This window comes from Neopsephotus bourkii, unplaced genomic scaffold (assembly GCF_033783945.1).
Source record: "Neopsephotus bourkii isolate Nb327-2 ecotype Australia unplaced genomic scaffold, CSIRO-AGI_Nbou_v1 NB_1656, whole genome shotgun sequence".
NCBI classification, from domain to species: Eukaryota; Metazoa; Chordata; class Aves; order Psittaciformes; family Psittacidae; genus Neopsephotus; species Neopsephotus bourkii.
In genome coordinates, this window is record NW_026902130.1 from 15,737 (window position 1) to 159,915 (window position 144,179).

At 39.0% G+C, this 144,179-nt stretch overlaps 1 protein-coding gene across 1 annotated transcript; it reads left to right on the forward strand.

The window, feature by feature from the left end:
• The first annotated feature begins 18,844 nt into the window (after window positions 1–18,844).
• Window positions 18,845–103,718, forward strand: HIBADH (3-hydroxyisobutyrate dehydrogenase). Its single transcript, XM_061375091.1, has 8 exons — window positions 18,845–18,974; window positions 27,225–27,385; window positions 31,708–31,817; window positions 34,296–34,417; window positions 89,761–89,894; window positions 90,450–90,526; window positions 97,502–97,658; window positions 102,202–103,718. Exons 1-8 carry the CDS (start codon window positions 18,905–18,907, stop codon window positions 102,358–102,360), a joined length of 990 nt encoding a protein of 329 aa, XP_061231075.1. The 5' UTR covers window positions 18,845–18,904; the 3' UTR covers window positions 102,361–103,718.
• Window positions 103,719–144,179: the final 40,461 nt, after the last annotated feature.

Here is a 144,179-nt window from a genome sequence, read left to right on the forward strand (position 1 = left end):
TGCAGTTCCCTCCAGCTCATCTCCCTCTGCCTGGGCTGCAGCTCCGGTATTTCACACCGGTGTCCTCAGCACACACCCTCCATTGCACTTACCAGGACTGCTGTGATGGGAGGAGTTATTTGCACTAGCCCAGGAGATAGGTAGAGAGAGACAGAGATGTAGAGAGATAGAGATGCTATAGCTATAGCTGAGCTAGTGAAGGGAGTGTTTCTATTTGTGTATATTGTGTTTTCCTTGTTTCCAAGAGGTGCTTACGCTCACTTTCTACCAGAACAGGGCAGAGGCAGCAGCATTTTCTACTAGTGCATGTGAAAAACAAAGGTGTTTGGCCTAAAAGAACAGTTTGCTCAGAAAGACACAAAATTCCCTCATTTCAGACAGGAACACAGCTGGGGCTGTCTTCTGCAGCCTGCACCAGCATCTCCAGTAACAAACTCGGTGACTTTCCCTTTTCCCACCCCGGCAGACCACTCCAGAAATGAGCCTATGGGAGAGAGACCAGTGCTCATCCTGCATGTCAAGGATCTGAACAAATGTGCTGGGGGGATTTGTTGCCACTCTCAATCTCTGCCCTCCACACAATGCCCTTACGTGATGCTTAAGTGTCCGACAGTACTGAGTCACTTACTTGTTTTGCCTGAGCGCTGCAGGGAGAAGCTGCTCAGTCCACGCAGTTCAAACCAAACTGGGATCAAAACACTTTACGGAGCTATTGAGAACATGGAATTAGGCAGCAGGCAGTGAAGTGTTGCATTCTAGTAGTAATACCAGAGGTAAACCCCCAAGCTGGACACATGAATGTTACTAAACACAAGCAAATATCTAAGCACCCTGTGTAGGAAACGCAGAAGAGATTCCTGAAGTTCTTCTTCTTTTTCCCAAGAAGAAGACCTCACCAGCAGAAGCACAGCAGCAAACACCACGTGGTGCATTGACAAGGAACAGTGAGGAAATCCTGTCTGCTCTTTGCGTTTTGGCAAAGTTCAAGCAGAAGGAACCAAAACCCTGTTCTTGCACCTCGGGGATCGCCACGCTCAAAAGACTGCGCGTGGTATAAAAGCCTTTATTGATGCAGCCTGAACACACAGATGCGGTTACAGGGACACCCCGTAGCGGTGCCCGGTGCGTGGCTGCCATGGGCAGGGCCATCCCCCTGGGCCTCCCTGGCACAGGCACTGCCGCAGGGCCAGCAGCCCAACGGCCTTTCTGCAAGGCATGCTGGGAGAAGGGGCAGCAGCAGCAGGGCTGCAGTGGGAGGGGCAGGGCTGCGGGGGCCCCGCCTCCCCCCGTGTCACAGTGCCAGCACCCGGCAACGCAGCATCACAATGCTCCGGGGCAGTATAAGAGCAGCGCCCTCCCCCAGGGCTTTGGAGCTCTGGTGCCAGGCACTGGAAGGGTTCTTGCTCCCAGGCTACATCAGGCCAGCGGCACTTTGCTGCTCTTGGCAGTCCCCCTTGTCAGGTCTTCCCTGGACGATTCTGGCTGGGTTCCTGCACTGCTCTTGCCCCACCAAAGTCTAAGGCAACCAAAGGTCTAAGGTAAGCTAAAGTCTCTCCTAAGCTGAAAATGTAAGGTAATCTAAACTCTAAGCTAAACTCAAGTCTAAGATAACCTAAAGTCTAAGCTAAGCAAAAGTCTACGGTAAGATAAAGTCTAAGATAAGCTGAAGTCTAAGCTAACCTAAAGTCTAAGCAAAGCTAAAGTCTAAGCTAAGCTAAAGATTAAGGTAACTTAAATTCTAAGCTAAAAGAAAGCCTAAGGTAACCAAAAGTCCAAGGTAACCAAAAGTCTAAGGTAATCAAAACACCAAGGTAAACAAAACTGGAAGGTAACCAAAAGTCCAAGGTAACCAAAAGTACAAAGTAACCAAAAGCATAAGGTAAACAAAAGGCTAAGGTAAACAAAGTCTAAGCTAACCAAAGCTCTAAGCTAAGTTAAAGCCACTCCTAAGCTGAAAGTGTAAGGTAAGATGAACTCTAAGCTAAACTCAAGTCTAAGATGACCTTGGACCTTTGGTTACCTTAGACCTTTCGTTACCTTAAACCTTTATTTACCTTAGACATTTGGTTACCTTAAACCTTTGTTTACCTTAGACTTTTGGTTACCTTATACTTTTGGATACCTTGGACTTTCAGTTACCTTGGTCTTTTGGTTTTCCTTAGACTTTGGATATCCTTACGCTTTTCGGTACCTTGGAAGTTTGTTTACCTTGGTCTTTTGGGTATCTTAGACTTTATGTTAGCTTTGACTTTCTCTTATCTTAGACTTTAGTTTACCTTAGAGTTGAGCTTAGCTTAGACTTGAGTTTAGCTTAGAGTTTAGGTTACCTTACACTTTGAGCATAGCGAGACTTCACCTTAGCTTAGACTTTTTGTTTCCTTAGACTTTTGTTTACATTGACTTTTGGTTACCTTGGAATTTTGTTTACATTAGGCTTTTGGTTACCTTGGACTTCTGTTTACCATGGAGTTTTGGTTACCTTGGACTTTTGGTTACCTTAGGCATTTGCTTACGTTTGACTTTTGGTTAACTTGGACTTTTGGTTACCTTGGACGTTTGGTTACCTTTGTCATTTGGTTACCTTGGAGTTTTGGGTACATTATACTTTTGCTTACCTTGGGTTTTTGTTTCCCATGGAGTTTAGGTTACCTTGCACTTTTGGTTACCTTGGACTTCTGGTTATCTTAGGCTTTAGTTTAGCTTAGACTTTTGCTTAGCTTAGGCTTGAGTTTAGCTTAGAGTTTATCTTACTTTACACTTTCAGGTTAGGTGAGGCTTCAGCTTAGCTTAGACTCTTGATTACCTCAGACTTTAGCTTATCTTAGACTTGAGTTTAGCTTAGAGTTCATCTTACCTTACACTTTCAGCTTAGGAGAGGCTTTAAATTAGCTTAGACCTTTGGGTAGCTTAGACTTTGTTTACCTTGGAGTTTCGGTTACCTTAGACTTTTGGTTACTTTGGACTTTTGGTTGCCATGGACTTTTGGTTGCCTTGGACTTTTGGTTACCTTGCACTTCTGGTTAACCTTGGTCTTTTGGTTAACTTGGAGTTTTGGTTACCTTGGACATTTTACCTTAGGCTTTTGGTTACCTTACACCTTTGGTTACCTTTGTCTTTTGGTTACCTTGGAGTTTTGGTTACATTAGACTTTTGGTTACGTTAGACCTTTGGTAACCTTACACTTTTGGTTACCTTACACCTTTGGTTACCTTAGACTTTTGCTGACCTTGGACCTTTGGTTACCTTAGACCTTTCGTTACCTTAGACCTTTATTTACCTTACACATTTGGTTACCTTAAACCTTTGTTTACCTTAGACTTTTGGTTACCTTATACTTTTGGATACCTTGGACTTTCAGTTACCTTGGTCTTTCGGTTACCTTAGACTTTGGATATCCTTATGCTTTTGGTTACCTTGCAGTTTTGGTTACCTTGGAAGTTTGTTTACCTTGGTCTTTTGGGTATCTTAGACTTTATGTTAGCTTTGACTTTCTCTTATCTTAGACTTTAGTTTACCTTAGAGTTCAGCTTAGCTTAGACTTGAGTTTAGCTTAGAGTTTAGGTTACCTTACACTTTCAGCATAGCGAGACTTTAGCTTAGCTTAGACTTTTTGTTTCCTTAGACTTTTGTTTACATTGACTTCTGGTTACCTTGGACTTTTGGTTACCTGTGAGCTTTGGTTACCTTGGGCATTTGGTTAACTTAGACCTTTGGTTACCTTGGAATTTTGTTTACATTAGGCTTTTGGTTACCTTGGACTTCTGTTTACCATGGACTTTTGGTTACCTTGGACTTTTGGTTACCTTGGACTTTTGGTTACCTTAGGCATTTGGTTACCTTGGAGTTTTGGGTACATTAGACTTTTGGTTACCTTGGGTTTTTGTTTCCCATGGAGTTTAGGTTACCTTGCACTTTTGGTTACCTTGGACTTCTGGTTACCTTAGGCTTTAGTTTAGCTTAGACTTTTGCTTAGCTTAGGCTTGAGTTTAGCTTAGAGTTTATCTTCTTTACCTTTAGGTTAGGTGAGGCTTAGCTTGCTTAGACTCTTGATTACCTAGACTTTAGCTTATCTTAGACTTGAGTTTAGCTTAGAGTTCATCTTACCTTACACTTTCAGCTTAGGAGAGGCTTTAAATTAGCTTAGACCTTTGGGTAGCTTAGACTTTGTTTACCTTGGAGTTTCGGTTACCTTAGACTTTTGGTTACTTTGGACTTTTGGTTGCCATGGACTTTTGGTTGCCTTGGACTTTTGGTTACCTTGCACTTCTGGTTAACCTTGGTCTTTTGGTTAACTTGGAGTTTTGGTTACCTTGGACATTTTACCTTAGGCTTTTGGTTACCTTACACCTTTGGTTACCTTTGTCTTTTGGTTACCTTGGAGTTTTGGTTACATTAGACTTTTGGTTACGTTAGACCTTTGGTAACCTTACACTTTTGGTTACCTTACACCTTTGGTTACCTTAGACTTTTGGTGACCTTGGACCTTTGGTTACCTTAGACCTTTCGTTACCTTAGACCTTTATTTACCTTAGACATTTGGTTACCTTAAACCTTTGTTTACCTTAGACTTTTGGTTACCTTATACTTTTGGATACCTTGGACTTTCAGTTACCTTGGTCTTTCGGTTACCTTAGACTTTGGATATCCTTATGCTTTTGGTTACCTTGCAGTTTTGGTTACCTTGGAAGTTTGTTTACCTTGGTCTTTTGGGTATCTTAGACTTTATGTTAGCTTTGACTTTCTCTTATCTTAGACTTTAGTTTACCTTAGAGTTGAGCTTAGCTTAGACTTGAGTTTAGCTTAGAGTTTAGGTTACCTTACACTTTGAGCATAGCGAGACTTTAGCTTAGCTTTGACTTTTTGTTTCCTTAGACTTTTGTTTACATTGACTTTTGGTTACCTTGGACTTTTGGTTACCTTGGACTTTTGGTTACCTAGGAGCTTTGGTTACCTTGGGCATTTGGTTAACTTAGACCTTTGGTTACCTTGGAATTTTGTTTACATTAGGCTTTTGGTTACCTTGGACTTCTGTTTACCATGGAGTTTTGGTTACCTTGGACTTTTGGTTACCTTGGACTTTTGGTTACCTTAGGCATTTGGTTACCTTGGAGTTTTGGGTACATTAGACTTTTGGTTACCTTGGGCTTTTGTTTCCCATGGAGTTTAGGTTACCTTGCACTTTTGGTTACCTTGGACTTCTGGTTACCTTAGGCTTTAGTTTAGCTTAGACTTTTGCTTAGCTTAGGCTTGAGTTTAGCTTAGAGTTTATTTCTTTCACTTTGTTGTGTGCTTGCTTAGACTTTGTTACCTTTTAGCTTATCTTAGGCTTGAGTTTAGCTTACAGTTCATCTTACCTTACACTTTCAGCTTAGGAGAGGCTTTAAATTAGCTTAGACCTTTGGGTAGCTTAGACTTTGTTTACCTTGGAGTTTTGGTTACCTTAGACTTTTGGTTACTTTGGACTTTTGGTTGCCATGGACTTTTGGTTGCCTTGGACTTTTGGTTACCTTGCACTTCTGGTTAACCTTGGTCTTTTGGTTAACTTGGAGTTTTGGTTACCTTGGACATTTTACCTTAGGCTTTTGGTTACCTTACACCTTTGGTTACCTTTGTCTTTTGGTTACCTTGGAGTTTTGGTTACATTAGACTTTTGGTTACGTTAGACCTTTGGTAACCTTACACTTTTGGTTACCTTACACCTTTGGTTACCTTAGACTTTTGGTGACCTTGGACCTTTGGTTACCTTAGACCTTTCGTTACCTTAGACCTTTATTTACCTTAGACATTTGGTTACCTTAAACCTTTGTTTACCTTAGACTTTTGGTTACCTTATACTTTTGGATACCTTGGACTTTCAGTTACCTTGGTCTTTCGGTTACCTTAGACTTTGGATATCCTTATGCTTTTGGTTACCTTGCAGTTTTGGTTACCTTGGAAGTTTGTTTACCTTGGTCTTTTGGGTATCTTAGACTTTATGTTAGCTTTGACTTTCTCTTATCTTAGACTTTAGTTTACCTTAGAGTTGAGCTTAGCTTAGACTTGAGTTTAGCTTAGAGTTTAGGTTACCTTACACTTTGAGCATAGCGAGACTTTAGCTTAGCTTAGACTTTATGTTTCCTTAGACTTTTGTTTACATTGACTTTTGGTTACCTTATACTTTTGGATACCTTGGACTTTCAGTTACCTTAAGGTAAACTAAAGTCTAAGATAAGATAAAGTTAAAGCTAACCAAAAGTCTAAGTTAACCAAAAATCAAAGGTAAACAGAAGTACAAGGTAACCAGAAGTTTAGGGTAACCAAATGTCTAAGATTTCAAAAGGTCTAAGGTAACCGGAAGTCTAAGTTAAGCAAAATCTAAGGTAACCAAAAGACCAAGGTAACCAAAACTCCAAGGTAATCAAAAGTCCAAGGTAACCAAAAGACTAAGGTAACCAAATGACTACGGTCACCAAAAGTCTAAGCTAAGCGAAAGTCTCAGCTAAGCTGAAAGTGTAAGGTAACCTAAACTCTAAGCTAAAGTCAAGTCTAACCTAAGCTGAACTCTAAGGAAAGCTAAAGTCTAAGCTAAACTAAAGCCTAAGGTAACAAAATGTGTAAGGTACCCAAAATGCCAAGGTTACCAACACCACAAGGTAACTGAAAGTCCAAACTAAACAATAGTACAAGGTAATCAAAAGCCAAAATCAAACCAAAGTTATAATGTAACCAAAAGTATAATGTAACCAAAACTCCAAGGTAAAACAAAAGACAAAGGTAACCAAAGGTGTAAGCTAGCCAAAAAGTCTAAGGTAACCAAAGGTATAAGGTAACTAAAAGTCTAAGGATCCCAAAGGTCTAAGGTAAACAAAAGTCTAAGGTAACCAAACCTCCAAGGTAAACAAAAGACAAAGGTAAACAAAGGTGTAAGGTAACCAAAAGCCTAAGGTAAACCAAAGTCCAAGGTAACCAAAACTCTAAGGTAACCAAATGTCCAAGGGAACCAAAGGTCCAAGGTAACCAAAAGTCTAAGGTAAACAAAACTCCATGGTAAACAGAAGTCCAAGGTAACCAAAAGCCTAATGTAAACAAAATTCTAAGGTAACCAAAGGTCTAAGTTAACCAAATGCCCAAGGTAACCAAACCTCACAGGTAACCAAAACTCCAAGGTAACCAAAAGTCAATGTAAACAAAAGTCTAAGGAAACAAAAAGTCAAAGCTAAGCTGAAGTCTCGCTATGCTGAAAGTGTAAGGAAACCTAAACTCTAAGCTAAAATCAAGTCTAAGCTAAGCTCAACTCTAAGGTAAACTGAAGTCTAAGATAAGATAAAGTCAAAGCTAACATAAAGTCTAAGATACCCAAAAGACCAAGGTAAAAAAACTTCCAAGGTAACCAAAAGTATAAGGATATCCAAAGTCTAAGGTACCCGAAAGACCAAGTATCCAAAAGTATAAGGTAACCAAAAGTCTAAGGTAAACAAAGGTTTAATGTAACGAAATGTCTTCCAAAGTAACCAAAACTGCAAGGTAACCAAAAGCATAAGGATATCCAAAGTCTAAGGTAACCAAAGGTCTAAGAGAACGAAACATCTAAGGTAACCAAAAGTCTAAGGTAACCAAAGGTATAAGTTAACCAAAGGTCTAAGGTTACCAATGGTCTAACGTAACCAAAAGTCTAATGTAACCAAAACACCAAGGTAAACAAAAGACAAAGGTAACCAAAGGTGTAAAGTAACCAAAAGCCTAAGGTAAACAAATCGCCAAGGTAACCAAAACTCCAAGTTAACCAAAAGCCCAAGGTTAACCAGAAGTGCAAGGTAACCAAAAGGTAAACTGAAGTCTCGCTATGCTGAAAGTGTAAGGTAGCCTAAATTCAAAGCTAAACTCAAGTCTAAGCTAAGCTCAACTCTAAGGTAAACTGAAGTCTAAGAGAAGATAAATTCAAAAAGCTAACATAAAGTCTAAGATACAAGGTAAACAGAAGTCTAAGGTAAACCAAGTTTTAAGGTAACGAAATGTTTAAGGTAAATAAAGTTCTAAGGTAACCAAAGGTATAAGGTAACCAAAGGTGTAAGCTTACCAAAGGTCTAACGTAACCAAAAGTCTAATGTAACCAAAACTCCAAGGTAAACAAAAGACAAAGGTAACCAAAGGTATAAGGTAACCAAAAGCCTAAGGTAAACAAAGGTATGAGTTAACTAAAATTCTAAGCTTCCCAAAGGTCTAAGATAACCAAAAGTCTAAGGTAAACCAATACTCCAAGGTAACCAAAACTCCAAGTTAACCAAAAGTCCAAGGTAACCAAATGTCCATGTTAGCCAAAAGTCCAAAGGAAACAAAAGTCCAAGGTAACCAAAAATTAAAGGTAAACATAAGTACAAGTTAACCAAAAGTCTAAGATATCAAACAGTCTAAGGTAACCAAAAGTCTAAGGTAACCAAAACCCCAAGTTAAGCAAAACTCCAAGTTAACCAAAAGCCCAAGGTTAACCAGAAGTGCAAGGAAACCAAATAGTAAGCTGAAGTCTCGCTATGCTGGAAGTGTAAGGTAACCTAAATTCTAAACTAAACTCAAGTCTAAGTTAAGCTCAACTCTAAGGTAAACTGAAGTCTAAGAGAAGATAAATTCAAAAAGCTAACATAAAGTCTAAGATACAAGGTAAACAGAAGTCCAAGGTAAACAAAGTCTTAAGGTAACAAAATGTTTAAGGTAAATAAAGCTCTAAGGTAACGAAAGGTCTAAGGGAAGGAAAGGTCTAAGGTAACCAAAGGTCTAAGGTTACCAAAGGTATAACGTAACCAAAAGTCTAATGTAACCAAAGCTCCAAGGTAAACAAAAGACAAAGGTAACCAAAGGTGTAAGGTAACCAAAAGCCTAAGGTAAACAAAGGTATAAGGTAACTAAAATTCTAAAATTCCCAAAGGTCTAAGGTAACCAAAAGTCTAAGGTAACCAAAACACCAAGGTAACCAAAACTCCAAATTAACCAAAAGTCCAAGGTAACCAAATGTCCATGGTAACCAAAAGTCCAAAGGAAACAAAAGTCCAAGGTAACCAAAAATCAAAGGTAAACATAAGTACAAGTTAACCAAAAGTGTAAGTTAACCAAAAGTCTAACATATCAAAAGGTCTAAGGGAACCAAAAGTCTAAAGTAACCAAAATTCCAAGGCAACCAAAACTCCAAGTTAACCAAAAGTCCAAGGTAACCAAATGTCCATGGTAACCAAAAGTCCAAAGGAAAGAAAAGATCAAGGTACCCAAAAATCAAAGGTAAACATAATTACAAGTTAACCAAAAGTATAAGTTAACCAAAAGTCTAAGATATCAAAAGGTCTAAGGTAACCAAAAGTCTAAGGTAATCAAACTCTAATGTAACCAAAAGTCTAAGGTAAGCAAAAGACCAAGGTAACAAAAAGTCTAAGGTAAGCAAAAGACCAAGGTAACCAAAGGTCCAAGGTAACAAAAAGTCCAAGATAACGAAAAGTATAAGGTAAACAAGTCTAAGGGAAACAAAGGTTTAAGGTAACCAAATGTGTAAGGTAAATAAAGGTCTACAGTAACGAAAGGTCTAAGGTAACCAGAGGTGTAAGGCAACCAAAAGTCTAAGGTAAACAAATGTAGAAGGTAACCAAAACTCCAAGTTAACCAAAAGTCCAAGGTAACCAAATGTCCATTGTAGCCAAAAGTCCAAAGGAAACAAAAGTCCAAGGTAACCAAAAATCAAAGGTAAACATAAGTACATGTTAACCAAAAGTATAAGGTAATCAAAAGTCTAAGGTATCAAAAGGTCTAAGGTAACCAAAAGTCTAAGGTAATAAAACTCTAAGGTAACAAAAAGTCTAAGGTAACCAAAAGATCAAGGTAACCAAAGGTCCAAGGTAATCAAAAGACCATGGTAACCAAATTCTAAGGTAAACAAAACTCCATGGTAAACAGAAGTCCCAGGTAAGCAAAAGCCTCATGTAAACAAAATTCCAAGGTAACCAATGTCTATGTTAACCAAATGCCCAAGGTAAGCGAAGCTCCTAGGTAACCAAAACTCCAAGGCAACCAAAACTCCAAATTAACCAAAAGTCCAAGGTAACCAAATGTCCATGGTAACCAAAAGTCCAAAGGAAACAAAAGTCCAAGGTAACCAAAAATCAAAGGTAAACATAAGTACAAGTTAACCAAAAGTATAAGTTAACCAAAAGTCTAAGATATCAAAAGGTCTAAGGTAACCAAAAGTCTAAGGTAATCACACTGTAATGTAACCAAAAGTCTAAGGTAAGCAAAAGACCAAGGTAACAAAAAGTCTAAGGTAAGCAAAAGACCAAGGTAACCAAAGGTCCAAGGTAACAAAAGTCCAAGATAACGAAATGTGTAAGGTAACCAAAAGTCTAAGGGAAACAAAGGTTTAAGGTAACCAAATGTGTAAGGTAAATAAAGGTCTACAGTAACGAAAGGTCTAAGGTAACCAGACGTGTAAGGCAACCAAAAGTCTAAGGTAAACAAATGTAGAAGGTAACCAAAACTGCAAGTCAACCAAAAGTCCAAGTTTTACCGGAAGTGCAAGGTAACCAAAAGTCTAATGTAACCAAAAGTCCAAGGTAAACAAAAGACAAAGGTAACCAAAAGTCCACGGTAACCAAATGTCCAAGGTAACCAAAGGTCCAATGTAACCAAAAGTCCAAAGGAAACAAAAGTCTAAAGGAAATAAAAGTCTAAGGTTACCAAAGGTCTAACGTAACCAAAAGTCTAATGTAACCAAAACTTAAAGGTAAACATAAGACAAAGGTAACCAAAGGTGTAAGGTAACCAAAAGCCTAAGGTAAACAAATCGCCAAGGTAACCAAAACTCCAAGTTAACCAAAAGCCCAAGGTTAACCAGAAGTGCAGGGTAACCAAAAAGTAAGCTGAAGTCATGCTATGCTGAAAGTGTAAGGTAACCTAAATTCAAAGCTAAACTCAAGTCTAAGCTAAGCTCAACTCTAAGGTAAACTGAAGTCTAAGATAAGATAAATTCAAAAAGCTAACATAAAGTCTAAGATACAAGGTAAACAAAAGTCTAAGGTAAACAACGTTTTAAGGTAACGAAATGTTTAAGGTAAATAAAGCTCTAAGGTAACCAAAGGTATAAGGTAACCAAAGGTCTAAGCTTACCAAAGGTCTAATGTAACCAAAAGTCTAATGTAACCAAAACTCCAAGGTAAACAAAAGACAAAGGTAACCAAAGGTATAAGGTAACCAAAAGCCTAAGGTAAACAAAGGTATAAGTTAACTAAAATTCTAAGGTTCCCAAAGGTCTAAGGTAACCAAAAGTCTAAGGTAACCAAAATTCCAAGGTAACCAAAACTCCAAGTTAACCAAACGTCCAAGGTAACCAAATGTCCATTGTAGCCAAAAGTCCAAAGGAAACAAAAGTCCAAGGTAACCAAAAATCAAAGGTAAACATAAGTACACGTTAACCAAAAGTATAAGGTAATCAAAAGTCTAAGGTATCAAAAGGTCTAAGGTAACCAAAAGTCTAAGGTAATAAAACTCTAAGGTAACAAAAAGTCTAAGGTAACCAAAAGATCAAGGTAACCAAAGGTCCAAGGTAATCAAAAGACCATGGTAACCAAAAGTCTAAGGTAAACAAAACTCCATGGTAAACAGAAGTCCAAGGTAGCCAAAAGCCTCATGTAAACAAAATTCCAAGGTAACCAATGTCTATGTTAACCAAATGCCCAAGGTAACCGAAGCTCCTAGGTAACCAAAACTCCAAGGCAACCAAAAGTCAATGTAAACAAAAGTCTAAGGAAACGAAAAGTCAAAGCTAGGCTGAAGACCTGCTATGCTGAAAGTGTAAGGTAACCTAAACTCTAAGCTAAACTCAAGTCTAAGCTAAGCTCAACTCTAAGGTAAACTAAAGTCTGAGATAAGATAAAATCAAAGCTAACATAAAGTCTAAGATACCCAAAAGACCGAGGTAAACAAACTTCCAAGGTAACCAAAACTGCAAGGTAACCAAAAGCATAAGGGTACCCAAAGTCTCAGATAACAGAAAGACCAAGGTAACTGAAAGTCCAAGGTAACCAAAACTCTAAGGTAAATAAAGGTCTAAGGTAACCAAAGGTCTAAGGTAACCAAAGGTCCAAAGTAACCAAATCTAAGGTAACCAAAGATCCAAGGTAACCAAAAGAGTAAGGTTACCAAAGCTCTAATGTAACCAAAAGTCTAATACAACCAAAAATCCAAGGTAAACAAAAGACAAAGGTAACCAAAGGTGTAAGGTAACCAAAAGCCTAGGGTAAACAAATCTCCAAGGTAACCACAACTCCAAGTTAACCAAAAGTCCAAGGTCAACCAGAAGTGCAAGGTAACCAAAAGTCCAAGGCAACAAAAAGTCCAACGCAAACAAAAGTCAAAAGTAACCAAAAGTATAAGGCATCAAAAAGCCAAAGGTAACCAAAAGTCTAAGGTAAACAGAACTCCATGGTAAACAGAAGTCCAAGGTAATCAAAAGCCTAATGTAAAGAAAATTCCAAGGTGACCAAAAGTCTAAGTTAACCAAATGCCCAAGGTAACCAAAGCTCCTATGTAACCAAAAGTCCAAGGTAACCAGAAGTCCAAGGTAACCAAAAGTCAATGTAAACAAAAGTCTAAGGAAACGAAAAGTCAAAGCTGAGCTGAAGTCTCGCTATGCTCAAACTGTAAGGTAACCTAAACTCTAAGCTAAACTCAAGTCTAAGCTAAGCTCAACTCTAAGGTAAACTGAAGTCTAAGATAAGATAAAATCAAAGCTAACATAAAGTCTAAGATACCCAAAAGACCAAGGAAAACAAACTTCCAAGGTAACCAAAACTGCAAGGTAACCAAAAGCATAAGGATATCCAGAGTCTAAGGTAACCGAAAGGCCAAGGTAACTGAAAGTCCAAGGTATCCAAAAGTATAAGGTAACCGAAAGGCCAAGGTAACTGAAAGTCCAAGGTATCCAAAAGTATAAGGTAACCAAAAGCCTAAGGTAAACAAAGGTTTAAGGTAACCAAATGTCTAAGGTAAATAACGGCCTAAGGTAACGAAAGGTCTAAGGTAACTAAAGGTCCAAGGTAACAAAAGTCTAAGGTTACCAAAGGTCTAAAGTAACCAAATGTCTAATGTAACCAAAACTCCAAGGTAACCAAAAGACAAAGGTAACCAAAGTTGTAAGGTAACCAAAAGCCTAAGGTAAACAAATGTACAAGGTAACCAAAACTCCAAGTTAACCAAAACTCCAAGGGTAACCAGAAGTGCAAGTTAACCAAAAGTCCAAGGTTAACCAGAAGTGCAAGGTAACCAAAAGTCCAAGGTAACCAAAAGTCCAAGGCAACCAAAAGTCCAAAGTAATCAAAAGTCTAAGGTAACCAAAAGACCAAGGTAACCAGAGGTCCAAGGTAATGAAAAGTCAAAGATAACAAAAAGTATAAGGTAACCAAAACTCTAAGGTAAAGAAATCTCCAAGGTAACCAAAACTCCAAGTTAACCAAAAGGCCAAGGTTAACCAGAAGTGCAAGGTAAAGAAAAGTCCAAGGTGACCAAAAGTCCAAGGCAACCAAAAGTGCAAGGCAAACAAAAGTCAAAAGTAACCAAAAGTATAAGGTATCAAAAAGTCAAAGGTAACCAAAAGTCTAAGGTAAACATAACTCCATGGTAAACAGAAGTCCAAGGTAACCAAAAGCCTAATGTAAACAAAATTCCAAGGTAACCAAAGGCCTAACTTAACCAAATGCCCAAGGTAACCAAAGCTCCTATGTAACCGAATGTCCAAGGTAACGAGAAGTCCAACGTAACCAAAAGTCAATGTAAACAAAAGTCTAAGGAAACGAAAAGTCAAAGCTAAGCTGAAGACCTGCTATGCTGAAAGTGTAAGGTAACCTAAACTCTAAGCTAAACTCAAGTCTAAGCTCAGCTCAACTCTAAGGTAAACTAAAGTCTAAGATAAGATAAAATCAAAGCTAACATAAAGTCTAAGATACCCAAAAGACCAAGGAAAACAAACTTCCAAGGTAAGCAAAACTGCAAGGTAACCAAAAGCATAAGGATATCCAAAGTCTAAAGTAACCAAAAGACCAAGGTAACTGAAAGTCCAAGGTATCCAAAAGTATAAGGTAACCAAAAGCCTAAGGTAAACAAAGGTTTAAGATAACCAAATGTCTAAGGTAAATAAAAGTCTAAGGTAACGAAAGGTCTAAGGTAACCAAAGGTCCAAGGTAAACAAAAGTCCAAGGTTACCAAAGGTCTAAAGTAACCAAAAGTCTAATGCAACCAAAACTCCAAGGTAAACAAAAGAGAAAGGTAACCAAAGGTGTAAGGTAACCAAAAGCCTAAGGTAAACAAATGTGCAAGGTAACCAAAAATCGAAGTTAACCAAAAGTCCAAGGGTAACCAGAAGTCCAAGTTATCCAGAAGTTCAACGGTAACCAGAAGTGCAAGGTAACCAAAAGTCCAAGGTAACCAAAAGTCCAAGGCAACCAAAAGTCCAAAGTAACCAAAAGTCTAAGGTAACCAAAAGTCTAAGGTAACCAAAAGACCAAGGTAACCAAAGGTCCAAGGTAACCAAAAGTCCAAGATAACCAAAAGTATAAGGTAACCAAAATTCTAAGCTGATGTAAACTGAGATAAAGGAACTTTATTTATAAATAAATAAAGTACTCTTTCCACCTGTAACCTGACTTGTGTCTGCTTTGTTTCTGAATGGAATGGAATAGAATGGAATCAACAGAATGAGATGTAAGGGGATGGGATGGAATGGAACGGGATGGGATGGAATGGAATAGAATAGAACAGAATGGGATGGGGTGGGGTGGAATGGGATGGGATGGAATGCGATGAAATAGAGCAGAACAGAAGAGATATGATATGCTATGCATATAGTTCTGCATGACAAGTTGTGACCTGGGTCTGAGAGGCTATCTGCAGGGCAGGTCCCAAGGGAGGCTGGGCCTGGGCATTGAGGCCTACGAGCACCCTCTGGACCCTGACAGAAGTACACTTGTGCTCCTCATATACTCTCCTTCACACTTGCATGGGGTGCCACTGGAGAGAGAGTATTGGGCCAGAGGTACTCGGGACGGAGCGCTGCTCTTTTCAGGCTCTTGTGTTCGATTCTGTTTCTCCAAAAGAAACAAATCAGGCAATTTTAAAACCCAGCATTTGGGGGAAGGGTGGGGTTGGGAGTGGGGGGAAATCACAAGGAAATGAGCAGCTACTGCCCACGTAAAGAAGATGCCATGAGGGACAGCAGCAAATGCCTCACTGAAACGTGGAAAAATTATATCTGCCACCATCCCTTCACTCCCTAGGCTGGTGACCTTATCACAGAAGGAGCTCGAATTAGCTGAACAGGACTTGCCCTGTGTGAACCCATGCTGTCGGTGCCTGGTGATCACACTGAGTTGCGTGTCAGTTTTACATTTCCACAGTAAAGGGCATGTTGTAATGAACTAAGTGAGGACTAACGATTCTACCAGAACCCACAGTCCACTGCACTGTAATTTGGGGTGTTGAGTTCAGTGGATTTGCTTACCATCGACATTAACAGACACACACTTGTGAGACTAGAAAGGAGAAATTTTTCTGTAAATGACCGCGAGTACAGACCTGACACTGGGGCCCGTGAATGGATGTGCCAGCCTGCGCTGAAGGACACCAGTGCTTTGCCCATCAGAGCAAAACTCGTCAGTACTTCCCTTTCTCGAGCATGCGATGTGTTGCTGTAACACAGAGAAGAGATTTCAATCCATTGCCTCCATTCCCCCACGCCCCTGCTCTTCTCCCATCTAGAGAGGTCACTATTTCTTGATGCTTTCCTTCTGGAGCGCACCCTTCCCGTTTGGTGCCAGCTCAGGACACCGTGTGAACTGGCATCAAGCTCTCCCTGCACAGCTTCTCCTGTTTCCTGCCTTCACTTCGGAAAGCTTTTGCAACAGCATCGCTGCTGCAGTTCCCTCCAGCTCATCTCCCTCTGCCTGGGCTGCAGCTCCGGTATTTCACACCGGTGTCCTCAGCACACACCCTCCATTGCACTTACCAGGACTGCTGTGATGGGAGGAGTTATTTGCACTAGCCCAGGAGATAGGTAGAGAGAGACAGAGATGTAGAGAGATAGAGATGCTATAGCTATAGCTGAGCTAGAGAAGGGAGTGTTTCTATTTGTGTATATTGTGTTTTCCTTGTTTCCAAGAGGTGCTTACGCTCACTTTCTACCAGAACAGGGCAGAGGCAGCAGCATTTTCTACTAGTGCATGTGAAAAACAAAGGTGTTTGGCCTAAAAGAACAGTTTGCTCAGAAAGACACAAAATTCCCTCATTTCAGACAGGAACACAGCTGGGGCTGTCTTCTGCAGCCTGCACCAGCATCTCCAGTAACAAACTCGGTGACTTTCCCTTTTCCCACCCCGGCAGACCACTCCAGAAATGAGCCTATGGGAGAGAGACCAGCGCTCATCCTGCATGTCAAGGATCTGAACAAATGTGCTGGGGGGATTTGTTGCCACTCTCAATCTCTGCCCTCCACACAATGCCCTTACGTGATGCTTAAGTGTCCGACAGTACTGAGTCACTTACTTGTTTTGCCTGAGCGCTGCAGGGAGAAGCTGCTCAGTCCACGCAGTTCAAACCAAACTGGGATCAAAACACCTGACGGAGCTATTGAGAACATGGAATTAGGCAGCAGGCAGTGAAGTGTTGCATTCTAGTAGTAATACCAGAGGTAAACCCCCAAGCTGGACACATGAATGTTACTAAACACAAGCAAATATCTAAGCACCCTGTGTAGGAAATGTAGAAGAGATTCCTGAAGTTCTTCTTCTTTTTCCCAAGAAGAAGACCTCACCAGCAGAAGCACAGCAGCAAACACCACGTGGTGCATTGACAAGGAACAGTGAGGAAATCCTGTCTGCTCTTTGCGTTTTGGCAAAGTTCAAGCAGAAGGAACCAAAACCCCGTTCTTGCACCTCGGGGATCGCCATGATCAAAAGACTGCGCGTGGTATAAAAGCCTTTATTGATGCAGCCTGAACACACAGATGCGGTTACAGGGACACCCCGCAGCGGTGCCCGGTGCGTGGCTGCCATGGGCAGAGCCATCCCCCTGGGCCTCCTGGGCACAGGCACTGCCGCAGGGCCAGCAGCCCAACGGCCTTTCTGCAAGGCATGCTGGGAGAAGGGGCAGCAGCAGCAGGGCTGCAGTGGGAGGGGCAGGGGTGCGGGGGCCCCATTTCCCCTCGTGTCATGGTGCCAGCACTCACCAACGCGGCATCATTAACCATTAAGTCTAGGTAACCAAAACTCCAAGTTAACCAAAAGACCAAGGTAACAAAAAGTCCAAGGTAACCAAAACTCCAAGGTAACCAAAGGTTAAAGGTAACCAAAAGTCTAAGGTAGCCAAAGCTCCAAGGTAACCAAAGGTCTAAGGTAACCAAAGGTCTAATGTAACCAAAGGTCTAAGGTAACCAAAAGACCAAGGTAACCAAAAGACCAAGGTAACCAAAACTCCAAGTTAACCAAAAGTCTAAGGTAAGCTAATGTCTCAGCTAAGCTGAAGGTTTAAGGTAACCTAAACTCTAAGCTAAGCTAATGTCTAAGCTAAGCTAAAGTCTAAGATAAGCTGAAGTCTATGCTAAACTAAAGCCTAAATTAACCAGAAATTTAAGGTAACCAAAAGACCAAGGTATCCTCAAGGCTAAGGTAACCAAAGATCTAAGGTAACCAAAATTCTAAGCTAAGCTGAAGTCGGAAGTAACCTGAAGTGTAAGTTAAGCTAAAGTCTAGGGTAACCCGAAGTCTAAGCTAAGATAGAGTCTATGGTAACCTGAAGTCTAAGCTATGCTAGAATCTAAGATATCTAAAAGTGTAAAGTAACCTAAAGTCTAAGCTAAGCTAAAGTCTCAGGTAACCTCCCTTCTAATGAAACCTGTAGTCTAAAGCAACCAAAAGTCTAAGCTAAGCTAAAGTCTGAGCTGAGCTAGAGTCTAAGGTGACCTAAAATGTAAGGTAACCTGGTATCTAATATAATCTTAATTCTATGGAATAGTCATAGAATCATAGAATAGTCAGGGTTGGAAGGACCTTAGGATCATTTAGTTCCACCTCCCCTGCCATGGGCAGGGACACCACACACTAAACCATGTCACCCATGACTGCCCAACCTGGCCTTGAACATTACCAGGGAGAACGGAACAGAATAGAACACTAGAGCTATATGTTACGCATATAGTTCTGCGTGAGAAGCTGTGACCTAGGTCTGAGGGGCTATCTGCAGTGCAGGTCCCAGGGGAGGCCAGTCTACTGAAAGACTGTGCCCCTGCAGCAAATGGAAGTCTATGAGGAGCAGGTATATACCTTGAGCCCCTGTAGGACCCCACCAGCCGTTCAGCCAGGGTCAACCCACCACAACGACGAAGCCAGTCAGAAGCTCCAACGCCTATGTGCTGACTAGGCAAAAGCAGTACGCCATGCTGCCCGGGACCTGCGTCCCCGCAGTCTCGCACCACGAACCGGACCCTCCACCCACCTCAGCGGCGACACAGGAAGGGGAGGCCGCAGCGGGCACGCGCAGCGGAGGAGGGCTGGAAGGAAACTCTCCCCAAAGGCGCCGCTAGCCGACGACGCAGCTCCCCACCGCCCCGCCGCCCCAATGAGCAGCCCAAAAGCCTGCCCGGCCCCCTACCAGCCCCGTTCCGCGCACCGGGCGTGGGGAAAGAGTCCGCCCCCATCCGTCACTGGGCCGGGGGCGGGGCGGGCCGGCCGCGGGGAGGTGGCTTTGTGCTCCCATTGGCTGGGCTCCGCCAAGGGGAGTCTATGGTTGGCTGCGGCAGCTGCCGCTCGCAGCGCTCTGGCGGTGGCGGACGGTGGCGGGCGGAGGCGGCGGGCTGGGAGGTGCCGGGGCGGGTGGTGCTGGCCGGAGGTCACTCGGCGCGGGGCGCAGCATGGCCGCGGCTGTGGTGCGCGGGCGACCTGCGGGCTGGTGGCGCTGGCACAGGCGGGTAGCGGCGATGGGTAAGGACCCCTCCCCTCGGCACCAGCGGGTCCGCTCTGACCGCCGGGCGGTTGTTGTCGGGCGGGGAAAAGCCGGGCCTTCGGCCGGGGAGCGCTGCTGCTGCGCTGCCCTAGGTGGCCACGGGCCCTCTGCACCCCGGGGCCCGATGCAGCGGTCGGCCCCGCGGCTGGCGGGCCCCGGAGCCGCCTGGCTGTGCAGGACGCCCGGGAACGGACCCCACGGGGCAGCACTGGGGGTTGTCAGTGTCCCGGCGCGCTCCCGGGAAGCGGCCCCCGCTGCTGCGTTATGTGGGGCCGTGTTGGAACATCGGAGTGGCTCGGCTCAGTAAATGTTTTCATTCACTTGCTTAAAATAGCATGCCTGGAAATTACCGGAGCCCACGAGTGGTTCCTGTGGCACCAGTGACGTGTTGGCAGTACCTGTTACCTAGATTTGGGGTGTTTGATCATCTCGATCATTGTATATGATTATTTTCCTTAAATTGAAGGTAAATCAAGCAGCACTTCCCGCTGTTCCAACTCCACAGGCAGTCATTCGCATATATGGTTGGTTCACAGGCAGTGGAAGGAGCAAACACATTTAAATGTCCTGTCAGTGTACGTGAAGGAAGAATACATTTGTAGAACTGGACCTAGATGTTTTCCTTTTTCAGAGTCCTGAAAATCATGCTATTGTTTTTTATCACTGTTTCCATTGCTGAAGCAAATGATTGAAAATATACCTTTAGTAGCCTTTTCAATAAAATTTTGATAGCAGCCTGTGATTCATGTATGCTACTGTATAGTTGGGCTCCACGACAAATAGGTGAAAGCTTTTCAAGTAGCAAAGAGGAGGAAATATGTAATTTTAATGGTATATGGTTCTAAAATATTGACACTTTAAAAAGTGTTTCAAAAATTACTCACTTTTAAGTAACTTTTAAGCATTTGTAATTCTTTAAACCTCATTTAGACTGATCAGTGAAAAGTGTTTGACACAATTTTGAAATTAGCTTTCAGTGTTATCTCTGCTTGACTCTTTCTCAGCAACACATGATTTTTACGGGTTTTTTTGCAGTTGCAGCTCTGGTGTTGTGCTAAGTAGTAGGTCAGGTGCAATAGGCATATTGGTCACATGCTAGTAAAGTTAAATATAAGAGACCTGTTTGTGTATTTAGTACCGTCTGCGATAACACAGTTCAAATCAATAGCTTTCAATGTATTTTGAACTTACAGTGCATGGTAGCTGGTGGAATTTTCTGTAAGAGCTTTGAAATACACTGTCTTTGTCAATATCCCAATGGTCATATTTAATGTAGAGAAGATGGAAGATATCTTGGTTTTTGGTGGTAAGCGCAGGTGTGAGAAGCAACAAAAAACATTACACTACTAGCCCTAAAAGTTGAAAAATACAGTTTGTCCTTGCCTGAAGACCTGAGAGAGAAACTGTGAGTCTAAGCAGAAATTATGACTTTCCCAAGAAACTTCCATAGAACAGAACTTCACCCACAGTATTTATCTTCTGGCTTAGTAGTGACTGCTGAAAGTCCTGTTGGCTCTGACAAGTGTTTATGGGATGAAGGTCTAAGCATTAAGACTTCTTAACTGCTAAGCTCTACTGCTTAGTTATATGTCGAGGTTTCCCCATCTCTGATGCGCTTATGAAGCTTGCCGTCCTTTAGTTTTGAATAGCCTAAAAGTTGTCTTTAGATCAGTGTTTTCTTCACCTGTCATTCTGAGTGAAACGCCATCCTAGTGAAAGAACTCTGCCAGATCCGAGAGCTGTCCAACACCACAACTTGGTTAGTGAACAGATTATCTTCATTCACTTATGAATGCTCCTCAATTTCTTGTCAGTTGCTCTTTGCAGCTCGTGCAGACAATGATGGTTTGTTTCTTCTGTATGATTATGCTAGAGACTGTTAAATCGTCAAGGAGGAAAGTAACAGAATGCAGATTTTGGAGAAGCATCTAAAGTGTGTATATTCATGTACTATCAAGTTAGACAGAGGCCTTGTATTGTGATTTGCAGTTGGCAGTCACTGGCAAATGTGCTTCATGGAGAGGGTGTATATGACCTTACTTGGAAATACGTTTTTGGTGGATGTGGAAAAATCCTTCCTAGGGACTATTAGAGGGGATAAAGTGGGGGTTAATGAGGTATTGTGGCTGAGAAAGGATGATTTTTCTGGTGAATGAAGATTCATCAACTTAGGAGCTGTTCATCAGAGGAGACAGTACCCTGCTAGAGAAAGAAAATGTCTTTACAAGTAATTTTGAATGAATAGTAAGGGCCCATTCAGTTAATAGCTAAATAGTACTTTTGTTGGTGCAGGAGCTGTGTTTGAACTGTCAAATGTTTGCATGCTCTGTTGCACAGAAGCGTTAATTACAAAGCAAGGATTATGACAGACCTGCCATGACAGAAGTCAAACACATTACTAAATGGAGGGATCAAGTGTGGTGTACACTTGATACTCTTTTAGACGAAAAGTACTTCCTACATGTTTTTGTCCTTAATGTATTAGCAAACACTTAATGAGGTATAGCTACAGATAAGAAAAATGAGGTAAGAAGACTCTGACTGTTGCAGGATTGCATGTCTGGTTTTCATCAGCAGACCTTTACGGAGGCAATGAAAAATAAATTGGATGTTTTTGGTGTAAAGCTGGCCAAATTTTGAGTCGGATAATCTTCTTAAATTATGATTTTGGCAGAGTGCAGTTCTGAAAATCATTGCATAACCTTTAAAAGCCTGTGACCCTGGGGCAACTTAAATTCCATTGGCAAAGCTGCTAGGAGCAGAAAGACCTAATTCTGCCTGTGTACAGCTGGCCTCTCTTAACTTCTATATTTCTCCATCTGGTTCCCTCCAGAATCTAGATCAGTAGAGGTTTTGTAAGTTTCTCTAGAGAGGTGTGCAAAGAACACAGAAGCTCTCTCTTCATTTTTTTCAAAACAGGAAGAAGAAAAGGGATCATGTCTTCTCTTGTACCAGACTGAGGATGCTAAATCAGTGTCAAAATCCTTTGTTTAGTGGCTTATATTGAATTGTGTCCCTCTCCTTGTTAAGTTACTTCGTATGCAACTGTACTTCCTGAGCAAAACAAGTGACATCAGTAGCTGAGCTTCCTCTGTGAATCTTCCCTTGCTCCTGTTAAACCTCTCCGACTGGGTTGGGAAAGAGCTCAAGTTTGACTGATGCAGAGAGATCAAGAATATTAATGCAACTTTGATTAGGAAATTTGTATGGGGCAGGAATGTGTGGGCTATTCTCTCTTGTTCCAGATTTATTAGTTTCATTTGACTGTGGGGCTATGGATTCTATCCCAAGAGCTAGAAATTTTGGGGAACGTGGTTCAAAATAGATTTTATAAAGCCAAAAAGTAAGTAATATAGTTGAGATTACAATTTGAGAGTTGCTGGTTTCTCAGTCCTGTCCTTGGCTGGTTAGGCTGTGCTTTCCCTCTGAGTACAAGCATGTTGGACCTTCTCCAGCTCTACTGTCTGTGGTCCTATCCAGCTGTTAGTTCCATTTTGTTTAAATACGAAGAGATTTCCTCTGCACTGCATATTGTAGTGGCTGTGCAGTGTGGTATTTGCAGTGAATTCAAGGCACCACTGGAGCTGAAATTTCTTCTCAGAACTGTAAGAGTCATTAGGTTGGGAGACAGTGTAAAATGAAAGGTAAACACCTAAACTTGTAACTGTAATCGTTCAGATTAAAAAGATAATTGTTTTGAGTATCTTTATGTAGAAGCTTGAAAAGACAAGTTTTAGGTCATCGACAGGCCAGGTATTCTATGGTCAAGATTGCAAACTGTGCATTCCTGAATTTGCTCTCTTAATGGATATGTTCTATTCAAGAAGAGACATTCAAAGATTCATAAACACTTCATGATTTTTTTAATCAAATTATTTTTAAGGTAAAATTCTTATGAAATTGTAGATTAGTTCAACTGCTACTACTGTAGGCTGACTTTTCAAAGCAAAACATTTTAATCTATATTGTCTATGGCAAGAGGGTCAAATTAATTCTCCTCATCAATGGAGTCTCCATAGTCATGGGGCTCTGTGAGCACATCTTCCTTCAAGAGTATAATGAAGAATCTCCTGGGGAAAGCGAAATTCTTTGGAGTCAGTGTAGCTGTAGCTGGTTTTGCGGTCTATTAACTTGATCTATAGATTAATCTGTTTTGCTGGTTCTGTTTCCAGTGGAGGAGAATTAGTTGCACATTGTATTAGTGCTTATTTTGAAAGTACCTTCTGTTGCTTCTCTGTCCTCTGTTAGAAATTGAATGTGCACTGGGCATTTTTCCAGCCATGTAATTGCAGCAGGTTACTGTAAATTTTATGGTTGAAGTAAAATGGACTCAATGCCACAGGGACAGTTTCTGGAAATGCTTGTACAATTGATGGGATTAGTTAAGCCTATGTGTACGTGGCTTTGCAGAATACCAATGTTTGAATTATACATTTATTTCAAAACTGACCTGTGCCATTTATGAAATGGCGAACAGTGCCTGGATATTCAAGCTGGACATCACTTTCCGTGATAGCACCTGTAGAGTTTCATTTAATATGAAGATGTGAAAAATCATGTCTTCTTAAACATCCTCTGTTTGGCAAATGCCCACTGTCTTAAGAAGTAATTAAAAAATATGCCATGATTCTAAATGCAGTTGATTCAAATTTAATTGAAATCGGGTATATCTGTGAGCTAATTTCGTCAGTCTTTGAAAGCAGTTTTTTTCTATTTGAGTAACTGGGGATCTGAAGTTTCTTCAAAGCTGTTTATGGAATTATATAATTGTAAAGTGTCTAATTTAACACTGGGCTGTGAAAAGTTAAACTACACTAAGAAGTCAGAAACCAAGTCAGGAATAGGACTATTTCTCTTACAGGTCCCAATTCCTGTGGATTTCAATATGTTTTAGTTAGCACAGACAAAAATTGGTCCCTGATTCATGAACTAACACGAGAGAATCAACAGAGACAGACAAAGGGGAAAATAATAGAATACAGTGACTCAAAACTAATAATACCAACAGCATGTTGCCCTGTATTCTAGCTTAGCTGTTGCTGTGCCTTGTGGGGATACTGCAAAATTATGATTTTTAAGGAAAGTCTTACAGTAGAAGAATGAGTTGGTTTCATGGATATTTACACTGTGAACAGCTGCCTGAGAGAAGTAATAGAAATACTTGTTGGCAATAGGCCTGTTATTGCAGTCCGATTACCAGTTGATGGCTTCATAGTAAAATGTGATGATAGCCATGAAAAGTTGTCAAAGCAAAGTAGTCTTAGGTGACATAATAGAGAAAAGTATGGCAGGATGCAAAGAAGGAACAACAGAAAGTAGCATGGGTAAAATGTCCTTCTGAATTCCCAATATTTCCATGAAGATCAAGGCAAGATTATTTCTATTAAGTTGACCCAGATGACCATGTTCTGAAGTAGCTGAGATCTCAGATACGATGAAAGAGGAATTGATCAAATTTAAGCAGATCATGGATGGGTCTTCTAAGCTTTAGGTGTGAGTGACAGGCATCACTGCTGGTGTTCTGATACAGAAAAAAGGTATCAAGAAAGTTTTCTGAAGATGATGAAGAGATTTTGTGATGTTTAGCTTGAGATGATGGTTAGATGTCTATGAGATAGTATGAGGAAAGAAGTGGTCAGGATAAAAGTGAAGAGTGTACAAGAATGAGCCTAGACATGGTAGTCAGATTTATGCTTCTGATAAGGTTACTTGAAATTCACAAAGAAGACTGAGGTTTCGAAGCAAGGCTATCTTTAAAGCTAGGCCAGGTTGCTGTGGGTGCTCCAAGGTTACTCTAAGGATGTAGGTTCCGCCACTTCTCTGTGCAGCCTGTTGTAGTGCAGAACCTTTCTCCTCATCAGGGATGCTTTTCTTATTTCCAACTGGAATTTCCCTTCCTGCAGCTTCTGGCTGTTGCCCCATGTTGTATTGTTGTGCACCTCTATGAAGAATCTGGCTTCATTTGCCCTGTAACTCTTCTTTCCTCTCACTCTATATGTTGTAAAGACTGCAGTTAGCCTTTGCTTAAACAAGATAAGCAGACAGTTCCCTTAACCTCTGGTCATACACCATATCATCCAGCTCTTTGCTCATAATACTTGATATCTGCTGGGCTGTCTGCAGTTTGACCACATCTCGTGTGTATTGTGCTGTGTAGGGTGGAATCACCAATTTCTTTGACTTGTTCAGTATGTCCTTGCTAATGTTGCATGTTATGTCATTTATCTTTTGCTGCATGGATGCACTACTTACTCAACTTGCTCTCTATGGGAATCCACAGGTTCTGCAGAGCTGCAACCTGTGTAGCCAGTCCTCAGCTTGCCATGACATCTGCTGCCCCAAGCACAGGGCATTGTATTTGTGTTGTTGAACTTCTTAAGGCCTGTGTCCTCAACCTTTCTGAATGGTAGTCCTGCCCTGCAGTTTTTCAGCTATTCCCCCCATTTGGGTGGCACATGTGATCTTGCTGAGGGTGCTTATGTCCTGTCACCAGAGTCACTGATGAAGTTTTTAAACAGCAGGAGTCCCAGTATTGACCCATGAGAAACATCACATATAACTGACTGTAGCTAGTCTTCGAACCACTAATTACTGTTGTTTAAGCCTAACATTCCAGATGGTATTTCATCAGTCAGTCCAGTCCAGTGCATACTTTCCACATTTGGCTAGTGGGATATTAGAGGAGACTGTTTTGAAAGCTTTGCTGAAGTCAAGGTAAATAAGATCCCCTGGTACTAAGGGGTGGAGAAAGAAAGATGCTGAAAACCAGGACTCTTCAGGAAGCTGGAACCTTTGGGCTAACAAGAGGAGTAATTTTAGAGTAGTGTGATGTACTGGGTAAGACTGACTCATAGAAACTATGAGAAGAAAAGACTCCAAGATGATTACTATGGCTCATAATGGTGGTTTAGGCTCTTAGTTCATTTGTTTCCTAGATCTAACATCTAGCACTTCTAAAAAAAGCAATGTGCTCTCTTTGTGACTTATCTCAGTTTGTACTCAGCATTTTCCCAGTGCAGTTTTCATTTAAATTGTGCTACTTCTCTAGCTATGTAATTGCTGCAGGCATCCGTGGAAACTGTCTCAGACCAAAGTTCTCTCAACAAACCTGATTTATTAAATGTGACACTTCCAGAATAGTGCTGCAGATCAAAGAGCATGGCCATTGCTGGCTAAGAAGGAGCTTGAAGTCAGAAAGACTTTAAAATGATTAATCAAGTGTTATTGGCCTAGAGAGGATTCTTTGCTAAGCATTGGGACCTCTTAAAGTCTCGATCCAGCTTAGACATATTCTCTGTATGTGCGCTTCAGTTACAGTAGTTCTGTAGTTAGTTAGCCTTCTTTCTGGCTGCTTAGATGCCACATTCCTTAGTGTTTATTCTGCATAACCTTTTCCTTTGTTGTAAAGGAGAAATTATTTTATGAATTGGCAAAGAAATCTCAGCACTGCCAAATTGCGCTAATTTGGAGTGTTGGATGTTAATTGCAGTAGATGAATACCCGCAGTGCTATTTATTGTCCAGCAGTTGATACTTGCTACTACTTGTAAAAACTGACTGAAACTGTAGCATTTTCCACAGATTGTAGGTTATGCTTTATAGTTCTCTATTGTTAGTACAGCAAATAGAATGCAGGAGTTATTCCTGTAAAGACTTCATAATACTGTGTTTATGCTATAGTTTTTTTGCTTTGCTCAAAGGATTTGCAATGGTCTATTATGAAGACTGTCACCTTGTATCTGAGTGCAGGATCAGAAGAGTTTAGTTACTATCTGTGAAGGGCAGCATGAAATAAAGTGACAGCCTTAGTCCATTTCTAGAGAAGAGGTGCTATATCCCAAGGCTGCAACCAAAGTTGCAAAGGAGTCTGTAAATTTTATATAAAATTTGATTTTCCCTATCCAGCTTAGGACTTAGACATGTAAAAAAATACAGCCAAGCCTGCATGTTTTGAGTCCGTGTTTCAGCCTTCTCAGACCTTAGCTTTCAGGGATGTTGCTGAAGTTTGATTATTACTATACTTTGTGAAACACCCACATAAACCTTTGATATGTAGAAAAACCATTCTGGGATGGTTTAAATTATGTAGAATAGGATTCACATTTCCATCTTTTTAAGCATGAAGTTGATTAAATCGGTTAAAACAGATAACATGCTAGCTTTTGTTTCAGAATTGTTACGCATTACTCTAAAATACAAATATATTGATATATATTGTTTTGAAATCAGTGTGTTCTAGGGCAATGGCTTCCAAAACCCCAGTTGGATTCATTGGGCTGGGTAACATGGGAAATCCAATGGCAAAAAACCTGTTAAAACATGGATATCCAGTTATTGCATATGATGTGTTCCCAGAAGCTTGCAAAGAATTTCAAGACTTGGGTGCTCAGGTATAGTAATAAACTTTCTTTATTTCAACAATAACTGTATGTGTTGAATGGTTCTTGCATGCAACTCAACTAAATAATCCGGGGGTTTTTCTTGGTTAATATCACAATTGGAATTAAAGCAGCATAGTGAATGCAATCAGAACCTGGGAGGCTTCACTTGTGGGCAAAAACATGATTCTAACCTAAGTAATTTTCATGCTGTTAGCCAAAATTGCTACCTTGCTGGACTTCTCTAGCTGTTTTTTCTTCCCCCTCTTTTTTATGAGAGTAGGTTGATGGCCTGTTCTGTCACCTCCTTCTTTCTCCTGCTTCCTCCTCCCCCAGGTCTAGATGTCCAGTGGGCTGCTTTTCATCTGCTTCCTACTTTGACCTTTTCAGGTTAAATGACCCTAGTTAAAAATTCCTGCTGGCGTAGCTGTAAGGGTTATAGGGACATATGAGCTTTCCCACTGCTTCAAGGTGCAGTCCTCAGGGGTAGGGGAAAAATCTAATTATTTAAGTGCTTATTCTCTTGGAGGTGAGGAAGGTTATGGTGAGAGAAGAGGAAAGAATGAAAAAGAAAAAGGAGGGAAGGAAATTGATCACATTAAGGAGCTTTGCCTTCCTGCCACATACCCTGCAAAATCTTGGCCCTGTTCCAGTCAGTGCTATTGCTTTTGTTGATCTGTTAATACACCCAGAAACCCTTTCAGTCTCTCAGATGGTTGGGTTATTTCTAGGTGTCTGAAATGTATTTGAATGTTTTTAACATGCTTCAGAGCGATAGCAGTTTAGACGATTGTGAGTGGATGGATAGGTGCATAAAACACTGAAACAAAAGAACGTACTTGCATGAGGAGAAACCAATGCAAAAATAATACTCTGATTTGACAGTGTAGAGGATGGGAAGGAATTCTCAAGCAATGGCAGGGAAATTGTAGGTAGATCTAGACAGAGGAACTGCATGCCTTGAAAGTCTAAACTGTTGAAACTTACTGCAGCTGTTTTATAATAATGAGGTAATACCAAGATTCCCAAAAGATGAAATGATAAAGTGTACCTGTTGATGATTAATTGCAGCTCCCCTTGAATAATTACAGAATCATGGCCTCAAGCAGGAAACTAAGCTTTGCAGCTTCTTTTCCTAATTACTCTTTTTATTTTGTTAAAGCAGCTGAGACCCTCAGGAATGAACCAGACCCTTCTTGAGTCAGAGACTGGGCAAATGGAAAGGAAGCCTGTTTTGAACAATTGGTTGTATTTTTAATCTGTATTCTGCAGTTGGATCTCTTTGCTGTGGCTGCCCATTTGGATAGCTTATTCCCGTAGTAATAGAATCCTTGGCATCCTATGCAAGGCGTAACATGTGATATTAAAGCTGAACTGTAGTGCTTTTAAAAATAAAGCCCAAAGTAAGTTTTAAGATCGTAAATCACTAAGAGAATACATGGGTAGGCTTAAATACAAATAAAACACACTTAAAGAAAATATGCAAACATAACTTCTTCTTTTTGATCTATAGGTGCAAATCCTACCCTGACATTTTTTTTCGAGAGTTGGAAAATTGTGGGTCCAGGGGGCCTTGTAGAAAGTGCTGTAGAAGGAATATTGGGCTCCAAGGGCTGCTTTCTCTTTAGTCTGGCTGGTAGGGTAAAATCATCAGGAGTGTTACAGAGGTGAATAGATTCCCCCCAAGAGACAGTAAAGTTGTCAGATGTTCATTTTTAAAGTCAGTGCTACTACCAAGGCATATGGAGGGTGATGTATACTTGATCATAATTCCATATATTCTGTGACTCCACTTTCTTTATCTTCTAAAGTAAAGAACTGGGAGGTAATATATGTCAGGAGGCAGCCACCTGCCTGCTGATGGTGAATAGTTACGGGAAAAACTGTCTGAGCAGGAGCATATGGAACCACTTGCGGTGAAACTTGGAGAAAGTTGCAAGGCTACAAACAAGGGTGAATACTGAACCGTGCTGTGAGCAAGTAGACTGCCTCCATGCTCTACTGTCTTTCTCCTTCCTCCTAATTATCACTTTCTTTCTCACACATGTGTCGCATAGTTGCTTTGCTTCAGTTTATGTACCTATTTGACAGTTTGAGAATGTTCCTGAAGTCATCTGGTGCATAAAGCAGCATAAAAACAGAGCTTTTTTCAGTGTATTCAGTAAGAATGGCATTTCAGGCAAGCAGAATTATTAATTGACTTATCATAAATATAAATAAAAAATTAGGAAAGCATTTTGGACAGATATAAGCAGATGCACATGGTGAAGGGCATAAACCAATGTCCAGCTGAAGAAAAGTCTCCCCTACCTAGTTGCATACTGAAAAAGTTTGCTTGAACTGGCAAGTGTCAGAACATATATGAAATTGGTGAGTATCACTTGGTGATACTCCAAGCCAGTGTGCTCTATGCTAGTAATCAGCAATTAGTATTTGGTATGTTTTTTAAAGTTACACACATATTCATAATTATTTCAAATGCTTAATGTTTCTTAATAGCTTTCAAATAATTTAACTTGATTTCTGAGAAAGAAAGTCCCAAATAAAATAAAAGAGGTTGTGTATACTGCTTGTTGAACCAGGTAAATAGGTTTCCTCTGGAATTATTAATCGTATTTGTTAACAGTACCAGAAAGGCCAAGAATGGCAATTCCACTTCAGTTCCCACTTGGTTCAATTCCCACTTGCTACTTACTTCAGGGTAGCAAAATGATTTTCCTTTGTGTGGTTGTGGAAGTACTGTCCTACTCTATGTACATTTTTAATCTCATTTTCTTCCTATAAAAGGCATGTCAGTATTTTGAAACACATGGATGGAATACATTAAAGACACAACTGTCTTTTGTATATCTCTGTTGCTTAAGAATTGTTTAAATCTGTAACCAAAAAAACAGCTATATCCTGTCTAGCCGAGTGCAAATGCTGATGTAGTTTTTAAGTTATATACTATGTTTTTCAACTTCTGGTCGAAAGGGGAAAATGGGTCACAAAGTCTTCAGCTGAAAACTTGTAAACCTGTAAGAATACCGGAGATAATAGTTTCAAATAAGAAGATGTATATAAATGCAGGTTCCAACTACACACATCCTCTCTCTTTCTCTAATAATACATATTGGAACTGAACCAAACCAAAGATACTCAGAACTAAAGACAAAGGTTTCATACTCTTATATAAAGAGCTAGGTTCTCCGGTCTCCAGGGAAGCAAGTCATAAAATTAACTAATCAGATATAGAAGCTTTTCTGCTTATAATTGCCTCATTTATTCCTCCTAAGCTTTGTTCTTTAGACGGGTATGTTTCTAACTGTGTGGTATACCGGATGTTTTGTGTACTATTAACTTATTCTTTCAAAACAAAACCTGCCTCTTTCTAAGTCCCATCTATGCCAGTTTCTTTTCCTTTTTTTTTTCTGAGTGAGCTTCGTTCAGTGAATATATACATTCTTTTCTTCTCTTAACTTATAGTCAAATAAAAGTTAAGAAAGTTTCTTCTGCTGTATCCCAGAAGTCCTTCAAGATTGTATTCAGCATTTCTTACAAATGTGTATATAGCACGCTTTCTTTAATGCTGAGCCCTTATAAATGCATTGTATCTAAAAAGAGAATGTATTTACATAGGGCCTTTACTATCAAAACTAACAAAAATGATAACAAATACCTGTAGTTAGCAATAGATAAGGAATGGTGAAATGAGGTCATCAATTTGTTATTTAGCTGCCAATACCTAATGATATATTTTGAAACTTGGTCAGATCTTTTTAGTAACGGATGCATGAGTTGATAATTTTCCTTTTTAAAAATGTCAACTGTAACATTGTGAGGAACATCAGTTCATCTGATTATTTTTTTCTAAGGGGAGGCTGAAAGGTGCATTAAGTAATATTTTCTTTTACCTCAGTCTTCCTGTCCTCCAGTGTTGTACATAAGACAAGAAAAAAAGTGACATTTTTGTGATGTTTCCTGTTATCCCTCTTCAGAAATGTTCTAGAGTAATATTTCATATAGAGGGGTGGTTTATAGTGAATTGAAGGTTCATGAATGGGTTGGTGGGATGCAAGCATCCCCATTGACAGATGTTCCGGAGGAACTTCTGTGGTAAGACATCCTTTCCAGATTTTTTTTTGCTTTCTGTTACTGGATCCAATTAATCAACATTTCGATTAGGAGGGCAGGTTTTCCTGTGTTATATTTTTTTACCCAGCTTTGTTGTGACCAATGCCCTGTAAATATTAAAAGCAAACTCAGGAAATGTGTCTGACATCTCTTTTTCAGGAAGTGTAAGCTTGCATAACTTTAATACGGGTTTGGTTATGTTGCTTTTTTGTCTTTAAAAGGTAACAGACTCCCCAGCAGATGTAGCAGAAAGAGCAGACAGAATTATTACCATGCTGCCTTCAAGTCCCAATGCAAAAGAAGTTTACACAGGAGCAAATGGAATTCTAAAGTAAGAATTTTTTGCAGTTTGGAGCATTCAGAGTCCTGCTCATGGCTGTATTACATTGTTTGTCCAATGATTGCTGTTGCTGTGACTCTTGTTGTGCCTTCAGGGCACGTCATGTTTTCCTCTGCTTTGTCACTATTGATATTTCTAATTACATGAGTTCTCTTAATCTGTGTTTGCATTTGAATGGCTTTTAGCTAAACTCTTCATTTATTTTCAGTAGAATAATAGCTCGTCTGAATTTGAGGCAATTTAACTATTATCTACCTTCTCAGTTGCATGTTTCTTTTACTGTACTTGTACTACAGACAAGTATAACTAGAATATTTGCTGGCAAAAATTATTTGCTTCAATACTTCTTTCTTTAACTTCAAATTCTGTAAATTAAGTGTTCTGAAGAGATGTCATTTTCTCTCATGGTATTAAGGTGCATTAACATGGAACACCTGACAAGGCTTTATTGTTTTATACTCCTATTGCCTGTTTATTACACAAGAAATTATCAGAAGAGTTTGTTTAATGCAAAACTGTTATTTAACTTTTGTGGAGAGATTTCCACTGAGCATAAAATCCACAGTTAGTGGAATTCTAATACTCACAGTTTTTGGACTTTTCAAATTAAAAAATAAATAGTATTTGAAAGGTTTTTCTGGCCACATGTGCACTGCTCCTGGCAGGCTAATTAAGGCTACTCAGTACCTCTGAGGATTATGTAGGATCTCACAGCTATCCAGGTTAATAATGTAAAGGAAGAAACATACAGAAGACAGAAATACAGTAGATTGTGTAAAACTTATGATAGGCAATATTAAGGTGGACTGATAAAATGAAGTAGAAGAGGAGTATTTCTATTCTTCTTGTAATATCAGAAATAATAGCTGCTTCCTTCCCTTACTGTCCATAGTTAATTCCTCACAAAGTAGGACTGAGCAGCAGATCTAAGTATCCATAACTTAGACTCTTCAGGGAAGGGTAATTGGATTAGCCCCACAATGCTGGGCAAGCAGCTGCAGGAGAATTGTATCCAGGATGGCAGTGCTTTGAAGACTTTGCAGTACTTACTGATATAATACAGCCAGTTAATCTTTTGAGGACCTAGATGTGGAAGAGCACGGGGGAGCAGGGAATGTGGAAAGCAGTCCTGTGTTGCTGCAGTTTTTCAGCCACTGTATTCAAGAGAAAAAAGCGTAATTTGACAGTAGTGGTTAATTGTCACACTAGAGTGACCTGGTCCTTGGTGACTGGTTTGACTTTGATCATATTCTGAAGAAGTCAGTTTCTTTATCTACTGAAGAAAACACTGAGGCTCTGAGTGTTTAAAGGTTAACTTTCTCATCCTGTTGTGTTACCAAGGAACTGCTCCTTATTCCGAATGTTAGGGGAGATGATGTAGCTCTGTATCTACCACAGTGGTTTTCATTTACATGTGTTCAGACTAACTGCAGCAGCTCATCCCGCCTGTGAAAAAGGACAAGTTCTGCCTAGTATGTGGCACTGTTTGAAGCAGCAGTAGAGCCCACGGTTGTATGTGTGTATTCAGAGACTATTTCCAGCAATCTAGGCAGTTTGATTCTGAGAAGTTCACTGTACTGTCAAGAGCACACAAGGTGCAGCGAAGCTCTTCATCTGTTATGCATAGCTTCAAATTACTTGCCTTTTTCTGACAAAAAAATTATGTTGTTTGATTTCATGGTGGTTGCTGGTCCAGTGGACATGAAGTCATACAATTGAATGGAAAGAGGGATAAAAATACAGTATTTTTATTATTGTTGAGGGCATTAGAAAATTTTACTTTAATTGCATTTTTTGAACACATATACAACTTTTTGTGTTCTACGGTTTGGGGTACAATTCTTCTGCCTAAATTTACTAGCTATCAATGGGGGAATTTAACGTTTTCCCCCCTGCTTCACTTTAGAACTGCAATGGGTTTTTGTGGTGTTAGTTGTGACCTTTATGTTGAATAAATTTTAGCAATGATTAAAAGAATGCAGTCAGGCTTTTCTGATGAGTACTTAAGATAATGTATATATATAGAAAGAAAACTATATTAGTATATATGAAATTTTAGGCTGTTTTACCATTTAGTTCAATTGCTTGCAGTACATCTTAGATGATCCTTATGTGATATACTGCTCAAACTAGATGATTTTGATGTCCTTTCCAACCCTAATCATTCTGTGATGCTATGGCAAGTTTTCCTAAGGCACCTTTTTTGTGTCATTTTTTTAATAATCATGTTTAGGAAGCATCTCCTTTCTTGTGTTCAGAGTTTATTGTGTTTGAGTCATTTAGAACTGCAGTATACATACTCAGCAGTGTACATACTGAGCAGATATTGCTCAGTAACGTTTAAAGCTTTCTGTTTATTAGTGTACCAAAAAGTGTCTGTGCATTTATCATGTTGAGGAAAGCCAGTGCCGTGATAATAGTTGCAGATGTCTTGTACAACAAATAGTTAACAATAAATCTTGATTTTAGGAAAGTGAAGAAAGGCTCATTGCTAATAGATTCCAGTACTATAGACCCTGCAGTTTCAAAAGAATTAGCCAAAGCAGTTGAAAAAATGGGAGCCGTTTTCATGGATGCCCCAGTTTCTGGAGGTAAGTCTTCATTAACAGTTTGCCTCTTACTGGACGTGTTGTCTCTGTTTGCAATTTCAGCCATCAATTTGTACCCCTGCTGGTAAAAGTTGCTTTTCTTTGCTACATGTACAGCATTTTTATTTTATTTTTATTTTTTTAAGAAATGCGTGTTATTGTAGAAATATTTTGAAGATAGAAGAATATGCTTTTGTGTTAGACCTGAGAAAACTGAGCTTTCATAGGATGTGGTACAGCGGTCCTTTTAATTTAACTTATTTTGTAAAGTTGTATTTTTATGCAGGTATTAACGTCTCTTCAGTCTCCATACATTTCTTTCTGTTAGGGAAAGACTGTTTAGTTACCATTAAGCAGTTCTGCTCCTTTTTCCGTTATTAACAAGGAAATAGTGAAGAGGGGGATGAAGGATTTCGTTGTCTGAAAAAAAAAAGAGAGCTTTCCTCTGGTTTTATAACAGTTGAAGAATGTGGGTGATACTTACATATTCTTGAAGTTGCTGATCACTGATCTCTGAGTATTTCATCTCTTGTAAGAAATAACATAGGGCAGAGAGGTCTTTTATTCTGTGGAGAGAGGAAAGCAGAAGCACCAAATTAATGTTTTGAAAACAGAACCATCATTGAATTCTTCTCTAAAACCCCTAGAATTAGAAGGTGAGGAAAACTCATTTTGTGTGGGAAAATCTTGGGGTATTTACAGTCCACTCCAAAATTTAATGTTAGTGGCATCATGAGAATTCTTCATTTTCCTGTATTTAATGAGGTAATTCAGATAGTTGTGCCTGAAAGAGGATAAAAATGTGAAGGGTGAGAGAGAATGTAGCCTTACAGAATTTATAAGAGGTATGATGCACAAGCTAGAAAGAGCATAGCCTGAATTTCAGGTCATGAAGATGAGTGTGGGTGAGGAGCAAAAACTAACCATCTTTTTAATTTTCAACTGAAAACTCAGGCAGGATTTGGCTACACACTAGAAGCCAAAATTTTCATTCAAATTCTAATGTGGACAGAAAGTTGGAAGATTAAGTAGGCAATATTGAAAAAGATAATGGGGAAGACAAGATTCTTGCTTCTCAGACAAACTATTAATCCTTTTTTTTTATATAAAATTAGATAACTTGTCAGCCTGGGAATAAAAACCATGGGAAAAAAAGTATGTTGTGGGCTGATTATATATATCTGTCTGATCCTTTTCTAAACACAGCATGGCCTTCTACTTATCATTTGGGCAATTCTGACATCTTCCATGTGGTTCTTTTCAGTCCCTTTCCTCCAAAATGTTGTTTACCCAAGGGACTTATTTACCTTTTAAAAATCTCTGTATTTGGTTTTTAACTGTGGGGCTTTAAGGCTGCTATAACTACAAAGAATGAAAGAAAACTTTGATTCCAAACAATCCTACCTGTCTTTGGGGTTTTGTTTCTTGAGAAAATGGTGATGTTGAAGCTGAGTTTAATATACAGTGGACTGGTCTGAATACAAATTGCCCTTTTGGCATTAGTGGTTTATCTGAATACAAGTTATTTGGTGTTCAGTGTCAGTTACAGATGGAGTGATATTCTGAAGGAGGGGAAAGAACTGAGATTTAGCTTTCTAGTACATCATACATTTGTGAATGCCAAGGAGCGCTCTGTACAAATCGTGTTTGAAGTGGGCAGTTGCTAGAAATGTGGAGAAGTTAAGTGTATTGGAAAGAGATTTTATGTTATGCTTTCCTATTTCCATCTTTCAGGACCTAACACATTAAGTCTTTGGGGTGTTTTTGAATGTCCTGACTGGATTGTTGGCCTTCAGACAAAACACTAAACGGAGAAGTATGCTCAGCTCTCTAGAAATTGGCAGGCATTATTCTGTTGCTGTAGACTTGGCAGGAGTGTGAGGGAGGGCGTTTGTGGGATGCAGTGAGGAGGAAGAGAAAACAGCATGCCTGAGCTGTTGTCTTCAGATCTGTCTGTTTACTAGCTGTTATTGGCAGACAATTCGACTTGTGTTTTTAGGTATTTGGGTGTTGCCTGATGGACGCTCATGTTCATCTGCACTGTGAACAAGTTATTTCTCAAACTAAATAATATTTTGAATATTGCTTGGGCTATAAACCTTATGGAGAAATAGTGGGGATTTTAATCCTGTCTTGATATTGCAAACAATCTATCTTAAGGCCTAGTGTTAGTGCCAGATTTTAGTGGCTTGTTTGCAGCCCTTAGCCCTGAAAGATTCTTTCCCCTGATCTTTTTCAGATGGCCTGTGCACCAATGTGCTAGAGACATCTTCTTCATATGATTCGTCTGCAGCTTTTAGTTGCAGCTTACAGTCAGGACGCATTAGTGGAAATTGATGCACCAAGTTATTTTGCATTAACTGACTTTGGAAAATACTTCTTATCCCTGTAGTTGCATGCAGATTATGCTGCTAATGCTGCCTAGAGATAGCAATCGGTTTACCTGGGGATTAGGATCTCTTGCAGGTCCACATGAGAAAGTTGTGTCACAGTTCCCAGTGCTGCCCTGATTTGTGAGCTTTGTGAGCATATAACAAATGAGGAAACTTGTTCAAAATCTGTGGATTTAGGTTTTTGTTGTTGTTTTGGTTGGTTGGTTGGTTGGTTGTTTTTTTAAATCTGAAGGAGTGTATCTTTTTGCAAAGATTGGATTCTGCATCTTTGTATGTATAAACAGCTTTTAAAGCACACATTATCACAGAATCATATTTAAAACTGACTTCTCCTGGTGGTGAAGATACTACTGGTTGAATAAAGGATCTAAATTTAGCCTTCAAGAATTGTGTTGAGTTTGTCCTTCCACTGATTTAACTGACAGTATGATACAGATTCCCACCTTGCAATCCAGAGCAAGCTTTGCTAGTGTTTTCACTGATGTTACTGTAACATTTCTGTCTTTAATTCAGTATACAAAACGTGCATTGTCTAAAGTACAGTTGGTGAAATGGCTTTTTTATTCCTGATGTGATACTTTCTTCATTGTAAGCATCATTAGTGTTCAGATACTACCTTTTTAACATTTTTCCCTTCCACTGACTCTTGAAATTACATCAGCTCCTCTTAGGCTCAAAATACATTGTACTGTATTCTACTGGAGCTTCACAAAAAGGTGTGACAGCTTGATTTACTTTTCTGGTTTCGTAGGTATAGATAAACTGTTTTCAATTCTTTTGTAAGTGCAGTTCTTTAGATCCAATAATGAAACTTACATAGATCTTTCCTCTCATTGTTTACTTTATCCAATAAAAAAATCAGACTGCTAATTGTTAGTAACAGCTGTCATGCAGAGAACTGGAATCATGCTACAATGATAATAAACAGTAGAATGAAACATTACTTTTGTAAGAATCATGGCTTGGAGCTGGTTAGATAAGGTTGGAGTTTCTATTGCAGCTGTCATTTCAAACTGTTTGATCTCATAGTACTACTTCCATAAGCTCCAGCTAGCCATTAAGTGATAGAAAGAACATTAGTAGTAGCACTCGCAAATTGAGATTTCAGCTCTCTGGTAATGTAAAGTAAAATGTGAGTCCTTGAAGGGCAAATTGCAGATTTATCCCCTGTATGACCAGATATGTACTTAATATGGAGCAAAGAAAAATAATGTTTATAAATACTGTGAAAATCTTCTATTTCATTTCAAAGAGCAATATATTTCAATATTCCAGCCTTTTTATTAAAAATAAAAGAGGGCACCTATTCAGAACTGAGAAGTGAATGTATTTCAGTGGCATCATCACACCGGTAGCAGATTAAATAGGCCAAACGGTAAATGGTGAATGTGATTCTCTTACTTGAACATTGAACGTTTACTGCAGTGTCTTTTCAAAGGGAAGCAGAAGAGGGGGTCTTGAAGAAAAGTTTACACTACGTATATGCACACCAGTGCTTGCAAAGATGATTTGAAAGATGCTTTCAGACTAGACTAAATAATAAAAATAGTAATTAGTAGTTTAAATGTTGGATCTCTTAGCTTGTAAATTCCGTTGTAATAAGGAGGCATCACTGATGTGTTTGCCAGATGTTTTGTTTAGTTTTGGCTTTTTGACCTGCTAATTCAGTGACTGGAATATCTGTTAGGATCCTTGGAACACTGTCACGATGAAACAGGTTTATGACTTTGGAACTAATAATTCTGACCTATCACCCTCGATGGCAGGTGTTCCTGTTGGTGAGGAAAAGATCTAATGGCATAGCAGTATTTGCTCCATTGTTATTTCTTTATTTATGCTTTTATGCTTTCTTTCTAAAGCCTTAATGCGTGTACTCAGAATGGCCGCAATGTTCTCTGTGCTCCTGGTACTGAGCATATAATTTTTGCATCATGTCTTCTTCAGCTCTTCCTCAGCCATTACACATCTTGCCTAATCTTTTCTTTCCTGACATGTTTCTTAATTTCTGTGTGTTCATTTTTTCTGAGTATATCTGATCTGATTAATGTTTTGCAAAGTTGGTGATGTGGGTATGGTGGTAGAAATTACAATGTGCAACCTTAATGTTAAAGATCATATGAAAAATATTGTTGAGTTATTATGAAATTTAAATGAGGTAAAAGTATTGCAGGAAGTAACTGATAAAAAAAAAACGGGAGAATCAAGTGAAATGAGGACAAAGAAATATTTTGACATCTGAGATGCTTAAAAACCTTCTGATTCCTAATAACTTACGTTTTAACCTCTTTAATAATACTTATGTTTGTCAGAATTAAACTTGTTTAATAGACCTATTTTGTTGGAGAGAAGATAGAAAGGAATTAAGATCTTGAAAATGTTACACATTTGATGAGGATGCAAAAGGTAGGAGGAGGCATGAAGAATAAACAGATTTATTGAGAGTATCATCTAAAAGTGTTCACTGAGGTGGAGACAATTATCCTACTATGACTAAAAGGGTGAAATGACTGATTTTATTAAAGTATAGTGTATTTTTTGGCTGTGCAATTGTGTGTAGTCTGGCCAACTAGTGACCGATGTGTAGGAAATATATCTGTCTCCATTTATTCAAAGGTGTAAAGATGAGTTATTCGTGATGACCCAGGGGGATATGACTAGGAATAATAGGCTGGAAATCGTTAAGGAAAGAAAAAAATGCATGCTGCTTCTACCAGGAAAAACGTCCTAATTACATTCTTTATGCATTGTGGAATAATTTTCCAAAGGAGGTAGTTGAAGCCAAATATCTCAACATACTTTAAACTGTACTGGGCAATGTGCTAGGAACTATTCTGTAGGGAAAAATCTTTAACTGGCAGGAGGATGGCTACATGATCTAATAGGTCTTTTCCATCTCTAATGTCTACAATTCTGTTGTATTCTCACACATGGTGTTCAAAAACAGTTAAAGGAACACTGTCCAGATGGAAGTTAAAAATCCCTGTGGCACTCTTTGAAAAGGAGTAAGGGATAACTGCGGAATTAGAGCCAACATTCCTTTTCTCAGTAAAACTGGTTCTAATATCCGTGGCTGTATGCGAGCTGTTACCGCATTCCTAATAGCTGCTCTGTTTGCTTGTGGTTACTTTAATGCTAGTATCTGGCTCATCCTGTCATGTGTTCTGTGATACACAGATTAAGAAAGATCTTCATATTTTAGCCTGTCCTAAATCCTAGGGAATAAAATCATTTAATTTCACCTTTTAAATGTTGATTGATTCTTCTAGAGAACTTTTAAAGTTAAGGCATTGCAGGTTGTGGTTGGAAATGTTTCTGGAATGCGTGATGACTTTGAAGCTTTCTACAAAGTTTGTTTGAATTTTGCATGTTTGTAAGCTTCTTTTTCTCTCTTTTTGCTTTTTAAATGGAGCCTTGTGTTTAAAGTGTATATTTTTCATTTAGTCAAAATACCTAGTATGATTTCTGTGCTTGGGACAGTGGGGATGATGAGCACCAGACCTTAAGAACCTCTTGACTTCTTCTGAGTCCTCGTACTGTACTATGCTGAATGTGGATGGCACATGCGTTGGCAGCAAGCCCAACATCACACACACCAGAGCAGGAAGTACAGACTGGAAGGTGTAACACAGAGTAGAACTGGAAGAACACTGTACCAGCACAGCAGCCTTCAGTGTGAGGACAGTCCTCATCAGCTACAAGCATTGAAAGTGCCACTGGAGAAAGTCTTGCTTTTGGCTGGGAGAGAGTTAATATTCTTCCTAGTAGTTGCTATAGTGCTGTGGGTTTTGGATTTAGTCTGAGAATAATGTTGATAACACACCAGTGTTTCAGTTGTTGCTAAGTAGTGCTTATCCTCGTCAAGGACTTTTCAGTTTCCCATGCTCTGCAACAAGGAGGTGTATAGGAAGCCAGGAGGCAGCAGACAGGACACTTGACCCAAAGTAGCCAAAGGGATATTCCATACCATTGAACATCATGCTCAGTATATAAAATGGGGGGAGTTGTCCAGGAGGTGCTGGTCAGCAACAGGAGTTGGTCAGCAGGTGATAAGTGGTTGTATTGTGCATCACTTGTGTTTCTTTTTGTTGTCTCCCTTTTAATGACTGTTATTATTCTTATTCTATTTCATTTAGTAAACTGTTCTTATCTCAACCCCCAGATGTTACCCTTTGTTCCAGTTCTCCTCCACATCCCACCAGGTGGAGGTGATGGTGTGAGTGAGTGGCTGTGTTGTACTTGCTTGCTGGCTCAGTTTAAACCACAATACTTACTTAGCTGGATTGAGCTACTGAAGACTTAGAATTATACATTTTATTTTGTCTGTGTTCTGGTTTCAGCTGGGAAAATGTTAATTCTTCCTAGTACTTCCTATCACAGTAGACAATGGGATAAAGACAATCCCATGAGGACAACGGGATAAAGACAATCTCTTAATCAGCAGGGGAGATCTGCAGATCTTAGACTAGACACATGAGAAGAAACATTAACATCCTAAGTAAAAAAAACACAAACCAACCAAAACCCAAAAAACACAACAGATGGGGGAAACTATTTGGCAGTGAGGGACAACTGACCTTGCCTTTGAAAGTAAATTGTTTGTTGATCCCCTAAATGGCAAAATCCAGGATCAGCAGGAATGAATACTGATCTTCTATAGACTCCTATCTGGATGATGCTAGTATTCTGGGTTACTTGTTTTCTTTTTAAAGTCATGGTGATGAGTTGGGCAAGGATGGGATTTAGCTATGACAGTCCAGAGCCATTCTAGGTCACTGGTTCGTTGCAGGAAGTTCTCTTGTAGAGGAGGACATCTTTATATTTTGACAAATTTCTTAAGGTGTGCTAATAAAAAAGGGGAGAATGTTCTGTTGGAAGTACTCTCTCTGTGGTTTAAACAAAAACCTAAAAATTATTCCATATTTATAGCGCTTACTGTAGTATTGCCTGTTGTGAAACAATTCAATAGCTTGAGCTTTTGTCCTTGGAAGGACTGCTTGTAATTAATCCACAGAGAGCACACAGAAATACCAAGATTGCCTAATTCCTCCTCCTACAGCCACAGTTTAAAAATCCTTATTGTTTATATGATTAAATAAAAGCATAAGAGAAACAGTATTGCCTTTTACAGTTGATAAGCATGTAGGATTCAGCTGTGAGCATACAATGTAAATATTCACCTTTCAGTTTTAGTCCTGTTGGCTCACCACTACGATCTACCAAAATGCAAGGGAGAGAGGAGAGACACATACAGTTCTTTCATGCCAAGCACAACATAGGACCTGAAGTGAAAGCAGAATTACTTACTGCACTGTAGATGGCCTACAACTTTAAATCTTGAAACTTAGTTATCCTTTTCATTGCTGTAGTTTCACTGGGGCAAAGTTTGTAGAAATTTCCTAGACTTTAGACAGCTTTAGTCTGTATCTATTCATAGGAAGAATTAAAGGGTGGCTTGACAGGAACGCAGTAAGGCATGGAAATATCACCCTAATGCTGACCCTTCAGTTTCTGTTCCTGGTTCTATAAGCAGTTGTATTTTAATTATTCTGTATTGTGAAAGAATGTTAAATTTATCTGCAGTAAAATGGGGGTAGAGAGGAAGAAGGTGAATTGTGAAATACTTTGTAGTGCTTTATTAAAACCTGTACCTATTTTAAATAAATCCACATAATGATTTAATAGCATCCCTTTAGGTTGTGTAACTGTTCATAAATAACAGGGATTTTAGAAGCATGGTTTAGGTCAGTGTCAGAAATACTAATCTGACATAATTATTATTCATTTGCTTTATTTGATATGAGCTGCTGCAAACTGTAAGATCCTAGGTACTCAGTAACTACATCGTTTAACCATATGCAGTCAGAAACAACACTTTTTTGCTGTCATTTTGTTTTGCATCTGTGTTTCCATTGCTTTTTGAAATTGTATGGTGGGAATGCATGGCTTGTGGCTCTTAGTATATTTGCTGGTGCGGAAGTACAGAGAGTCACACTGACTTTTAGCTCTGGCTGGGGAGCACGCTATTTGCCTTTCATTTGTGTTAGATTTCTTGGTTTTACTTAAAGTCATGACTTTTCGGAAATCAATATAAAAGCAACTCATAGATCTGTGCATATACATGGCTATACATAGTTAGCTCTTCAAACTCAGTTGATTTTTGATGTCGAACATTTCTCTGGCTAAACTATTTCCCAGAATCGCTACAATTGCCAGAAGTATAAAAGCAGTACTTGGGAGCAGCTAAAGGTTTTTTGTCTTGAATAAGGCATTTTGTATTGAGTATGATGGAAGAATAGAGATTTCTTCTCTCTTTTAAAAGTTGGAGGACAATTAGGAAAAGGAATTTTCAGTAGTGTAATCAGCATGTGGTACATTGTAATAGAGCTCTTGTCAGAGTGTGTGTAGCTTCCTATTTCTGCAGATATTTATCTTAGAATTTATATTAGTGGGAGTTGGGGGTGTTGCTGGGGCAGTGGGAAGGTTTCATAGCAGAAGTGTTAAATGAGAAGCTGATAGGAATTTGGCAAGCAGGAGAGTTTCCTGAGATGGAGCATCCTCTTAGCAGCCTTGGGCTGAACCCTGGCTGCTTCTTAGGGCTCCCACCCTGTCCAAGATGGAAGTTCCTGCAGAGAGCACTAATAGCATCCCTTATGGCCTCAGTGTGTTATGCTAAGGTGTGGGGCTTGACTGCAGTGAAACAATGCAGTAAATGCCTCCCAGGGCCAAAATGAACATGCCTGATCACCTAAATGCAGAATTCCTGTGCTAGGACAAACTGGACTATAGGAAGGTATTTCTATTTGTGGTGCAGTGACTGCACACCTAATAAAGAAGGTGATTTATCTGTTACTGTTTGGTCACTGGCACTTTTTTCCCACTGTATTAACATACTTAGCAATTCTTAACACTAAATAGTGCACGTAGTCACATTTAGGATGTTGTTTTCCTTAGCAGACAATTGCACCAAGCTTGAGTGGAGCATTTTTTGGTAACTGGGTTAAAGGATCCTTAGAAGATTGAAACAGTAGGCAGCAAAGCTTGTTAAGGAGTTTTTATTTTACAAGCCCTCAAGAATTCAGAATATGGCTTGCTTACTACTTAAAAAAGTCCAAACGTTCCTTAAAGACTCCATTTCAGAGCCAGCAACAAATCTATGCTGTACTTGTCTAAAAATCCAAACATGCACTCTTGGCCGTTACTGTTTACTGAATCAGAACCCTACTGTTTCCACTTGCACTGTATCTAATTTATCCTAAGTGACCACAAAAACTAAAATTATTTATATGTTGGCACCTAACAGCTCCACCATAGTTAAGGGTCTGTTGGCATTTCCATTATAAACCTTCCCTTTGAGAGGTTTATAACTTGGCGGTTTTACTTTTGCTTCAGGCTCAAATGTGCCATTTTCTTCCAATTCTTCTACAGAATTTCATTTAAACCAGTTTGGCCATTATTTATTTTAGAGTGTGTGTGTTGGGGAGAGGAAGGGAACACACTATTTAATTTTGGTTTCAGAAGCTTTTTGGTCAGACTATATAATGAAAGAAAAATGGTGCTTTTTATTTTATTTCGTAAGTTACTAAAACCATGCTTTTTCAGGTTGCTTCCAGTTCTCATGTGCCACACATCCACTCCCACCCGCTCACCCATCTTGCCTGCCCCTACCCGATGACGTGCTTTGAGGAAGCATCCCCTTGGCTTCTGGCAGTGGAAGGTTTTGGGGGGAGTGGATGCAGTAGCATACAGTGGATGTCCTGTTGAGACGCCTCAAGCCACCCAGTCCAACTGAGAAAGCAAATGGAGCTTAATTGGAAAAAGACAGGCCAAATGCAGTTGTCAGTCAAATGTAACCCTGTGTGGTTAAGAGTGGCATTTCCTATGGCTCTGCCATTTCTTGTGGGATGTGTGTAAATTGCTGCTTGGGTGCAGTAATCCTCCGAGTCTAAAAGTGGAGTGAGTTGCCAGTTTCCCTTGCTCCTGAATGCTGAACCACAGAGGAATTTCAACACTTTTTAAAGTAATAAATTCTTGCCACAGTACTCTATTATGATGATAATTAAGTTCTTGCCACATAAATAATACCTATCTATAATGTTTCAGTACTAACCATAATAACACAGTATCAGGGTCCTTTTACATCGTGATTTAAGAATACAAAGAAGGGAAATCGTGTGCAGAGAGGTAGAAGCTTTTATTAGTCCAAATGGTACAACTGAAAATAGAAGACAAGTTTCTGAGTCAGTTCCTTCATCACGTGGTGCAGTAAGCTGGGGAGTACAATAATGCTTTCTCTTTTTTTTTCCCCCTTTTGCTATTGAATTACAAGAAAAAGCTACTCAGTGGAAAACAAAGTGGGGAGAGGATATGTGGCTTGACAACTCCCTGTATGCTCATCATTGTGGATCTTCTTTTTGCAAGTGGTTCATGCAGGTTAATCATTGGACAAATAAGTAATGAAACTGCTTTGTTTGTATTTGGTCTTCTGTTTTATTAGCAAGAGGGAGTAGGGAATCATAATTAATTACGGCAGCAGATACCAGTAGCTCACTGAACCATAAGGCATTAGAGCCCATTGACGTATTTGAGTCTTTTCCGTCTTGGCTTTTCCCCCCCCTACTTCCAGGTGTTAATGAGTTCATAGGTCAAACATTCCAAATCTTGAATGTTTTAAATTTTATTAGTTTATTTTTAGTTTGTTGGCATTAACATTTAAAAACACGGAGGGCTGAAACTTCAGTATATATTCAAACCCACTATTCTCAGCTTTGGACTCTAGAAACAGAAGCTTACAGAAACAGCAAATGCCAAAAGATGCATAATTACTTAATCGCTATCAAAACTTCAATTTTAAGTACATTTTCACTGGTGTCCATTTCTTGCTAAGGATCAAGAAACCTAAACTCTCTGCAGTTGTGGAAAAGAAAATCATTAGAAGTACTTCAATAGAGCACATCTGTAAAGCTCCAGTTACAATACTTCAGCATCTAGTGAAGACCATCCATTACAATGGGAATTTAGAGCAAATTGAAGAGTTATGTCCTCAGTGTCTGTTCAGTGTCTGCAGGGTAATCTGTCTGTCTTACACTTCTGAGTTGCTGTCTTGGAAATATAAGGATTTCAAAGCACTACGTAGAGCTGACATCCTGGGCATGATTTGGGTGGAGTTTTCATGCAGCTATTAAGCTAATAATTTTAATTATTTGGAAATATCCTTCATCACAAACTACACGTAGAGGATTTATTATTTGGTGTCAACTAAGTTCAAGCATTTATTGTTTGCTATTTTCAGAATCTAACTGAACTAATACATTGTTTAAACCCTGTTAAACTAAAATGTAGCACAATGACTTATACTCTTTTCTGCCTTTCTTGGGAATGGAATAGTACTGGGTTAAAATATTTTGTGGTTATTTTCAAAGCAGCATCTCCCGCAAATGCGACCTTGAAGCAGAACTATATATTTAGGCTTCACAATTTGTTATGTTTCGTTACTACTTCATTTATGTCTCTTCAGCACAACAAACACTGACTCACTTTGAATGCTGTCCATCTCTTCCTAACTTTCTAATTGAAGCAGAGATAATGTCCATCCGCTTTAGTAGGTGTTTTACTGTTTCTCATGAGGTAGCAGCTGGGTATGAGCATTCCTTAAGCTCTATCACTTTACAACAACTTGAGTATCCTCTACACTGGCTGATGAAATAAGACACATTTTCTAAATTCCAGTTGTTACCCTGATTTCCAGTGACAAAGTATGTGGGGAAAAAGAACTGGAGGATTGTTAGATGAAATGTACTTTTCTGTAAGTACCTGGTGTAGACTGCAGTTGCAAAGGAGTGTTTCTTTTATTGGTGCATGGCTTTAGTGTAGTTATAACTGTTCCTAATGCTCATATAGGTTGCTGAAACCACTGAAGTTTGTTTGCAGCTTTGCCAAGTATTATTAGAATATATACCAACAGCTCTCACTAGAACAGTACCTCCCTGCTCTTGGTCACCTGCCTGTGTTGCTTCAGCCGTATTTGAACTTCCCACGCTGAGGATGTATTTTTGAAGGGCAATATGATTTGGATACCTTACAACTCTAGAGATAATTTGTGCAGACAATCATTACTTTGCCTCCCTCTTCAGATAGTTCTGGTGAAAGCCAACAGATTTAATTGTCACTGTGAATAAGTACTCACTACGGTGAGACAGAACTCCACAGTTTTTATGTACTTAAATAAGGCCCTGTTTGTAAATGTTGCACATAGGCTCTCAACATTTTTCTTTTCCTTAAAAAAACAAACAAAAGCAAACAAACTAAAAATGGCCATAAATATGTAAACATGCTCCCAAAAAAAGCCAGTTCCTGATTTTTTTTTCATATATTTGTTGAAATTTCTGTAATTTTTCCCCAGTATTTAGAAATTGTCAATATTCACTCACACTTATCTGTGTTTTAGTGTACATGTTCACTATAGAAGGATATTCAAAAGTGCACAAGGTACATATTACATGCAAGTGCTCCTGTTAACTCAAAGAAAAAATCTAAAATTTTAAATTCTTAATCTTAAATTTAAAAATTTAAATCTATATTTACAGGAAAGACATAGGATAAATCTGATGTATTTAACTGTTGATAGTGGAAATGGTATCAACAAATACAATTAACTGCTGCCCCTTCTAAAATATGAGATTATAAAAAAGTTATGTTATATTACAATACAGTAAAATCATATAGCTTTACATGTATTAGTGTTTCAGTTATTAACAGTTAACATTTGAATGTTTCACTTTCTCCTTCTTCTTTATGTTGACTCCAAGTACAACTCAGTCAGCAGCAATCACCCAGTATGAGTTTCTTAATGAGTAGAGATGTTGCACAATTAGTTTGATGGACTTCTTTCTCTAGTACTGTTGTGTATTTTAGACCTCTTATTCATGTAGAAAAGTAAATAATGATTTAACTGCAGTTCTCCCCTCAATGCTAAGCCACATATTCGGCATACAACTGTCATAAGGGTTTCTTTTCTATGCCTTAGAATGACCTTAAGTTGACCTAAAATGACTAGTTTCTGCCGGGATTGGAATGGCTCTGGCTCAGAAGGGTTCTTGTCTGTCACTTGGTGACTGGTTCTTGTGCGTGTGTTTTAAATGACATTATAGTCTCTGTACTATCAGTTCCTAACAAAGACAGAAAAACTAGTTCCACATATTTTAATGCAATCTGCATTAAAATGCTTCCATATACTCAGTGGAGCAGCAGAGATGTCTATAGACACCATGGTTTTCTTTTTAAATAATATATGCTGGAATTATAGTAGGTTTAATATATCTGTCTGTTTCATTGCAAATCCATCTAAAATACTGATCATAATTCATGTTCCCTCATTCTTTCCACATTTAGGGGTGTTACCTGGGTTTGGAATAGCCAGCTGTCTCAAACACTATCCGCATTTTTAAAGGAATAAGAAGTCTTGGCAGACACTGGAACAATTAATTGGCTTTTTCAGCCAAGTCAGGTTAGGAAAGTATTTTGTGGGGAGGGGGCTGGGTGGGAGGGGAATATAACCTCCTGGTTTCAAGTTTGAGTTCTGTTAACCCTTTAGGAATGGTAGTCAGACTTTGCTATGCACAGCTCTCCATCTCTGACATTTGTGAAATTTATTTCTTAAGTGAAAAGATTCTAAACTATTAACTTACAGGACAAACATGTTTTATTGGGGGAGATGCCTGGGATGAGGTGACAAGTATTGAATTCAAATCATGGTGGGTTTAAAAATCTCTGAGGTTAAACAGAATTAGCATTAGAATCTGTATTAAAGAGCTCTAACCTTGTCCTGGTATATACTTTTAGAACAGGAGGAGGAAGGTGACATCTGAGGACAGGATGACGCTATATTCCCATTGAGTTAAATGAAATATTTCCGTGCTGGACTTGCTCACCACATTCAACACCTTGGCTTAACCATGGATGCTTAGTTAATATTTAATTTCCAGCTCCATAGCTCTGCTTATTTTCATTCTAAACCAGAACAAGTACTAAACCAAATTTAAATTAAATGTATGTCCTGAAATGTTTAGTTTGAAGTCCTGGAATTGTTACTCAGTCTGCTTTTCCACAATTCTGTGTACATTTTAGTGCCAATGAATCAATTTATGGCAAAGAATTTTCAACTCAGTTGCTTTTAACAGTTGACAGCTCTTGTTCCAAAGACTGTTTGTTTGTTTGTTTCAATTGTCCTTTACAGAGTAAACTGCTAGCAGTTTAGACTGGGAACTGTAAAGTTAAACTTTTTGGAATTGTTACTGCCCCAAGTGGGAATATAAACCATATTGAACAAAATTTATTTAGCCTATTAAAAAGTCAGCCTAAAACTGCATTTAATTAGTTTACACTATTACATCACTTCTAGTGGGGAGTAGAACTTAGGCAGAGTAAAAGGAGCTCTATCAGGTGAGCTGACTGTGGCCCATATGGGGCTTTAAGATAATGATGAGTTTAAATTTCCTCTTAGAGCTAAGTGAGAATAAAACTGGAGGCAATAAATACTCTTGGCCAAAGCCATTAAATGAAAAAGCTGGGAATTCTCCAGCTCTTGACTTAAATTGTTTGTTTATCAGCTGGCGCCTAGTCTGGAGTCAAGAGCTGGAGATTTCTATCTGTGACAGAACTTTGAAACTCTTGCAGGACACTTTCATTTTAACTTAAGGTAACTTGAGTTTATAGCTTTGGCTTTAAAGATTACTAATGATTTACTCATTTCCTTACCATTTAACCAGAGAGGACTTTTTCCCAGGAAGGGATCTGTGTTTATTTAGGGCCTTTGTCTGCGGAGGGATTAAAAGGCAGCCCACCAGCATTGTGAACTTGATGGTAATAAAAGGTCACCAACACACACCATAAAAACGTTCTTACTATGGAATTAATTATACAGTGTAATTTTACAAAGCATTTCAGTAACCTTCCTTTTAAACTTCTGCTGTATTTGATTTTTCCTTAAATGGGGGAAATTCAACTTTGGCATTAATTGTGTGAATTAGACTTCGTGTGTATGTGTACAGCTGTTTACAGTATAATATACTCATCGACAAGTTCAACTCACAATTGAAAACCATTGTAAAATTCCAGCTGAAGTTAGACCTAGACATGCGAACTTAAAGACTTAAAATACTGCACACTAGGAGCAACAGAATGAAAAAAAAAACTTGTTAGCTGAGAAATGCAAATGGTTAACTTAAACATTGTTGCCATGTTTGGTATTTTTTATAGAATATCACATCTTTTCCAAGCCATTAAACACTGCTCAAACAAAATCCTCATATTTTTTCTAAGCCACCAGGTGGCATTGCAACCCAGCCTGCTTAAAATAGGCAATTGATAATTTATAAAGATTAGTGAAGAAGACATTTCTCCCCTCCACCTCATTCCTTTTCTTTTACTTTTAGGGCTTAGCTTAGAATATCTGATAATGATGTTTAATATTCCTTAAAACCAAAGTGATTTCATTCTAGGTTTTGTTCACAAAGGTAAAAAGTGTTAAAATTGTCATAGCAGGGTATTGGCAAAACTTTTTTTGGCTTCAGTAATGTGATAGCAGCAGAATTATATTCCTGTTTAACTTAGGGAATGGGCTTGGATTCACTGGCAGTGAAGTTCACAAAAATGTCTTAAAAGCTGTGGAGTAGACAGGCGTAGAAGAATACGAAGAGTAATCTGTGTGATTTTCTGTATCAAGTGCAATGATATCTTGCTATATTCAGAATAAATATGAAAAAGTACGATTATGAAGTTGTGTTTTTTTCTCTTTTGCCTTAGAAGGATATATTTCCTCTATTTTCAATTAGCATTTTCTTATACCTCCATACTCTTTTATAAATGGGCAAAAAAGATTACATACCCATAAAAAATAACTAGAAAATCGCCTTTCACCAATTAACTGAAATATTAAATAGCTCATAACGTGTCATGTAGCCTATTTGACAAATCTAATACAATCACGTAGTCAAAAACATGGTAAACCTGTAGCATGACTAAGGAGGATTCTTTTTCCCCAGTTCTGTATTTTTTGAATGTGTACTTTTATTCTTTCTCTGGAAACAGATGAATTTAAAGTATTACTGCAGTAATTTATCTGCAGTTTTACTAAATGCCACTCCTCTTATGCTGCTGCCCTTTTTCTTAGGCCATTAAATGAGCATAATCCATTTTAAGAAATGTATATGTTTTCAAAGTAAATGTCTCTGACCTCCCACCTTGTTGAAGTCCAAGCATACGTATTCTTATGTAGTCTGAGTGTCTGAGATGCAGCCTAACTGAAACACCAAAAATTCAGATACTAGGGGAATAAGAAAAACCCCATGTGGCAATTTAGGTAATGCTTTCAGCAAATCATACTTCCACATAGATTTCTTCACTAAGGAAAGTAGTACCTAAGATTAGGTAATTGAGGCTTTTGACCCTGGATATTAAACTTTTAAACTTGATACAACAGTCTGCCTCTAAGCTTTGTTGTATACTGATATTGCTACTTACTTAACATCAAAAAGCTGTGGTAGTTTGCCTTTATAGATTGAGCCTGTGTTCTGGAATTGCCTCCTGCTGTCCTTGAACTGTTTCTTAGTTTAACGTGTTAGATTTTCTCATCAAAGCTTTTAAGCACAATGTTTACTTAACACTTGTTCTATCAAATCTGATACAGTAGACTGGTTTGGAATAAAACTGTTCTTTTCATTAACAAACACGATAGCTTCTTTCCCAGCACATCATGGGGTTTTTGTGTAATGATATGCACATGCAGATTTTACATTGCATGTAATCTTTATGTTTGCCCAGTTTGCAGTCATTGCTCTAGGACTAGAGTAAATGACTGTTCTTTGCCAAGATTCCAAAAGTAAACCGGCCTCATTAAAAATAATGGTTGCTGAGGAAAGAACCTCTGTAAGTTGAAGCAGCTTGCTTACAGACCTGTATAACCATAACGCAGTTTTGATTCCGTGTGCTGGTTCAGTTCAGTGTGACACCACTGCTGCTGGGAGCAGCTAGGGGATTCATGGCACAGAGGTGAAAAACAAGAATGTATGGATAAAGGAAAAAAAATTAGATTTAAGATCCAAAGCATTGTTTGGGCTGGATAGACAAAAACTGGGGAGTGGGGAAAGAAAGGAAAAGAACAGAGTAATAAAATGTCTTCTAATGACTTCAGAAAACAGAATTGTCTTTGACTTTCCATTTGACATAATATGTGCCTGTGTACATATTGTGTCAAAACCACGGCAATGCTGTGGATTGCTCTATCCATTTTTGATGTAGTTTGAGAAACATGTTTTTTAAAATAAAAAATTCAATAAAAGCATATAATGGGAATGTTTAATTACTATAATGAGTTACAGCTACAGTCATTTTAGAGTGGGTGGATTTTATAGTATTTGTGTACTTACTGCTTTAAACTTTACAAGAGTTATTTCCTACATAGACACTTCTCTTTTTTTTTTTTTTTCATCCTTCTGTTTGTAAATGTTTTGGCTTGCGTCAGTGAAAATGGAAAAGCTTAAATATGCAGCCTGTGATCCTTAGAAAATTTGGAAAATGTTTGGCTACTTTCTTGTCAAACGTTGGTGTTTTCCGAGATACATCTACACATGCACAAAGGGTGTGGCTTTGCATATGATTTTTTTCCGTTGATGTTCCTAGTAATATTTTGGTTAACCCTATGTGAAATTTTAAAAGGTACAGAAAGCCCTTTTCTTAAGGGGGGAAAAAAGTCTGCATATTCCTGAAGTCTCTCAGATTTGTAGCAGATGCACTGAAATGCCACTGGTAAAGTAAAGCAAAATCCAATTTTTAATAAAAAAAGAAAAACCACTAGTTAGTTGCCAGGTAAAGATACCACACTAATGAGAACATATAAAACTCCTAACCTCTGGTTTATACTCCAGGTCATACCTGCTTGGAAGTAAATGTAGAGGAAGAAATTAAAGCTGCTTCTGTGGAAAAGCCCTCAGGCTTTTAAAATAGATGCCCAGGACAATTGTTTTCACCATTTTCTGGGATTAGAGAATTATCATTTCATAAATTTGGGGTAAAATAGATAAGTAGAGAGATTATAAGGTAAAACCCTTAGAAGTCCCAGCAAGTTTTGGAACTGAAATCTGCAGAATCTACTTTGGAAGCACAATTTGCAGCTGGCCTGTGTTGGGTAATGGAGCAGGACTGAGAACAGTTCAAACAGTGTCTTCAAGAAGGTTAGTAACTTTTCAAAGGTCAGTCCTGTTACTCATATTTATACTTTCCTGTACCTTTGCTCAGGGCTGTGCCTTCACTGGATTGCAGAACTTCTCCTTCCAGGACACCAAGTAGCTATTAAGAAAAGCTGTTGTGTGGAGAAGTGGGGTGTAGGCTGGAGTGTTTGTGAAACAAGTGTTAAACAATGAGGAAAGTACAGCTATTGGAGTAAAAACCATTCTACAGCAACAGGAATATAAAATCCTAATTCTCATATGGTCTTCATGTGATCCACTTCATTTGATGATAAAGAGGGATGAGAAGGTGTCAGGGAACATCTTTTAAGTGTGTGTTTGTCTCTCATAGAGAAATAATACGTGGTCTGAAAAGCAGTTCTGTCCTTTCCTGGTTTATGAACAATGTGCCTGATATAAATTCTTTTGGAATTTTTCATTTTCTTAAAAATGTCTGTTAAGTAAGTTGACAACCAGTAAATTCAGAATATTCAATCTTGAAATTTTAAGTACATCATTGCTTATTCCTAATTTGACTTTTTAAAATTCCTTCAGAAATAATGTTTTAAGCAAGTAGTAAACTGTTTAAAGTTCTCACCTATGGACTATATACTTTTTAGGTGCTAGTAGATAGGACATATTAAATAGCATTTATGTGCACATTTATATCCATGTTCTTTTATCTTACGGTGCTCTACCTTACATATCAGAAATTACCCAATAAAATGAATGACCAAAAGTGTAAAATTTTCTTACAACAACAAGAACCTAAAATAACCATTTTATAATGCCAGTGAGGTAGCTGACTATGTGTGTTACGGGGTAATAAGATATTCTCTGATGTGTTTACTGGATTCAGACTTCCATGTTAACATGTATTGAAGCCATAAAATGACAGTAATTGTAGTAGCATACACCTTACTTTCTTGCTGAATTATTTCTGTTGCGTTCATGGTTATCAAGTTAAATAATTTTTGTTGCAACTATAAATATTTTATGGAAAGGATAATTGATAGATTTTCAGTTTGTCAGTAACTTAAGCATGTTGTGGTCTCTGATTTTTTATCTCTGTAAAATCATGTAATGGTTAAAAGTTGCAGCACTGCACTGCCTCACAATATTGAGATAACTTTGAAATTATTTACATATAAATATAGTTTATTACATATGTATGATGTATAGTGTTATAGGAAACTCAAAATAACATGATTAAACACTGGAAAAATATTTGTTACCATTTTTTTTCAAAACTGACATTCTCTGTCATTTCCACACAAGGTGTTGAATGAGGGTGGTTGTGTTCTAAACATAGTATCAACACTTTGCCTTCTTTAATAGTGTCAGGTTTTATATTTTATAAGAATCCATTCCCTTTTAGTTTAAAAAGGTTTTTAGGATTTTATCCATACTAATAAACTGTAGGAAAATTGTTAACATTTTGATGGTTTTGAAGAAAAATTGACCAGCATAGTGCAAGTTGTATCTGTTACATTAAACTATACTTTGTCATGGATTTTGATTTTATTATTTAATATTTAACAATCTTCCTTACATTTTCCAAGGCTGACTCACCTAACTATAGAATGTATCTCTGTTCCTGTTAACTTTATTTTTCAAGTGACACACTTATGTCTTATATAATGAAAATAACCTGTATCCTTTGAAAACCATTAGAGTAATAATAAGAGTAATCAACAGTAAGACTACCAAATAGCAGGAATAATCAGTATATGTATGGGAAACAAACAGAAGGTAGCAGTTGAGAGCTGTAGATACTGAAAGACAATAAACTACTGAATCATGTGCTTTTCTTCTACTGACAGGACAATTTGAATGACTGAGGGCATGAATGTCTATGGTGAAAGAAAGTGAGGATGGAAAGGTATGTGTTTCCCAGTGAAAACAGACAGGCAAGTAAGGTGTTGGAGACAGTTTTGGGGGAAGAATGTTCTCTAAAGGAAGGAATTGAAAGGCAAAGAGAAGTAAGACTGTCCTATAAGTCTTAGCATAGTCTAACATTTTCTCCTAAAATCTCTTGGGGAGCAGGAGGTGCTTGACTTGGGGGTGGGGGGGGAGTTCTAAAAGTGAAAGTAGCATGCTGAAGATGCTGCTTTGCTTCATCTCTTTTCTTCATGTAGCCTCTGAAGCATGCAGCTCTAGACAGGTGAACTGCGAAGAGAAGTAGCCAAGTAGAAAATGCTATAATGAGTATTGGGGGAGACTGTGACACCGCTGGATTGTGGACTGCCCAAGAAAAAGGTGAAGTGTCACCTACATACATAAGACAGATCCAGAGTTACTAAGGGGAAGCAGGAAGGGGTCATGGGGACCCCTGACTTTGAGAGCTCTGTACTGATTAACTCAAAGTGCCAAGGGTTTATGTCTCTCTCCAAATGAAGAGTGAGGATGCTTTTACACCTTGTTTTTGTGGGAGGAGTTTGTCTGAATGAGTATATTATACAAATAAAGGAATAGCTTTGTTAATGTTAAGCAAAGTGTTCAAGGACAGGCTGGATGGGGCTTTGAACAACCTGGTATAGCAGAAGGTGTCCCCTGCCCATGGCAGGGGCTGGAACTAGATGAGCTTTAAGGACCCTTCCAAACCAAACCATTCTATGACTATATAATTCTTGCTTTGACTAATAGAAAAACTATAGACCTATTGGGTGATGAATATGATTTCCTCAAAAGCACATACAACCGGAGCATTGCAAAACTACGAAATCTAGAAAGTAATACTGGTTAGCACATCCTAAACTATTTCCTGCATGTCAAGGCTATTGCAATATCTAATCTATTTAAGGGGGACAAATTCTGTCACTCATTAGGAAGGAAGTATCAGCATGCTGTACTGTCCTGGTGTCTCATTTTTATAGGAGTTCTGATTTATAAGGACTTTTGGAAGTCATCTAGTCCAGCCTCTCCCTTGAAGCAAGACTGTTGCAAAGGTTGGATGAGGTAGACTGTAGCTTTCTTCTGCCAAGTCTTGAAAACCTTCAAGTGTGGAAATTCCACTACTCTTGACTGGTTAACTGAACTGGTTAACTCCCGTCCCAGCAAAAAGATTTTTAGCCATTTTGCAGAGATCAGATATATATTCCAGAGTTATATCCCAAAATGTTGGGGAAAAGAAGCATATGGAAGAATTAAAGCCCTTTGTAGGTACACTTTTGTAGTCAGCTCTTATACTTTTGAGATGTGACAGATCTGAAAATTCTGTGTCTTGTTTCATAAACACTGTATCATAGACATGTTGCTGGAATCTTAAACATAACAGTTCTAAGAGTCTCAGAATAGGTCTTAAAATACTAAACAGTGGCAGTAATCCAAAGACACATGTAGCTGGACTTAAGATTCTCATTATCTAAGTAGATTTGAAAATAGGCTTTGCATGTCAAGTTGTGTTTGGGTTCCAGAATTCAGACAAGTTGATAGACGATCCTATAATTTCTTTGAGCATGTGGTTTTCACTGCATGGATTCAGTCACAAATTTGGTGGCTTGTCTTTTCTTGGATAGATAGTGACAAAGCCAGAAGAAATTAAACAGGCAATACAGTTCTTTTTCTAACTTTGCAGCCTTCAATAAATTGTTGATATATTTAGTCAATCAGGTCCTTGGATGCTTCTGTAAAAATGAAAAATGATGGTATGATAAGGACGTCTATAGCAATCCCATGACAACACAGTTGTTAAGTGATCTTTTGTTGTCTGCATGTAATCTTTTTCTTAGAGGTGGGTCTTTTATCACAGAGAAAAAAGCTTATATTCTTCTTTGATCAGTGTTTTTCTGTATGCCAACATTAATAGGTCCTGGGAATTCCTTAAGAGTAGAAGCCTAATAATTATCTCTTTGCTGTCAAAGAGCTAGTCTAGTTGATGCTTGGTTTTTGCGATGTCTAATGTCAAGGTTCTATACCAGTAATTAGTACCAACACTTCCCACGTACTGAATTTATGGCACTGTGACCACATTTTTACATATGTTGAGGGATACTTCAGTAACCCTCTTAACATGAGGATATTAAGAAATATGCTGTTATTTCTCCCTAGAAATTTAGTTTGCTCTGGTTTTTGGTTTTTGCTGTCTGGCAGCAAGTGTAATATTCTGTTATTCTGTAATGTTTTTCACCTAATTATACATGATCTTTTATAGGAGCATTCTTTCCATCCCACCAATGCAAAACAACTTCTGTTGAAGACCCTTTTAACTGGTAGAAGATATTAAGTGGCCAGCTAAAACACAGGGGGCCTACCAGAATGCAAGTTACTGTTTTTGAATCTTTAACCTTACAATATTCTAGGAATGAATGAACAAAGGAATAACTTTTGCTCACAAACTAGAGCATGAGTAATTGATGAAAGTGGGATAAAAATCTTTTTTTTTTTTTTAATGCTACATGAGTACTTCTAATAGGGTCTTAGGAATTAATTTCTGTTCACTGCTGACTGAACTAGAGTTAAGGGATTATAAGAACCTAGTTTGAAAAATGCGTAGCAGAAGCACTGTCAGTAGCACACATGTATGTGTTATCAGTCTTACCAGCAGTACCAATGTATTTTGCTGCAGGTCAGATGGTCAAGCCCTTTTCTGACTATGAACAGTACATCAGCTGTAAGTCCCTATGCCTAAATTTCAGTGTTACAGAACTCCTCTGTCCGTTGCCATAATAATTGAGCTGTTTCTGAGCAGAAAATACTATAAATATCTTCATTTGAAGCTTGCTTAGTTTTTAGGGGATTATTTTCATTTGTATGTGGGAAAACCACACAATCAGGTTTGGCTTGGAATGTGTTGTAGCTAGTGGGTGACTTCATATTCTTCTCTTTAATTTTTCTTTTCATAGGATTGAAATCCATAATCTTGGAGTAATCGCCATACAGTTTCCATAACTTAAATACATACAGTTACTGTTCGTAAATGAATATGATAGATGGTATTTTGTTGGAGGCTGAATTTATCAATGGAAGGAAATGTGTCTTTGATAGCTAGATCCACAATTAGGAGCATCAGTAGAGAAAATCATAAAGATTGTGAAATCAGCTTAGGTTGCTGAGGGACTAATACAATGCAGTTGTTATGGGAGAGGAATGGGCATGTTTGCTTACGCTGTTTTATGCCAGTACATAATTTTTTAAGTGTATTTGGGAGTTTCTGCCTTGTGCTCTGTGGTGGGGATTTTTTCTGTGGCTGTGCTGGACCTTGCTCTTTCTTTGTCATCACTTCACTTCTGTGACATGGGAATTCTATCCTGATTTGCATTTGCAGTGTGTTATTACAGTGTGTCCAAAGCCCAGCAGACTGGCAGACTTCTGGCTAGCCACATGTTGTGTGTATATGTTCTGCTGCCAGAGATTTGGCAGGATTTGGTATCTCTGATCTTCTCCTTTACTTGTGTCCTCTACTACACTCACACCATGGAATGTAGGTTCTTCAGCTAATTTCTGCATTTTGATGACTATAATACTTCTTACTTAGTGGCATTTACTTTCAGTCGTCTGTTTTTCATTTGAGCACTGATTCTGGTTTGCCTTCTTTTAACTTTGAAAAAAAGTGAGTGATTGTCAAGAATAAATATAAAGAAAATGTAGTTCTCTGCTTCCCTTCCTGTATTCCTGATGCTTCAGCCTACGCTGTTTCATTGGCTTTCCTACAGATCATAAATACTGTTTGAGTGAGAGCTTTAGAGAATTATATTTAACATTATATAAATGATCAGTGCCTTATTATTCACTGAGAAGGCCAAGGAGTAGCAGTAGATAAGGATTAAACTCATGGGTCTTCTCCAACTCTGGAGTTAAAGTACAGATCATAGAGATGCTTTTTCATACCTTGTGATAAAAAGACTTGATGTCTGAATGGTTTTATGAAATCAGTACAAAATCAGTATAGGGATCTTATTTCCCCCTTGTTCTCATGGGAAATAATCTCCCTGGGAGATCTGGAGGAAGGAGCCTATATGCCTCTTTAGCTTAATATAGTCAGTGCTATGCATACATATGGAGATTACTGTAGGAGTTTCCTGTAAAAAAAACTTTGCTTTAGGGGTTTGAAACTCTTGCTGAAGAAGTACTGTTTGGGTGAATGTCATGACTTAGTAGGGTGATGAATCTTAAGGAATATTTCAGTTCATTCCTCCTGACATAGCCTTCAGTTCTGGTACCTGCCGTTTAGCAGCATTTCCAGAGTAACTAGGGTACCTAGGGTGCACAAGCACCCTTCTTCTGGTACCTGCAGTTCAGCAGCTTTTCCGGAGTACATAGGGTATCTAGGGTGCACAAGCACCCTTCTTTATGTAACTCATACAATTTTACTGTAAGAGCTAAGATGTCTGTACCAAAGTTTACCTACTCCCTTCTCTGGTGGCTGGGAAGATGTTTATAGAAACACTCCTATGGCTTCCTTTTTTGCAGTGGCTGTACGTTATCACCAAGACCAGTACTATCAACTTTGAGTCGTTAAACATGGGAGAAATTGATTTAGAATGGGGGCAGATTTGGAATGTTGCTCTTGAGAACAGAGAGAAATAAGTGATAAATAAAAAGTGCATTTCCATCTCCATCTCTGTCTTTTCTAGGAGTGCAGAAGAGCATTTTGCCGAATGATTATTATCCTTTTGCACTTGCTGCAATTAATTAGAGCATCCAGTGTGGCTGTGTGTGGGACTGGCCAGAACAGCTATTCTTTTGAATAGATCTCTCAGTTAATACAGCTAAAGGAGAGGCTTGATCAACAAAAACAGGATGACAGAGTGCCAGCACAAAAGGGAGGTGGACATGGCTGCTGTAATGAAAGGGATAGTATCAGACCACCATTGTGGTGGGCTTGTTGCAGTAGAGGTTTGGGGAAAATTGCAGGAGGCTGGCACATGGCTGGATGTGTGGTACTGCTATCCCAAACATGCGACCCAGCCTGTGTGCTCATCAGAACTTTAAAAGGGAGTGTATTAAGTGGTAAGAAATTTAATACAGTGCTTCCTACTTTGAAGCTAAGACAAGCCTGTTGTACGGTTTAATTTTGCTTGGAAACTGACGCAGCAGGCTGTGCAGCACAGGAGAGTAGAAGCAGACAGAGTACAAAAGCTGCTTGTAACATGTGGCAAAGTCAATTGTGAAGAAGCCATTCAAGGGGCCAGAAGGAAGCTTTCTTTATCTAGAATGATTGAAAATTGTGTCTGAAAAGTTCCTGCCTGTCATTCCATGAGATTAAATTCTCTGACCCACCATCCTTTTTTGTTTTCCTACTGGGTTATCTTATCTGTGGTATAGCTATCGCTTTGATGGTTTAATTGTATGTGTCTCTTGACCTCTTTAATGATAGCCTTCTGTTGGCCTACTCTTACTTGCCTTGATCAGGTGAGCATATGGCATCATGCTAACTTCCTCCAGTAAAGTGTTTCAATGGAGACTGCTCCTCCTATGCAAGGGAAACTTCCCATCATATAAATCTCTCTTCTGCTTCTCCCAGGGTCTCCTGTTTGTGGCTTGGGTCTCGTGGGTCTCATTGTGACTCTGCATTTTCCTTCTCCCAGTCTCCTCTTGGCAGATCTGCTTCACGCCATCTCTGTAGTTTGCCATCATCTTTTATTCCTGATATTGCAGATTTTTCTTTCCATGTTTGTCTTCTTATTCATAGGTTTTGTGACTCATAACTTCATTCCTACAGTTCATCAAAGTTCAGTAGGAGATGCTGGGAGCAGTGGAGAAACTAAGTTTCTCATGAAAAAGATATGACTTGTCAGGTCTGGGAAGTATACTGAGAGTAGTTCACTTAAATCTTCCATTGAATGGTTGAAACACAAATCTCAGATAACAGCCTGCTTGGCCAAAGCAACTGTGCTGAGGAAAGTGTGGCTTGTAGTTTTTTGCTCAAACAACAAAAATAAATGTCAAATTCAAATGCCTTAGACTTAGTTAGCATAAACATCTTTTCATATGAGACCTCAGAGCCTCTGTTTGAAGGAATTGTTCCAGAGAACATGATTGAAATTGAAAAGATTTATTCATAATTGGCATCAACCTCACAACTGGGTGATGTTTCAGTTTGTGAGTTAACTAGTTTGTCTGACATGAAGTGTAGATTGTGCTGTAGGCATGCTCAAAGCAGAAATCTGGTGACATTGGCACAAGGTTAAAAACTGGAAAATAGTTCAGTATGAACACAGAGTTTTTATTACCTCATCTTGATAATATTTAAATGTAAAATCAAAGGGCAGAGCTGAAAGAAAGAAGAAGTCTGTGTACAGAGTGAACTTGTGTATTTCTTGCCCAGACTTCCTTTTACGAAGTAATAAAGCTGCAGTAGTGGTGTACTATTGTTGTGTCAAAATCACACAAATTAAAGTTTGGGACAAAAATAAGTTCAGAATTTCATCAAGGCAGATCTACATCCATAGCATGCATTTTTATTAAATACTCCTTATTGTAATGCAGTCTGTATCCACAGAACAATTTGCAGAGATATATCTGTAGTAAATGTTCTTGTACCCTGTGTTTTAGTCTTTTTAAATGTTCTTTTTATATGGTGGAATGGGAGGTAAATGAAAATACCAAATTTTATGGAGAAAAATACGGTAAAAAAATCTTTCTCTGGATGTTCACCTAATGATAAAGGAGAGAGCAAATCCTGATTTTTTGGCATATTAGAGATTCATACACCTTTTGGACAGGGCCATTGTAAAATTTGTTTTTGTTTTCATAACATTGTCCAAATAATTTTTGTCCATTGCCACCTCTTTACAGGTGCCTCTGTCAAGCCATGTCCTTGCCTATATTTGCAATTATTTTTTTCTTTCCAAAGGCTCAAGTCTACAGCTCATCTTTTGTGAAGTTCTATGAAATGCTGGAACAGTTAATTATTTATTCTTTTACTTGGATCATGTGTGTTAAAATCTTGCAGCTTAACTGTATTTGTGTGTTTAATGTGAGCTGGATGGAAGCTTGCTATATGGAAATAATGGCTCCCATCTGTTTTGGAATAAATTAGTTGTCATAGTGTCTTTACAAGGTGAACACTTGTCATAGATATCCTTCTGTTCTGCCTTGATTATATTTCTGACTTGACCACTTCAGTTTTCAGAGAACTTGAAAATTGCTGAAGAATGACCTTACAGACTCCATTATTAATCTCACGTACATAAAGGAATGGTTTTCACAGAAAACATTCAGCACTTTGCTCATAATGAGCTGAGGCAAGGAACATTCATGTTCCTACTTTCGTACCTTCCTCCTTTGGCTTGTATTTTGATAGAAAGGGATAAAGTCTTGTAAAAGCAGATGAGCTAGGTTTTTGCACCAAGTGAAATACTGATAGAATTGCACTCAGGTCCACATATGTATTCTCTTCTTCTGAGCCAATTTGATGTCTGCTTTTAATATTTGTGTACACATTGGGTCTAGTATGAATTCCTTTATGAGAACAGATTCTGAGAAGAAGCGTAGTGATTGCTGGGAATGTGGGAAAGGTACAGCAGATACCAAACAGCTGCTGTTGAAAGGAACCCAATACCATGCAGATGACACCTTCAGTGCAAAGGATACTCTCAACAGTATTTCAGTGAGCCTAGGAAAAACCCTGTCTGCCATCAGTAAGTAACTGGATGCAACAGGCTGGGTAACCAAAGTGAATCTTTACAAAAGGATAGGACCAAACTTTTTCCAGCAGCCTGGATGAATGATAGCTCTTCCTAGACATAAAGCTTGCCCTTTTTAACCCTTTAAAATGCCCTTGAATCAGTGTCAGTGGCCCTAAGTGAAACAATTCTGATCTAATGAGGTTTTCCTCTCTAATCCCTCTGAAATCTGCCCCTGCTTTCAGAACAGGAAAACTAAAGCTATCTTATTCTTGCTTTCTGTTCTGCACCTTTCACTACCTGCTGCCACACTGTGAAACTAGAAATGTTACGGATGGTAGAGTTGCCTCCCACCCCCACAAATTTATCTCCACATTGTGAACTGATTATCTTGAAAAAATGAAAAAACATACATTTAGAAGTCCTTCAAAATTGTTTTGGTCATTTGAGAGTAGAAGAGACCAAGATACATTGGCTTTCTGGGGTATGATTACAAAAGAACATTCAATTAAATTGTACAGCAATAAATTAAGATACGTGATCAAGCAGCATGGGATCAAATACAGTTCAGTGTTGATAAATATAAAGTGGTACTCACTAAGGAAAAAACACTTGATTAACTCCTCATTGCTGCCTGATTTTGAATTAGCTGAATGCACTTAAGACATTTTCTTTTTTTAGGCCCCTCACTGTATATCTTTGCATGCTAATTAGTGAAAGCTTCTGCATAATGTGGATGGATGCAAAACAAATAAATGTTAGCATCTATGAGAAGCAGGTCTGAAAAAAAAATATTAAAATCTTAATCCAGTATAGACACTGCTTTATGAATAATATATTCTGGTTGTACTGCTTTCACAAGGATGCAGCTAAAATGGGGAGACTTTCAGACTGTTGAAATGGAATTTGAAACAAAGGAAAAGAATAAAAATAATAATAGTTTACTTTTCAAAATTAAATCTCTGAAGGTAGGCAGTGGCAGAAGTTTACACTGGCACAGTGTAGGCTGAATAAAGAGCTTGTCCATGGTTGACTTTTCTCAAGGTGTGATGATAAAGGGATATTCAACCCTATTCTATGGCAACAAAGTAAAAACTAGCACTCAATTTTTTTCTCATGCAATGCAGTATTACTGTATAAAATGAATGCACTGATGTAAGTTATCATTTAGAGCAGAAGCTTGTTAAGATTAAATTAAAGAATTAAATCAGCATATCTACCAAGATTTATCAGTATAAATCTACCAAGAACACCCACAGCTTCATTAGACACAATTAAACAAAAATCTAGGAGGCATATACATTTTCATACTTCACTGCATCAGGCACCTAGGAAATGACAGAGGTTAAGAATAAATTATTTTTATGTTATTCTCATGTAGGATTTCAGCCTTTCAGATTGAAAAAAAAAAAGAAACCCCAGACTGTTAGCTGGAATTTTTGAATGTGTGTGGGGGAGACTAAGTTGTTCAACCAGTTTTAATGAGAACTTTGCACCACTTGAGCTTTAAAGCTGATGTTTCATATGAAACATCAGTGTGGAATCCTGCATAATTCAGAAGTAGAACTTGCCATGTGAACTGTATGATCAGACTTTCTGATTTCTTTGGCATTCTTGGAGGAAAACCACAATATTTTTATAACTTGGTCTAGAAAAACCTGTGAGGTACACCTCCTTACTTCTGGTAGGGAACAAGAGATTGGGATGAAAGAGTCAACAATAAGCTATTTCTCCAATGGCTGCTTGCATTCATTCTCTTGGGAGAAATAGTTATGCCCTTTTTCTTAGCATGAAACAGAACTATTAGGAGCTTGGTTGGCAATTCTGTGACTAAGCAATACAAAGAGGGAAATTACTAGTTGATGCAGTTATGGTGGATCAGTATTGGATACTACCAGGTGGTGGAGTCCTGTCATCTTGAAGGTGCTTTGCAGGTGACCGAGTTAGCTGACATTAGATTTTCTCCATTTTATTGAAACACCTGTCTTTGTATTACCTATCCGTGTCTTTTTTTGCCAATGGAACGTGGGTCAGTATTGCTTCTTTAACTTCCATTTATCTTGATTTGCAATAAATAAATGTTAACGTCATATAAATAGCGAAAAGCCTGATAATATTGACAATATTTGCATAATTGTTACAGAAATTTTGTAGCAAATTTGACTTGGTTTTTTTCAGACACTAGTAGCCTGAGGGTGGTGTCATCAGAACTGTCTATATTGTTTTGTCTGGAAGGTGTCATTTAGGATTACTTCAATTAAACAGAACTTTCCCAGGGTACTCATTGATCCCTGCATAGGAATAATGTGGGTGTTGTGGATGGAAACTAAAATGAAACTGATTTTATATTTAGTATTCTCTCAGACTTTCCTAGTCTCCCCTTTTTTTTATAAAATGCTCTGTCATGCCACCTCTTTAAAAAGGTGAAGATGAGGAAAGGGGTGTTGAGTTCCATGCACATCCCTCAGTTGATTTTCACAATAATATCTTTGGCTTCATTCGGAATGAAGCCCTTAAAGCTTCTTCAAAAGCAGTGCTCCTAAATTAAAACCAGATGTGCCAACAGTGTGCATTTCTATTATGCTTTTGCTCTTTCATTCTTTTTACCATCTACCCCTGCCCAGTTCAACAAAAATCATTTCCTTTGGGAAATACAATCTTTCTGACTTCTCTGAGGGTTTTTACACCACTTGTTAGGATCCTACAGCAAGGCTGGTTTTTGCTTGCTACCTTGCTTAATTGAATTTGGGTAGCTTTATAAGAATTGAAGAGGCTGTTTCAGAATCACTTCTTCTGTCTGTAACAGTTTTGTTCTGAATTCAGACATTCATTTTCTGATGTACTTGCAGATGTGTCTCTATTTTCTTTATCCCTCCCCATCAGTAGTACTTTTCCCTTTCACACTCCAGTCCCACTCTCATATTTAACTTTTGTTCAAATTTTTCCAGTAACTTGGGTGTCTTCTAAATATTGCAGCCATTTCACTTAGGTTTGTTTGAAAATCTTCCCATACTATTGGTATGACTATGGTCCATGACCCAGTTATCTCAGGCCTTGGCAAATTGCATGTTTTAACTTCTCCTTGGCTTCTCATGATCTTTCGTCTCCCTGCTATTATCTTTCACATTTCTTGCAGTCTGATGTATTTCCTGGAATCCTTTTCCTGGTTTCTGATCTTTGTCTGCATCACATATCTTCTCCTTTCAAGAATTAATGCAACAATGCCTCTCTCTCAAATACATCTTTCTTCCCATCTCCCTATCTCATGCCAAGCGTTCTGCCAGCACGGTGTGCTGTGCCATTTTCTAGTTTCTCCCAAAGCTTGACTCATGTCTTCCTTCACAACAGCTGAATTTCCTAGGCATTAATCAACTCATAGTCTTATGATTGCATCTTGATATTTTTCCCCAGTCTTCCAACACTGATTTGTTTTAAATTAGGTTAGCAGTCATTTCATTTTTGAAGACAAAACTTTGAGGGTAAGTGATAACTTTTTGAAATAATTTTTCCCCTAATCCTTTTCTCTTTATAGAAGCTCACTGTTGAAAGGAGTTGAAAATACGACTCAACACTTAGAAAGGCTTCTTCATTCCTGTGAAGAGAACTAGGTTAGAGAGACTTGGCTTGATTTGTTACCATCTGCCCTGAGACTTGAATTGGTTGTAAAATCACTGCACATTGATCTAGCTAAGTAACCATGCTGTAGCCTTGTACTCACTGTAGTTTAAAAAGCCTCTCTAGTATTCCTGTTCACTAGCAATATTTCTTTTGCTTGGTGACAGTTTGAAAAAATCAAACATTTTCAAATTAATAGATGCTAGTTATAGATACTTACACTAGTTTGTTCTAACTGTTCTATCTGCTAGCATTTGATATGTCAGCTTTTGAATAACTCTTCAAAATTAAGGCATACAATTTCACAATATTTTTAGCAGAAACTTTTATTTATGTACTGAGCAAATCAAGAGTACAATGCTTTCTAAATCTTCACCAAACTTTTCTATTGCACATTTTTATACTTATATGATGAATTATTTATGTAAAATCTTTCTTATTTCTGCATCAGGGAAAACTACTAATAGCTCAGACTACATCTAAATTAGAATCAGTAAATAAATATTTTATGAAAGAAGTAGGTGGTTACTGCTGCAGCAGGCCTGCTAGTTGAACAAATCTGAACAGCAGCGTGCTAGATAAAATGAGAAACTTGCTTTTCATTACCTGTATCCCTGTTAAAGCAAACACCTCAAACACAATTCACTGCTTGCTTGAATATTCTGTTTCACATTTATTTGTTTGCCTTTTAAAATACTCGTCAGATGAGCTAGAATTCAAAGTTTTATAATTCCTGTTTCTAGTGGCAAATTATGTAGATAGTGTGGCTTTAACTCATGTTTGATTAGATGCTGTATGTTTTTAAATTAATTTCTCTCTAAGCTCTTTGCAAGGAATAGTAACCCACTGCAGAGAGGTTACAGTACTATGGACTCTGCCTGTTCTGCCTTAATGATACAAGGGAATAGTTGAGCAAGAATAAATGAGGTACTTTTGGTGGGTAAAAATGTGAGCTGACTGTCAGTGTGAGATTGGTTCTAGGAACAGTTAGCAAGCAGTAATAGGGCACACTTGAGTAATTGAATTTGCATAACAAGGCTTGCTGAAGAGATCTGACAGGCCCAGAGATTTGTCTGGCTGGAGATCTCCAGATGGACGTGACCACACAGCAGCTGGGTGGCACGTTTCTCAGCATGGTCAGCAACACCCAGACTGTCAGCTGGCCTCTGCAATTGCGAAGCCCTGGCAGGCCAGCTGGTGGCTTCTGACAGCCAGTGGCCCCGTTAGAGAGTCTTTTCATTCTGCCTGTCAGGGTACAGGACCTGCAGGGACTGGTGGTAAGATGTAACAAGTCACCAGTGAGGGTTGTTAAGATGCTTCAGAAACCTGCTTCTGTTAAATACCGCTGTGAGTGAACCTTCTGAAAGCTTTTTCCATCCTTTAACAAGGACAAGACTAACCTGTTCTCCAGAATTTTGTTTGGAAATCTATCATTTCGTGTTAGTTTCTACTTGTTTAGTTTCAATACCAGTATTACTGCATCCAACCATGCATGCCCAGTGACAGAAATACATTTTTATGTGCTTAGCACTTTTGTGAGGCAAAATACTAGAGCTTTTCCGCCCTGTATCCCTTCAACGGGCACTAATGTTGCTATATTCTATATTTAGCAGGTTCAGTTATGCAGAGCTGTTTATGGAAATATACTGTAAAGGAACGTGTTAGTAACAGTTGAGGCAGCAACTATATTACTCAGGTAGTGCACAGAAGTGTTTTATATAGGTTGGAAAAGAATATGCATAAGTCTAGAAATCTCTTCCTCTCCCATCCTCCAAGAAAGTGATGTAAAAAATTGCGTCTGTCCCTCTTTTGTTCCAAGTTGCTTGGTCCTAACATCCTTGAGCCCCAGGCACTAAGGATTAAGCTGTTGGATTTAAACTCTGTACCCCCTTCCAAACTTGGGAATGTTCCTGTTCACTAGGAGTTTAGGATCCAGGTCATTCCACTCCCAAAACAGTGATAAAACTACTACGGGGAATTACATACTCTTACCTGCTTATTATTTCTGTCCTTAGTGATGTTACTTTTCCCTGTTTACAAGGTGACATAGTCAAAAAACGTAGGTGCCTGCTGTCTAACATACAGGCTACTGATTTGGGCAGTTTTTTTTTCTGATGCATGCAAACTCCCACAAACTTGAGGGAACTACAAACAGGTTTTTTTATTGGAGGTAGTATCCCTAGCTGTTCTGATCTCTTGAGGATTATCTTGCCTCACTGAGTTTGTTTTACTTTCCTTTGGGAAGGCTGGAGAGATACCTGTTTTCTATTGTTCTTCAAAAGTGCCTGGATTGTTCCTATGGTGTAGTCATCTATAGAGTTCTGTCAAATCAGTAGCCCTAACTTTTACCTGTTTTCTGAGAAATTCTATTTCAAAGTTGAACATCAGTCTTTTCCTTCCTATTTTGTTCTCTATCTTTCTGGCAAGTAGCATTCACCCTCTGTAAACCTGACCAGTTGATTCCGCCACCGGGTTTTCTTTCTTCCTCACTTGATTAGTCCTGTCACTTATGATTATGATTTATCACAACCTTTATGTAGTCCTACCTTCCACTTCTGAAAGCTTGGGTACTTTAAAAGTCATGCCTAATACTACTGTAGCCATGCTCTATTACCACTCTGAGGTCAGGGCAACCTGGCTGTAGGCTCATCTCTACTCCCTTCATAATTTGAAGGTAGCCCGGAGACCCTTATGAGACTGCTCTAATTTAATGATTCCACCTCTGCAGGTAGGCTAGGATTCCCTGCCTGCACTACTGCACCCTACCTTTAGTCACACTGCCATGTGTTTTTGATGAAGGAGGATGTTGTACCCAACTGATAGCAGGAAAGGCATTCTTGTGCTCAGAGGATTCTGTATGGGTGAGAGCAGTGTGAAGCAGCCTCATGAAGCATCTCATTCATTCAGTCCGTGAGCATGCTCTAACATACTAATTCAATCACAGAATCACAGAATCCCAAGGCTTGGAAGGGACCTCAAAAGATCATCTGGTCTAACCCCCCCCGCAAGAGCAGAGTAACCTAGAGTACATCACACAGGAACTTGTCCAGGCGGGCGTTGAATATCTCCAACGTAGGAGACTCCATGCTGGGTTCCTACTCCATTTCTCTGCAAGCTGGCTTGAATTCCCTGCCTGAACTACTGCAACCTGGATTTAACAGTCTGGTGGTCTTCTGGCACTGTTTAGAATCAGTTGTAGAATGTCCTAATGTATTTTGTCTCTTTAATGCATCTTGTTCTGTTGCAAGATGCATGAATTCCTTTTTTCTTAAGAAGATACAAATTAGACTCTAAAAAGAAGACCAAAAACTTCAATATTTGGAGGGATATGTGGGTTTCTTTTTGTCAAGAGTATTTTGATACCATCTCAGAGACAATTCAGAACAGCTTTTCTCTTTTAAAAGAGCTCTGTATGAATGGAGAATGAATAAGAGAATTTGTCAAAATAGAGACCGCTTTGATTGTTTTATGAGCTTTAGACATTTGTACTTGTATTTTTTCTTACTGACTGCAATAAATGCTCAGCATGCAATAAGTAATTTACAGAAAGTTTCACTTTGAAAGAAGTGGAATAATGCCATTAAACCTTTTAATTAATTCTTTTATATCTATTCATCAAAGAAGACTGAAAAAACAAGTTATAAATTTTGTTGAGTCCTGTGATGCTGCAGCATAAAATTCACAGGCTGTGACTTGTAGCATGGGAACCTCAAAGCATTTCTGTTCAAACAGCAATGATCACTAAGCAAACCACTACTTTGGGTCTATCAGGTTAAAAAAACAGACATTTAGAGGACATACTCGACAAAACTCTCTTCCCTTGCCACCCTGAATTTTTGATACGTACATTGTTTCTGGGTGAGGAAGTATTTTAAGCCTGATGTGCGTATAATCCCTGTAAGTCCATATGTTTAAGAAGCAGAAACCTTTTGAGTGCACTTTTATCTGATTCTGGAAATTTCCTTTTTAGGACATTAACCTGGAATTTAAACTGGTTTTGCATGAAATACCACTGACCAACCAATCTCTCCTGGCACAACAGTGCAAATCTCTAATCAAAACACTGAACAGCTACCTCAAGGAAGGCCTGGCAATTTCTGGAAATGTCTACATAATCATCTTACTGTTTCTTAGGTTGAGTTCTAGCTAACCCTTGACACAAGATAGAAAATAACCTTTTAAAACATAAGCGTGAATCTTTGCTTCCTGTAGGTGATTCTGGTCCCTTTGTTTTTTGTGTGTGTGTGTGTGCATTTTGCACAAAGAAAAGCAGGAGTTATAGCTGATATAAATACATGGAGGGTGCACAGAGATAGGAATGTAGTCTAAAAAAATTTACTTTACACACAGCAAAATGAACTGTTGAATGCCAAAGTGCACCTTATATGTTTAGCCAAAAGTGGTTAAGGGGCTGGTATTTCAAACACTGTAGCAGGTATGATTACCTTCCCTGATAAGATCATAATATTAGGCTGTGTTTAGCATATCTGATTACTGTCTGTGTATAGTCTGTGCTAATTTTAGTAATTTCTGGTGTGGATGCTTTACTTTTATGCCAGTTGCTCAGAAGCTGGTTCAGACATTTAATTTTTTATGTAATTTCAAATTTTAAATTCAAATTTGGAGCAATAATTTATTTAAGATTACAGAGAATTAAATAAACAACTCGCTTCTCTCTTCCTTCTTTCCTTCACTCTCCAGGAAAAGGGAGATGCAGGTGTCATCAAAACCTCTTTTTTGAGGTTTCTCAGTACAGAGAGCACAGATTGGCTTCCTGCTGAGTCTCTGGATATGTAGCCAAAAAAGTTTCTATCAAGTACTGACCTGGTAATATTTCTGTATTTTCCCTACTCAAGCCCCCACTGAACTGTAGTTTGTTGATGAATAAGGGGTACAGCAGGAGCCAGGCTGTATACTTCATGTACATGATTCCCCTGTTAATCCAAGACTGTTTAAGAGTGTTAGAATTAACTCTGTATTCTGAAATAAATTGCTGTAGTTCACTTATCATTCCCAGTTTCCTCATCATTCTTTATGAATGAAAGCCCAAATCTCTGGTTGAGCTACATTTGGGGACAAAAAAATAAGAATGTTTCCTAATTATATAAAAGACCAGAGTAAGCACAGAAAGACTGCAGGATAACCTCTTAAAAACCTTATTTTCTCTGTTTGTGTCAGGCAAGTTCTGTTCTTTCTTCATCTACATTCCTGTGTACTTAAAAAGCTAATTTGAAACTGTAATGTTATCTCCCTATGAAGGCAAATGTATCTTTTTCTTCTCATTTAAGAGCTTTTAAAAGCATACTTAAAATTATTCTAGCCACTGTTTTCTCTTTGCTAACATTTCAGAATGATCTTGGATATTTTATAGATAGCTATAAACCAAGTAAAAAAACATGCCAAATTATATTGTTTATTCCAGGTTCTTGCTTCCTTGTTATTTTTTTGTGACTGAGGAGGAAAAAAACAGTCCAAGTCTACTGAAGCAGTTACATGCATGCCGAAGTATTACAGAGATACTTGAAAATGGGAGTGTTTGGACTGTTCTCTGACTTCTTTCTTTAAGTATTAACAATAATTACGTCCCTTCAGTACATGCGATTCTTCATTTCTAATGCAGTCTGATTTTTCTAAAAAAAAAATTTTGAAAATAGAAAAAAATGTGGCTCAAGATGAGAAAATTGTTTACCCTCAAGGACAGCTGTTTCTTTCCTTCCAGTGTATAAATCATGTATGTTCTCTACTTCATTCTTGATCCTTCCTTTCAACTATATTCCTAGACAGGATGCATTTTTGTCCTCCGTCCTTGTCTCCACTTTTCAAACCCTATTTGTATCTTTCCTTGATTACTTACATGCACTTCCACTCTATAGTGTTGGTACCTGCAATTTTGCTGAGTTTATTTACAGTGCTTGAGTTGCAAATAGCATACATTGTATTTTGGTTGTTTTGTTCTCTTATATGACCCTCTTATATAATGAGGAAGAGTAGAAAGCAAATAACACAGCAAGTAAATAAAATTAACTGAACTACAGAGAGTTTGGAAAATTTGATTTATTTGGTTGTCACCTGCCTGCCTCTAGTCAAGAATGGCAGGTCTCTTTTTTCTCGAGGTTCATCAGTTCCGTCTTCCATGTTGTGATAAGCTAAGATACCACCATCTTCAAGGTATTCCTAAAATGGTTTGGGAGTCTGTCTGTCCAACATTAAGTAAGAATTCTTTTATTTGATACATTTTAACTGTTACTTAGAGTCATAGAATCATAGAATAGTTAGGGTTGGAAAGGACCTTAAGATCATCAAGTTCCAACCCCCTGCCGTGGGCAGGGACAGCTCGCTCTAAACCATGTCACCCAAGGCTCTGTCCAACCTGGCCTTGAACACCGGCAGGGCTGGAGCATTCACAACCTCCCTGGGCAACCTGTTCCAGTGCCTCGCTGCTCTTACAGTAAAGAATTTCTTCCTTATATCCAGTCTAAACTTCCCCTGTTTAAGTTTTAACCCATTACCCCTTGTCCTATCACTACAGTCCCTAATGAAGAGTCCATCCCCAGCATCCCTATAGCCCCCCTTCAGGTACTGGAAGGCTGCTATGAGGTCTCCATTCAGCCTTCTCTTCTCCAGGCTGAACAGCCCCAACTTTCTCAGCCTGTCTTCATACAGGAGGTGCTCCAGTCCCCTGATCATCCTCGTGGCCCTCCTCTGGACTTGTTCCAGCAGTTCCATGTCCTTTTTATGCTGAGGACACCAGAACTGCACACAATACTCCAAGTGAGGTCTCATGAGAGCAGAGCAGAGGCGCAGGATCACCTCCTTCGACCTGCTGGTCACGCTCCTTTTGACGCAGCCCAGGATACGGTTAGCTTTCTGGCCTGCAAGCGCACACTGCTGGCTCATGTTCATTTTCTCATCGACCAACACCCCCAAGTCCTTCACCACAGGGCTGCTCTGAATCTCTTCTTTGCCCAACCTGTAGCTGTTCTTAATACTTAATGTACTTAATATACTTAATATGTACTTAATGCATGTTTTATCTTCAACACTGTATGCAAAATCTGCCATTTGTGAAACTTGTGGTGTCTACCCAGCACAGCTAGGACTATGAAGGGTTGTTACCTTAGTCTGAATGGAATTCTCTATTGCTGGACTTTGATTGTGTTTGGATGGGGGAAGAGCAAGTCCCCCCTCCCTTGTTCCTCTTTCTTTCCAGGAGGCAGAAGTGGTGAAATGACGTTTATTTGAACAGAACAAAAATAACTATGGCGAGCAGAGCCTCTTAAAGGGTTTGTGGTGTGAGTGGGCAATGAGGAGCCATAAAGGCAAAGCAGCTTTAGATAGCGGAAGGACTCACAGGTGAGCTAATCTGCAGGAGTAAGACGGGACCCTGATTATGAAAGTAGTCATTAGTTACAGATAATGGAAAGGGTTTGGAGCATCCTGTCAGACAGGTGTACAGTTTGTGCTTGATGGAGACATAAATAGAACCTCTCTGTGTTAATGCCTCTTATTACTAGATCTAGTGCTTCCAAGAGTGAGCACACCATGGCTGTGCTACTATATGGCAAACCCCTCTTTCCCTTTCAGAGGAGGGGTGCAAAAGAGGTTTTAAGCTGCTGTCAGATACTGCTAACCTTTCAGACACACTGCAGCTAGCAGTATTTGCAGCTGCATAGGACAGCCTTTGCGAAAAAGCCAACACTTATTAGTCAACTAGAATACAAGAACTGTTGGGTTTCTGAATGGAAAAGCAAAGCTTAAACATATGTCTGTGCTGGCAGCATGAATTACTTTCCTGCGTAAGTATCCAGAATTCTTTTATTCCTTCTTTACGTTTCCAGCAGAGCTCTGAACTGGGAATTCAGACATTAGGGTTCATGTGTTGTCCAAGTTTTAGTCAAGTCAGTTTGACATATTCTTTCCTTGGCTGCCAGTGGTTTTAAGTCAGTACTTTGAGTGATCATTCTCTTCTCACCCACAGTCATTCCATTCGTATGTGGGCAGTTTTGGGGATTTCACTCAGTTCTTTTCCAGTCCCTTGTCTTGAAAATCCCTTAACCCTTTCAGTACCAAGTGACAACAATGCAAAGTGAGGAGTGAAACCATTGTGGTTTTGATTTTAAAAGTAACTGCAGCAGTTTTCACATATTTTGCAGTACTGTGTGTTAGCAGTAAACCCTAGTAGTCACTGTGCTTGTGCCAGTTAATATAACTTGACAGGTAAATGCCATGTAGTTCTACCAGCTTTAGTCTGGTTTATTTATATACCCTGATGTGCAGAATCCTGAAAAGCTGCCTTTGAAGTTCTGTGTTTTCTGTAAGGTTACTAGCCAGTTTAATTAAAGAGATCTGAAGAAGGTACAGCAAAATTGTACTAAACTCACTGGTAAATGGTGGGGTTTTTTGTTTTCATGGTTTATTCTCCACAGACAATAGATATATTTATAAAAATTGTGTTTTGAGTGGGGCTATATTGTAATGAATTACAAAACTATAAACTTTCACTGTAAATGTAATAAAATGAGGAGCACTGCCCCTATATTCATGAAGATAGCTGGCACAAGTTTCTAATCTTCTTGAAGCATATTGGTCTTACTAAGCTAAGGTAGCTTTCTACGATGAGCTGTGCAGCATCACTCATACAAACCTTTCCCTGCATACAGATCTGTATTCTTATTGCTTCATTGACCTTAGAAAAGCAAGAACAATTTCTGATCATTTCTTGATACAAATTGACAGTAGCAAGTCTTACACTAGCATATTCTAATTGTTTTTTCTTATTTGTATCAACCTGGGGTTTGTATTTGGACAGCCATTTTGAAATGTTTCACTGTACATCAAAATAATGGGTCCTAATGGATTGCTTCCTGCTTGACTAGACAGAAGTATATTTTATTTTATTTTAAATTGTGCCATAGCAAGTTAAAAAGAAACAGCAGAGCAAAATAAAGTGGATATTCTGTTAATGGCTCTGCTTGATCAGGTATTTATATTCTGTGTATGGTTTTATCATATATTAAATTCTGACAATAAGGTAGCTTTTCCTCTCAGAGGTCAGTAGTGTTCAGATTAATCAGGCTGACATTTCATGCCGGTGGGTCATGAACTGTTGATAATAGCATTAAATGGTGATTCACTTGCTGCGGGGAGCACAGCTCATTATCCAGTCACTATATTAAATCATCGCCACAAACAGCTAGAATCCTGTGAGTGCATGCACGCATCTGCACACACAGACATGAAAATCAGGGTGGGGATCTCTATCCTGTAGTTGTAGGTTTCTCTGTTTGTAGCAATTGTTAAAGCTGTTTCCAGAATACAGGGATGATGGACTTCTCCCTGTTTGGGAGACTGGTACAGTTCTCTCTGCAAAATCTGTTTATGTATGAAACAGGACTATGTAGTTTATTTTCTAGCCTCTCTCTGATAAAGGGACATTATTTTTGCAGTGAGTTCCATGTTAGACAAAAGCAAAGAAAAATACATGCACATCGTTCCTACGATGTTAGCGCTGAAAAAAGAAAATATGCAAAATGAAAATAACTGAAATCTAAATTGCTTAATTCATTGCATTGAGTGTGGATTTTTATTTAATACTGTGTTTCAGGGGCTTCTATATTAGTTTCAGATGTGCTACTTCCTGTTAAAAACAATCATACTTAGAAAAAAGAAAAAAATCACTCTCTAGTGTAAGAAAACACGTTATCTGTCATAATGGAAAATTTTAAAATAGAAGGTTGTCAAAACAGCTTAACAGTTGATTAGTTATGTTGAATGAGGGTAAATTCCACTCTCCGCTTACAAGATTTTGCAGTTAAATGCAAATCTCAGTTAAATTTAAGTATTTTAAAACATGAAAGTCAGTTTAATAGCATTGCAAAGTATGTGTTTAGCAATTAATATGAAATGTTGGGCTTTTTTCTCCTACCTGAAGGAGAGAACTGGGGATTTTTCTCCCTCGCTATCGTCTGCCCCCTCCATCTGGGCTATTATAATTTCTTCTAGTGGCTGTTGTTCAAAGGCAGTACTTAGAGATACTTCACTTTAAGATACAAAGGCTTACTTGAAGTGTGAGCTTCTCAAGGTCTTTGTAACTAACACTGGAAAGTGATTTTGGTTTTAATGTGTTATGTATTTTTTTCTGGAAGAAAATGTTTAATTAATCAGCATATAAATATTAATTAGCATGAGAACCATGGGGTAACCTCAGTGTTAATTTTAAAACTGAGAAGTTGGGGAGGGTTTCACATATATGTACATTTTGATACTTTTACACAAATGGTTACTGAAAGGGAAGCCTTTTTCTGAAGCTGTTAGCACACTGTATTCTTTAAGAGAAGTAAAAAAAAAAAAAAAGAATTTTGAAGGGAAACATTTTTATTTCCTCAAATTGCCTTTTTTTTCTCTCCTTTTTTTTTTTTTTTTTTTTTTTTTTTTAATAGCAGCTAAAACTGCCAAGAGAAACAAGGTAGCATGGAAAAAAACATAGGCCACTAGAGGTCACTGTTTAGTAATCAACTTCTAATGAACCAGAACTGTCAAGAAGGCCAATAAATTACACTGTGGATTTTTCTAATTATGAATTCCTATTTAATCATTCAATGACAAGTTAACTGTGGCAGCGGCTCTATGTACTTTGCATACACAGTTATGTTAATGTACTATTATATTTCTTAGGATGGAGGTCCTCCATCATTAGAGCAGTTCATTACCAAAGACTCTCTTATCTAATCATAATTACTGATTATGAGAAATAATTAACTTTGTTACCCTCTTGATTCTGTTCATAGGCAAAATGCGCTCTTTTTCTTTCTTTTTTTTTTTTTTAATGGAAGACCACGGCATGTACTGACTTTTGATACCTTTACATTAAAGAAAAGAGGTTAGTTTGGTTTTGTGCAAAATTGCCTAAGTTGTAGTATTGGAATAGTTACAGGTAGTGGGAAAAAAAGAGGTACACGAGTTATTTTATAGTGGGTGTCCTTAAGTTGTCATTCAATACAGTTAAATGTGAAAATGTGTTTTGTTTCATGAAATTGCAGCATTTGGAGTATGTAAAGATTTGCAAATTTAAACCATATGATTGCATATTTGCTCATCCTGAAACAATAAAAGTAGTTAATAAGACTAGTATCTCTTTTTAAAGATATTTCAATACTAAACTTAGAATTAGTTCATACATAAAGAAGGATGATCTTTAAATAAATTACGAGGGTTTGAACTCGTTGGATAAGTGGCATCAAGTACATTTGAGAACACTGAAACGTACATTGCATTTTAGGCTGGAGGGCAATGCTAAATCTAGTTCTCTGAAAGAAATGTACTATCTGTTTTGCAGAGGAGTAATAATAGAATTGTGCACAGAGGATCCCTAAACAGGAAATAGAACTGGGAAAGGCCTTATAACGAAGGGATTCCTTAAATGGAAGCTGTGTATCTTTCCAATTTAGGCTGCTTTCCTAGCAGTTGTTGTCATCTTGCATTATTATACTGCTTTGCTTTTTCAGTGCCAAATAAAAGCTTTGAGAATTAACTCCAAATATGCTGAAGTTGGGCAGCAGAAAATGCTTTGTTACTCTATGGATATAGAGTTAGGTATGCTTAAAAATAAGCATAAGTTTTAAAGGAGAAGCTGTGTGGGCTGTTTACTGTATCCAAGGACATGATTCAATGCCGAAGTGCCTTGCAGAAAGGACAGACGTATCTGTCCATCACCACTGTGATGGTTATCAAAAGAATCATTGGTTTCATACCACTGATTACACTTTAAGGGACAAGGTTCAGAAGTTTGTTCAAAAATGTCCGATGCAGTCTTCTGTCCTATTATTTAAGCATTTCTTTCCCATTTCAGTTGGTAAAGCTGTGTCAGTTGTCCTGTCATAGACCGTACCCAAAAGAGGTAAAATCAAAATTCACAGCTGGGCAACTCTCCAGCAGAAAATACTGGAGGTGGATTTATTTTAAAATTATGAGCCTGACACTTTTTTCTGTCTATACATTGCTATTTTATTTTAAATTTGTGTTAAATTCCTGCTATTAAATACTGGATACTTGTTTAATGTAGTGAATGTCAGTTTGCCCCCACTGTTTGTGATTGGCATGTGGCATTGCTACATCTTCAGCTTTTAAATAAACCAGAAATTCTTAGGAATAGGTATGCTATGCTATTCCACTCCATTTTAATACTTTTTTGCTTTGTTTTTCTGTGTTTACAATGCTTTATTTTCTTATATAACAGGAAAGGACTAATGAATGCATCAATAGAAATTTACCTGCATGACTTCAGGCTTCTGCAGCTGGCTTTCTAACCAAACCTTTTATTAAGGAGAACACTTGAACCCATGCCTACCAAGTAATGCAGTAAAATGTGTACCTCAGTGTGATTATTTTTTTTTAGCAATGAGCTTAATGCCTTCATTATTCAGCAAAAAAAAACCCATGCTGCAGTGTTTTGGTGCTTTGGGGGGCCTATATGAGGGTAGCATGGCAAAGAAAATCATAAAGAATTGAAGTATTTCAAGTATTTTGTTTTTGTAAAAGGGGATTAATGTCTTGTTACAGTTGCACTAATACTAGAGAAACATGTAACCAATAATATAAATTCCTGGTTTATTTTTCCTTCAAAGATTTTTGGGTTTCTGTGATAATAAAAAGGTTTCAGCTATTAATCTGTTCCACAATGTTGTGTAAACAAACCTGCATTTTGCTGTGGAGTTAAGGTAGAATGCAGGAGTATTTCATCTGTTCCCGATAGAGACATTCGAGTCCAACTAGCAGAATCTGCAAACAGGGTGTTGTATGCCTAACTGCTTTTTGTAATATACAGAGTTCAGCAGGGTTGGCCACACGTCTGGTTTTGTTGGTCCTGAATTTGTGTGTATCTTGCTCAGTCAAAATAGATGACATGAAAAGCCGTGAGGGCAAGGCGGACTGTTGATTCTATTTGTAACTTTTGCTATCCCACACGAAAATTAAGCTTTTGGGGTTTGATGTTGTTGTCTGGTTTGGTATTGTCTGTGGATTCTAGTTAGAGCAGATAGAATAGCTCTTGTGGGATTTTGCCTTCTCTTTTTCTAAGGGGACATAATGTTCAACCTTTTGAGTTTTAGGTCCTATAGTCCCATAGCAGTCTTATTTTCTGGTGGCTGATCTTCTGCATAGAGTAGCAACGTCTGAAGAAAGTGAGTTGTTATGACCTCTGTGGGTGTTAAATGCAGCGCTGTCACCTTTCTAATGCAGGTAAAAGTTATTCTTGTTTCTGTACTATGTGACTGAGAGTAAGTTTTATTTCTAGGACTTGAAGCCTCATCTAGGCAAGTGGGAATTGTGCTAGAGCCCGTCTAACAAATTTCAGTTGTGCAGAGGGTTAACGCTGGCCTACACAGTTAAGAAGCTGTGTGCATGTTCATGTTTTATTTTTGGAATTCCCCTAAAATACTAGAAATACAAACAGTAGTGCTGAGCAAGAAGATGGTGGGTTATTTTCTTTGTTTCTCTTGTATTTGATACTTCTTTTGTATTTGATACTGTGCTTACTCAGAACCTAGCAATGGTTAACCAGATAGCTTAGTGCCATGTGCTTTACATTTGGGCTGTCCTGAAGGCTGCTTTGAAACTTTGGTTTCTTGGATATATGGAATGTACTGCTCTCGTTCTTCACTGGCTGTCCAACCTTCTTGCTAAGATTCAGATGAAAAATGAAATACTTGTTTTTGGCTGTGCTAAGCTCTGTGCAGTTAGTTTTGCTGTCCACAAGTCTAGATACTTGCAATTGTTGTTGTTAAATTTCAGTATTTCTGTGTAAGTCTGCAGCCCCAAGACAGATTTTAATCATATATAAAAATATTAGAAATGGGTAAAGGAGTAGCTAAATCTGGTACTTCAGTGAAAACACGTAAGGGCTTTTTCTGTTGTCTGGGGCTTTCTCGTGGAGTATGGATTAAAGGGGAGAATAGGAAGGATGTCTGGCACAAACTGCTATTTTTAGATGGTTTTGATAGAGTGTTTTGGGTACCAAAAATAAGCAAATAATTTAATCAGTCATACTTCATTTGCTTTCTTATTGCAGTACTGTTAACCTTTTTACTTGCTAACTTTTAAGGTGCTTTGATATTTCTCTTTGACATTACAGTGACTAGAAATAAATGTAATGTTTTTAAAAAACCTGCTGCAGACAGAACAGTCTCATCAGGCCTTTCATCTTGTACTCTGTTGAAAAAGTTAAAGTATCTTCTCTGTGTATTTGCCTTTTGCAACTTATTTTCTTTGGCTAATCCTTTTGGAGGCATCAGTCGCTACTTAATACCATCTCGTAAAATTTTTCTGGTCCATTCTGCTCGTATTAAACTGCCTTAATAACAGCTTCTACTCAGTTTTTGAATGATTTATTGAGAAGGGCATAATCTTTTCTATGTTTTGGCATCCTTTTATAATACATCTAAATCAGATTGAAAATTTTTATTCTGGTGTCCATGGCCAAGTTCAAGTACTAATCCCCATGCAGTTCCACTCAGGGCTTCCTTTAAAAGCATAAAGCTGTTCATTAATATTTTGCCAATTTTGTTTAATCAGTTCTGTATCCTTCCTTCTACAGTGCTTTCAACCTGAAGTTCCTGATGATGTTTACATCATTTTTTCTCCTCCCAAAAGGGATATCCTCTGCTACTATAACATATGTATGTGCTTATTGTTTATATACATGTATCCGCATGGTTCATGTAGATCCCAAAGCATGTTCTCCTTGAGGCCCCTGAGGATCCTTGCATTTACACCACCACTTCTCAGATCGGCACTGGGGAGTTTGGTGCTGTCTTTTGTCCTCGGACAGCACCCAGCAAAATAGGGACCGAACATGACAGCAAGGGAAGTGCTAAAGAAACATTATTACAGCAGTTTCTGGCTGCACCATCTACCTTCTTCTGATTGTAGGAGGCAAAATCTGTTTAATTACTCCCTCTCATGCTGGGCTGCCCAGAACAGGTAGCATATTGTGCACTTCTCGTGCATCTTTCTTTCAGTCTCTGCTACTGATAGGAAAATAGCTGCATAGAGCATTAATGCTGATGCACACAGTCTGATCCACTCGTCTTCATTCTTGCCTCTGTGTGTGGGAGGGGGGAGTGGAGGAGGGGGAGGGAATTATTATTCTGCTGCTGACACAGGGAGAATGAGAGTGGCTTGATGCAACAGAAGATTATGTTCCCTGAGGATAAACAAACAGAAGGAGATAAATTAGGAGAGAGGATAATCCTGTTAATATGTGCATTCCTTAATTCTGATTCAGTTTTTCAAAATGTACAATTTCATAGAGGTTAGAGATTTAATTAGTACCTGTAAACCATCTCTTAAAGTTTACCTTTTTGATTGTGGAGTACCGCTTTGAGTTGGCATTTGAGATGCACAAATTTGCCCATAAATAGGAATTGTAGGCCGTGATATGAATATCATGCAAGTGAATAATCATGTGCACATCACCATCCTTTCCTCAACTGAAAACAAATAAACTTTTCTTCTCTGGACTTTTTCACAATACTGTTTGTTAGGAAGTCAGAGCAGCTTATCCTTGCAGTCTTCTGTTGCTTTTTCAGCAGAAGCTGGGCCATTGTGATATTTATCTGAATTCAAACAAGGCTAATTAAAAGAGCTGCTGACAGTTGTTGTGATCTGACTTTGACTGGAGCTTGATGGTCATTATGGGTAAATAATGAACCAGGTCTGCAAATGTAGCAGCTGCCAACTTGGGATAGAAGAACAGCTATTGCGTCCAATTTAAGGATCTATCGACCGCTTCCCTTCTCCCTGCAGATCTCCTTCGTAGCAGAGAACTAATGTTTTCTAGTGCTTTGTTTTGTGGTTTCAGCTATTTCTGATATGGTCTATAATTTCCTCTTAAATATTTAACCTACTCCATTATTAGCTTTCAGAGTTAACAACTTTTCCATTGGGCTTTCTTTGCATTTTTATTTAGTTTTGTTTTGTGGGAGGGTTTTTTTTGTAGTTTGTTTTTATGTACAATGTAACTGCCTAAATAATGATGATAATGTGTATTTAATTTGCCTGTTGCAGCAGAATAAAAATCCACTAGGCTTTTTTCTTTTTCTAACAAATTACATAATTGGATTAAGCTGTAAAAGAGATGTTTCTACTTCCTTAGGCACGCTTTTGTCTGGAGTAATATTGAATGCTTGTTGAATAAATCTTCAAAGCACTAACCTGAACCTCCATTTCCATTTTTGTCGAAACATCACTAGTTTATGAGGTATGGTGATGCAAAGCTCTATTTATCAGAAGAGAGAAATAGCAATGACTTTCATTAAGGTGCACCTTCAAGTATGTTGTCACTTCATCACGAGCTTTGTCTTGTCCCATTAGCAAGCAGGAACAGTGCTTTAAAGTGAAAATGGCAAATTTTAATAATAGGTTAATTCAACTTTCTTCTAGAACCCCTGCCATTATAAATACAGTACAGGCATTTAAAAGCCACTACAGAATTTGATATACACAACAACTTGCACATCTACCCAGCATTTGCTCAGCTGCCATTAAAAAAGGCAGTGTGCATTATGTAAAATGTACGAAGGCGCGTGTGCATAGTGCATAATGCAGCAGAACTAGGGATCTTGCTGGGAAGAAATGATCCCAAGCGTGCCCCTAAAAGACAAGTCTTGCTTTGAGCTATAATGATGAAAAATTGCCCATTTATTTGTGTCTTTGCATTTCAGCAAAACCAAAACTTTGACTTGTTGTCTGTGGTGCCGCCGCAGGGGTTTTGTGCATGTATGTGTACATCCACGGGCGTTTCTGTGCTTGCTCTGGAAAGGCCAGCAATACGTTAACAAGGGGTTATGTTATGCTGGTTTATGTTAAACCAGATCACCCCCTAACATGTGTGGAACCATTCATCTGTGTCACCAAAACCCAAGAGAACATCTGACATGGACTTTGAAACAGAAACAGTGATCACTTACAAATCAAACATGGCACGCTCTAAACCGATTGTGCACGGCAATCTTTTCGAGAAAGGACAACTAATTGAACATGATAAAGTGTAAAGTTAATTAACACCCTTAAATTTGTTGATTACTTTCACGGGATTATATTGTTCGTTGAGGAGCAGCTTTCCATCCCAGCTGTCGCCTTTTTAGCGAATGTCGCTGGTAAACAATAGAGACACCATAACAAGTCGTAAATGGTCCCTGTGACAGCAGCCCCTTGTGAGGCTGCATCTGTAGAAAATGATTAGAACAATTGCATTTTAAAGACGGCTCACATTGCAGCCGGGTCCCATAGGCCCTCTTCTTTATCTCCACTGATGGCAGACTGGTTAAAACATTTAAGTTCTTTTGAGCAAATTAAGTGATTTACTGTGTTTTAGTTATAGAGCAGCAGAATAGCTTCATAGGTCCAGCTTTGATGCTGGTTTTTACAAAAGCCCACTGAGTGGTGTGTTGTGGGAGGTTTTTTCTGAGACTGTTCTGTTTACTTGTATCTTTGAAATAGATTGAGGATGGCAGATGTTGTCTATGAAACAAGTAGAAAAAATTGATGCCCTATTAATATGTTATTAAATAACTAGTATCGTCGTGGTTGTTTTAAATGTATAGTATGATCTGCGTTTAGTTCCAGGAGGGGTTTGTAGCTGATTTTGCCTATACATGTCTTTTAGTTGGTTTTGGATTTGTATACATAGAAAACAGTAGTAACCTTTTCAATTAATCTTTCCTTGTGTATCTGGGTTTAACTTTTTGTGAGTTGCAAAAGACAAAGTATTTCATGTGAGTTGGCAGGTACTTAGTAAGAACTTCTCAGTCGTTAAAAACACACACACAAGCTACACAGATGCAGGCTCTCAAGTTCAACCTATCTGAAGGAGAGCAAACATGACAAGAACTTGCTTGTTTGAGGCAACTACAGTCGCTTAAACTGCATTTTTGCAAAAATATTGGAATAAAGGACCAGTGTTCCCTTGCACCTGTATAATAGACAAAGCCTATTACAACTCTTAGGCTTGACATGTAGAACAGGAGAGAGGATTCAAACACTATCACCGTTTTTCTTGTTTACTTTTTTATCCAGTTTAGGTCACAAAACAAGTTGTTAAAATGGCTCAATAGAGTACCTGTTGAATAGAAAAATTATGGAATAGATGCTTTTTTCCTAAGCTGCTTGAAGCCATAGCCCTCATCTCCAGCCTGTCTTTTGAAGTCTCTGAAGCAGCTGTGTTCACATTGTCTCAGTTTTATTTCTCAACTTTGTCTGCAGCAGGTTTTTTTTATCTGCAGGTGCAAAGCAACAGTGATTTCAATATTTTGGCACAAGGGTACACTTGGGTGCTCTCTGTTTTCAGCAGTGTAACTGTTTTCAGTATTAGTACTGTGATGGTGCTGTAATGAGTAGCCTTATAATACCACTTCTTTTTAACTCATTTGTACTCTGTTCTTCTTATGGAAATGTAATAAAACTGAAACCAAAACCAGATACTTTCATGTAACATCTTTACATCAACATCTTTTCTCTAGCAAATTATACCTTTAATGATCAAACTGAAAACAAGATACTTTAATGATGTAGCTATGGAGTTAAGACACTTAATCTGGAAACATGAGTGGCAAATTACAAGACTTTTTCCAACATGTTAAAAACTGTTGTAATAAGCACAGAAGAGTGAGTATTGAAGGGTAAGTTGGCTACTGAACTGCCTGGCCTGGAGGCTAAAGCTTGTTAGGTCACCTCTAAACTGTCCCAAGATATCTGCAACCAGTTACTGTTCTCATATGTGGGCTTCTAAGCCTCCATTCACATTTTCGTTTATATTCTGAACTCAGTAATTGCTCTGCACCAGGTTCACTGAGCAATCCATTGGCAATCAAAGTGAGAATCATGTGGATTGAACTGTTCCTTGCCCCACAGGTAACTCAGCCAGATGCAACAGGATGCTTTGAAGAGCAGTTGTTTATGTACCTCTTTTGATAAACTAATTTTTCAGATCTTAGTCCAAAACTTTCTATTCCCGAGTGGGAAACCCATCTCTAGATACGTATGCCATAGTGCACTGCTAGTCTGTAACTTCTCACCATGTTTTATCACGGATTAACTTTTTGCATGCCACCTCACTAGCTAGATCTCTTATAATATTTATCTGCAGACCTGTTCCTGACAGTTTATGTCTCTGGGAAAAATTCTGGTGGTGTTATGACCATCTGACTTGATGTATGACCTACTGAGCTACTCTGTGGGATCTGTTGGTGTGACCTCCTTAAAGGGTTCTGCACAAAGATGTGGGGAAGTCATACTAGAGAGGCCACATGTAGGACTGCAGCCATGGGCTCCAGCAGTCTTGCTTTGCAATGGAGGGAGTCTTACACATGCTAATCACAAGTACAGTTTCTCAGAAAACTATCCCTGACAATGAGAAGAGGCTTTTAGTATCTTAGAAAGAGCAAATAGATTCTGAAGGATTAATCAGCAGTGGTACATAAAGCAGTGCCTTAGGAGGTAAAATGTCTTTAAAAAAATCAAAATATGGAAAATAATCATTAGCTTTTTTAAGTTACATCAGCTGCTCCGCTTTCTCCATTTCTGTCTTTAGTATTAGAACCTGATAATACTTTACTGGCTTGTGTTGTTGGTATGGAATCTGTGATTGTGAAATAAAGCTGTGCGTTCCCATCTCATGATTTTTTATTTCTATTTTTAGCTGAAGTTAGTTTCTGCACTGCTAGACTCCCTGCCAATTTTGGGGTGGGTTTTTTTTAATTGCCAGCGTTACAAATTTGCTGTGTTGCTTGTTTAATTCTGATAAAATAGCTGATAGTTGACAAGGATTCTGGATGAAAAAAATTACCAGGTTTTAAATTGAATTTAAATTTAAATTTTAAATTAATTTAAATGAGTTTTTGGTTTTTTAAAGAGAATTTTCCAAGCCTTCTACATTATACAACAAATTGCTCTTTTTTTTTTCTACTTAACTAATTTATTTTTTATACTTGAAAAGTAAGCGTTTGAACAAGTGAGAGAGTGCAGCTGTCAGAAGATTAACCAGCTGAAAACTATTGTCAGCATTAATTTTGCTCTAATAAATGACTCTCTGAAGCTATTTAGCAGTCTGTAATCTAGATACAAGGCTATTGACCTATGATGGATAGTACTGGATTTTGTTTGTAAGCTTTGACTTAAATTGTCTACTTAATTTGCTGCAGGTCATATCACAGGATTAGTGGTAAAGGCCATTATGTGGTTTGAATAAAAATAGCTAGAGGAATGGAATGAAAATCATTGTTTTTATTAATGTAGCAGTCTTTGTGGCCATGTACATAGTAAACTAGTAGCCAACAAGATGACAATGACCTATTTGTGTTAGGGTTTGCTCTTAGCCCAGTCCTGTGAGTTACGTGGGGAGGAGTTGTTAAGTAAGATTAAGGATTGGGTACAAGTAGGGTGCCTTTCAACCTGAGCAGGAAGAGATTTACCACTCCAGATATTGCAGTGCCTCATAGACTGATACTTTGTAAATCTATGGGTCTGACCAAGTTCTTCTGGATGCTCCAGTTCTGGGCTCACCAGTGCAAGAAAGATACAGATTTACTGGAGTGGGTCTGGCTAAGCCCCGTGGAGATGATGAAGGGACTGAGCATCTTTCATTAGAGGAGAAAGTGAGAAAGCTGAGACTGTATACCACAAAGAGAAGGCTCAAGGGGCTGTAAAAACCTGATGAGAGAGAATGAGAAGAGGGAGCTGGACTTTTCTCTGTAGTGCCCAGTGACAGGACAGGAAGCAATGGGCAAAAATTAAGACAGGTGGTGATCGTAGGAGGTCCCTTCCAATCCCAGCAGTCCTGCAATCCTGTGGCTCTCGGTTGTAATATAGGTTGAGCAGCTACTTCATCAGTGGAAGCCTCTTTCCTCTACTCTGTTGCTTATTTTCTCATAATTGTAGGCTTTTCTTATTTTTGAGACCTTGATCTGTCAAATTTATCTGAAATTATTTGGTGACTTCAAAAGATGGTGCATGTTGGAAAGCAGGATCAGGGAAATCAATGCGTAACAGATACAGAAAGGGGCATTTGTAGACACAGAGCAGTTGCACAAAGACAATGCATCAAGTGAAATTTTTATGGGAAAGCAAACAAACATTCTTAAAATTCTTCACTGTGAGGAGCTGCAGTGTAACTGTCCTCAATGTCAGAAAGGAAGGCCAATGCCAACCACTTCATTCTTTTGCTGTGGTATAGTGCTTACCTAAGGCTTAAAGTTGAGATAAGCTTTGATTAGTGTGCTATGATTGCACACTTTATCAGAATCTTTTGTGCACTAACTTGGATGCCATGGTGGCTTAGTTGTAGATTTATTATTTTATCTTTCTGATGTTTTATCCTGCATAATTTCATTTATTAATGAGAAACAAGGAAAACAGAAATGCCCTGTGTAAGTTACTTTAACAGAATAACTTTCTGTTGTTTGAGGTTCAACTGTATTTTTTGTTCGTTTGTTTTACAAATCTCTTCAACTAATAAACTTTTTAAGAGTGCATTTTCATTTGTTCCTACACAACATCTAGCTCAGCGCAGGCAGTTCCAGTTACACTTTGGAAACTATTTCAGTTGAAACATTTCTTAATGTTTATTATGGTAGCTAGTTCATGACAAAGAATTATGAACCACAGCTGGAGAGCAGCCTGGCTTACTGTAGAAACAAAATGGTCCACCACGTGGAGTAAGAACAAGTTTTCACTTGGGCATTCTGTTTGTAAGAACACCGTACCTAGTTGAGCACATTTAATTTGAAAGCAGGTCATCATCTGCAGCTGTATATCCTAACAGGCCAAAGTCTGATGTATAGCACAGAAAATGTATTGTAGCTGTGCTTCTTGACAAAGTGAAAAATAATGAGGAAGCTGATGTGTTCATCAGTTTGGGCCAAATTTTCCTAGCAGCTAGCAGTTCTATCCGTTAAATGTTGTGGATAAGATTACGGTTGTATCAGTAATTCAGAATTAGGCCTCTTTTAAGAAATAGTATATTTCATGGAGATTATAAGTATCACATGAAAAAAAAATGCTGGTTTTGTCCTTAGGAGCTGTATAATAAGTTCAAGGTCCTACATCTGTGTTGGGGGTAATCCCAGGCACAGGTTGGGCAGTGAAGGAATTGAGAGCAGCCCTGTGGAGAAGGACTTGGGGGGGGTGTTGGTTGATGAGAAACTAAACATGAGCTGGCAGTGTGTGCTTGCAGCCCAGAAAGCCAACTGCATCCTGGGCTGCATCAAAAGGAGCATGACCAGCGGGTCGAAGGAGGTGATCCTGCCCCTCTACTCTGCTCTTGTGAGACCTCACTTGGAGTATTGTGTGCAGTTCTGGTGTCCTCAACATAAAAAGGACATGGAACTGTTGGAACAAGTCCAGAGGAGGCCACGAGGATGATCATGGGGACTGGAGCACCTCCCATATGAAGATAGGCTGAGAAAGTTGGGGCTGTTCAGCCTGGAGAAGAGAAGGCTGCGTGGAGACCTCATAGCAGCCTTCCAGTATCTGAAGGGGGCCTACATGGTTGCTGGGGAGGGACTATCTGTTAGGGGCTGTAATGACAGGACAAGGGTTCAATCTTAAACAGGATATTTAGGTTGGATATAAGGAAGAAATTCTTTACTATGAGTGTGGTGAGGCACTGAAACAGGTTGCCCAAGTTGTAAATGCTCCCTGGCAGTGTTCAAGGCCAGGCTGAGCAGGGCCGTAAGCAGCCTGGTCTAGTGGGAGGTCATCTAGTTCCAGCCCCCTAAAACGGATGCTTTCCAACCCAAATCATTCTATGATTCTGTAATCAAAGAGCTGTGGTGTGCGCTTACTGACATGTGGTAAAGATAGGGCAGACTTACAGGAGCTATATAGGAACAAAACTGGGAATAGTGTGTTTGTGTGTGTGTGTGTGAGAATCATGTTTACATTGTTTTTTACAGAGTTCTTTCTGTCTTTCTGTATGTGTTAAGTTTAGGAAACGTAACACAAAGTTTCTGAAATTAGGTAGAATTTCGCTTCAGATTAGAAACATAGCAGACTGCAGAGGTTCAGAAGGCTTGGTTTTATATGCCTGTGTCTTTTAGATGTTCAATTATGTGAAAATCAGGAAGCATAATGAAAATTAGCCTAGGTTTGGAAAAGCTGATAAGAGTTAACTTTGTCAATAGTCGTGTGGGGAGAGTAGTGTGACAAAATTTTTATTCAGTAGTTCAGACACAGTGAATTTTGTGGGGTACGAAGGTGCAGGAAGGATTCATTGTTTCTGCATATGGAGCTACAAAGAGCAGCGTTGTCAGTTTTCTGCATGTCTTGTGAATTGTTTATCTGCCAGTATGCCTGAAAGATAAGGTGACCAAATGTTTGAGAATTAAGATCTCTGATCCTGTAAGTACTGGGACTATAGGCTTACTTTTACATAGACTTTGAGAAGTTCATTAAGCACGTAACTTTTACATCATCACACCTTTACTGGTAAGATAAACTACACAAGTTGGGGTTTTTTTCCAAACAGTGATGTTAAATCCAGTGTTGCCTTGATTCAGGTGTTGGAGCTGCTCGGGCTGGAAACCTTACTTTCATGGTTGGTGGAGTGGAACAAGAGTTTGATGCTGCCAAAGAGTTGCTGACATGCATGGGTTCTAACGTGGTCTACTGTGGAGCGGTTGGAACCGGACAGGTAATGCTTCCTGAGGCATTGCTAGCTACCTCGATCTTTTATTTTTATCACTTTGTTTTTCTTTACTGATGCCTACTCTTTTATTCCAGAACTAAAAGCATGTTAATATATCTTTATACTTGTTTGATTGTTTCCTTGTCTTCAACCATGTGTTTATGAAATAACCTCATGGCACTCTTCTCCACCATGTTGTATAGTTTAGCATCAAAACATCTGATGTGGTACTTCTCCACATTGGCTTGATACTATACTTCTTAGAGAACACAGGTTTAATTTTGTTTCTTCTGAATTTAAGTTTACTGGATGTTCTGAAGGACAGAGAGCCCCTTACATGCCATGTATACTAATTGATCTATTGTACTAAGAAAAAAAGGAACCGTAGGGCAGCTTTCATTGACTTTATGCTGTCGTAGATCTGTGCTTACTGCTGCTGCTTTTAGAAGAGAGCTGTCAAAACAGATTTGATCATACTGTCCCAGACCTAGTTAAAGAAGATTCTTACATGTTAGGTCTATGAAAATGCAGAAACTAATTGATGGTTTAACTTATTTTCAGGCTGCAAAGATCTGCAACAACATGCTTTTGGCCATCAGTATGATTGGAACTGCTGAAGCAATGAATCTTGGAATCAGGTTTGTTTGATTTATGCTATTGGATTGAAACATTTTCACTGTGTTAACAGTTTTTGTGGTTTACGGTTGACTTTTGCTGAGAGAATGATGGTTAGATGGCATAGATAAACTTTTGCCGAAAGTTCTCTTATAAAACATGCTAAATGGATTATTTTACAGGAAGTATGGCTCTGCACAACATGAATATTCTCTTTTATTGGCTGTATAGGTTGTTACATTCTGCATCTGAAGTTACGAGTTCATTTGTTCTGCTGTAGTGCAATGTACAATAATGTTTATCTTGCATTATAAACATGTAGAGGTAATATAAAGGTGACTGTATTCTAAGCTAATGTACAGTGTATTCAGAGTATTACACTCCCATATGGCTTATTTACTTTGCTAAATTGTTCCAAAATATGTTGTAAAGTAAAATTTCTAGTACAGTGTGTGTATTAAGTTTCAAAGCATAAAAAAGAATATCTACCTTTCTGTTTTACTTTATCTCTGCAGTTTGTCCTAATTGCCAAAACTGCTACTTTGTCAAACGGATGGAGCATGCTCCACTGCATTCTTGTCAATGCTAAAAGTACCATTTCTTTTCTAGGAGGTAATACATTTGACTTTAAGTGGCAGCATATTGAAGCAAAATTATTTTTCCTTTCCAATTGTAAGCTATTTATTTTGCTGTGGTCTTTGGGATTTTGTTTTGTTTTCCAATAGAGTGCATGCAAGTACCAGTTCAGTATCACAAAATTTGAACTTTTCATAAGTTTTCTTAGCCAGATCTAAATAATTCGCAAATTTATAAACAGGCAAGTTTTATGTTTAAAAAGATTATGCTGCAATTGTGTATATTTTAAGGTCTCTTCATGAATTATTTATTTGCACAGTTGCATCCTGAAAGTTGGCCTGCTAAAACTACAAATACCATAGATACTTACCAACTGGGCTTTAGACTATGTGTTTGTGTGGATATGATACACTATAAAAGCCAGCAAGAGGGCATCAAGTGCTTAAATAAATAAAAAAAGAAGGCCTACATATGCACACATACACAAGGCAATGTAATGGATTCACATTTCCTCTTAATTACCATATCAAGATGCAGTTGTTTTATTGAATTGCCCTTGTCTCAGATGTTAGACTATCTTGACCTATTAAGTTGTCATGTTGTAATTGAGATAAAAGAGGAATTTGCTTTGCATCAGTGCTAATTGGTTTATCAATATCCTGTACCATTTACATTTTAAAATTGAGAGTCTGTAAGATACTGAAGCATGTCTGCATCAAGCTATAATAAAAACAGTAGCATTGTTTACAACTGTTGTAGTCCAATGTAGTGTAAAGCTTTCATCAGGTTCTGGTTTAAGTCATTGTTCACTTAATACAGCATATGCAACTGATTTTTCATTATATTTTTATCTACATTTGTAGGAATTACTAGAGTTACAATTTGAGATAAAATCAAGAGATTTGGAAGGCACATATTCTGGGCATGTAAGCCCTGTGCAGAATGAGTTGGTGTCTGCCGGCACTGTAGCTTGAAGAGTTCAGAATTTTCATTTTAAATTTTGTCCTTTTGCAGTTTAAATTTTGACTGAATTTATAGTTAGCATTTCTAAACAGAAACCCAGTGTGAAGGTGACAATATGCAAGCTTTCCTACCCTATAATCATGGTAATCAAGGAAGAACTGTACTTATTGTAGAAGAAACCCAAATTATACAAAGAGCAGAGTCTTGTTTAGTCTGAAAAAGCTGCATGAGGTTTACAACAGAGGCAGTAATTTAAAGTCTTATGAAGTAATTTAGAGCCCTTGCATTGATCTTAATGTGCTGTGATTTAAATCCGGGAGAAGATGGCTTCTGCTTGTAACTAAAATAAGAGCTTTCCGCTTCTGGTGCGTACAGATTTCTTACGTACAAGTTCACAGTTGAAGTTGTAATTCTAAGTTTTGCTGTATTAATACATTTTTATTTATTTATTTTTTAAGTCTAAAACTAGAAGGATAGTGTGGCTGCCTCATCTGGAGAGAGTAGAAGCTGAACCTGATTTATTAGATTGATGCATATCTGGTGAAGAAACTCTGACTTTGACCTAATAAAGGACACTGGAATTCTAAAAAATTCATAATAGGAATTAGGGAGCTTAGACATGTTCTCAACTTTAGATAGAGTATAAAATATTGTCATGCCATGCACTGTGTATATCTGCAGCATCATTTAAATCTTGAGGTTTAGGCACTTTGGATAATTAATTATTCAAAAAATTGCTGACTGAACTAGATGTAGCTAGAAAGTCATATTACAGCAGCTTCCAGAAACCAATATCTACTCTGAGCTAATACTGTCACAATGTCCTCAAAACAGGGTGGTATTAATTCTATTAATAAGCCACCTTTTCTCTAACGTTTTCATAAACCACGTAGTCTAAATTTTCATGTTCTGAAGCAGAGAGTTACTGGTTTATTCATTTCAGATTTTTAAGTTACATCTGCTATTGGTTTATTTATTTCATATTTGAAGTTACAGGATTTTTCCAAGCTTCAACGTAAGTAGTAAATAGAATGTGGTGGGGAGGAAGGAAAACAGACATTAATGAGCAAAAATTCCACAGTGAACTCCCAGCAAAATAGGCAATACTGCTGTGTAGCTTCTGAATTTATATTTCACTCATTTTTCTGCTTTAACATCACCTTTATGTACAAATCATCTTCATTAACAAATGAAGATGTGTGGTTTCATTGGAAGTGATTTTGTTTAAATTTCAAACTAACATTAAAAAAAAATCTATCATGAGTTCTGACCATTGAAATTCTGCTTTTGTTGTAGTTTGGATTTTTTCCATTAATTTCTTGATGCTTTACAAATGGTGCCACTGAAAGTTAGAACGTGTGGCAGGCATTCTGGAAATGAATTCACATTGTCATTTGTATTTTCTTTTTGTTCTAGCATGAAAGAGCAACTTGTCTGTAGAAGAATCTTGAGTAGATTTTGCTATACAGTTTTACAGATAGTGTGGATATTGCAAAATGCCTTACTGACCATGTCAAACCAACACACAGAGTACATATAAACTTCATAAATAAGAAATAAAAATATTAGGTGATACTGTCCACAGCCAGAGACTATTTTTCTTTTTGCTGGTCATCTCGGTGTCAGTAACTTTCTTTTAGTGAGCCCTGAGTTCCAGTGGTGTAATGTGAAATACTAGCAAAATAAAGATCAGAAATTAAGTACTCTTAATACCTGGTTTGTGTTCATGTCAGGTGGAAGTTGCTGCCTCCCAAGCAGTTTGCCATCCCTTCAGAAACTGCCTGCACAGGCACAGGGAAGGGCTTATATGGCAACACAAGGCAGGGCAAGATTGTTTAATACGATTGGGATATAAGGGACCAGGAGAGGAATAAGGGCTCTATGGTAAATAACCTCACTGCAAAATCACTTTTGGGCTTCCCACAGTGAGGGTTCTCTGTGAGGGGGGCCTGCAGACGCACCCAGATTTATGCTAAAAGCTGCAAATACAGCTCTTTCCTAAGCAATTTTACTGTGTATGGATTTGTGCCTGCTTCCTTTTTAAGATATATAAAGTGAAACAATGGTAAAAGAACTTTGTCCTCTGCTGCTAAGTCTAAATGTGGTTCAGTCTCTAGATCTGGTTTCTGTGAGCACCCATGGATTGTAGTGGAAGACATGAGCAGAAAATGGGAGTCAACAGCACAGAGAGGAGCATATGCTGCAGGCTGAGGGATGATTAGCCCTGGGCACATCCCCTAGAAAGAGTGCCTTGAAAAAAGAGAGCACTGAAGCTCTGATGTCTTCGGCATGGAGCTATAGCTAAGTTTTGTGAAAGTTAGTAATGACACTTGAAAGCACTTACCTTGTTTAAATTGCCAATGGCAAAGTCATTTTTAGCTGTGGTAGGATGGTCCTAAGGGTCTGCTTGAGTATTTGCAATTTCATATGGTATTTGTCCAAAGCACCTTGAGACAGGAAACTCTCAATAGTTCAGCTACTTCAGTTGTTACACCTTAAAATGAGACAAGGATGTATCTTTTTTGTGAGATGCCATTTAATTTTTCTGTCTGTTCCAGACTGAAATATTGGAGGAGTGTATGAAAATTACAGTACATGGTTTTATCAAAGCTAGGAAAACTTGAGTTTTGAGAAGTGGCTCAGAGGGATCCTATTTTAACCTTTTTGGGGGGTGTGCGTGTATTTGTTGCTGAGTTTCTGCCGTTCAGTTCATTAGGAGTGTTATTGAAGAAGCGTTGATTTGAAGGAAGCAATTGTTTTTGCTCTATTATAAGTACAATTATACATGGGTTTCTTTTCTGCTTATAAGGGAGAAGAATATTTTGGTAATTGTAAATTCACACGCGCATGCACAAGCTCTTGCCACGTCCAATGGCAAGTTGTTATGGGGACTGGCAGACTGTCATCATTTTGATAGCTTGAGCAGTATATCTCTTGAACAGAAATGGAGCTCTTATGCAGAGAGTATCGTATGTTCCCAGCCAATTTACAGGGAAACAGCAATAACATTTTATCATGGTTGAGAGCCCAGTAGCTGCTTCCTATTAAACTTGCCCTTTCAGATACCTGTCTTGGATTAATTTGTTGATTTCAAATGGAAACTCAGTCTTCTCCACTGAAGCATGTCTTTCTAGGATAGACTCTCCCTGAATGACAATTACTGTATATTCTAGCTGGTTTCAGACCATTACAAGCTTTGGGCACAGTGGAAGACAGAGGACTTCTTCAGTAACTGATTTTAATATATGTCTAATTTTAACAGTCAGTTATATATGCACCAGTGGATGAATCCTCAGAAAGATGAAATGCAAAGCACTTCTAACTTGCTGTTATTAATGATACACTTGCTGCAAAGGAGGAAAAAAAAATATGTTCAGGTCTCCTGAAGAGAATCTGTGTGGTGTTTAAGAGCAATGAATTTTGAAGAGGCAGGGATTTTAAACTGACACCATATTCCTTTTTCTTTTTCAAGAGCAAAAATGTGCCAGCTGTAGTGCAGACAGTATTTCACATATCTGTATAATACACACATATCTTTTAAAGTATACTTTCACACTGTGAGAAGAGCATTCTTTGGGAAGGTTATATGCATTTTGAAATAATAAGCGCTCTGTCTTGCAGCGTACTCTCAGCTGTAATTATGGGCCTCTGCATGCAGCTAGATAAGGCACAGGCAGGCATTACATTGTTAAAAACACTGACCTGGGTGTAACAATGATAAGGAAACAAACAAGCCAAGAGATTCGTTTTGGCCAAAAAAAAAAAAAACAACCTCTGTGTATTTGAAAGCTCAGGTATTTCCTGCTCCCGGGGTGGGTTTTTTGAATTACAGTTAAAGCTGTTATTCAGACTGGCTCTTGATGAAGATTTTGATGCACTGTGTAAGATGAAAGTACAATTCAAATACTGTGAAAATATATTGGTGCTGGAATATTTGGGGTTTGGGGATTTTTTAATGGTAAGTAAATGGCCATTGAAAGCATTCAGTTGAGTCAGATGGTTGGAAAAAAGTGGGGAGGAGAATAAAGCTTGATCCCATTCAGGCCAGCAGGGGACTTCCCATTGAATACCAGGGACTGCTGCAGCAACTCATAAATAAAAGTGCACAGCAGTAATGCTAAAAAGCTACCTTTGCGGTACAGAAAGTGATCCTAATGCTTTGTATTAGAAGGGCAAAATTGTAGGAGACACGTGCCGTCACAGGAACAGTAGCCATGCTGCAGGGCCCACTGTCGTAAGTGTATTTTTCAAATCTGAAATATCTACTAGAATAAATAGACATCAATTTTAGCAACTGTTTCATTGATAATGAGCTTTTCTCATCTACAAATTAAAGCCTTAGGTGCTACAGCACCTGGAAATGGTGCTAGGATTGCCATGGCTAAGGAGATCTGCAAAAAGTCTGTGGTTTTAGAGCTAATGTAAAAAGTGTTGACTTCTATAAAAAAACTTTATAGAAGGTTGTGCTAGATCCTTTTTAAAATGTCCTGTTCTCATCTTGGAGTGTTACTGGAGATAATTCCCTTGCTTTCTTTTTTTGTCAGGAGTGTAACTGAATGTTTGTACAGGGCCAGGTAAACTACTGCTGCTTGTCATTGGTATAAATGTAGTTGGTGTAAAACTACACTTGCAACTTCATATTAGCATAAATATGAATTCATAAGAGACTTAATTTCCTATAATACTGAAGAACTTTCAGGGTCTACACTGAGCAGCAGCTTATGCCATCAGCTCCATGATAGAACAAATGATGTTTCTACTGACAAGCTTTGTTTTATTGGGATCAGTAACCTTATCAACAGTTGACCCAGAACTATAATGCATGTTTGCGAATAGATAACATATGTCACAGAGCCAGATTTGCATAAGTATATAATGATTTAATAATAACAAATCAAAGAATGTACAGATGTATACAGCAGTAGTATTTTTTAAGAAGTGTAGCATTTCTGTTCACATTAAAGCAGGATCATTTGCATTATCTTAAATCAAAAACACGCTAGTGTTCACTTATAAACACATCACACAGGTACTTTCACGGTGCCACATTTGCTTGTGCTTTTTTTCCTTTGTTCAGCTTTAGAGAATATAATTTTGATAGGAGGAACAAGTAGGTGACCTAATAAGTAGCAGAACAGAAAATGCCTTTCAGTAATTGAAATACAAGGGAACTAATGTTCACTGAGGACCTTTATTTTGTTTGCACTTTCAGAATTGCTAGGTGAAGGGGATGTGCTTAGTACAAAAGGAAAAAAGGTCTGAAAACCTACTGCTTAAATGGTGAATTGATGTTCTTTAATTTAAGATGCAGCATCCCTACCCCCAATATCAATACTCTGTCATTTTTCATGACTTATAATAAAGGGAGAGAAATGATTGTAGGGTCCTAAGATATAAAACAAGTCACCCATGTCTTGTGCATTTTGGCATTAACACTTTTTTCCCTTGACCTTTGACAGATTAGGCCTTGACCCAAAGCTACTGGCCAAAATCCTAAATATGAGCTCAGGTCGTTGCTGGTCAAGCGACACATACAACCCTGTTCCTGGAGTGATGGAAGGAGTGCCATCTGCTAATAATTATCAAGGTGGCTTTGGAACAACACTCATGGCTAAGGTATGTAACAGTTGCATTTAAAGTATGTACACTTGCTTCTCTCTGGGCTTCTAGCAAATGTTCTTCTCACTGAAAATTTATGATTACAGGGAAATATGTGTGCATGAACATAGGGGAAGACAACATCTTACGGTGGCTCTGAATTAATGTAGGGGGCTTTTCCTTACCCTCTAGACCCTTTCTGTCCACAATTACTGCTGAGACACTCAGTGAGATTATATGCACTGTCTTTTTGAGTTCTGCCTTAATCCAGGAGTCCTGATGGACACGTGTGTGTGGCAAGCATTCAGCAAGCCATTTAGGTACCTTTTCCATGACTGCACTACAATTCAGGAACCTTGAGCTCAAGAGAACAGTCCAGGGAAATCCAGGTGACCTAAGTAGGTGTGAATAGTGGCATAAACACTAAGATTTTGGGCTTAATCTCTTCTATATACCTTAAACTGTGCTACTGGACTAGCATCCCTTTTCCTTGCTAAGGCAACTGCCTATGTGCTTGTCTTCTGCCTAAGGCCATTTGTAATGCAGAAAAAAGCCAGATTTCAACACACACCCTGCAGACTGATTTTTCTGCAGGTATCACCATGCTGTGAGCTCTACTGAATTGTCTTTGTTGGTGGCAGACGTAGTGCTTCTTCTTATGAATAATAACCTCGTATTCTAAATTACTTGTCCACAAAGTGAGAAATCTGGTCCTTCTCAGTATGAGGGAGTAAGTGGGAAGTAAGTCCTTCTCAGTATGAGGAAGTTGTAACCTACAGTTATCCTACCCCAGGAGAATGCACTTACTGCCATGCTCTTGGCTGTTCTAGGAAAATCTCTCTTCTGAGCCGCTCTGTGGTCAGGAAAGCAAAGCTCTTATAGGCCAAAGGAAAGTAGGCAAGGAGGTCAGGGCCTACATCCCACTGATGAGGACACACAGCTGGAGGAGGGAGCTATAGAACTCTTGACTGTTGAACTACTTTGTGTTCAGTGCAGTGGTCGCCTAAGGCAAATTATGAAATCAACCCTGGAAGAGAGCTCTCATCTAAGCATGCAAGTGCAATAAGTCTTTTCACACTGAATATTAGTATCATGGGGATACTGTGCTGAGGGAAGCATTTGTGTTCATACATGGAATCATAGGATGATTTGGATTGGAAGTGACCTTAAAGATCATCCAGTTCCAAGCCCTCTGCCATGGGCAGGGACATCTTCCACTGGAACAGGTTGCTCGAAGCTCCATGCAACCTGGTCCTTGAACAGATGGGGCAGCTACAGCTTCTCTGGGCAACCTGTGCCAGTGGCTCACCACCTTCATAGTGAAGAATTTCTTCGTAATACCTAATGTAAATCTACCCTCCATCAGCTTAAAGGCATTCCCACTTGTCCTGTCACTACATGCTCTTGAACAGTGCTATGTTACACTATATGGATGTAAGACCACTTGAATGAGACAGCTGATCATGTTCAGGATATTATTTGATGCAAGGGTGACCTCTTCTATGACACTGCTCCTTAATTTGTGGAAAGACTTCTGCTATGTCCATTTCATCCTGGTATGTGACACATCACGTAGATTGTGAATTGAGTTGGAGAATTTTTTTCTGGGAAATACGGAGCATGCTTTTGCCACTTAAGAAAAAAGCTATATTCAAACGAGAAAGAGGTAGGCACAACCCTGAGGTTGAGAAGAAAATACTTCACAATGAAAATGTACGAGTGACTCAGTAACAGTCAATAAACACAGTTACTAGATTTCAAGTTACTGCTCACGTATCAAATACATAGAAGTCAAAGGTTTTCTTAAAAATATTTTGTCGGGAATGGATGTGTCAGGAATGGATGTGTCAAGCGAAGCCAGAGGATCCTTATTTTAAGTGTTTGGGACAGAAACATTTGTCAGACGCCTCAGAAAAGCTCTTCAGTCTTGAAATCTCATCCTGAAACATAGAATTTGGTCACCTTCGTATGAAACCTGTTCCAAAGATTTTGCATTTAAAAAATCTAGTTTGCTTCGCCTCTCCATCTTTGTGTCCAAGGCATTGAAGGCCAGAAGTTCCATCATCCATTCACAGCACAGTTGCTAATTAAATGTCATCTTTGAATCCTGAAAAGAGGTAGATTTATGTCATACTATTCTTGAGTCATGTCAGGACAGCCTTTCAGCTGTATTCCCAATGGCAGTTTCATTTATGTCAGTAAAGGTAAGGAACCAGGTATTTTCCAAAGTAAGCATTGGAAGCAGATTCTGAAAGAGAATTTGGTTCCCTATTCCAAGCTGAGAAAAAGTGATTAGAATAGTTGGTACAGTGAGACATCTGGAAGATGTCAGTTCCAGTGAGTATGACAGGAGCCATAAACAATTATCTGATTTTTACTTTTCCATAAAGGTCAGCAAAAGGCAAATTTATTTCAGAGCTGTTTTGTACTATTTCACTCAAAGAACTTCCAAACTCAAGACAAAAGGTGCAAAACACTTCACAGCCTGAAAACTAAACATAAGCTTTACTTACATTTTGTTTGGTTGGTTTTTTTTTCCTTCAAAGATCTAATTTGTAGAATGGAATTAAAAAAAAACCAACCTTCCTGCACCTTGGCATTAGGAGTACTTGTCAATTTCATTATTGATACCTTAGCTGATGTTTCAACCATCTTGGAGACAGAGTTTCATTATCAAAGTGAACAGACCTGATCTATAAATTTATACTTGTGCTAGCAGTCTATTTATTCAGAATTTTCAGGGATTGCTTCTGTGAATGTCCCTTAAGGAAGAAACATATCACAATCATCCCTACCAAAAACAAGCACCTTCACTAGTTTGAAGTTAGCTATTTTGCCATTCTACTGTTCCATTACATGATTTAAGCTTTTCTGAATAAATGGATAATATGGTAATAGGTTTCACATAAAGGGCTTAGAAGAGGCTAGGAATATGTCATGGAATATCTTACTGTAAGTGATGTTAAAGTAACTGTTCCTGGATTTGTCAGGTCATCAGTCTTTCAACAGAATTGCTAGACAAGGAGGAATGATCTGCCCTGATGCAGATGAAGAATATTTTGGTCCCTGTGACATCTGATACGTATGTTTTTCCCATTTTCCTAGATCTTGAAGTCATTCGAGGGTAATAGGAAGAGTAACTATAATTCTGATTTGTATCAGAATGACCTTTATAGAGCCGATTTACAGATCAAAGTGACATTTAGAGAGTAGAGTAAGATCTTGAATTTCCTTGTGCTAATTCAAATCCAGACACACAGAAAGTAAAGACCTGTCTTGTAAGTCATCTCTGAGAAGCCAAAGGTGCATTCAGCAGTACTACAGTCACTCAGTTCTTCTGTATCAAAGATTTGTTATTAAAAAAAAAAAAAGTTAAAACACATCAAATTTTATAAACCACCATAGTACTGGATGGACAGAAAATCCAGGCATTTCCTAGTAACGCTTGAGAGGTTCTTTAGCAGCTTTCTTAAAATGTGGGCCACAAACTGATTTTGTTAGCAAGACACTGTGTGCAGGCATTTCTTTCATACTTAGACAGGAGATCTGTTTATATATCTAAGCCCTTATTAGCTTTTCCTTCTTTGGTTGCTTTCATGTCTGATTCAGGTTAGACTTCAAGACATCCTCCAGCCCAGCTTGTCATTTCTGTACAGCATGCGTGAAGCTGACTGTTTCTAGCTAACTATGGTTTGTCATAGTTCCTGCTACTCACCTTTGAGTTCTATCCTATTTATTTCAGATTATAGATGTAGTTGATGAAGGACTTCTGGAGGAAAGGTTTAAAATTCATCCTCTTTGCAAACTCCCCTTCTTCTTTTGCCCCAAATTTAGCATTTAAAAATGCAGTAGAATTATTCTCTATATCCCTTTATCTTCAGTAATTAAAGAAATCTTAATGTTGTAGCAGACCCAGGACAGTCCCCTAAGGAATTCTTTAATACATCCTTCCAGTTAGGCTGCAAACCATTCATATTCACAAAGTGGCCTATGCATCTCATTTGGTATTAACTAATCACATTACAGTAAATGTATGTATGCTAAGTGGCTTCAAGTTTGTTGTTATTTAAATCCCTCCAGCTTGATTATTAATCTTTTTTTAGAAAGGAAGATGTTCTCTTGCCCGGACAAGAAAATTATGACATTAGAATCTATGTGAAATGCTTAAGTGAATACCCAGGGAAACTTAGTTTTTGGAGATGACATAACGAAGTGGGGAAAATAAGTCTAAGTCTTGCTACCAGGCTATGTAGTGATCTAGACCCATAAAATCCCTCCTGTCCTGAAGGAGATCACCTGCCTTGCAAAGTTTGTTTTTTTTCTGTTGAGTAACATTTAGTTGCTGTTTTAAAAATTAAAAACTAAACAAAACTCCCTTCTTCCAGGACTGAAATTTTAAGGCTGGAGTGTTGCCTTTGTTGTCAGTAGAGCTTTCTTCACAATAGAAACCAAATAACCTATAATACGTACTGGCTATTTACATCCTTGTCTCTCCTGACTTTTTTTCTTTCCCTCTATTCTTTCTGTCTGCTGTCTTCCTCACTCTACTCCCTTCCCACAGGATCTTGGCTTGGCCCAGATTTCTGCCACCAACACAATGACACCAGTTCCTTTGGGATCCCAGGCACATCAGATCTACAGGATGATGTGTGCAAAAGGCTATGCCCTGAAAGACTTCTCAGCTGTGTTCCAGTTTTTACGTGAAGAGGAAACCTTGTGAGCTGCCCTTTGGAAATGGACGTGATAACAAACCACATTTTTTTTATCCTTATGGCTCATTTGAGAAGTATGTGGGTTTAATAAGATACTGTGCATCCTGATCCTATACAGACTAATCATCTTTGGTTGTCTAGATCACAACGAACTCCAGGGTTTTTTCATGATTCTTGAAAAAGCAAGCCAGAGGACAGGAATGTTTGGCAGCTAGCCAGGCAGTGATTTCTTTTTTTCTTTTTGTTTTGTAAGAAGCATCAAAGTTGGGTTCTTTTTTTTTCACTAGATGCAATAAATACATACTTTTTTTATTAAACACTTAAATATTTGCATAAAAAATAACTTACATTATGGCTACAAGCTTAGGTGAATCTTGAATAGTAAAATAATGTTGTATAATAATTTTATGACATATAGTGATGTATTAAAATTAAAAATTAATACTTTATGGAAAAAGGGAATATTTGTTTAATGAAGAAACACAGCTCAAGATGGTTTATCGGGTTTTTTTTCCCTTGCACCTACTAAGCCTTGAATTGATCAGTAGTGAATATTTCCTGGGATTCAGGTTGCAGATTAAGTTTATAGGCACACGTTTCTAAGTGGAGAGCTGTTACAGCATGTTTACCTGTCAGACATAGTTAAAATAAAATAGAATATGTGTCCCTCGTGTAAAGCTCTGTTACTGTATTTTGCTAACCCGATTTTATATTTTCTTGTTTTCTGTCACACATTTTCAGAACTCTAGAACAGCACTTACCAGAAGTTCTAACAAAGTGTACTTTTGTTTTAGGTAATTATTGGAGTATTTTAAATCTAAACAAATCCCATTATTTTGAAAAAAAAATAAAAATCTATACTGGTAAGTGGTTGCTATATGATTATTTGCTTTTTGTTTTGGTGCGCTCCTGTACTCCCACAGTTAACCAAAACCTTGTACTAAGTTACCTCAATTTTTAATGCTTGGTTTTCTACAGATTATCTTGCAAAATCAAGCTTTTCAAGAGCTCTTGCTGTGAAATGCAGATGGTAATATATTTGCATATGTGTTACCTTAACCATTCAGCATCCCTTTGGTCTGGCAACTGTACAGGTACACGCTTGGCTTTATGAATAGCAATACTTACGTTGATTTCACTAGGACTATTTACATTCAAACTTACTTGCAGACTCTAGGCTTAATGGTCAGTTATGCATTTACATTCCTGTTTTGGTTGTATGACGAATCCTTTCATATATGCACATTTGGGTAACAGTTGTGTGCTCGAATTAGCTCAAGTCTGCGAATAATCTTCTGAAAATTTTGACATTATATTTTAACACCTTAGTATCATTATACAGAAGTCATTAAACAGTACTGGTCGATCTGTTCTCCTTTTAGTTTTCTTTGAAAACTGTTTGATATTCTAGGTTATTCAGGGATGTGGGGCTCATGAATGTTATATATGAGTGTAGGACTACTGTGAGCAATCTTACTTTTACAAATTGTTTGTCTCTCTTTTGATAAAACTACTGACTCCTGCCTCACATAATACAAAGGATGGATGAATTTGGGGTTGGGTAGTAAAAGATGTTTTTGCCAGTAGGATCCTTGTTCTTTTGCAAGTCTTGTAATAATGTATGAGGTAAGGAATTGTAGGAGAATCCTGGTTAAGTTTGGCTCTTCTGTATTTGACTTGGGGATCTGGCTGGCATCATCAGGACTGCTGAGGGATGCTTCCTTTACCCCAGCCTGTAGCAGTGTTTGCTGTGAATGTGTTTGCTGGTAGCACTAGGATTACCAGTAACCCTGGGCTTCCAGGAACCATAATCATTTGTTTTCTTTATGCATTATATGCACACATAAATGTTGGGATCTATGAGGGAAGAAATACGCTCAGTGAGACTTTCTGAAGTCTCTAGAAGCTTTTAGCTTCTGAAATCATAAAGTCTCTGTTACAAATGTGGAAACTTCATTGTTACTTTTACGTTTCTCACAAAGGCTCGTAGCTTGGGCTGCCTGGGATTCATTTCTCTTCCCCCACAACCTCTGATCAAATTTTCAATTCCTATTCCAAAGCATAGGGTGCTCAAGTTGGAGGAAGGGCTGCCAGAATGCTATTTTGGCAAACCAACAGAATGTTTTGTGGTCTCCTTCTTGGAGGAGGATTTTGGCTGAAACTAAAAACAAAACAACAACAAAAACGCAAACCCCCAGCTTGAGGGCAGACAGCCAGCATGTAAAGTTTTAGAACAAGCAGTTAGTTTGGCAAAGTTAGAAACAACTTTTTAACTAGGTCTTATTATGAAAAGTGCCTTGAAACTTTTAATGATGTCCAGTACCTGAAGCCAGTCATACAATTTATATTAGAATACACATTTCCTAATTCTGCAGGGGAATATTGTGTGACTGGATACTTATAATGGTGGTGGTATTCATGCTAGCAATGCTATACTGCATGTGCATGTAAATGTATCTTTTGCTTGGGGTATATTTCTGGTCTGTGGAAATTAAGCAAGTACTAAACTTATTGTCATTGCCAGAAACAGGTGTTGAAAACTGTAATTTGTTGAGTTGAACAGAAAGATTGTAAAATTGGTTGAATTTCTACACTAATTACCTCCCAGTGCATACACACAAATTAGGTGCAACAAATTAACTGCATATTTTGTATATGTCCCAAAGGGAAACTTGAGGTAACTTCTTTTTAAATTAGTTTGAATGTTAAACTAGCCCTCCCATCATGCTTAGTTTGGAAACTCACCTATATCAAATGCATTTATTAACTAACAGGAAAACATTGACAACCAATAAAAGTAGTGATGGTTTAAAAAAAAAATATCCTAAGCAGCCTTCTCTCATTTATGAATCAGTATAACCCATCTTGAGCAACTGTTTTTGGTGGTCGTTTAACAGAGGAGGCCTTCTATTAAAACTGGTGAATACTATATTGCTTTAACTTTATTTATGGCTCTTACAAGCCTCAGGAGGAAGAAGAGGTATTCTGACCAAGTATTATATGTGATATTCTGGCTCTGCTTTGATCAGTGGGAATTTTGCCATGAGGTGCAATACAGCCAAGATTTCAGTGTGTGTTCAATGCCCATGTGATTCCAGTGCAGATGTGGCCAAGATGTAACCCTGGAGCAGCTCGAGCACATCCTTCTGGCCAGGGATTGTGCCACATTACTGGCATCAGGAATATGAGAAGCTGGGGTGGTGGCCATGAGAGGAAGGCGCCAGCATGAACTGCTGAAGTTGATACTGCCAGTCTCCTTCCCAGCCTTGTTCCGCATCTCCCAAGTGAGATGCTGAGTGGGACAGAATAGCTGCTGTCCCTGCCTGCCTGAGAACAAAGCTACCTGTCTTTTTAGCTGCTTAAATCTTATGGCTCTTTGCCACAAGGAGATTTTATTAAATGGTTTGTGGAACAGAAAGACTGTGGCCACCCCTGGATCAAGTAGAGAAGGGTTAACTGTATTTATGCAATAGATGTCTTTCTATACTTTCAGTTCACCAGCTTGATTTGTAAGACCAAATATTTTTTTGTCCAGGCACAACACTGAGGGTACTAAAGTGGTAGCAATACCTGTTGCCTTCAATCTGTATTTACATCATCATCATTGGCTTCTCCTTCATATAAAAACATTTAAATCAGCGGTTCTCAAGAAAACTTGAGAATCCTGTCTGTCTTTACCAGGCTGGCTAATTTTGTTGTGGAAACTTCGAAGCAGTTTAGAAAGCTCTGTTGGGTTTTCTTGGTGCGCTGACACAACATGTGGAGCTGGGATTCTCTGCAGTATTTTAGACTTAAGGTTTGCTAAGTCCCTTTTAAAGTCTGTGGGACTTGTGGGAGGGATGCGTTTTTATTGACTTCAGCACGAAGTTCTTAGAACTCTTACTGCAAGCCTTGCAAAAGTGAAAATGTATTTCACTAGTGGGAGAAGTTCAGTTCAACATCTACAAATTAGAATAAACAGTGTTTTTGACATGCTCAGGCTTTCAATGGCAAAGATGTCTTTGCCATTCTGTGCAAGAGCATAATGGATGTTCAGTCTTTGAAGGCTACTGGTATGTTTAAGATTTGTTGTTTTCTGTATGTGATTTGTCACAATCCATCCTGCCTGCTGGCACAGTTACACATTCATTTTTTTCCAATAAGAATAATAGCAACAGTACAAAATTTTCTTAGGTGGACAGGGAATGAATATTTCGGTGGTTGCTGTGTTCAGTACGTGTATGACATGTATCTAGGTGTCCATATGGCAGTTGGTTTTTTTTGTTGTTGTATTGGCATTCACCATGGATTGTGAGCACTTGGGGTAAATTGAAACAGGTGGACGAACCTTTCTAAACTACTGAATGTCTCATAATAACTAGTGTATAATTAAAAGCCGTCTGTCTTTTTCTGTATTTACACCCAACTCTTCCGTTTGACCTTGACCCTGAGATGAGGTCTGGGGTTTCATTTGAGGTCAGAGATAACACAGTCTGTTTCTTCATTTAGTTTTATTAAGCCTCCTGTTTGTCAAAGTAAATGCTATATATGGAGATAATGTGCTAACATACATTTTATGAAGTTCACCAATTTCAAAAAGACTTGGAGCACTGGACAAAAGCAACTGAAATACAGCTGATAAAAAGGTAAGTTTGCACATACCTGAAATGCAGATATTATTATAATACATTTCAGTCCTTACAATATTTTTAGAAAAGAAATTAATTGTATTTTGTCTTCTTGAAATTCCAAGGAGAAACCAGACAAGTAAAACAGAAGTAATAAATGTGGTCAGACATAAGCTTTATTTGGCCAGAATAAAGTTACTGCTGTCTGTCTTCCAGTTTGAGATGCATGACAGAACTAGCTTGGATTTATGCAGGCAATTTATAGAACCAGCAGCTGTAGCGAAGCAAGTGATGTGGGAAGCAACTTAAATAATACTTCTTAAAATCTCTGAGCTGCCTACTTTCTTCTGAGCACTTTCTTCCAAACGATTTAATGGTGTTAACTGGACTGTAATCACTGAATGCAGGCATGCCTGAGCCAGCTGTAAGCTAGCTTGTTTGCCTATCTGCAGATTTCTAGTCCCAGAGGCTTTCCTGGGAAGCTGGGTAAATAGTGGGGCAGCAGTGCTGTGTAGACAAGCTGTTTCCAGTAGCTAAACTGTCTAGTTTGTGGCTAGAAATAGTAGGCCATTTTTGCTTTCCAGTCATGTTATTCCATGGCTGTAGAGCCTGGAAGCTTTCAATGACTGGTATTTAGTAGGCTAATAACGCGTTAGGTGTTGTAGCTGTTACCTGTTTTACAACATCATCTTGGCAGTCTGTGCCTTTTTCTCTTCCTCTGTACAATGCCTAGGACAAGTCCCCTTGGTGTTGTGTAATTGTGTCAGCCAACCATCAGTCTGCTGTTCACAAAACAGACTAACTTCAGTCACTCACTGGTGATAGAAGCTGAAGCTACAGACACGTGGATTTAAGATATGCTTGGATTCTTCTCCATTTCTACAGACAAGGTTTCAATACAAGCTCTACCTTGTTTGAACCTGTATATAGCATGGCACCAGGAGTCTGCAATATGTCAGGTAGTTCTTTTTTTCCTGCATTTGACTGTGTCTGGGCTACATTTACTGTTCATGCTCAGAAATAACCAATTCCTCATCCCTGTCAGGAGAAGGAGAGAAAAACACTACTAAGTAATTGGAGGTTGGTAGGTCACAGCAGCTGATGCCAACATGTTACTCACACTGGAAAGCAATTGGGTACTGTCCCTACCCCATATTGCTATGACTTGTTTCCTCTGCTTGTACCTGGGCAGAGAACTGTGTTAGCTTCTGTGCATGCAATGGAGCCTGTGATTAATGAAGTAGGCAGCCTCTTGTGCTTTGTGACCTGTCAGGGGAAGGTGGTTTCTCGTTAAAGAGATAAGGGAACAACAATCTGCTCCCTCTGGCACCATGATAAAGACGGAGACACCAAGTCTGCAGACATCTTTAGATACCACCACTAAAGTCACAGCCAGCAGAATGCAGTTCCTGTCCCGCACTGCACCACCCAGCTCTGCTGTCTGAGCAATAAACATCACACCAGCCTCTCCAAACTCTCCCTGGGGCCGCTTGTGGCTCTAGTTTTGGCAGCTTTGTCTGCCTTGGCCCTGGCTGCCTGGAATCCACTTCTGCGCTTCCTCCTGAAAATTCCTTTTCCAGTGCTGTGCCCGAGCTGACTGTAGGCCTTCAGTGTGCCTGCAAATAAGATGTTAGGTCTTACTCGCTTTCCATGTGCTCCCAATAGTGCCAGAAAGCACATAATGAATGTGTCTCCCTTGTTTCTTCCAGACTTAATAAGTAAATGGAGCTATAAACAGTAAGCCAAAAGGATGGGGATGGCAGGCATTTATGGGGTAATAGGAATTTGTTCATTGAACTGGTCGTTGTGCTACTTCGTGACTGCGGTATCTCAGCTGTTTCTGAGAGTGGGAGCAATGTGTATTTCTTTTCATATAAAGAGGAGCCAAAACTGGCTCTGTCCACTGACCTGTGGCTGTCATTTTGAAGCAGACTCATTGTTTACATTTGCAGTAAAAATGAAAACTAGCCCTTTTCTTGTATTAAAAAACAGCTGGTTTGTTTTGTTGGGATTTTTTTTTTAATCCCTTTTCCAGAAATGGATGTTCTAATCTGTTTGCTAGTATTTTATTTGCTTCTCTATCTGTGTAACATCCTGCATGTTTTAGGCTACATATAACATCTACAGTCACATTCCGGAATCTATGAGAAACTGGAGTCTTAAGGTACCCCTGCCATGGTGCTGTTAATAACACATTGCAAACAAGAAAGTAGTAAGTGGAAATAATGCACTCATTTAGAAGTAATAAATCCTTTGATCTTTCTTTGAAGCAAGGGTATATGCTTAAACTACCAATTCAGGGACAACCAGATGCCCATAAAGAATGGTTCTTTGCTTTGATAGAAAATCACTGAGGCCTGCCCAGCAGCTCTGGTCTGTAAACAGATTAGTTAAGTGCTCATCAGCTCCGATTTGCATAGGACAGTCATTGCACACAAACCCTACTTTCAGCCTTAACAAGCTTTTTACTTGCAGGAAAGCTACTGGGTTCCTTTTAGATATCTCAGCAGAAAATTGCTTTGTGAGGAGGGGCAGGATCCTGATTTGGAAATAGTGCCTTTCCTCTACATAGATGTTAATAGGCAACTGGTGACTGGCAGTCTGGGATGTTTGCTGAGCCTCTTTAGACCCGGAGTGGGGGAATTAGAAAAATAGCTCATACTTGGAAATTTGGAGAAGAATTACTTCTCATTGGTGGCTTTCATCCTTGGCTGGATAAAGAGTGTACATGGGAGAGGATGGGGAAGCAGACACTTGTGTCTGTGGGAGAACGATCGCAGAGCTGAAGTGTTCACTGAAGAGGATTTCGCTAGGCTGTAAAATACTCATCGCCTTTGAATAAAAATAAATGCCTCGTGGATGCTTGCTGGTTTGTGTGCAGAAATTGTATGCAGCCTGTAAATCTGGCACTTACGTTTTTTCCTCATTTAAACTTCTTTTGATCCCCACAATTACTTTTGTTTAATACAAAGGGAGGTCAGTCTCAGCCACAAACATAGCAGATGGTGAGATTCACCCTGGGGTGTAGAAGAGCTGCAGTACTTTAGTGTCTTTGCATTTTAAAGTGCATTACATCTCAACTGACTTCAACCTGGCCAACAGTTTGTTCTTCTTCTGAATCAAGAAAGCAGCAAAACTGCAACTTTTTTCTGATGGGTGGAAAAAGTATCAAAAGGGGAAAAAACATCACAAAAGTGTTGCTGACCAGGGTGAGCAGTTTCAGTGCAAACCTGCTGCGGCTGTAAAGGTCTTAAAAAGGACAGACTAGATTCTTTCTGCATTTCTCACAAACTTTGGAGTGACGGATATACAAATAAGGGTATAATGCGGGTATGCGTGGTTTAAAACGTAATATCGGTGCTGGACATAGGGAATTTAATTGTGTAGTTCTCGCTAACCCTCATAACAGTGAAAAATGTTACAAATACATTTTTTCACTGCTTACACTATTTCCATTTTGTGCCCCCTTTTGCTTGGAAAGTAAACTTAGCTTTGTGTCTTCGTGCCTGAAAACACAGGGTAGAAGGCTGGGCTGAGGAAAATACATATGATTTTCATGGACAGGCCAAATATAGTTAGAAATTCTTCCCTGGTTCTCATTTATTTATTTCATCAGCCAGATGCTAGTTTTCCAATTCGGCTACGATAAGAACATTACCCAAGCACTTCCTCAAAAAAATAAAACCTGCGTTGTTGCAGGGCACTCTGCATTAGCCCATCAGCTGTCTGCCTTTGAAGGCTTGTGTTCAGCCCCTTGCTTTTACAGTGCCAAGATTCAAATACGGGATTGCTAGAGGAAATTAATTACTAGTAAATTTAGAACAAAGGAAAGAACCTGCAATTTCACAGGATGTAAAACACCTTTTGGAATTCTTTGCTCTCTTCTTGGAAACCAGTGTGTCAAATTCTTGGAGTTATTTTAAAGGGCTCGGTAAAATACGTAGCTATCAAACAGGCCATAATAAAATCTTATGCTTAAGGATATCAATAGCAGGCAGAAAATTATTTTGTCTGTAGCCATTTTAGACCACAGCTATTCAACGTGCATTGCAAAGCACTGCGGGGCTTGCTTTTCTGGTGCTGAGGGTGCTAATTATGGCTGTGGGCAAAGAGTGGAACCTGATGAGATAAAGCTGTGATCCAAGATGAAACGTTCTCTGTTGCTGTGCCTGACCCCTGAGCTCTACAGCTTCTGCCTTGTTCCCTTTCAGCCCAGCTCCTATCTACCACCAGAGTCCAGCCAGGGGCAGGAGTGGGCTCAGGGGCCTGCATGGCTTCACACATCAGATGTCCCACATGTCCAGCAATACCTGCATCTTTCCGAGCGTTCTGGAACCCTCTTCTATCTTCAGCCACTTAGGTACCTGTATCTGTTCATGCTGCTTCATGTCACTTCCAAGGTGGTTAAGGAAACATCTTCATTTTAGTCTGTATAAAACTGGCCTTTTCTGTTCTCTTGATGCTTATTCTCAGTTCTCCCTCTCTGACAGTTCTCCTCTATCTATTGCATCCAAATCACAGGCTGTAAAAAGTGTCTGACTTGCCTCATCCCATAGCCACTGTCTCTTGTGGTCTTATCCTCACTTCTTCCATTACACCTGAATGTGTATGTCTTTTTTCTGTCTCAAAACACCATCAGCAGAGACACATCATTCTCATCCCTAAAGTCAGCATATGATTCCTGTTCCACCCTAACCATTGCTACAGGTCTCCTTCCTTTCATCTTGTTAGCTAGCATGTTTTGTCTCCGTTGGCTCTCCTGCTCAACTTAAACTGCACTTTTTTTCTCTTGTACCTTTGCAACCCCTAACACTCAGGTGTTATACACACTGTGTGGTCAGTTTGAAGAGTGATTCCTGAATCATGCTGAAGTCATTAAGAAGGTTGGATTTTATGTCACTGCATTCACTTTTTCTCACATATTGTACCTTGTCCTTATTCCCAGAATTAACTTTTTGACCCAGTTAGTATCTAGTGTCCTCTCACTTCTTCAAAAACAGCTGCATCACAATCAGTCTTTAAGGCTGTGCCTAAACCAGTGGTGCAGCCCAGAGCAGGAACTTGCTTTACAGCATGTTTTCTGACTGTGCCCATTTACCATACTTGGATTCACATTGCACAGCAATCCCAGAGTATACAAGCAGGTTTTCTTTCATATGAAGCAATGTAGCAGGATGCTGCTCCAGCTCTGTTTCAGGAACTTTGACTTGCTCATGGGCCTTCTTTGCACAGGACCCATCCTAAAGGCCAGGTTGGACAGGGCTTTGAGCAACCTGGTCTAGTGGAATGCCCCTGTCCATGGCATGGGTTTGGAACTACATGAGCTTTAAGGTCCCTTCCAACCCAAGCCATTCTACAGTTCAATGATGAGGCTGCATCTGGTCTGAGCAAGCTCCAGGTACACAACACATACAATTGTGGACACCAGCTCTCCAAAACCAGCTGGTAGCTTTCCAGATTGCTCCTGCTGTGCTGCTGGTGTAGATAGATCTTGTTCACCCTTTCAGAGGAGCTGGTTTTTCACTGCTGCTATAAACCTCTGTTATTTTAACATCTGAGAACACCTGTGCCACGTCAGGTCAATGTGAAATTGCAAGCTTTAGCCTTCCACTAGTGGTGAGTGGATCCTGTTCTTACTTACACTGATTTTGTATCTGAGGACATTCATGGACTTATGTGGGAATTCTTTTGATGTCATCTGAGGTGAGATTCACAGTGAAAGGTATTTTCTGTTTAGTGAAATATCATGTCTGTGACCATATTCTGCATATTGTAAATGCTCACTCTGGGAAACATACTGATAGTGGTCTAGATAGTTTTGTAAAACTGGAGTTGCAACACTCAGTTGGCTTTATATTCTTAGGCAGCTAATCTGATTATTATTGTGGAAACAAGACATAAATTTGATTTAAAACCTGTTCTCTGTGGGGGCTCTTTTTATGACCCTGGATTTTAAAAGATTTCAAAATACATTTGCATTCATGAAAAATGTATTTTAACAACATAATGGCTATCAATCCTGCTACTTGTAAGGAATTCCTTTGATGGTGAGCTACAAAGTCCTCAGTAGCTCTGGCAGAGATACAGCGCTTCCAACCCATCAGTCTCCCCTTTATTTTATTTATTTTATTTGAAAGCTTCCCTTCCCAAAACCCACAAAGGAAGAATAGGAAACAATCATCAGTGTGGAGGTGACTCTTCCACTTCCTTCTCTCTCATGTAGTTGTTAACAGTAATTTACAGTTGCTCAGTTACATTGAGGAGGCTGTGATCTTTCTACCTAAAGTAATAAAAATGAGTGTGTAGCTCTTATTAATTTACTGCATGCCATAAAGGCTAACAAATTGTACTGTACTAAAAGAATATTGTCAAAGTATTTACTAAAAGCATATTATAGTGAAAGCAATTCTGCTTCCTGTAGACTTCCTTATATCTGTGGAGGAAATGGTCATAGCATTAGGCATGTTCATCAACAAGACCTGAGAAGCATAGTACTTTTCTGAATATGAAGGAGAAAAACTGCAGCTGATATTTCTGACACATTGCTTACATCTTCTTTCTGTCTTTGAGCTGAGGTGTGCCACTTGATCATGATTCTGATCTAAGCAAGTAAAAAAGTCTGAGTGCTTCTGGAGTCAGTGGAAATGTTATGATTTACTGCTGCATACCAGCTAATGATCTGCCTATAGGACAATATCAGTAGGACAGGACTTTTTCTCCCATGTTAATTTTTTTGGCACTATGAAACTGGAATTGTGTTCTTCAAGTTACAAAAACTGTCAGGTGTTTTATAAAAAGTGGGTCATATCATTAAACCAATTAATTTTGCAAGGAATAGTGAATATGAAGAGTGTAGCTATTTCTGAATTGTATTGCTGTATGACAGGATCTCTCAGAAATAGAGGGATGAATCATCTAGAACTGAAAGTTGAGTGAGATCAACAAGTTTACTGATGAAAGGTAGCCAAATACGGAATAGCCAGAAGTCAGGAATTACAGGGTCACAGTTAGGAACTTAGTTTATTTATTATTTTCATAGGTGAAGAGGTAAACAAGGACAACCCATTGCTGAAATTTGCAGCCACTGCTATGCTGAGCAGCAGTCTGTCATCCCTGTGGCCTCAGGTGTGTGGAAGAGTCACAGAATCCCAGAATGGTTGAGGCTGGAAGGGACCTCTGGAAGGCATCTGGTCCAACCTCTCCTGCTCAAGTAGAGACACCTAGAGCCAGTTGCCCAGGACCATGTCCAGACAGCTTTTGAATATCTCCAAGGGTAGAGACTCCACTCCCTGGCAACCTGTGCCAGTGCTCAGTAAAAAAGTGTTCCTCTCTACACATCCTCTTCCATAGTGTTACCCAGACACCCAAGCACACTGATCTGCAATGAGATGGCTTCGTGCTTCTCTACCCTGTGGTGAGGTTAGAAACCTGTGGCTTCACTGCAGTGTTCTGCCCGCAAAGGGACCACTTCACAACTGTAGATATTCCAAGCCCTCAGTGAAAGAGTAAACTATCCTTTCTAAAATAAAACTTTTTGTTCTATTCATACTATAATAAGAAGAACTGGCAAAAAAAAAAAAAAAACAAACGCAGGCTCTAGGTGAAAGATCTGTGCTGGTGGCCAAAAGGAGCCAGAGTGAAAATAGTTAGGGGTCTAACTCAGAAATTCTTCCTACTGTGCAGCGGTTTTAAATGCTAAGGTAATTCTTTTTATGGTGGGAAAGAGCTAGCTTATGTCTAATACTGTATGAATTCATCTCTTTTCCTTTGTAGGCTGGCCCTGTGAGTTGTTACAGTCTTAAGGTGAAAAGCAAACTTTGCCAGGCCACCCTGAATGTAGTGTCAATGTCCTATGAAAGCTTTTCTGCTAATGGGTAGAAGAACATACTTAGAATTCAACTAGCAATAATTTCATTTGCTGCAACTTGATGAAGTACGATGAATTTGCACATGACTGCCTAAATCTGCCATTGATCTAAACTGAAGTACTAGCCCTAATTTGAGATAACAAATAGCAAGCTGATCATAAACAAATAATGAGCAGAAGGAAAATTTGAATTGACTGGATAGGCTATTTGCTGTGAAATATTGACTCAACTCTATAAATAACATTTGGTTTCCATCCAGAGGAGGAATCATTTACTTCACCGAACAGGTAAAATAGAAAATATAACAAGACCCTAATACACTGAATGAAATGAGAAAATAAAAACTGTGATAGATGTGACCTTTGGAGAAATATTCAATTTTGTTTGTCACTGCTTGGAAACAAAACAATGCACCTACCAGGAGGTGAGAGCCAGTCAGCAGAAATGTCACCGTTTTCTGTTACTATCTTAATTTGGAATGCAAGTTTTTAAACATCTAATATATTTTAATATTTTGATCATTCTTTCATTCATTGAGTTTTTGTATGTGGAATCCCTCCACCCTGTGCTTTATAGCTCATCACTGTCACACATGACCTAAGTATTGCTATAATGTGAGAATGTGTCTACAGTTTTTTCCACAGGATTCCTGAGCCTTTAGTGTGCTGATGAGCTGGTTTTATACTTTGTTTCTTCTGATTTAGATCAAAAGAAGGACTTGCACATGGGTGAGCCCCTTGCAATACACTGGTGATAAACCTCATTTTTATTCCCCTGTAAGTCTGCATGTTCAATACCTAGGAATTTTCCAGAGTCTTTACTCACAGACTTTATACCCCAAAAAATAAATCTCTCTTCTCATAAAGACCCTACTGAAATGAGCCCCTGGCTACCTTATGTTCCCTCTTTAGTTACCATATACCTTTAAGAAGGGAGCATGCTGTGTATTGACATGCAAAACCAGGCTCCAAAGAAGAGACCTGCTGTGTCCCACAATTTCCCTACCAAGTAGCTTTTAAACTAGAGTTAACCTGAGATTTCAGCCTGTCTGCTCATTTGCACATCAATATCCTAATGTTCCTCCTTAGTACTGGTGATGTCCCAGTGTTACTTTTAGGATAAGGTAGCTAGCTTTGATATTTAGAGATATGCGCACATTAGACAGCTGGATGTGATCCTGAATAAACTTTCAGGAGTGTTTTGGATAACTGCATGGGGCATATGTTAGAGATCTGTAAAAACTACAACTTGGAAAACACTCATCACATGCATGAGCTGTCATTGGGAATGATGTGTTTAGGACAGCTATAGACAGATTACACCACCAGAGATGCTGGAGAAGCATGAGTCAACTGGCTTTCCAAAGAGGAGGTAAAGAGCAGACCTGGTAATTGGAGAACACATCCAAGACTGGCCAGCCCTTTAGCCCAGCAGAGACACAAACTCCAGTTCCCTTCCAGCGTTCAACACCGAAGCCTGAAAAATCCAAGTGAGGGAAATAAAAGTGCTGTTTGCTGGCTGACAGCAACAGTAATTAATCATCAAACAGTTCACAAGAAAAAGCAACAAATTCATCCTTGGGAATTCTTTTAACAAACATATTCTAGCTCAATCACCCAGCTACTGGGTTTCACAGTCAGGATCACTAGAGGATGTGTGACAATATCTTTGAATCTTTGTCATCTTCTTTGTATTCAATATTAAACAGAGGCTCTGGCCTTTAATTAGTTTTCAATACATTTGTCCTTTAGGATTTGGGGTGAGTTTTTTGGCTTTTTGTACTAATGATTTGTGGTAGAATTGCCCAGTGATAGCTAAATCTGAGATACAGGTGTATTCCTGATGGATTTGGGCACTTACTGCTGTTATCGTAACAATAGGAGTTATTTCTGGGTCCATCTTCTCAATGATGTCAAGAAATGAAGTTCTTATTGGCACGAATTATGTTCTCAGCTATGTCTCCAGTTCTTCATTCCCCCCTGTTTAGACTCAACTATACTTGGAGAAGAAATCTGCAGAAGTTTGAAATTTGCACCTCAAGCAAATATGGCTGTTAATAAATGCTGTGATTTTTTTTCCTCTGTGAATGTCTGTTGATATAACTGCAGTGAAACAGTTCCTGTGAAACAGCTCTCTTTGAACTGTAGTCTTGTGTAAGAAACAGCTCACGTCCAACCATAAAGTTCTGCCTCCTGTCATACATAGCAATAAGTGATGGAAGCGGAGAGAAGAGTGAGACAGCAAGGAAAGCACACCATGAAATTTCCCCAGTCTGCTCCCCTGCTCTCTTTCTGGTTTCTATACTTTTTTCTAGATTTCCACTGGCCTGATCCAGTGAGTAAAGGGCACTCAGCACCTCTCACAATGTGCTTTGCATGACTTCATGAAAGATGTGTTAATCTTGCCAAGTCTCTGGCATTTGAGCTGAAAGGTGCAGAGAAACTTCAGGGTTAAGATGGGCTTCCCCCGGAGACAAAAGCCTCAAAAGAAGCCATCATTTAAGTTGTGGAGGCAGGTAATATGACTATTTCAATTTTTGCTGTCAGGAAAACTGCTTGTGCTTAATCCCACGTGTTACATGTACAGAAATAATCTCTTCAGACTCTGGAAATGTTACATTTCCTTTTAAAAGCCCAGGGGGAGGACTCAAGCGCACAATCATTGCTTGTATTCTACTGGTCTTGATTTCCAGACTCTGTTTCCAACTTTTGAACAGCTACGTCTTCCATTTTGCCTCTATACATGCAAAGCAAGGAGTGACCAACATCTGAGTTGAGATAATGATAACAAATTCCTCTGGTGGCCCTCTTTCATCAAGTCTAGAATTGAATGCATTAAGGTAAATTAATCCTTAAAAACAAAACCAAACAAACAAAAAATCCCAACAAAAAGCCAAAGGTTTTGAAATTCAAGTAATATCTTGATATTGCCAAAGCATTGTGGAGTTAAACCTGCTTCCATGGACCCTGTTGTTGTCAGTAAAGGGCCTTATCCTCAGTCAGGAACCAATCCTAATCATCTGAGAGACATCCTTTGAGCATGGAAATACATGTTACAGTGTTTTCCTATTTAATTGGTCCAATTTTATTTAGAGAGGAGGTTAGGGTATTAGGAAACACCTTCAAGGCAAGTAGAAAAGATTAGTTGTGGGATAGGTAGGAGGCTGTTTTCTCACTGGGATCTTCAAAAAGCAAAGATTTGTAAAGCTTTTAAAATGACTGGGGACAGGATTGACTTCTTGTTAAATCAGATAGGGACCTAATTAGAGATTTATGAAAGCAACAAAGCACCCTGCAGCAGGCAGTTTCCCTGCGGGGAGAGAACTCACTGAAACATGAGGGTAAGGCTAATAGCAGCTACTAAGAGGAAAGAAAAGAAAAGAAGGAAAAAAAAAAAACAACAAACCCAAACACATCCCTTTTAGCTGTTTTAAACCCTGAAGCAATTGGGCATCCCTGTCAGGGTTTAGAGGAGATAGCCTAACTTGCATAATACGAAGACACAAGACACAAAACTGTTGCCAAAGGAAAGGGTTGAAAAAAAGACTAAGGTGGTTAGCAGATGAGCAGGTATCTCCTCTCCAAGTAGTGGGATGAATTAGCTTTACAGTTGCTAAACTCAGCATAGCAAATCTGCCTAAAGCCTTGCTTCCTCATTGGGAAAATAACCATTGAATGGATCTCTGGAGCAAGAGAAAGAGATCAAGGAAAATGTGTCAATTTGGGATAATAAAGGAAGCAGAAGGGCCATAAATAGAGCAGATATGCATCCCTAGGCAGCATCCACCTTTTTTTCTTCTAGCAATTGAGAGTAGCCCTCAAGGTGTTGTTACACATGATGGGTTCTCAGCCTTGATACTGCATTTCTCTTATTGCCATCTGCATAATATATGACCCTTTGCTTTTGTATATATGAAACAATCTTGTGATAGAAATGTGAACACATGGAGGAAAATTACCCACACTCCATCTGTTTTGGTACATTCAGATTCAAAATAGGTATTTTTCTGAATGCATTTTTACAAATGGAATACAAAGGCTAACCTAAACTTTTGATTTTCCTTTTTCTTTTGCAACCAATAGAGGCTGAAGTCTGCAAACTGGGAAAGCTTTAGGGCAGAAACTTGAATAGCTTCACTTAGAAACATTCTCTCATAGAAACGGGCATTCATAGCTCAGAAACAACATTTCTGTGTTCAGCAGGAGCTAGGCAGTCTGGCACGCTGGACCTCCTTTCGCACTTTCTAAGTGAAAAAAGGCTGGTCATTGTTTTCATGGGTAAAGTTATTATTTTAATACACTGCAGCACCAAAAATATTGTCCTGAAAGTTTCTTTAATGGAAAATAGCGAACAACAGAAATTACTGAAGTCATTTGCCACTAAGCATGATAAACTCACTTGTTCAGCACTGAAGAGGTGACAGAGGTCATGCCTGTATGTCATGGCATTCTAGATGAAAACAAAACTTCCACTATTTTCCCTAATAAATGTTGAATACTTCAGTAATGCTTGCATGCTTAATTTATGCATGCTGTGCTAGTTTAATTTTCATAAACTTGATTGATTCAAATGTTGACTTTACTACCACAGCTTTTATATCCTCATCTAATCAAACTACATGTTTATTATTTCAGTTTTACATATTTTAGTAATTGCATACCTTAATGGTACAGCAAGATTTTGCATAGTTTAGTAATGAAAAAGCTGACTTGATACTTACTGTTTCTCCTATTCCAGTGCAGTATTCTTAATCTTTCTGGGACGACCTAAGATCCTCAGAAATTACTTTACAGGAAATATGTATGATCAGGTTGAAGACAATTAAATGAGACACAATTTTTGAGCTCTTGCATCACAGCATTACTTCTGCTTATCACTTGGGACTCCTCCCCTGCAGCTGCCTTAGCCTGCTACAGTGATCATAGCTTTCCAGATTCATGCAAGTGGACCCAATTCCTATATGATTCTTATGGCCTTCTACTTGGACAATTAAAAACTTTGAAACTTGCAACAAATACTCAGTTTTGTCTTCTCCTTCCAATCTCATATCATAAGGACAATCCACAAAAATCGTTCCTTCTTTCCTTTAATTTAATTTTCCAGATAAAATAATCAAATAGGATTTGAAATGCCAAATTCAAGACCTCTGCTGAAAATTAGAGGTGTATCTGGTTGGACACAGGCTTCCCAACTTGCTAGTCAGTCTTGAAAAACCTATATAAACATATGAACCATATAAATATTGCAAGGGCTGTTTTTCATCTCTGCATATTTTTAACAGTTTAGTGATTTAAAAAGGTAACAGCCTAAGTCCAGTTTATCACAATGCAAAAAGAATTTCTTATATATAATTTGTCATCAAAATATTCAGGTTGATTCAGAAATCTATTTTTGCTGATGTGCTCTATGTAAAATAGACGTCCTCTATGAATTGCTAATGTTATTGGACGAGTCTAGGATTTCTGAGGAGAGGGATAACCCAGGTACCATTTGAAATGTATATTATTTTCATTCATGTTTTATATTACCAGAGGGGCTGTTATACTTATTTTTAAAACAGATTATGTGATCAATACATGAATTAATGTAATTTATTGATTACGCTTTATGTGTTAATATCTTGGCTTCTGTTCCTCAGTAGTATTATGTTTTTAAGCAAGTTCCTTTATGTGGTTTTTATAAACAAGATGATAACTGAAAGTAGATCTGACAGGTAGATTGTATTTTGCTAAGAAGAAAGTGTAGATTGGGTGGCAAGTATTTTTTCTCTGATATTCTTCTCCCCTTTACCACACTTTCTTACACCTTCCAGTTCAGGCATATTGCTTAGGTTGGGGTGGATTTGTGGCTGACAAGGGCTTGAGCAGAAGGGCTCTGAGGAATGTGTTGGTGCCACCATGAGTGGCACCCATGACTTAGTAAGTGGCAGTTTCTCTTTGGAGTTGGAATTGAAATGCCAGCCCAGCCTGGAGTTTAGGAGACTGTGCTCATGGAGCTACTGTGTTTTGGGTGAAACCTAAAACCAAGGCCCTGTCTGTTTGTGGTCATTAGAGACTTTTGGCATATATCCTCTACTAAGCTCCTATATGGTATTGCATTAAGAGTTGTTATTTCAAAGTGGATTAAGAGATCCTTTTGTACGGTTTCTAAAGTACTTTAGGATTTGGGGGATAAAAAAAAATGTATAAATGTAAGTTACTATAATAATAAAATGGAAACACTCTCTTCTTCAATGTTCAAACAGGAGCACATCACCTTTGAAAAAACAAAACCAGCTCAATGTTTCTTTAGAATGTAAACTCAGAAGCTGTTGACCAGATGTGACTTAAGATCAGCTTTAAATTAGGGTTTGGGTTTCAAGTCAAAGGCTGAACCTTGGCTAAGTTTCAGATTCTGGCTTAATGGTAGGGAAATCCCATAAGGATCCCTACCCATAAGTCTCAACTTCGTGATAATTTCATGAACTCATGTGTTCTCCTGAGATTCTCATATTTGCCCTCATGTTCAAGAGGATCCTTCTCCTCAGGCTCTAAAAGACAAAGGAGCAGAGGGACTAGATTTAAGTCGCTGAGTATGACTTAGTGCTAAGACCTGCATGGCAAGGGTTCACACCTGATAGTCTCACTGGGGCTTAGATCTAACACTAAACACAGAAATAGGTTTGGAAGGAGAAAGAGGAAAGCTCTATAGAATATAATGTAGCTTTACTGCTCTGTATTTAGCATAGCTCTGTAAGTCTTCACTGGTCACTTTTAAGAGCCACTTGGTAAGCAAAACTGTGTAGGTACTTAGGCAGCACATAAGCTTAGATCTAAACTATCCACGCATCATTTACAAATATTCACAGTTAGCACTTTGGGAATCCATGAAAACACATGCCTTCAACCCATCACTTTCTAGCTCTGCGGTAATCCATTTTGCTGAATACTTATCTTTGCACAGGTCAGCACATTTCTGTCACACAGGCTGGCATTGGGGGCAATATAGTAGTAGTTTGATGTTATCTGTAATCATGGCATGAAACTGCCTGCATGCTTCAAGTCTGTCTTTGCCTCATCTCCTCCATTTATTGTGGGATCTGTTTTGGGACAGATCTGTCCCGAACTGTCGCGAACAGGTTGGCATGTCAAAAGAGAATTTCCCTCTAGAGATTAAAGACCATGTGGTGGAAAAACCTAATTTGGGGATAACTCGGACAGCTATGTCATAGTCTACATTTGTGATAAGCAACTGTTGGTGGAAATATATAACTGTTTGAAAACACTGTTCACTGGTAACCATGAGCTAGAGGAATGAGTTCAGGAAGAAATACTGTCCAACAAGATAATATGGTATGAAATCAGAAAGCCCATGCAAGTAAAAGGTGATGGGTTGATCAGTTTTACTCACATAAGTGTGGCTGTAAAACGGGAATTTTGTCTGGAAAAAGAAATCCCAGTGCTTTGTTTTGTGATACAACGAGGCCTCAAGCTCTACCAGTTCTAAACAGAATAAAAAAAATCCAGCACTTCAATAGCTGAGGCAAACCCAGGAGAGGTGGGTATTTGGGAATTCAAACCTGTACATTACCAGCTTACTCTGTTCCTCACAAAATGTTCTGATGGATGGATTTAATTTTTTTTATCAAAAATGGTTTAAAACATTATTTTCCTGATCTTGCTTTCATTTTCATGAATAAGTGAGTAGGTGTAAAGGAATGTTTGGATAATAGGACAATATTCTGTAGGAAAAGTTGGCAGTAATAGACCAAAAAATTAAATAGGTCCTTAAATATGCAACCTAATCCATGTCTGCCTGCTGACAAATCACAAACCCTCTGAAGGCAGTGAAAATCTTCCTGAATGATGCATTAGGCGCTTGGTAGAGTGTTAAATAACTCCAGTTTCTCTTAAAGCTACAACTTTGAGCATTGTGTTCTGTGTATAAGCGGCATAACCTCGGAATACTTTTATGACCTTTTCTGTGTCTCTGGAGCCAAGGAAAGTATTTGGGCTGAGAACATCACAAGACTGGGACCAGGAACATCAAAATAGATGCATGTACTTTAAGTTGTTCCAGCAAAGGAAACTCTCTTTCATTGAAGTGCTGTAAGTTGATCTAAGTGAGTTTTCTGATGTAATGAACTTTATCACTTTGATCCCCATGAAGAATCCATCTGAGTCAAAGCCAGAAAAACATGTAAATCTGACACTACAATAGGAACATTTGTTTAAAATGAGTAACACATCTTAATAGTTTTTTTGATAGCTAAAATAAAGTTTATGCAGTACAGTCATGAAAGTCTGAATGGATAAAACATGTTTCAGCTCTAGTCAGCTATTCTTTCTTTCTGATTCGATACAATAAAAAGTTAAATAGTTAACTCCTCTGAAGAGTCATTGTACCAAACTGACTGGGTCTGTTATGGTAGAGCATGAATTATAGTAAAGAACTGGTTTCATACAGATAATTGTTGTGGCAATAGAAACTGAAGCAGAGACACAGACGCTTGTTGTGCTCTGCTAGTCCTACCAATGGTTATTTGGAAGTCTGCAATCAAACAGAAAGATAAGAGTGTGTGTTAGGTTGCTGCACAGTGCTTTCCTACCAGGGTTTATGCAAACAATTAAATTATATATATTATTGTATACATATACATACAATATATTATCGTGTAAAGCTTATGCTGCTTCTTTCCATCTCTAACTCCTGTGACTATATCAAAACAAAGTCCCTGGCAACTGCAGATTTTTATAATAAAATTGGATAGTGAGGAATATGTGTAGCATATTTATTTCAGAATATTTAAATATCCATCAGTTTTTCAGAGTTCTTTACAAAAATACAAAATTTGAAGCTTTATGTGCTCATAATGGGCATCACAGCTACACAGCTCTCAGTGAGAGGCATCTGCAGCCAGTTCCCCTGCAGGCTGTCAGCTGATATATTATCAATTAGCCAGCAGACTGACCAAAGACATCTGTGCTATGTTTTGCCTGAAGATTGCTGAATCACATTGCCTGGTACTCTAAAACACTGATGACTAAGTGCATTAGAAAGGGCAAGATGGTGGTCAAGCAAATCTAGAGGAAAAATCTGATCCTTATTGTAGAAAAGACCAGTTTTCCAACTGCTCTGTACACAGCTATGTTTATGATCTGTCCTGCATGGTGCACATTAAATTTCCTCTTCAGTGAATGCAAGTAGTTTTCCAGCAGCTTCACCACAATACTGCAGTCTCAATTCTTACATAGGGGCAATTTAAAGAAACCTAATACGTGAATACATTTTAGAAGGGAAAGAATTAAGGGATGATGGTTTCTGGAATGATCTGTGTTAATTGTGAAATAACTCAGTAAACATAGTTCAATAGCTCACATTCAATAGAAGTATGAGACTTAACTGAAAACTGGCAGAAAGAAAACATAAAAGCTTGAGTTAAAAACACACATTTTTTGCAAGAGGCTGGGAGGGAAATATCAGTAACCAAATTCTTAGTGATTATTTTATCTCAAAAGTACATGAACCTCACTGCATGCTATAATTTATGATTTCTTATAGGGAGTGTGGTGCTGGCATAGCAAGAAACAGCAACTGAGGTGAGTGGCTGGCTGACAAACCAATTTAAGATGATGATAAGCACAGCAATGATGAGAGGATGTGCAGAGGTGAGACTTCCCCACATCTTAACTCCAGAAACGCTGATTAATGGGTTCACTGTAAGCCCCCTGCTTCTGCAAAAGCTTTGGATGAAATGAAGTATGAGCAGATGAGTAACAGAAGAGGGCAGTGAAACAAGACAGTAAAGAGACTAATCTTTCCCAGCTGAGATGGGAAGGCTTTGTGGAAGGACTAATTTCAGGCCAAAAATATGAATAATAGAGATTATTTCTGTAAAGAGAACATTAGTTTTAAGTCTACAGGGACAATTTCTAATAATAACACAGGAAGAAAACTAACAGAAAGCATCCTAAATTTGTATAGTTTTTTAAGATAGAATCAAAACCATCAATGCATATGGTGAAGAAGCTGATAAAATGGTATCTTCTATAATATGAATTTACTTCTTGATCCAAAGTGGAAACAAAGCTCAGAAAAATATGCGATTTTTCCCTCTCTTATGTATGGTACCTAACTTAGCTTTGGTCCTGTCCTTTAGGGTTTTGAAGAGTTCAGATTTTTCAAGTCCTGGGTCAGAATCATGACCACTGTGCCTTCCACAGACAGGAGCAGGGTCAGACATGGGAAGGATTAAGACCCCAGCGCGCTTGTGGGGACATCGCTTGATTCATGAAGAGACTTAGGCACTGGTTTTTGCAAATCCTGTCTGCTGCGTGTTTGTTCGGTGCCTCCGAGAAGCTTTACTAGGCACTGTCTCTTGGACTGTGCATACACATGTGCATGTGCACAGCTCTGTGTGTGTGTGTGTATGCATACGCATGCATGTACTTGGGGATCTCATTTGCAAATCTAATGAATCTGATCATGGATCCTGTTTTTTCTTTACGTTATTCTCCTGATTGGACTGACTATAGTGCCCTCCCTGATCTGGTCCAAGTCTTTCAGAGCAGAAAGGCAAATATTCTCAGTCACCACAACTGAAACAGTTGGGGACATACGCAGATGCTGAATGTCACCTATCTGGGGCAGCTTGCTGTTAAAAATTGAAATGCCAATAGGTTTAGATTGCGGTTTCAAGGAGCATATTTATGGACTTGATTGCTTGTGCTCTGCCAAGTCCTTTACAGGTCCGTAAAAGGCCACACAGCTCCTTTTGCTGTGTCTAGCCTGACAGACAGAGCAGGGCGGCAGCAGAGGCCAGCAGTTGTCCATGCTCCTTAATTGCGAGCACACTCCCAAGTGCAGTCCTGGCTGTGCTGATTGCTGTTCTTCCAGACAACACACAGACACGCTTCAGGGGAGAGCATGTGCCAGGGACCATTCCCAGCAGGCAATTTCGACTCCAATACCCTGGCTCTGAGGGGGTGGGGAAGGGAAAGGAGAGACTATGGTATGTAGAGCTGAGCCATGCTGTGCTGCCTGGCCTCGGGGCCAGAGCATGGTCCCTGGTTATTTTACTTACGAGACATTTCCTGTGTGTCTCAATCCTCCGTCTGTTCAGGAGCAATAGCAGCAGTTCCCTGCCTTGCAAAAAATAAGTGCCTTTTTAATGTGCTAGAGGAAAGGTGCTATTTTAAGTATTCACCAGAGATGAATCCAGTATTTTTGCCGTCTGCGGGGGGAGTAGGCCCATGGTAAGAAATCTTTATCCCGCAATCAAGATTTTGACTGGGTCTCAGCCTGTGGTGATCTCCAAATCTGTAGGTGTTTGAATTTGCTGTTTAAGTTGAGCCCACTGTGGTGACAGCGTTTGTGCAAAGTTAAAGCTTGAAACTGAACTGGAGTGGAAGGCGAGAAGGGTTCATCTTCATTGCTCTGCCTATTGGGTTTCTTCCTCTCTGGACTATGTAAAAAAGTCAACTGTCTTGTTTTTCCTTTTCCATGGCCAGGGCCAAAGAATGTAGGAAAATTAGCCAAGAGCAGGGGGGGAAAAATGGAGCTTTGCTATAGCTTCAGGGATCCAGGATACTTGCCTTTCTCATCAGAGAGAGAGCGACCAGACTGATATACTATTTTCCATCAATCAAGTCAGCAAAGCCAGGCAGAGCACTTCCTTTGACATCAATGCAGTGGTGACAGTTGTAGAGTTAATGCATTCCTTCTTAATGGAATACCATAAATCTAGGTTCAATGCTGCCAAAATAATGGCTGCAGTTCTCACTGGAGAAGTCAGCTCTCTCCCTGAATTCCAATGGGCCTAAAACAATTTGGTTATACAACTAATAGTAATTATTTATTGTTATTAATAAGGATCTCTAAGACAGTTTACAGGGATGATTTACCTGTTTGAAGTGATGCTGTTGCCTCTTCATTGAGCACACCATAGCCTTTTAATAATTGCACCATATTTAACAGCTTCAGAAGAGCTTTATTTCTGATTTGAAACCGTAGGACAAATTTAGAATGGAACAATTTATATTTTTTCCAGGAAGATGTTTGAATTATGTCAGAGACTCCCTAAAGCAGCCACAGCTTCCTCAGGTTTAGTGTCTTATTTCTAAGGGAATATATAAAGAAGAATGCAAATGTGACAGTACGATACAGTACTGATATGTGAGGAAAAAAAACACCAATTAATTCACCAGCTGTATTATATTTGGGAACCAAGAGGTAGAGAGCTAACAGGTATACTTGCTCAGGAAATCTTCAGATCAGATTTAGAGATACTCTGGATGTTCAGATGAGCGTCAGAAGACCTCTTTGCAATCTCAGAGAGTGGCTTTGCAGGTGGGGTCCATAGCCCAGCAGCCTGTGGCTGGAGGAGTGACGGGTGCATGGTCCATGTCACAGGTAAAATCCCTGACCCCACCAGTAGCACAGCATCTACCCAGCATATCTTGATCCTCTTCCTCCTCTCCCGCGAGAATTTACTCAGCCCCCAAGGGGATATTATTTGAGATTGTCTAACTTGCTAAACAGCTTTATAGCACTATTCAGGCTCAAGGCTCTACCTCTCACTTACAAGTTTATTTCACTCTGCAGGGATCATAAAGCACTTTTCAAATTACCAGCCAGTACTGCTGGGACACAGCAGAAACCATTGTGGTACAAAGTCCCTTGAGAATAGGATGTAAATGTAGCAATGCTTTTAACCCCTCTCTGCATAACAACCTGGGGACAGATGGTAAATGCCCAAAGGATAGGTGGTGCCGGGAGCAAAGGGGGTGGACTGTGACCATGGAGTAACCTGCATTTTGGTTCAGTGCACTTCCAAAGTACAAGCACATGAGCAGGGCTTCCTCAGAGGGGAACCCCTAGTGAGAGCGGTAGTACCCCTGCCTTCCCACACACATGAAGGTACCTCACTGACATACAGGTGGTGACAAGAGCAATGCCCTAATACTGCCCACCCTCTAAAAGAAATGAAACTTATTGCCCATATTTTACAGCTGCCTGTTAAATTTGGTGTTCAATTTAAGCACCCACAAGTGATCACACGAAAATCACAGCTTTGGTTTTGTTTCCAGACATAGACACAAAGAAAATGTGCAGGATACAAGTAAAACATAAGTAGAAGGTAGCCTAAGGGGTCCAAGCCTTGAAGGCAGATTATGTCCTGATTCAATTTTTGAAAGGAATTTCTTGTTTATTAAACAAACCGCCTTAACTGGGAAGTAAAGCTTGATCTTGGCACATCTAAATCATAAACGTTCAACTTGCATTTAGCTCCTAAATAGAGTTAACAGTGAAGGTCAGGCTTGGAGAGGGATAGCAGGACCTACATGCTGTGGGTCAGGTGAAAACTGTTCGTGTTGGCTGAGATCACAGGACATGAGTGGAGGAAGAGTGATACTGGCTCTAGCTGCAAATGCTTTGCTCTGCATGCATGTAGGTTGGCTTTTGGTCCAGAGCTATGAAGACATACTAGCAAAGAAACAACACACATTAGGTTGCTGATGGTGCTGTGCTGCTGCGTTTGCCTTCTGGGCCAGACAGGCTTGCATCTGTCCAACTAAGAGCATGGGCTCATCCAGGCAGGCACTAAATCTGATCCCTGAGCCATTCCCCAACAGAACCACAAAATAAACACATGCGCGTTCACTGCTTTCTAAATCATACCGGATGTTCATAAGCAGAATAATTTGCAGTGGCTCGACTACTGCCTTTTTCTTTTTTTTTAGCTTGTAGCTAATGCATGGAGGCATTGCTGATCATTATTGTGCCAATGACCTATTGTCACGTCAGCTATTGCAAACTGCATTACTCAAAATATTGATGGTGTTCTTTTTTATTGGACTGAAAAAAACACAAGTGGGCAAGCTTTCAAGAATCACAGTCAGAGTACAGTATGTCTGCATTTAATTATGGCGTTGGAGCAATTAACACTTTGGCTCTGCTTTGTTCTGTATTCCATGGCTGGTTGTTGAGAAAACACAATTCTCAAAAGCTTGCCATTTAAAATGTATTCAGCTTATTTTTAGTTAGCGTGAAGGAGTTTACATACAATGCTTAAGGTTGTGAAGGTTGGGTTAAGACTCAGGAGACCCTGGTTCAATCCAAAGTGTTCTTTGTGACAGTGGGGAAGTCTTAATTTGTGTTGATATCTCACTGGATTGCTGGAAAATAATTTCTTGCTCTAAGGCAGGACTCCATTAGCTGTAAGGTGCTCACAATGTGGGCTGCTTAAACTATGTCAGTCCTTTCTCAGGTTTTATTCTTAATGTAGTGACTAACATAATTTACATCAGTTTTACTCTCTAATGACCAGAGACCCTTAAACTAAAGCATTACACAATGTGCAGTTCATACAGCTTTGCCCCTCGTTCATGAATTCCCTTAAACATCCAAGTGTGACCTAATTCAAAATGATATTTCTCAAGCATGTACCTTAGATTAAAACATATGCTTCAGACCCATTGAAGTAAAAGAAAAAAAGTTATGTTACTAAATACCTCCTTTTTTATTATTTCCTCTCACAACTTCACCTTGCAACACTTTCTTAATTGCAAAACAATTTTGGCTTGAACTTCTGTGTCTCAGTCTGCTGTACTGTGACCTAAAGAACAGTACATACACATGCAGAAATTAACTGGTCCCTCAAGACTCCTCTTGCACTGGAGAGTGAAGGAGGAGAAGGCATATTTGCAAATAGCTATATTTTCTTTCACCAACTTAATTGCTTCTGTTTGGAACTTTTAAAATCTCGCCTTACTATGCAGCCATTTTCAAAGTGAGCACAGCATGACTGACCCAAAACAATCTGTTTGATTTTTTATTATCATTTCAGTTGTGATATTTTATTAGGGGGGACTGCAACACCTCAGAGGAGTAAGAGTCGGCTGGTTGTGGCACTTCTGGCATTTTTTAGCATATACTGTGATTAACTCTGCTATATTAATAAAGTCCTTTTAATATGCTTTGGTGAGAATAATTTCCTAGGGCTTTCAGGAAAGCATATGGAAAAAACAAGCACCATGTCCTGATGTTACACTGACACTCCTGTGGATCAGCAGAGCTGGACCTTTAGACCTCTAGTAGGTGATAATAATAGTACTAAGCTGTCACCATTCTGGGAGACTAGTACTGGAAATATTTACCAGTTTTCTTAGTATTTTTTTGACAGAAGAATAGTGAGACTCAGGTTGGGCATCGTAGTTACCATTTTACAAGGACATGTAGTGACAAGACAAGGGAGAAAGGCTTCAAGCTCAAGAGGAGGGATTTAGATTAGAAATTAGGAAGAAATTCTTTACTGTGAGGGTGGTGAGGCACTGGAACAGATTGCCCAGAGAAGCTGCTTTTGACCCATCCCTGGCAGTGTTGAAGGCTAGGTTGGACAGAGCTTGGAGCAATATGGTCTAGTAGAAGGTGTCCCTGCTCATGGCAGGGGATTTGGAACTGGATAAGCTTTAAGGTCCCTTCCAACCCAAACTGTTCTATAATTCTGTGATTCACAGGTTTGGAAAGATCTTTCTCTACCCTTTCAAGTGCAACCCTTTGCTGGGTCTCCTACAGTCTCTCTGTCAGAGTGTAGTATCCTCTTACTCCACCACCCTTCCTCACTGAGCTGGGCAGCTCTTCCTACTCTTGTTCACCATTCAATCCTGCCTCATATCTGAACTTTTATTTCTTGTCTCAGTCAGTCAGATCCAGCCTCCTTGCTCAGCACTTTGTGTGACTGATTTGGTCCCTTCCAGCACACTTCTCTTTCACTGGTAACCTCAGTGGTGCCTCTGATGCAGTCTCTCTCCTTTCTCCCATCCCACAATTCCTTCTCAGTGTCCAAATCCTCTCTCCTTGCCCAGCTAGTTGTCTTCTGGCTGTCTTGCCTTCACTTCTACTTTTCTGTTTCCTTGCCAGCCTCCAATGTCAAATTCTCTATATTAAAACCACTGGTCCATCTTCCCCACATATCCCATCCTTCCCTCTTCCTTAAGGTCAGAAAGGACAGTTTCTTCTGCTGAGCTGGCCTGGCTTAGCCTTTGCTTTTAGCTTGGTACCTGACTTAGACCAGCCCAGAGGCAGGAATTCTTCAGAATAAGGGGATACACAGTATATGGCTGTTGAGTCTTCATGACAGTTGCTGGGTTACTGGAAATGGATGCCGCTTATGGAAAATCGTCCACTTTAGCAGTTCTCCGGTATTACTTTTCTATCTGTAATCCTCAATATTTCAGTTCAAAACAAAGGTAAAACTAAGGTTAAGGGTGGTACAAACCAAGTTAACATAATTGAAAGAGACTCTTTGATTTTATTTTTTCTTTTGCAGCCATGCCCACAACATTCCTTATCCAGCCAAGTCCATAAACTGTGCACAGATTCCCACGTACGTATAACCTTTTGTACAGTCCTTTGATCTTTAACAGGAATCTTCAGACATCCTTTGGACTCAGAGACACTCTCATAGTCTTCTACAGTTGTGGATATATTTTTAGTCTGGAGTAAACACTTGATCTAGTTCAGGAGGTTTTCCTATTCCTAAAATGACATGAAGTCCTTAGAAGGAGATGAAAGTACATCTTTATAGCTTTGTACTTGTGGGAATATTAGCCATTTATAATTATCTGGAATAAAATAGAAATGGAAATACAGAGAACATGATGCATAGTAAACAATCACAGACCTGTAAGACATGTATTACTCATGAGCACATGATCAAACAGCTGCTTTTCCTGCCTTTTACAAAGCGTTCATGACATACTGTTCTCCTCCATAAGCAATTACTGTATTTACTGCACTAATATAGCACCTGATGCTGATTCCTCACCTCTTTCCATAGTTTCTTTTGTTAACATTCAAAAATTTATTAGGAAATTTTGTCCTGTAATATCTTCCCACAATTTTTTCTTCTCCAGGGGTCTACAACTACAGAAATTCCTACTCTTGTCCAGCACTACCTCCCATCTAGTGATGTGTTTTTGTCTGGCTGTCTGAAACAGACTTTTCCTCCCAGCATGAGAGGCACAAGACTCTGCTCAAGTTAGGAGTGCAGAACTAAGGATTTCAAATTGTCACCTGATTCCTTTCATCAGTCCTCCAGAGCTCCCACGCATGAGAACATGACCACAGCTGACAAAGGAAGAAACCTTGCCTTCTGTAATTACAGCTGGAGAAGTATTTTGAGAAATTGCTATTGAGAAATACATCAACATAGTGTTGATGCCTTTGACCTAGTGAGTGATGATCTAATATCTGTTTAATTGACCAGCAGCCAGTTTATGTTTGGATCAAAGTTTGGAATTTAGTTTGTTTCTTCATAGTGTGATCTGGTCCTTATAAATGTGAATCATAATAGCCCTCAGTAAAGGATTAATCCTCCAAGAAGCTGAACACTCTGTGTGGGAAGACAGGTACTCAGTATGCCACCTACCTTATTCTGTACTTCATCAAATCTCTCAACATCATTTCTCTCAAGGTGATTTGACAAATTGTTCATAAAGATCTATACTGTAAAAACAGGCATTCATACAGACAAATATGTTGTACTGTTCACTGAGGGAGCAGAAATTAATTACACTCAATGATCCTCATTCACACCTGCTTTACTGGAGTCTTAGGTCAATCTAAATCCATTGCCAGCTCGAAACTGATGAGAAATGGTCTTTCAATTATTTGTCTACTTTACTCTGTTTTCTGTCAATTAAGATGGCAAAAATAAATCAAATGCCTTGGTCAGTGACAAACAGATGTAACCTACTTCTTTTTATGAAAAAAATCTTCATGAACTTAATCAGTAGTAGCATAATGCATGAGATAATTATTTTAATTAGTTAAATAATTGGAATTAGTTAAAATAATAAAAATACTCTATGTCCCTCATTAAAAATGTTTACAAGAGTAACTAAAATTGAAAGGAACAGTTGAAAGATCAGGGTCAACAGCTGTTCCTTTTTTAGCTATTTTAACTCTAACTCTCCATTATTTTAGATGCTATCCATAAGGGTTAAAGGAAAAAGAGTGATGGGAAGAAGACAGAGTTGTTCAGGGTAAAATTCATCAGTTAATTCAATATCTGGTGTATGAGAAAAGAATGAACAGAACAGAGTTCCTCTGGTCATGAGCTAATAATAAAGCCTCTAGACAATGTGAAGGGTAGGGTCAGGCCTTCAGTGCTTTGAATTCCTGACCTGTGGCACATTGCTAGAAGTGTAGCACACATGGAGAAGTAGTGGTCTTCAGTGGAAGCAGCACTGGCAAGAGCCACTCTCAACCTGACAGGTCATGTTTTGTTCCATAGTGTCCCCAGGTTCACAGCCCCTTAGTTTGGCATGCAGTTAAGGGACTTCAGTGAGGAAGAGTAGCTGAAGAAGGCCCTTGGGCAGTCAACAGAGGCAAAGACAGGGAACCCTCCAGAGGACAAGTCCTTTCTTGTGGCTAAGAGTAGCTTGTTTTTTTTAGCCCATAGCTAGCTCAAGGTCATTTGACTTACCTCAGTGCACAATCAAATAGCCTTCAGAGAGATCAAATAACTTCTCACTTATGGCCCACCCAAAAAGAAGAAAGAAAACTCTTCTGTCTTCTCCTGTTTATCTTCTGCCTTGGCTATTGCCTGGGGCCTGAAATCTCTGGATTCAAAGATGTAAAATGGAGTATGTTAAAAAGATGCGTTCCTTCTTTCTCTGTGGGGACTCTTCAAGTTCTCCTTCACTATGTAAAGTGGAGCAATCCACCTACCCTTTTTCATTACAAACTTAGGTAATAAAACCAAAAATCAGACAATAAAATCCCACTTTCTCCTGATGCTCTTTTTTCTCTTCCCTTCCCTCTCCCTGGCCCCACCTGCACTAACACAGTCACACTTTCAGTAGCCCTTACTGGAAGCAATGCCAGCTTTCAGTTTTTTATTAAGAAGGCTAAATCAGGAGCTTATAATAGTCCTTTTATACTTTTAATGTTGCCTATTTTACTGCTGCTTTAACATTCACTGCCCAGACCTGGCTTGTATTCCATGTTCCCAGATCTGAACAACAGAACACCCCTATTAATTTAACCATGTCCTTTCTATTGCTACATTTCTTAAGCAGTACAGCTGTGATTTTGTCTTAACTTCCCTGTGGCCCTTAAGCATCTTTCGAATCCATACATGCAATCACTGCAAAGGAAGAAAGTCAAAGGGGAGTTTGCAGTTCCCAGTGCCTTCAAAAAATCTGCAGTCATAGATTGCCTTTGCATTGGCAGTTGCGAAAACCTGCCCTGTACCAAAGGGTAATAGCTATTGGGTACACTCAATGCCTTGACATGCCCAAGACAAGGCTCACCCAGCTATACTGGTGTTTGAAGTATATATTTGTTTTTGTACTTAACTCTCACAGAAAAACAGGATCAATTGTTTTCCTTCCTGATTTTGATATCTGCTTTCAAAATGTAGGTCATGCAAGGACCAGCCTTCTTCCATGCACCCATATCCCAGGTTTAGGTATCATTCGGCTGCTATTGTTTCCTGCAGTCTGGTGAAGATGTTAAAGACAGGGAGATGAGGAAGAAGAATGACAGAAATGTGTTTTGGTGATGGTCTGTAAGATGGTTCTCTGTACAGCTGTTTATGGAGCCAGATTTCCAAAAATATTTAGGTTTATAAAACCAGAAGACGCTAGGATCTTTCTCAAGAACTACCTTGCTGTTAAGCTGTAATTGGTGTTACAGCTAGTGGACATACCAGCATCCAAACCTCAATTCAAACAGGAATTCAGGCCAAAACTGAGATTCAGAAAGCCCCTATCTGGATGCTGCTCCCTAACATGCCTAAACTTTCACTGGGCTGCACTTTGCTGCCACGACCCATTCTTGAATTTAAGTCTAGCCACCTACCTGTGTTTGCTGGCATTTGCAACCTCAGATAATTTGCCTGTCTGGACGAAAATGCCTGAAACAAATATTGATTGAGTTTGTGATGCAAGCCACTCCTTAGGCACACTATTGCTTAAGGCAGGTCAAAGATTCATTGTGCTCATTGTAAGGTTAGAAATATCAGAGAGGAAAGCATTTGCACAGCACTGTTCCTGAGTGGAGATTGCTCCTGCTCTGGGGTTACGCACTGATGTACCTCTCCGCCCTCAACACACTAATGAAAACAAATAGTGTGGTAGAGTGTGACCTCCCTACAAGCAGAAAACAAACACCATCGTGTACCTAAATGACAATATATTAAGATTATTATCGTATTTAATATAGTCAGCCCTATCACTAATCAGTAAAATCAGGAGCGGCAGTATGTTCTTTTCTAAGGGACAGGTTTGTCAATAGAATAAAAAAAGCCTTTCTGTTGAGACATGGTAACATAAGTACAGGCACCTTGGTGGAATAAAAAAATAACAACAGGCAGAAAGGAGATCTCTTTTACTAAAAAGGAAAAAAGTTCAGTTATTGACTAATTTGCTGTAAATCTGTCTTTTGCTTTCTAATCAGTCGTTAACAATCTAAGGCCACCTGGCTTAATTGAGCCTCATTTTAAGGAAGCCTGATCTGGCATTCCTCGCACACTGGTTGGTTGAAGTGTGCATAGGAACAGGAAAACAATAACACTAGTAAAGAAATTAAGAAAACATGACATTAAAGCATCTTCTTAAACATCCGCAAAAACATTTTCTCAGTAGCAGAAGATAAAATATGACAGTTGGTGGTCATTCAATAAACTAGCAAGGAAATAACATGATTTTTTTTCTCTCAAAGGCTTGTAAGAGTGCATGCACACATACAGTATCACAACTGTTTTGTTGGTTTTTTTTAAAGCTGAAAAGCAACAGGTTATGATACGACCATCTAGCTACTGAAGTGAGTGGTTTTGTACAACCACCACTCTAAAGACATCCTCTGGCATGTGGGCCATAGAAAGATTTTGAAGGATTTCAGCCTAACAGAGTAAATGAATATCCCAGACAACACACTTCCTCTTTGGCAGTGGGAAACATTTTAGTGGAAACCTAATTAGAGCCCTCGCAGCTCTCTCCCTCCTCTGCAGGAAGATCTCTTGTTTGGACTCTTTACCTGGCTCCACCTTTCTTGCAGAAGCAGAAGAGCATCTCCAACCCTTGCATCTGACAGGACATAACACCATTTACACAGGGTGAAGGTTGTGGGGGCCTGGTCCTGGGGTCATTGCAGTGGTTTGACTGCATGCTGGTGATGGATGAAGCCTTTGTTTTACATTCTGCCTGAGTAATTGTAATAAATATTGATAGGTGTGCTCCGTTATTAATTTATTTCAGGCAGAGCGTGTCTGTGAAGCTGCAGAATGACCTTGACAGAGGAAGCAGTGCTTACCAGGCATAAGTATCTCTGCTGAGGGCACAGCAAAGGCCAGGGGATCCTGTCAACACAGCTGAAAGATATCACTACTCTTCCATAGCTTCCTTGGTGCTATGGAAAGGTAAAGTATTGCTCAAAGACAAAAATTTAGAAGTATCACTGAAGTGTTTTTCACTATTTCTGCCAAATGAGATCATCAAGAGATGCAATAGCACTGGGCCACCGGAACTGCGAAACGAGGCATTTCATTCCTTTACAAGGAGAGGAGATGTGTCATTCCTGGCCTGGTCTTCTTATTTGGGATTGAGCCTCAGGTCTGAGTTATCCTGCAGCCATGCCATTGGTCTCCACACCATTCAGGGCTGTGTTATCCATGCAGGCACAGCGCTGTGCTTATGTGGTGTGCCTCAGATCCTGTCTCTATAAGCACAGACCACTGTTTGGTCTAGTCTTTTTATAAGATCAAGGCTTTAATCTCAATTTCAATTTCCTCCATAAAATTTGTATGCAAATATTATCGTAGCTCGCAGACTTATTATGAATGGGATTGCCCTCTGGGTGGTTGCCATTCAGCTTGGCTGCCTTTACCATAGACTTTACTGGTTGGCATTGAGTTGGTTTGCGTGTACAGACCCATCTGCAGCTGCAGCAGCAGGTTTTTTCCTGGAATTTTGCATTTCAGAGATTGCAACCTGTTCATAAAGCTTTGTTTGTTAAGGTACTTTACTTAGAATATGTATATAGCTTGTTTATTCATGGCATAACTGAGAGTGAGACGAAACTCAGAAACATATTTCTTTCCTCCTCCCCTGCACCAAAGAGGAAGCACTTTGTGAGCAGCCTTTTCAGCCCCTAGTTGTTTTTCAGTTGATTAATATATAGTAAGGATTTTGAATTTTCTGCTCTACCTGACAAGATCCGTCCCTCTGTCCTGTTTTATCCTTAACTTGCATGCCATCTCTCCAGACTGACTGTTAATTTAGATAGACAAAATGATTGTGCTTTGGATTAAGGTTCTATTTATGAGTAACTGATAAAGGACTAACAAATGGCTAATGGGTGTAGTGATAATTTGTTAATTGAGTATTACAGTGGAACAGGTTAACTGATTTCAAATAACCATTGCTTAAAACTATTATTCTTTCTACTGATGTCCACATTTAATTTAAGCCATAGACATAACTCTGGGGACAGCGATATGTGTAGTCACTCCTCTTAGTGCCTCAAATATGGAACTTTGCAATGCCAAATATTTTGAAGCAACACACACACACAAAATCAAACTAAAATATTATGAAGCCAGTGGAGTTTTGTGGAAACCTTCCCCCTTACTTTTTAGATCAGATGCTTGAAGATAGTGAGGCATTTTGGGGAATGGGTGATATGTGGCCTCTCACGCCAGGTATAAGAAATGCATTTTCCATGTGTACTGGATGCTTTGCGAGTGTTTCTCTGAGAAACGTGTCACTCCTTTAGTGAATCATGCCAGCTGCACCCTCTTTATCTGCTAGATATATAAGTTAGTGTACTTTTTGCTGATGAATATATAAACTACAAAAAAGTAATTTTAACAAATGTCCCCCTCCTCTCCACCTTTTTTCTCCCATAGCAGCTTTATTATAGGAATGAAGCTCTGGAACTTCTTCATGCTTACCAAGCCAGACTGAGTTGGCAACAGGGAAGAACAATGTGTTTCCTGAACAGAAGTAATACCAATGAATCACACAAAAGTCTTGTATGTTCCAGCTCCAATTCACCCATTAGTCCCACTGTAACAGAGATGCTTCTGCTGCTCTGTATTTCCTACATCTGGGGTTTTGCTGTGCTGCCTCATTTTACCCAGTGGCAAATGAGCCATACAGTACTGAAAAATATCATCTATACTTTTTCAGCTATGAAAAAGAGTTGGGGATAAATTCTGATCCTTACTGAAAGTATCTCCACATAGGCCAACATGATGCCACTATGATCATGGAGATGAGACTTTGGGGTGATTTTGACAGAAACAGAGCTCGGGAGACCCAAAGCTACGCAGTAAAGGTGTCACACCTCTGTTCCAGGAAATCATAGACTCTTGATGGACTATAAGCAACTAGTCTTCACTCACTTGCAGATTTCCAGTAACTGAATGCTAACATTTATTCCTATCCTGCTAGTGAAAGGGTTCATTAATAGCAACAGTGATGCTGCCACACTGGGGCAATCACGGTAGTGTTTTGCAAAAACATGTGGGAGAGCACTTCCGCATGCCCACACCAGCATAATCAATGGAAGGTATTTTCTATGATGAAAAAGACAACTGCTCTATTTTAAGGGCATTCCCATCATTTGCTTCATTCTAATCAGAAGGAGAGAAGTTTATATTAAACAAACGCTCAATTTCTTCACTTCCCTCTTCACATCAGTCACTGTCAGCTTGATATAGAAAATATGGCTGTTAATAGCTTGCGGTGGAACAAACATTTGCATAACTGTTACCTCAGAGCCCATAACTCCGAGCTAATTGGCTGGTGGTGATTAAAATGATTAAGTGACTGTAATTTATATGATCAACCAATTAAGCCATTCTCTTATGATTGGCCCAGCGTAGGGTCTGGGATGTGAGCTTGTTTCCCAGCATGCATGCCGGCAGTGCATGGTATTAAATATTCTTTTAAATACTTGCTGTTTTTCCTGCCAACAGCACTCAAGGTGCTTTAAAGGTAGTTTAATTACTCCATGTCATTTGTAGCACAGAGAGTCATGCGTTGAAAGCAGCCCATGAATTATTAACCAAATAAATTTAGCACTGGCTAGGATAACACAGAATTACTGAAGGCAGTAAGTAGGACAGTGAATTTGATCATCCAGAACTGACGTATGACTGACCTGTGTAAATGCAGACAATATCACTGCCTTGAACAGAAGTTACGCTGATTTATCCCAGCATGACATCCAGATTTAGATCCTTGGAAACTACAAGTTCACCAGCAGGTCTGAAGAAAAGATAGAGCAAAATAATTGCAATTCCTTCTAGGTAAAAGAAGCAACAGACTTGGTTAATTTGTAACTGCTTCCATTAGGAGTGCATTTGCCAAGGGAGGGAATGTTATTTGAGTGAGCTCTGGCTCTGGAAGGAGCGAGGCAGGTGGGCAGGAAGCAATAATTAAGCATATTCTTTGTTAATCTCCTGCTAGGTACACTGAAGGGAAAACTTGCTGCGGCTTCACCCCCCTCATTTCTCCTCCAACACCACCTTCCTGTGGGTTGCTGTTGCCAAAACAAGGAGCTGATCCCTTTCCAGCTTTTTCCCTTCTCACCCTCTAGCAGCAGACAGTTTAATTCCATGCTTCCTGAGGCTAAACACATCACCTCTGTCCACATTACTTTCAATTTCAGTTGCTGTGTGTCCTGAAACCTTAAATCCGTTGCCAGTTAGCCTGGACTATCAGTTTTGATGCTACAGCATGGTAATCTTTTAAGGGATGAGAATAACATGCTTTTCTTTTCAGCATACCTAAGGACGGACTGCAATTTCCTTTGTGTTCTCTCATCTTTCCTGGCTGCTTATTAAATGCCAACATAATACAGATTGCTAGTATTTTACTATCACATGAGTTAACCGGTTCCATGTGCAGTTTTTTCCCAAATGATGGCCTTGGCAAACAGGCAAATGTTACACCTTGTTGTTGCTACTGCTGCTACTTAACTGTGATGCTGTATTCCCAGCACCTCAGTGATTGGTTGCTTAGGGTATAGTATTGAATTTTTAGGGTAACAAGGTTTGAAAAGTAAATTATTTCATGAAGGGTATCAGAATCTGAACAACTGCTTTTGATCCAAGTGTTTTGTTCAAAAAGGCTTTGGCAGGATGGCTGTAGCGTCAGAATGTCTGTTTTGCAGTATGCTGCATGAAAAATAAGTAAATTGCCAATACTCCCATGCTGAGCCAATGGTGGAGCCAGAAATTCGTCCTCCAGCTTTGTGTCTGTTGGATGATATTGTCTCCATATTGCTCACAGGAAGTGCCTGGTGGAGCTCTAGGGATGTCTGTGAAACCGCTCACAAAGCCTCAGTCCTGACCTTTGTGTATATGTGTATCCATTTGATTGTCTATCACGTTGCTATCACGTCTATCAAATCATCTGATTGTCTATCACGATATACCACAGACATTTTAGACTTGACCCTGGGAAGTTTCAAGAAAGCTCTCAACAAAGTAAATAGCTATAATTTAAGCAAAAAGGAGAGCAGTAGTTAAGGCTGAGGCTGGAGCCCAAGAGATTCCTTCTCAGATTCTGTGCATGACCTTGGCCCATCACTTCACCCCTCTTTGCATCAGTTCCCTGTTGTCAGAGGGAGGAATTGCACTTTCATCACTCCTAGCAGAGCTTGAGGACAAGGCCATTAATATACATAATGCACTCACATAGTACCAGGATTACATCCATGAGAAAGCTTATAAATAAACATAAATAAGGACCTGATGAGTAAAAGGCTGGGTCCTGCCCAGGCTTCAGTGAGACTTAAAAAGACCACACAGAAAATGAATCTTAAAACAGACTATTTGAAGGTCGTAGCCTCCTACCCTTACCTGTCAAGACCTGAGCGGAGGCTTTGCCTGCAAAGTGATGGCACTGCTGATGACATCAGCACTCTCCATGCAGGTTTTGGCAGGTGTTAGCCATTTGCTTCACCTTTGCTACTGTTCACCCAGGAATTCCTTCAGAGTCATGACTTGCCATGTGCTTCCGTGGCAACTACCATTCAGTTGTATGAAAAAAACCCACATTTCTGCTGGAGATCAGCTGCTGCGATACTAGGACTTGAGAAAAGGCAGAGGCTCTGACTGGGTTGGTTTGGGTGTTTTTTTGACAGGTTATAAAATATTCAAAGATGGCAAAGTTTTAAAACTGATTTTTAACTATCTATCTAAAGCCAAGTGCTGCTAGCCTAAGGGATCAATCAATGAAACAACATTACATAGAAATGCTGAATTCATGTTCTCCAGGATAATCTATATTTCAAAAATGAGACTGAGCTCTTAAATGACCCGCACATGGATTTGATCTCCTCCTCCCTTTTAACTTGCACTTCAGTAGCCTGCCTTTAAAAAAATTAACTGTTTCAGTAATGTGGGAGTCCTTTCATTCCTACAGTCTTCTGATTAGTTCCAATAAAACTGGATAGTAATAAAGTTAAAATCCATTAGTGGGTACAAGACACACAACAGAAGTCGTGCTGGTATTTAACAAAATTCAGAGCCATTATTGCCTCCTGTGTAAGTCTGAATTTAACACAGATATTTTTTGCTGTTTGATTTTTGCTTTTCAGTTTGGGGCTTGGGGTTTTTTTCTTTCTTTTAATGTCAAACACAAGTTTCATTTCCCCATGTAATACTATAAAAACTATTCTGGCAGAGTACTGTGGAGTGGCTCAATACATGAATGATGGAAAGTATAAAAAAAGGACAGAGGTACCTTAAATAAGAATTAGCCTGATTTTGGAGATTTAAGACTTCATCTACATATAAAGTGGTGCTGTAGAGGGAAATTTTTGGTACTGAGTACCAAAATGTGATCCTCCTTTCTTACTGAGAACCCAGTGTCCACACTGTTCGTGTTAGGGCTGGGGGAGCAAATTAAGGAACTTCCAAACCAGCACCAGTAGATGTCCATAAGGGAATTGGATCACTATGCTCTCCCAGAGATCTTGCACCCAGAATGGTCCAGATTTTAAATGAGGCAGCACCCTGCTGCAGCTTCAACAGCCTGTGCAGGAGCTCAACCTCATACCTAATGCCGCTGAACAAAAACGGTGCAAAAAGCCTCTTAGCTGCTTGGCCGAGGAGACATTTCCAGACCCTAGCACTCAGCAGCAGGGTCAGGTCCCACACGAAATGCTTCTAGTTACAAAAATGCTATGTCAAGGCATCTCCTCTTTTCTGAGCTTGTCCCCAGGAAGATTGGCCAGCCCACCCCAAGGGGCTCAAAACCCTTGTCTCCCTCATTGCTGAGCAGGCAGCAGGGCTGCAGGGGACATTTCCCTGCTTTTAGCACCCCTGGCTGAAAAGGAAACTAGCCCTGGCTTTCTCCTTCTCTGGTTAAATGCCTGAAACACCTATACAAAAGGACAGGCACCCCCAAAAACCTCAACCAGCAGCTGGGCTTTAAAAGGGAAGACAGATTAACACAGTGCATAGATGAAGTAAAGGCTCTGACAAGTGCTTGGATCAGAGGGTTTCCTCACAGGAAAAACAGTAGACTTTCTCCTCCTGAGGAATAATTGGAAGCCTGGCAGGTGTGCCTGGTGCTTAAAATAAAATAAAAAATTCCATGACTGCACTGTTTAGTGAAGTCCTCTTTTCCTGGATGAAAATCAATTAACTCTTCACTGTGCCTTGAGGCTAACAGACAGGAAAGAGATTAACAACAGGAAAAGAGACTTCAGCTTTATTGTACAGCAGCATAGGGCTCCCCATGCCTGATCCACTCCATGAGCCCTCTAATCCAGGGTCCCGTCTCTACCATGAAAGTCCAAGACGCTTAAGCACATGCTTAACTTCAGGCATGGGAAGATTTTCAGCAGCCTGGTGGAAGTCTGGCATTTGCCTCTCCTCCTCCCCCCTGCCTTGGGTGGGAGTTACACACCTAATTGTTTTCTACCCCTTTGAACATTCCAACTCAACAGGCTTTCCTAACTGGTGAAGAACTGCTGAGCAGGGGCCTTCTGGAGTAACTGCTCTGTTAGGGAAGCTTCTTGTTAGCTCTCTTGTCTAGTGGCTGGGTTTCATCCCAGGCATGAGGGTTTATTCGCATGCTCAATAAAAAATCTGTTTAAAATTCAGTTTCAGATTATGCTGGCCATTCTTTTAGTCAGCGGTCCTGTCTTTCTCAGTCCCATGAAGTATGTGGCTAAAATGAAGGTTTGTGACAACACTGGTTAGGAACTGTTTAAATAAATAAATTTTAAAAAATAGTTGCCCTTTAATTATATTGACTGCCTTTCATTTTTTAATTAAGATAGAGGGGAACCAAAAGCGCAGGCATCCCACCTTCATGCTAGACATGACACTGTATCTTGTTGTTAGCAGTTAAATTCACCTCTTCCTTCAAGTTAATCCTCTCAAAATAAGAATCATTTATATATTCGTTATCATCCATAGCTGTTTCCAAGCTCTCCAATGTCTGTTATGTCATCTTTTAGATGGGGAAAAAAAAGGGTCCTAGTAAGATTTACATCATGCTATTACAACAGTCCCTGGATTACTCTCTCTTCTCATTTTTTTTCTTTTTTGTGCTCTTTCAGGTGGTTCTGACAGGTGATTGAAGGGTAGCTACAGTGAGAGCAGAACCACATATGACCAGATAGTCCAAATTAAACTTTCCTCTATGGATTAGTTTCCGTTTATCACTTAGAATTAATATCAGCATATTTTCACCTAATCTGGATAAGACCCTCCCTCAAGTTCCTAAATGATTTTGCCTTCTCTGCAGCACTGCTGCTTTGCTATTCATTCGTACAAGGAGTGATGGTTATTCTCCCTCTCGCTTTGTGCAGTGCTGTCTGTAAGGAAGAGCAGAACATTTGTGCTGTCTGCTCCTGCTACCTTATTTTTTGTTTCTGAACTTCATAAGTACTAGATACACGTTGGGGCAGCCTGTTCCATGATGTGCCACATACAGTGGTTCTCTTCTGATATACCCACAAACAGTGAAGACTGTCTGGAGCCTAACCATCAACTTAGCAGACCGTTTGCATGGACTGTAGGTGCTCAGCTACTGATACACTCTTTTAGTGCAACTACATCACGAATACTACTGGGCAATCTGATCTTAATTTTAAAACATCAGGTTGTAGAAAACTTCTTCCTCTACCATCAGTCTGTTGTAAGATCTGCCTTGTTCATCTTAAAACCTGCATGCTTCTAGTTTCAGTTCTTTCTGCTTTTGGTTTCTCCTGCCCGGATCCCATTATGCACTTGTTAACTGAAAAGGATCAGAGTTACTTAGAACTTCTCTCTTTGGGTGGATGTTTATAAACCAGAACTGCTAGCTCTTAATTTCACTTTCATAAGCTAAATATATA

Excerpts from the sequence above, each read along its gene's own strand:
- HIBADH (XM_061375091.1), top strand. The coding sequence starts at position 18,905 with ATGGCCGCGGCTGTGGTGCGCGGGCGACCTGCGGGCTGGTGGCGCTGG. Across the intron at positions 27,386-31,707 it reads TTCAAGACTTGGGTGCTCAG|GTAACAGACTCCCCAGCAGA; the intron begins GTATAGTAATAA and ends TGTCTTTAAAAG. Across the intron at positions 34,418-89,760 it reads GGATGCCCCAGTTTCTGGAG|GTGTTGGAGCTGCTCGGGCT; the intron begins GTAAGTCTTCAT and ends GCCTTGATTCAG.